The following is a 140,609-nucleotide window of genomic DNA, read 5'->3' on the forward strand; positions in this document are numbered from 1 at the left end:
TTACAGAGCATGGAGATGGAGGGGGAAGGGGAGGTGGTGGAGATGGATGGGGTGGAGAGGGAGGACAGGGAGGAGGGGGAGGGAAGTGGGCGAGCCGGGGTACAACCGCCTGGGCCCTCGAAGGCCAGGATCCAGTGGCACCACGTCAGGCCTCAGCCCAACCTCAAGCCCAATTCAAGAGTTGTCCGCAGACCCATCCCTGATGTCTCTGCGGTGGCGGAGACAGGAGGTGGGGAGGAAGCAGCAAGTGTTGGCAATGAGAATGTGGCAGAAAGGGCGGGGAAACTGTTGTGCGGGCCGGAGAATTAACTTCACTCTTTCCCGGCCATATACGTGATGGCATCTTTCGCCTCTTTAAATGCCAACAAGCTGAGGGACAGAGCGAAGCTGAGGGCAGTGTTGGCTCCGCTGGGGCGGACGGATGTTGTCTGCCTCCAGGAGACCTTCTGGGACGAGGAGTGTGTCCGGAAGGTGAGAGCACAGTGGGACTGGGAGCTGTTTTACAGCAACGCCTCCGGCCTGTGCAGGAGGGGGGGTGGCCGAGCTGGTGAGGAGGGGAGTGTACGAGAGCGTAAGGCTCCTGCACCGCGACACGGACGGCCGGCTCCTGCAGGTCTGTCTCGGGTTTCTGGGACAGTCCGTGCTGCTGAGCAACATCTACGCCCCCAATGGGGAAGCTGAGCGGCTCGCCTTCTTCAAGCAGCCAGGGCTGGTCGTCGGAGATTTTAACTGTGCACTGAGTGCGCTCGATGTCGCGGTTGGGATGACCTTTAAGAGCAGCGCTGCTCGCAGCTTCCTGTAGCGCAGTGCGGAGGCTCACGGGTTCGTGGATGCGTGGTGTCAGGCCTATGGTGCGCGGAGGGACTTTTTTCGGCGGCAGGTCGTTGAAGGTGTCTTGAGACAGAGCCGGATCTACCTGTTGCTGGGGCACATGAGTCTCTTCCCGTGCCTGAGCCGGATGTGCTATGTGTTCACGACCCTGAGCGACCATGCTGTGCTTCACTTCTCTGTAGCAGGGGCACAGGAGGACCGGGGCCCCGGCCTCTGGTGCTTTAATAACGCGCTCCTGGGGGAGGCTTCATTGTGTCAGGGCATAGAAGACCTAATCCGGCAGCAGCTGCAGTGTCCCCTGTATAGGTCAGAAAAGCTGGTCAGGTGGGATAATCTCAAGTACGGCATCAAAGAGTTCAGTATCTCGTATGGCCTGTCCCAGGGGCGGGAGAAGGCCAGGCGGGAGAGAAAGCTTCGGGCTCGGATCGCCTCAGAGCTCGGGCTCCTGGCAGATCACGGCGGGGGCTGCGAGCTCTTGCTGGAGCTGAGGGGTGAGCTGCAAGCCCTGGAGGATGAGAAGTGGAGAGGAGCCAGGGTGCGCAGCAGAGCCCAGTATCTGGCCGAGGGCGAGAAGAGCACGAGGTTCTTTTTTTCGGCCTGGAGCAGGAGAGGCAGCGCAGCTCCTTCATCGAGGAGCTGGTGGGAGAGGACGGTGTGCGGCTCTCTGCCCCCGAGGCCGTTAGGAATGAGGTGTTTTCTTTTTATAGTGCCTTGTTCTGGTCCGAAGGGGTGGATGAGCAGCAGACCCGGGCCATGCTGGCTTGGGTGAGTACCCGCCTGTCACAGAGCGATTGTGAGCTCTGTGACAGTGCGCTGAGCTTGGAGGAAGTGCTTGAAGCACTTCGGGGCTCGTCTCCTAACAAGAGCCCTGGGTGGGACAGGCTCTCCTCCAAGCTCTACAGACACTTTCAGCAGTCCCTGGGGCCCCTCCTTCTGGAGGTGTTCCAGGAGATTGCCAGGACCGGCGCTCTGACCTCATCTATGAGAAGGGGGGTGATCTCTCTTGTCTACAAAAAGCAGGGGGATCCCTCCCTTTTGAAAAACTTTCGCCCGATCAGTCTGTTGAACACAGACTATAAGATACTAACTCGTGTTCTCTCCCTCAGGCTCGGGAAGGTTCTGCCCAGGATCCTGTCGCCTTCGCAGACCTACTGCGTCAAGTGGAGAGACATCGCGGACACGGTGTGCTCCATCAGAGATGTTGTGGACCTTATGCGGGAGCAGCCGAGGGGTGGATACGTCCTGAAACTGGACCAGGAGAAGGCCTTCGACAGGGTGGAGCATTCCTTCCTGTTTGAGGTCTTGAAGAGCTTTGGCTTCGGCGAGGCCTTCATCTCCTGGGTGAGGCTCGTGTACAAGGGGATCGTGAGCTGTGTCAAGGTGAATGGTTCCCTCACGAGCTTCTTTCCAGTGACCTTGCCTGGGGGCACCGCCACCTCGTTGATCTACCAATATGCTGACGACACCAGACTGACGTTGGCAGAGGTGGCGGAGATCTCGGCCATTTTAGAGGTGGTGCAGGCCTACTGCGCTGCCTCGGGCGCCAAGGTAAACTTGGAGAAGTCAGAGGTCATGCCGGTGGGGAGGGCAGACCTTGCCCCGCTCTTCGGTTACCCTTTCAGGGTTGAGACGGGTCACCTGAAGGTCCTTGGCATCTACATTAACGCTGATGAGCAGGCCACTGGGCTTCTCCTGTGGAAGGAGAAGCTCATTAAGATGAGGGCAAATTAAATCGGTGGAGACACAGGTCCCTGACCCTAAAGGGAAGGGTCCTGCTCGTTAACACACTGTGCCTGTCCCTCTTGTGGTACCCACTGTCTGTGATGCCTCTTCCTGAACGGGTAGAGAATGAGATTAGGCAACTGGTGGTGGGATTCGTGTGGGAGGGGAAGCCTCCGCGGGTCACTCATGACACCCTCATTGGGAAAATCTCCAGGGGTGGGCTGAAGCTGTGTGATGTAGGCCTGAAGCTGAAAAGCTTTAGGCTGAAAGTAGTGAAGAAGTTCCTTGACCTGGATAATGTCAGCATTTGGAAGATTGGTATGGGAAGCTACCTCGAGACTTGCGGGGGCTTGGGGCAGGAGACTCTCCTGGTGAGGCTGACTCCGGGGTTGATAAAACATCTGCCCTCCTTTTACAGGGAGGTCCTGCTGGCGAGGGGGTAGTTCATGTCCCAGCATGTCTCCTACACGCCGGAGACCCGGGCCCAGATTCTGGAACAGCCTCTGTTCCTCGACCCCCTGCTGGTGTCTCGATGGAACAGGCAGCTCTACGAGGCTGGCATATCCAAGGTCAAGGATCTTCTTTATGAAGTAAAGGACGGATTTCTGCCCACCCAGGCTATTGTCGACGCTGTGCGAGAGGTCGACGACGAGCTGCCTGTCAGTAAGATCCGTCAGGATTACGAGCAGCTCAAACTCGGTCTCCCGGACAGTTGGCTGGAGAAGCTCCATCTACAAGACGGGGCAGCAGGCCCGGCCTGGCCGGAGCTGAGGGTGAAGTGGGGGGACCGTGGGGTGGACCTCCTGGGGTTCACCACCAGCATGTTCTACAGGCTGATGGTGGCGAAACGCTTCAGAGTGCCGGTCTCAGAGGTGTTCTGGGGTAAGATCTTCCCCCAGCTCGAGCCAGGGCGTACTTGACGGATCTGCTGGATGGCCTGTTTCGCTCTGTTCGAGGAGCTGTTCTTGACGGGGTGCCCTGGAAAGAGCTGTTCCTCTTTGGGTACCGCGGGTCTGAGAGGGGGGTTAATGCCATTTTAGTGAACCTCCTCCTCAGCCTAACGAGGACAGCTGTCTGGGAGAGGAGGAACCTCATGATGTACAATGGCCTGAAGCCAGACCTTGTCAGGCTGTGCATTGCCAGGGTGAAGGACTGCTTCTCTCTCAGCCTGGCCTACTGCAGGGCTGAGAGGCGGATGGCCGACTTTCACAGGATCTTCTTAAAAAATAACATCTTTGTGGACCTGCGGGAGGAAGGCCTGTACTTCCGGCTCTGAGATGGGGGTGTCTTTGAACAAAAGACACACACGGCTCCACCCTTTTCCACCCCTGAATAGCATTGGCGAGTTGAATAGCATTCAATTCACATCGAATAGCATTGGCCCCTGAATAGCCCCTGAATAGCATTGGCGTAGCTCAGCACTGGGCCACTGGGCACAATTTCCCACCGTTTCCAGAGTGTAGTGGTTATCACGTTAGCCTCACATGTGGAATGTCCCCAGTTCAAAACAGAGCAGCTTTTTTTGTTGCCACGCACACTGTTTGGGGATTCGCCTAGCGCTGTGATCGAACAGACCCACTCACCTCTTAGTGTGGCGGGATCTGCACAGTGCATGTCGCAGCGCTTTCTGCTTTCACTTCAATGTGCTTCCTGATGTCGAGTCGTGTGCTGTGCAGAGGCTCTGAAAGCGAGAGCAATGAAAAAGTGCACAGCGCTGTGAAAGAAAACACAGAGAAGTGAAAGGCAGTCCTTTCTCTAAGACCGGGGTAAAGTTAGCTTGAAGTTCAAAAACGATTTTGGCACACCTGTAGTGCTTTCGCGAAATCTCTTAGAGTTACAAAAACACTTGCTTTGTGTATAAAATCCATTATGAATGCTTTCTCAGCCTTCACTTTGCCATTTTTATGACTTTTTTTTACCACGCTCAAATATTGTTTTGTCCATATCTTCACAATGGAAGCACAGAACGTCTTCAAACCAAATGCATTTTAAAGACCACAACTTGTGGAAATTTCCACATTCTCTACATCAAACTTTCAGTGAGCTAATTTCGTTTTTCATCGATGCGTAATTACGCACTAACTGGAACCCGGGGGACCGCTGTGTGCACATGTTCACAATGCGAGAAATACTGTTCAATACGGCTTCATGCGAAAAACCCGTATATGACCTTAGGAAGCAGAACAGTGCAGTCTCCAATTACCCAGACTGTAAGATGACAAGATGAGTTGATGGAAAGAGCACAAAAGTTCAGCTCGTACAATAGGCAACGTAGATCCCAGCGTCGTCATCGCACATGAAAGGACTGCCTTGCAGACCAAGGGCAGTGGGCGGTGCCCTGTAAGAGGGGCAGAGGCGGTAAGCCATGATGCTGAGACGCATGAAGCGAGGGGGATTAGCTCAAATGGTAGAGCGCTCGCTTAGCATGCCCGGTGCTCTCGTTTAGCCTCTGCGACTTCTGACAGGTGCTCCTCAATAGCGGAGAGAATGTCCTTCAGTTGTCAAGCGTTGAAGGGCCACACCTCCTTCCCAACCTCAGTCTGCACTGAGTGCGTCTCCAGCATTTTCTCGTCCAATTTGTCAGCTTAGCAAGTGAAAAGTATATCCGAGTGAAAACAGTGCCGATAATACTCTCACGAATTGTTAGAAGACGTGCTTTTGATCATCGATTGCTTAACAATCACATTCGTTCGACTTGAGCCATCAAGCTCGTAGTTTTCCTTCAAATCTTGAAAGCTCTCAGTGAGAACATCATAGGCTGCAGGACGCCCCGTAACTTGATTACTTCAACAGAAAGAAGAGCAGACAGCTCGACAAATATGTGAGGCGCAGAGAGCGCAAGGCGAGCCGCACACGTTTCGGTGGCTGAGAGAGGGCAGTTTTTGCTTCTGCATTTCCCAAGTAAGGACTCATGACAACAAGCGATCGCGGTGCTCATCTACGACACAGTGGTGATGAGTTTTCAGTACGTGTTCTTTTGAACGAGCAATGAGGTTGCCGCCTTGGACAGCTGACTGCACGCTCTCATTGTGCCACGTGATGAGAATTCACCAGGCTCGTTCAGTCATTAGTCACATTCCATCGTTTGCCATAAGCAGACGCTGCGAAGTGATGTGGATATCAGTTCCCAGTCTTGTGGAAAAGGAGGAAAAGAGCACACGAGGGCTCGTCCGGGAGTTGAACCCGGGACCTCTCGCACCCTAAGCGAGAATCATACCACTAGACCAACGAGCCACAGCAACACTTTCCATTTCAATCTGTCAGCGAGCTTGAGGATGGGGAGAGGCGCCATTCGCTCGTCCAGTCAGACCTTCATCAATAAGTCAAGAAAGCTGCAATTACACGACTGCCTTGCAGACGAAGGGCAGTGAACTGTGCCCGGTAAGAGGGGAACAAGCGGCACTAGGTGACGCCGAGGCATAAGTCCCAGCGAGGGGGGTTGGCTTGTATGGTACAGCGCTTGCTTTGCATGTGGGAGATAGCAGGATCAATTCCTGCATCCTCCAGGTGTGTGCTTAGAGCTTGATGTGCCGAAAGGTGTCCTTTAGCCTGTGGTCCCGCCTTACATGGAGAGCATCGTGCAGCTGTCAAGCGTTTCGCAGCCATGCCCCCTTTTCATCTTCTCTCTGGCTTAAGCGTCACTCCTCCCCTCTCTCTTGACATTTCATGTCAGCATGTCAGAAGTCCGAGTGACATTTTTAATGGCTGAGTGAGGGCACGATGCTGAAGCAGAGAGGCCACTTCAGCCACAGAGACTTGTGCTAGGTGAGATCTGAAAGACGGACTCGCAACAGAAACAGACCAAAAATGTATCGGTGAGATCAAAAGGCAAATGCAACATTCAGCAGAGGGCGTCTAAAGATTAGGGAACGGGCGACTGAAATCCATGTGAGGCAAACTTTCCGGTGTGTGTACTGCAGCTGGGCTTGTTGGCGTAATTGGTAGTGCGTCAGTCTCGTCATCTGAAGGGCCTGAGTTTGATCCTCACACGGGGCAGGGCTGCTTCCTCTCTTGCTCTTTTCAAACACTTGCGGCAACTGTTCGCTCATAACCACGTCGGGAATGCGTGACCTTTACACGGGCGAGAAGCAACGCCGCATCCCTTTTCTAAAGAACATTCACATTCAGAAATAAGTCAAGAAATTTGCCATTACTTTCGCTCGCACTGCTGTCAGCCTGCCCATGTTGCCAAAGAAAGATTCACTCGGCGTCAACATGACAGAACAGCGATCACTTGAAAACAATGTTCCACACTCCGTAAGCAAGAACTTCAGTGTTTGCAGTCACCCGATATGCCGATAGTCAAAGGAGCGCAAAACACGAAGCGTCAAAAGACAAGATGAGTGGATGGAAAGAGCGTTGAATTGATGAGCACAAAAGTTCAGCTCGTACAATAGGCAACGAAGGTCTCAGCGTCGTCATCGCACTTGAAAGGACTGCCTTGCAGACCAAGGGCAGTGGGCGGTGCCCGGTAAGAGGGGCAGAGGTGGTAAGACATGATGCCGAGACACATGAAGCGAGGGGGATTAGCTCAAATGGTAGAGCGCTTGCTTAGTATGCAAGAGGTAGCGGGATCGATGCCCGCATTCTCCAGGTCTGAGTTTGGATCTCCGGAAGCCCGGTGCTCTTGTTTAGCTTCTGCGACTTCTGACAGGTGCTCCTCCGTTGCGGAGAGAATGTCCTTCAGTTGTCAAGCGTTGAAGGGCCACACCTCCTTCCCAACCTCAGTCTGCACTGAGTGCGTCTCCGGCATTTTCTCGTCCAATTTGTCAGCTTAGCAAGTGAAAAGTATATCCGAGTGAAAACAGTGCTGATAATACTCTCACGAATTGTTAGAAGACGTGCTTTTGATCATCGATTGCTTAACAATCACATTCCTTCGACTTGAGCCATCAAGCTCGTAGTTTTCCTTCAAATCTTGAAAGCTCTCAGTGAGAACATCATAGGCTGCAGGACGCCCCGTAACTTGATTACTTCAACAGAAAGAAGAGGAGACAGCTCCACAAATATGTGAGGCGCAGAGAGCGCAAGGCGAGCCGCACACGTTTCGGTGGCTGAGAGAGGGCAGTTTTTGCTTCTGCATTTCCCAAGTAAGGACGCATGACAACAAGCGATCGCGGTGCTCATCTACGACACAGTGGTGATGAGTTTTCAGTACGTGTTCTTTTGAACGAGCAATGAGGTTGCCGCCTTGGGCAGCTGACTGCACGCTCTCATTGTGCCACGTGATGAGAATTCACCAGGCTCGTTCAGTCATTAGTCACATTCCATCGTTTGCCATAAGCAGACGCTGCGAAGTGATGTGGATATCAGTTCCCAGTCTTGTGGAAGAGGAGGAAAAGAGCACACGAGGGCTCGTCCGGGAGTTGAACCCGGGACCTCTCGCACCCTAAGCGAGAATCATACCACTAGACCAACGAGCCACAGCAGCACTTTCCATTTCAATCTGTCAGCGAGCTTGAGGATGGGGAGAGGCGCCATTCGCTCGTCCAGTCAGACCTTCATCAATAAGTCAAGAAAGCTGCAATTACACGACTGCCTTGCAGACGAAGGGCAGTGAACTGTGCCCGGTAAGAGGGGAACAAGCGGCACTAGGTGACGCCGAGGCATAAGTCCCAGCGAGGGGGGTTGGCTTGTATGGTACAGCGCTTGCTTTGCATGTGGGAGATAGCAGGATCAATTCCCGCATTCTCCAGGTCTGTGCTTAGAGCTTGATGTGCCGAAAGGTGTCCTTTAGCCTGTGGTCCCGCCTTACATGGAGAGCATCATGCAGCTGTCAAGCGTTTCGCAGCCACGCCCCCTTTTCATCTTCTCTCTGGCTTAAGCGTCACTCCTCCCCTCTCTCTTGACATTTCATGTCAGCATGTCAGAAGTCCGAGTGACATTTTTAATGGCTGAGTGAGGGCACGATGCTGAAGCAGAGAGGCCACTTCAGCCACAGAGACTTGTGCTAGGTGAGATCTGAAAGACGGACTCGCAACAGAAACAGACCAAAAATGTATCGGTGAGATCAAAAGGCAAATGCAACATTCAGCAGAGGGCGTCTAAAGATTAGGGAACGGGCGACTGAAATCCATGTGAGGCAAACTTTCCGGTGTGTGTACTGCAGCTGGGCTTGTTGGCGTAATTGGTAGTGCGTCAGTCTCGTCATCTGAAGGGCCTGAGTTTGATCCTCACACGGGGCAGGGCTGCTTCCTCTCTTGCTCTTTTCAAACACTTGCGGCAACTGTTCGCTCATAACCACGTCTGGAATGCGTGACCTTTACACGGCGAGAAGCAACGCCGCATCCCTTTTCTAAAGAACATTCACATTCAGAAATAAGTCAAGAAATTTGCCATTACTTTCGCTCGCACTGCTGTCAGCCTGCCCATGTTGCCAAAGAAAGATTCACTCGGCGTCAACATGACAGAACAGCGATCACTTGAAAACAATGTTCCACACTCCGTAAGCAAGAACTTCAGTGTTTGCAGTCACCCGATATGCCGATAGTCAAAGGAGCGCAAAACACGAAGCGTCAAAAGACAAGATGAGTTGATGGAAAGAGCGTTGAATTGATGAGCACAAAAGTTCAGCTCGTACAATAAGCAACGAAGGTCTCAGCGTCGTCATCGCACTTGAAAGGACTGCCTTGCAGACCAAAGGCAGTGGGCGGTGCCCGGTAAGAGGGGCAGAGGCGGTAAGACATGATGCCAAGAAGCATGAAGCGAGGGGGATTAGCTCAAATGGTAGAGCGCTCGCTTAGCATGCAAGAGGTAGCGGGATCGATGCCCGCATCCTCCAGATCTGAGTTTGGATCTCCGGAAACCCGGTGCTCTTGTTCAGCTTCTGCGACTTCTGACAGGTGCTCCTCCGTTGCGGAGAGAATGTCCTTCAGTTGTCAAGCGTTGAAGGGCCACACCTCCTTCCCAACCTCAGTCTGCACTGAGTGCGTCTCCGGCATTTTCTCGTCCAATTTGTCAGCTTAGCAAGTGAAAAGTATATCCGAGTGAAAACAGTGCTGATAATACTCTCACGAATTGTTAGAAGACGTGCTTTTGATCATCGATTGCTTAACAATCACATTCGTTCGACTTGAGCCATCAAGCTCGTAGTTTTCCTTCAAATCTTGAAAGCTCTCAGTGAGAACATCATAGGCTGCAGGACGCCCCGTAACTTGATTACTTAAACAGAAAGAAGAGCAGACAGCTCGACAAACCTGCTCCACAGAAGATCTTTATCCAGAGGTGTTAAAGAAGTCGAGATCTCGCCATGAGAGGGGAAGCATCTCAGAAAAAGCAGGTGCAGTCGGTTCCACGGTCATAACGCCACTAATTCGGGCGACAAGAGCAAAACCCACCCGGCTTCCTCCGGGCAAGTAATGAGACAAAGAGACAGTGCACAGCGGGTAGCGTGGCCGAGCGGTCTAAGGCGCTGGATTAAGGCTCCAGTCTTTTTGGGGGCGTGGGTTCAAATCCCACCGCTGCTAGGTGCTTCTGTCGAGACCCCCTTTCAGCTGGCTTCAGACGAAAGGCAGGGAACTGCTTTTTGGCAGTCTCTCGAGAAACTAAGCAAAGTGTTTAAAGATACTTTCTCAGCTTGACATCAAGGCACAAAACAAAAACCTTCTTGCGTACTCTCAACCCAAAAGCGCTTTGTCACTTTTTGCGTTATGTAAGGAACGATGTCTGCCCAGATCACTTTTGTGTCAATGCAAATCGTAGTGTGCCCTCCGTTTTAATGTTGGCTGTGCTGGCGTGCTGCTTCTGTCTGTGAAACTTGAATGTTCTGCTTCTTCACACCAAATCGTCGGCGGGGGTTGAGCTTGTTAAATCTTTGCGCATAGCGCTCCTTTGGAAGTACTTTGTCCAAGTTCAAAAGCAATCGTGGGATTTACTTCATGCGTGCAAAAAGCATGCCTCGCACGACAGATTTAAATGGGGAATGGAGCCTGCTTCTTGCTGTTTTTCCTGTGGTTGCAGTTACAAAGTTGATCGTGCTTTCACATTCTGTTAACAGTATTCACTGGCTGAGCTTTATCAGTTGGTTCGTAAAGGAATCTCTGCTTCGGTTCCAGAAAAGTCATCTGTAGTGTGTTTTTTTCCGTGCCCATGGCAGTCTTTTAAAGCTGGTAGTAATGGCGGCGAAGTTAATTTTTTATCCTGTTTAAAAGAATAAGGACGGGCTGGGGCGAGCTCCATTTACCACTCTTTCAGCTAACCGCCGAACTCGCCAACTGATTACACTGCAGAGCCACAGGCGCCTCGCTTTTCTCCATTCTCTGGGTTAGGGTGAAAAAATTTTTTTGCTGGTATTAGCTGGCCTGCTGGGAGTACCTCTTCTTCACTGATAAGCAAGATTTGTGTTTCATCTTTCGCAAGCTGTATAGATTTCTTTCAAAACAAGTTGTTCCAGAAAGGAAACGGACACTTGCATTCACCTGGATTAAAAGGCATGGGATTTGCCCATAAGGATAAATTCTGTACAGTAAGACAGGAAGAAAGGCACCGCTGGGAATCGGACCCAGGATCTCCTGTTTTCTAGACAGGCGCTTTAGCCAACTAAGCCACGGCGCCGGCAAAGTGCTGTCCTTTGACAGCCACTTGGACACGTCTCTACTGCTCTGAGACATCTGCGTTCGGTGTGCACCGAGCCTGCTCGCCTTGCAAGTTGCCTCATTTACATGCGATAGTTCCACCACTAAGAGAAAGGATGAGAAATGGCTTTTATCTGTCACTTTTCATGTCAGAGGATCTCAATCTGCTTTCCCTGTACAAGAGGATGTCCAACTCATGTAGCTAAAGACGTAGACGACAGTGCTCCACTGAAATCTTGATCTCACAACCCTCGGCATGACTCCGCTGTGTTCCGCTTTAGACAAAGGGGGGAAAAGACTTCTTTCATCACACGTTTTGCACTGTTTACGGTGTTTGCAGTGCTCTTTCTTAAATGAAAACCAGGAATCGGCACCATATGAGGTGAGACTAGATAATATTGGAACAAGTAGCCTCGCCATTCCATGCGTGACGTGAGCAAAGTGTAATTCCTGTCTTTATAGTGTGCTTGTTAGAGACATAGCTGGCACCCAGAGCGCTTTAAATCCGGGAGTCAGCAGCCCAAGACAAGAGAGTTTCCTTCGTCTATGTTTTTTGCGTGAAGGGGGAAACCATGCGTGTGCTGCAAACGATCTTAGTATCGAAGTGCCGTCCCACATAACCGATCCGAACAATCTGCTTTACAGAGGAGCACTGCCGGAGCTTATCGTTGGCAAACTGAAGACCAGGCTGACCTCTTCTGTGACTCTTGAACACTGAGTCTCAAGGTTGTGAATTCAAGCTCCACGCTGGCGGGAAATTCCATAGGTAATGATCACATTTTCTTGCATGCTAATCAAAAGAAATATTAAGAAACTTTTCCCGATACCAGTTTTTTACAAAAGTAAAGGCACACGGCACATGTGTGCCACATCACGTCCGAGTTTAGTGACAACTACCTCAGAGATTGTAAGCTGGGTAGTCTCAGATCAGATCACTTTTTCTATCAAAGGTTCAAGCAAACCCAAATACTTTTGCAAGAGACATTTCAGAATCCCAGACAAATCCAGTACGATTGCTGGATCCTTTGAATTCGACTGAACTATAGCACAGATCTGCAGTCCACCATTAGAATACTGTGGGTGTGCTGTATAAGCCATACCGCCCAAAATAGTTCTAAAACAGGAGAAGCATCCTCGTTTAGGAATGTGGTATAAAGTGAAATGGTCTGGGAAGAGTCCTACATTTGAACAGTTCAAAATAGACGTAAAGGGGTATTTACGGACTCTTTCAAAATGTAAGAACAAGCTGTGCGGACCTTATCTTTATTTACTTTGTGTAATCATTTTTCATAAAGTGTCATTGTATTATAGCATGTGCCCCTGACGATTTTCTTGATACGTTATATGTGCTCTTGTTTGTATTGTATGTAGTTTTGTTGTTCAAATAAAACGTAAAAGACACAACTTTCCGGATGCGGCTGCTGTAAAAATAAAATGACATCAAGGGTGCTGTACGCAGAGGTCTGAAACCTGCTCAACAGAAGATCTTTATCAAGAGGTGTTAAAGAAGTAGAGATCTCGCCATGAGAGGGGAAGCATCTCAGAAAAAGCAGGTGCAGTCGGTTCCACGGTCATAACGCCACTAATTCGGGCCACAAGAGCAAAACCCACCCGGCTTCCTCCGGGCAAGTAATGAGACAAAGAGACAGTGCACAGCGGGTAGCGTGGCCGAGCGGTCTAAGGCGCTGGATTAAGGCTCCAGTCTCTTTGGGGGCGTGGGTTCGAATCCCACCGCTGCCAGGTGCTTCTGTCGAGACCCCCTTTCAGCTGGCTTCAGACGAAAGGGAGGGAATTGCTTTTTGGCAGTCTCTCGAGAAACTAAGCAAAGTGTTTAAAGATACTTTCTCAGCTTGACATCAAGGCACAAAACAAAAACCTTCTTGCGTCCTCTCAACCCAAAAGCGCTTTGTCACTTTTTGCGTTATGTAGGGAACGATGTCTGCCCAGATCACTTTTGTGTCAATGCAAATCGTAGTGTGCCCTCCGTTTTAATGTTGGCTGTGCTGGCGTGCTGCTTCTGTCTGTGAAACTTGAATGTTCTGCTTCTTCACACCAAATCGTCGGCGGGGGTTGAGCTTGTTAAATCTTTGCGCATAGCGCTCCTTTGGAAGTACTTTGTCCAAGTTCAAAAGCAATCGTGGGATTTACTTCATGCGTGCAAAAAGCATGCCTCGCACGACAGATTTAAATGGGGAATGGAGCCTGCTTCTTGCTGTTTTTCCTGTGGTTGCAGTTACAAAGTTGATCGTGCTTTCACATTCTGTTAACAGTATTCACTGGCTGAGCTTTATCAGTTGGTTCGTAAAGGAATCTCTGCTTCGGTTCCAGAAAAGTCATCTGTAGTGTGTTTTTTTCCGTGCCCATGGCAGTCTTTTAAAGCTGGTAGTAATGGCGGCGAAGTTAATTTTTTATCCTCTTTAAAAGAATAAGGACGGGCTGGGGCGAGCTCCATTTACCACTCTTTCAGCTAACCGCCGAACTCGCCAACTGATTACACTGCAGAGCCACAGGCGCCTCGCTTTTCTCCATTCTCTGGGTTAGGGTGAAAAAACTTTTTTGCTGGTATTAGCTGGCCTGCTGGGAGTACCTCTTCTTCACTGATAAGCAAGATTTGTGTTTCATCTTTCGCAAGCTGTATAGATTTCTTTCAAAACAAGTTGTTCCAGAAAGGAAACGGACACTTGCATTCACCTGAATTAAAAGGCATGGGATTTGCCCATAAGGATAAATTCTGTACAGTAAGACAGGAAGAAAGGCACCGCTGGGAATCGGACCCAGGATCTCCTGTTTTCTAGACAGGCGCTTTAGCCAACTAAGCCACGGCGCCGGCAAAGTGCTGTCCTTTGACAGCCACTTGGACACGTCTCTACTGCTCTGAGACATCTGCGTTCGGTGTGCACCGAGCCTGCTCGCCTTGCAAGTTGCCTCATTTACATGCGATAGTTCCACCACTAAGAGAAAGGATGAGAAATGGCTTTTATCTGTCACTTTTCATGTCAGAGGATCTCAATCTGCTTTCCCTGTACAAGAGGATGTCCAACTCATGTAGCTAAAGACGTAGACGACAGTGCTCCACTGAAATCTTGATCTCACAACCCTCGGCATGACTCCGCTGTGTTCCGCTTTAGACAAAGGGGGGAAAAGACTTCTTTCATCACACGTTTTGCACTGTTTACGGTGTTTGCAGTGCTCTTTCTTAAATGAAAACCAGGAATCGGCACCATATGAGGTGAGACTAGATAATATTGGAACAAGTAGCCTCGCCATTCCATGCGTGACGTGAGCAAAGTGTAATTCCTGTCTTTATAGTGTGCTTGTTAGAGACATAGCTGGCACCCAGAGCGCTTTAAATCCGGGAGTCAGCAGCCCAAGACAAGAGAGTTTCCTTCGTCTATGTTTTTTGCGTGAAGGGGGAAACCATGCGTGTGCTGCAAACGATCTTAGTATCGAAGTGCCGTCCCACATAACCGATCCGAACAATCTGCTTTACAGAGGAGCACTGCCGGAGCTTATCGTTGGCAAACTGAAGACCAGGCTGACCTCTTCTGTGACTCTTGAACACTGAGTCTCAAGGTTGTGAATTCAAGCTCCACGCTGGCGGGAAATTCCATAGGTAATGATCACATTTTCTTGCATGCTAATCAAAAGAAATATTAAGAAACTTTTCCCGATACCAGTTTTTTACAAAAGTAAAGGCACACGGCACATGTGTGCCACATCACGTCCGAGTTTAGTGACAACTACCTCAGAGATTGTAAGCTGGGTAGTCTCAGATCAGATCACTTTTTTTATCAAAGGTTCAAGCAAACCCAAATACTTTTGCAAGAGACATTTCAGAATCCCAGACAAATCCAGTACGATTGCTGGATCCTTTGAATTCGACTGAACTATAGCACAGATCTGCAGTCCACCATTAGAATACTGTGGGTGTGCTGTATAAGCCATACCGCCCAAAATAGTTCTAAAACAGGAGAAGCATCCTCGTTTAGGAATGTGGTATAAAGTGAAATGGTCTGGGAAGAGTCCTACATTTGAACAGTTCAAAATAGACGTAAAGGGGTATTTACGGACTCTTTCGAAATGTAAGAACAAGCTGTGCGGACCTTATCTTTATTTACTTTGTGTAATCATTTTTCATAAAGTGTCATTGTATTATAGCATGTGCCCCTGACGATTTTCTTGATACGTTATATGTGCTCTTGTTTGTATTGTATGTAGTTTTGTTGTTCAAATAAAACGTAAAAGACACAACTTTCCGGATGCGGCTGCTGTAAAAATAAAATGACATCAAGGGTGCTGTACGCAGAGGTCTGAAACCTGCTCAACAGAAGATCTTTATCAAGAGGTGTTAAAGAAGTAGAGATCTCGCCATGAGAGGGGAAGCATCTCAGAAAAAGCAGGTGCAGTCGGTTCCACGGTCATAACGCCACTAATTCGGGCCACAAGAGCAAAACCCACCCGGCTTCCTCCGGGCAAGTAATGAGACAAAGACACAGTGCACAGCAGGTAGCGTGGCCGAGCGGTCTAAGGCGCTGGATTAAGGCTCCAGTCTCTTTGGGGGCGTGGGTTCGAATCCCACCGCTGCCAGGTGCTTCTGTCGAGACCCCCTTTCAGCTGGCTTCAGACGAAAGGGAGGGAATTGCTTTTTGGCAGTCTCTCGAGAAACTAAGCAAAGTGTTTAAAGATACTTTCTCAGCTTGACATCAAGGCACAAAACAAAAACCTTCTTGCGTCCTCTCAACCCAAAAGCGCTTTGTCACTTTTTGCGTTATGTAGGGAACGATGTCTGCCCAGATCACTTTTGTGTCAATGCAAATCGTAGTGTGCCCTCCGTTTTAATGTTGGCTGTGCTGGCGTGCTGCTTCTGTCTGTGAAACTTGAATGTTCTGCTTCTTCACACCAAATCGTCGGCGGGGGTTGAGCTTGTTAAATCTTTGCGCATAGCGCTCCTTTGGAAGTACTTTGTCCAAGTTCAAAAGCAATCGTGGGATTTACTTCATGCGTGCAAAAAGCATGCCTCGCACGACAGATTTAAATGGGGAATGGAGCCTGCTTCTTGCTGTTTTTCCTGTGGTTGCAGTTACAAAGTTGATCGTGCTTTCACATTCTGTTAACAGTATTCACTGGCTGAGCTTTATCAGTTGGTTCGTAAAGGAATCTCTGCTTCGGTTCCAGAAAAGTCATCTGTAGTGTGTTTTTTTCCGTGCCCATGGCAGTCTTTTAAAGCTGGTAGTAGTGGCGGCGAAGTTAATTTTTTATCCTCTTTAAAAGAATAAGGACGGGCTGGGGCGAGCTCCATTTACCACTCTTTCAGCTAACCGCCGAACTCGCCAACTGATTACACTGCAGAGCCACAGGCGCCTCGCTTTTCTCCATTCTCTGGGTTAGGGTGAAAAAACTTTTTTGCTGGTATTAGCTGGCCTGCTGGGAGTACCTCTTCTTCACTGATAAGCAAGATTTGTGTTTCATCTTTCGCAAGCTGTATAGATTTCTTTCAAAACAAGTTGTTCCAGAAAGGAAACGGACACTTGCATTCACCTGAATTAAAAGGCATGGGATTTGCCCATAAGGATAAATTCTGTACAGTAAGACAGGAAAAAAGGCACCGCTGGGAATCGGACCCAGGATCTCCTGTTTACTAAACAGGCGCTTTAGCCAACTAAGCCACGGCGCCGGCAAAGTGCTGTCCTTTGACAGCCACTTGGACACGTCTCTACTGCTCTGAGACATCTGCGTTCGGTGTGCACCGAGCCTGCTCGCCTTGCAAGTTGCCTCATTTACATGCGATAGTTCCACCACTAAGAGAAAGGATGAGAAATGGCTTTTATCTGTCACTTTTCATGTCAGAGGATCTCAATCTGCTTTCCCTGTACAAGAGGATGTCCAACTCATGTAGCTAAAGACGTAGACGACAGTGCTCCACTGAAATCTTGATCTCACAACCCTCGGCATGACTCCGCTGTGTTCCGCTTTAGACAAAGGGGGGGAAAGACTTCTTTCATCACACGTTTTGCACTGTTTACGGTGTTTGCAGTGCTCTTTCTTAAATGAAAACCAGGAATCGGCACCATATGAGGTGAGACTAGATAATATTGGAACAAGTAGCCTCGCCATTCCATGCGTGATGTGAGCAAAGTGTAATTCCTGTCTTTATAGTGTGCTTTTTAGAGACATAGCTGGCACCCAGAGCGCTTTAAATCCGGGAGTCAGCAGCCCAAGACAAGAGAGTTTCCTTCGTCTATGTTTTTTGCGTGAAGGGGGAAACCATGCGTGTGCTGCAAACGATCTTAGTATCGAAGTGCCGTCCCACATAACCGATCCGAACAATCTGCTTTACAGAGGAGCACTGCCGGAGCTTATCGTTGGCAAACTGAAGACCAGGCTGACCTCTTCTGTGACTCTTGAACACTGAGTCTCAAGGTTGTGAATTCAAGCTCCACGCTGGCGGGAAATTCCATAGGTAATGATCACATTTTCTTGCATGCTAATCAAAAGAAATATTAAGAAACTTTTCCCGATACCAGTTTTTTACAAAAGTAAAGGCACACGGCACATGTGTGCCACATCACGTCCGAGTTTAGTGACAACTACCTCAGAGATTGTAAGCTGGGTAGTCTCAGATCAGATCACTTTTTTTTATCAAAGGTTCAAGCAAACCCAAATACTTTTGCAAGAGACATTTCAGAATCCCAGACAAATCCAGTACGATTGCTGGATCCTTTGAATTCGACTGAACTATAGCACAGATCTGCAGTCCACCATTAGAATACTGTGGGTGTGCTGTATAAGCCATACCGCCCAAAATAGTTCTAAAACAGGAGAAGCATCCTCGTTTAGGAATGTGGTATAAAGTGAAATGGTCTGGGAAGAGTCCTACATTTGAACAGTTCAAAATAGACGTAAAGGGGTATTTACGGACTCTTTCGAAATGTAAGAACAAGCTGTGCGGACCTTATCTTTATTTACTTTGTGTAATCATTTTTCATAAAGTGTCATTGTATTATAGCATGTGCCCCTGACGATTTTCTTGATACGTTATATGTGCTCTTGTTTGTATTGTATGTAGTTTTGTTGTTCATATAAAACGTAAAAGACACAACTTTCCGGATGCGGCTGCTGTAAAAATAAAATGACATCAAGGGTGCTGTACGCAGAGGTCTGAAACCTGCTCCACAGAAGATCTTTATCCAGAGGTGTTAAAGAAGTCGAGATCTCGCCATGAGAGGGGAAGCATCTCAGAAAAAGCAGGTGCAGTCGGTTCCACGGTCATAACGCCACTAAGTCGGGCGACAAGAGCAAAACCCACCCGGCTTCCTCCGGGCAAGTAATGAGACAAAGAAACAGTGCACAGCGGGTAGCGTGGCCGAGCGGTCTAAGGCGCTGGATTAAGGCTCCAGTCTCTTCGGGGGCGTGGGTTCGAATCCCACCGCTGCCAGGTGCTTCTGTCGAGACCCCCTTTCAGCTGGCTTCAGACGAAAGGGAGGGAACTGCTTTTTGGCAGTCTCTCGAGAAACTAAGCAAAGTGTTTAAAGATACTTTCTCAGCTTGACATCAAGGCACAAAACAAAAACCTTCTTGCGTCCTCTCAACCCAAAAGCGCTTTGCCACTTTTTGCGTTATGCAGGGAACGACGTCTGCCCAGATCACTTTTGAGTCAATGCAAATCGTAGTGTGCCCTCCGTTTTAATGTTGGCTGTGCTGGCGTGCTGCTTCTGTCTGTGAAACTTGAATGTTCTGCTTCTTCACACCAAATCATCGGCGGGGGTTGAGCTTGTTAAATCTTTGCGCATAGCGCTCCTTTGGAAGTACTTTGTCCAAGTTCAAAAGCGATCGTGGGATTTACTTCATGCGTGCCAAAAAGCATGCCTCGCACGACAGATTTAAATGGGGAATGGAGCCTGCTTCTTGCTGTTTTTCCTGTGGTTGCAGTTACAAAGTTGATCGTGCTTTCACATTCTGTTAACAGTATTCACTGGCTGAGCTTTATCAGTTGGTTCGTAAAGGAATCTCTGCTTCGGTTCCAGAAAAGTCATCTGTGGTGTGTTTTTTTCCGTGCCCATGGCAGTCTTTTAAAGCTGGTAGTAGTGGCGGCGAAGTTAATTTTTTATCCTCTTTAAAAGAATAAGGACGGGCTGGGGCGAGCTCCATTTACCACTCTTTCAGCTAACCGCCGAACTCCCGAACTGATTACACTGCAGAGCCACAGGCGCCTCGCTTTTCTCCATTCTCTGGGTCAGGGTGAAAAAAAACTTGCTGGTATTAGCTGGCCTGCGGGGAGCACCTCTTCTTCACTGATAAGCAAGATTTGTGTTTCATCTTTCTCAAGCTGTATAGATTTCTTTCAAAACAAGTTGTTCCAGAAAGGAAACGAACACTTGCATTCACCTGAATTAAAAGGCATGGGATTTGCCCGTAAGGATAAATTCTGTACAGTAAGACAGGAAGAAAGGCACCGCTGGGAATCGGACCCAGGATCTCCTGTTTACTAGACAGGCGCTTTAGCCAACTAAGCCACGACGCCGGCAAAGTGCTGTCCTTTGACAGCCACATGGACACGTCTCAACTGCTCTGAGACATCTGCATTCGGTGTGCACCGAGCCTGCTCGCCTTGCAAGTTTCCTCATTTACATGCGATAGCTCCACCACTAAGAGAAAGGATGAGAAATGGCTTTTATCTGGCACTTTTCATGTCAGAGGATCTCAATCTGCTTTCCGTGTACAAGAGGATGTCCAACTCATGTAGCTAAAGACGTAGACGACAGTGCTCCACTGAAATCTTGATCTCACAACCCTCGGCATGACTCCGCTGTGTTCTGCTTTAGACAAATGGGGGAAAAGACTTCTTTCATCACACGTTTTGCACTGTTTACGGTGTTTGCAGTGCTCTTTCTTAAATGAAAACCAGGAATCGGCACCATATGAGGTGAGACTAGATAATATTGGATCAAGTAGCCTCGCCATTCCATGCGTGACGTGCGCAAAGTGTAATTCCTGTCTTTATAGTGTGCTTGTTAGAGACTTAGCTGGCACCCAGAGCGCTTTAAATCCGGGAGTCAGCAGCCCAAGACAATAGAGCTTCCTTCATCTATGTTTTTTGCGTGAAGGGGGAAACCATGCGTGTGCTGCAAACGATCTTAGTATCGAAGTGCCGTCCCACATAACCGATCCGAACAATCTGCTTTACAGAGGAGCACTGCCGGAGCTTATCGTTGGCAAACTGAAGACCAGGCTGACCTCTTCTGTGACTCTTGAACACTGAGTCTCAAGGTTGTGAATTCAAGCTCCACGCTGGCGGGAAATTCCATAGGTAATGATCACATTTTCTTGCATGCTAATCAAAAGAAATATTAAGAAACTTTTCCCGATACCAGTTTTTTACAAAAGTAAAGGCACATGGCACATGTGTGCCACATCACGTCCGAGTTTAGTGACAACTACCTCAGAGATTGTAAGCTGGGTAGTTTCAGATCAGATCACTTTTTGTATCAAAGGTTCAAGCAAACCCGAATACTTTTGCAAGAGACATTTCAGAATCCCAGTCAAATCCAGTACGATTGCTGGATCCTTTGAATTCGACTGAACTATAGCACAGATCTGCAGTCCACCATTAGAATACTGTGGGTGTGCTGTATAAGCCATACCGCCCAAAATAGTTCTAAAACAGGAGAAGCATCCTCGTTTAGGAATGTGGTATAAAGTGAAATGGTCTGGGAAGAGTCCTACGTTTGAACAGTTCAAAATAGACGTCAAGGGGTATTTACGGACTCTTTCGAAATGTAAGAACAAGCTGTGCGGACCTTATCTTTATTTACCTTGTGTAATCGTTTTTCATAAAGTGTAATTGTATTATAGCATGTGCCCCTGACGATTTTCTTGATACGTTATATGTGCTCTTCTTTGTATTGTATGTAGTTTTGTTGTTCAAATAAAACGTAAAAAACACAACTTTCCGGATGCGGCTTCTGTAAAAATAAAATGACATCAAGGGTGCTGTACGCAGAGGTCTGAAACCTGCTCCACAGAAGATCTTTATCCAGAGGTGTTAAAGAAGTCGAGATCTCGCCATGAGAGGGGAAGCATCTCAGAAAAAGCAGTTGCAGTCGGTTCCACGGTCATAACGCCACTAAGTCGGGCGACAAGAGCAAAACCCACCCGGCTTCCTCCGGGCAAGTAATGAGACAAAGAAACAACGCACAGCGGGTAGCGTGGCCGAGCGGTCTAAGGCGCTGGATTAAGGCTCCAGTCTCTTTGGGGGCGTGGGTTTGAATTCCACTGCTGCCAGGTGCTTCTGTCGAGACCCCCTTTCAGCTGGCTTCAGATGAAAGGGAGGGAACTGCTTTTTGGCAGTCTCTCGAGAAACTAAACCAAGTGTTTAAAGATACTTTCTCAGCTTGACATCAAGGCACAAAACGAAAACCTTCTTGCGTCCTCTCAACCCAAAAGCGCTTTGCCACTTTTTGCGTTATGCAGGGAACGACGTCTGCCCAGATCACTTTTGTGTCAATGCAAATCGTAGTGTGCCCTCCGTTTTAATGTTGGCTGTGCTGGCGTGCTGCTTCTGTCTGTGAAACTTGAATGTTCTGCTTCTTCACACCAAATCATCGGTGGGGGTTGAGCTTGTTAAATCTTTGCGCATAGCGCTCCTTTGGAAGTACTTTGTCCAAGTTCAAAAGCGATCGTGGGATTTACTTCATGCGTGCCAAAAAGCATGCCTAGCACGACAGATTTAAATGGGGAATGGAGCCTGCTTCTTGCTGTTTTTCCTGTGGTTGCAGTTACAAAGTTGATCGTGCTTTCACATTCTGTTAACAGTATTCACTGGCTGAGCTTTATCAGTTGGTTCGTAAAGGAATCTCTGCTTCGGTTCCAGAAAAGTCATCTGTGGTGTGTTTTTTTCCATGCCCATGGCAGTCTTTTAAAGCTGGTAGTAGTGGCGGCGAAGTTAATTTTTTATCCTCTTTAAAAGAATAAGGACGGGCTGGGGTGAGCTCCATTTACCACTCTTTCAGCTAACCGCCGAACTCCCGAACAGATTACACTGCAGAGCCACAGGCGCCTCGCTTTTCTCCATTCTCTGGGTCAGGGTGAAAAAAAACTTGCTGGTATTAGCTGGCCTGCTGGGAGCACCTCTTCTTCACTGATAAGCAAGATTTGTGTTTCATCTTTCGCAAGCTGTATAGATTTCTTTCAAAACAAGTTGTTCCAGAAAGGAAACGAACACTTGCATTCACCTGAATTAAAAGGCATGGGATTTGCCCGTAAGGATAAATTCTGTACAGTAAGACAGGAAGAAAGGCACCGCTGGGAATCGGACCCAGGATCTCCTGTTTACTAGACAGGCGCTTTAGCCAACTAAGCCACGGCGCCGGCAAAGTGCTGTCCTTTGACAGCCACATGGACACGTCTCAACTGCTCTGAGACATCTGCATTCGGTGTGCACCGAGCCTGCTCGCCTTGCAAGTTTCCTCATTTACATGCGATAGCTCCACCACTAAGAGAAAGGATGAGAAATGGCTTTTATCTGGCACTTTTCATGTCAGAGGATCTCAATCTGCTTTCCGTGTACAAGAGGATGTCCAACTCATGTAGCTAAAGACGTAGACGACAGTGCTCCACTGAAATCTTGATCTCACAACCCTCGGCATGACTCCGCTGTGTTCTGCTTTAGACAAAGGGGGGAAAAGACTTCTTTCATCACACGTTTTGCACTGTTTACGGTGTTTGCAGTGCTCTTTCTTAAATGAAAACCAGGAATCGGCACCATATGAGGTGAGACTAGATAATATTGGATCAAGTAGCCTCGCCATTCCATGCGTGACGTGCGCAAAGTGTAATTCCTGTCTTTATAGTGTGCTTGTTAGAGACTAAGCTGGCACCCAGAGCGCTTTAAATCCGGGAGTCAGCAGCCCAAGACCATAGAGCTTCCTTCGTCTATGTTTTTTGCGTGAAGGGGGAAACCATGCGTGTGCTGCAAACGATCTTAGTATCGAAGTGCCGTCCCACATAACCGATCCGAACAATCTGCTTTACAGAGGAGCACTGCCGGAGCTTATCGTTGGCAAACTGAAGACCAGGCTGACCTCTTCTGTGACTCTTGAACACTGTGTCTCAAGGTTGTGAATTCAAGCTCCACGCTGGCGGGAAATTCCACCTCTACATACCCGACCACCACTGCATCACACAGCTGCCAGCGCACCTCACCGTGCCAGACCACCACTGCGTCACATAGCTGCAAGCGCACCTCACCGTGCCAAGCCACCACTGCATCATACAGCTGCCAGGGCACCTCACCGTGCCAGGCCACCACTGCGTCACACATATTTCAGCGCCATATATTTCATGGATATTATGGAATATAATGGATGGATATCTTAGTTATCTTTCTAGTTCACAGGTTTGCATGCATAATTTAATTTTGAAAGCCACTGAGACATCAAGTACTACTGTTGTATTTATGAAAAAGAAACAAAACAAAAAACATACTAACAACTGTGCCATCCTACTCCTTAGTTAATACATTTTATTATTCATAAACAGTTAACATTGTTAGCAAAATATTTTGAATTATATTTAACCCTATTTTTTCTTTAGTTTTGTATTTAACTTATTATATGATAGTCAGACTTAATGTATATTGGAACAATGAAAATATATTTTTACAAGATTTTACATTAAGCACTTAAAATTAATATGGTTAATAATAGTAAACTGTAACATGCTGTACCAAGATTGGTTAAACTGCGAAGAAAATGCTTTCAGAGAAAATGTTTCAGGTGTGAAGAACATAGATTTCCAATGCAATTTCAACCAAACCTGTTCCCACACACCCTGCCCCCACTACCATTAGAATATACACAAACATTTTAGCGTTTCATTCTGAGCAGAAGACCCTCACACCTGAAGAGTGCTGGCTGTGACGAATTAAACCGGTTTTACAGGTTTCAATCACAGACCATCTGACATGGGAGTCAGTAAACTAACACACAGCGCCACCGGATTTGATAACGCTATAAAAACGCTATAAAATAATGTGACTTGGCACAGAACAAGTTTACAGCACAGTACAAAAATAAATGCTGACCATGACTTTAGAAGCATAAATTGCCTTACACTCAATTTAAACACAAGCTGTCTTTAGCCCTCTAAACTGGTTCATACAGAAATGTAGAGATCCAGGCTCAGAACACACAGCTTCATTAGCGAATACATATGCAGGACAACTAGAGAAGACGTTTTACAGAGAATGGATTTTTAGAAACATCCCATCAGTGACATCACTGAAGTCAACTCCTAGGTACTGTAACTGTCGTGTGGATAGTTTCACAAGAATCAGACAAAGGTTTAAGCATCGCTTGTTCTAGATAAAACTGCAAAAAAAAAACCAACAACCAATAATTAACTTCTTTGCGGCTCTGTTTGCCCAAATCATATATTCACAACGTGAAATCTAGAAAATAATATTACGTAACCAAAATCCGCAATATGGAAACAGAACCTGTGTAATTGTTGATAGATGATGTACTCGTAACATTTTTTTCAAGACGAACTACAACATTTAAAAAATGACTTGTATGTACTTGATATCTCTAATCAATCCACGGGTCCCAGCACAAAATGAAACTAAAACACATACCGTTTCGCGCTTCTTATTAGTTGCTCAAAAGTAATTTGACCGTATGGAATGCATAATATAAACCTAGAAACATATACGTGAGCAGTATTTAAGCACTGTAGTATCGGTGTTAAGACATACCGTTCAAATACTGTAAATCAAGTTAAAAATATCTCAAGACCGATTTTTGTCATAATGAAACCATGTTTCGTGTATGTTTTCTTTTTCATCTTGAAATAACTCATTTCTAAATACCTTTTTCACTGTTAACATCTTGCAGCAACTCTGCAACAAAATATACACTCTGACAGTTCATCCTGCTACCAACATTAAATAAGATTTAAATAAGATTTCTATATTTATGTCTTTATTTAGTGGTTTCATTAGTGACAAAGGCTAAACTTTCTTGGAAAAATGTATTTTATGTGTTGCGGAAAAAACTGACTTGCTTTAACAAAATAAGTTTACAAATCCTTTCACCTGGCATTTTCGTAGTTAGAAATTATGCAACGCTCTGTTAAAAGCAAGGGAGTTTTTATGTCCATTGCAGTTCTTTTGCAACATGAATTTAATTATATCGTTATTAATTTCTTGAGATACGCGATTCCATATTATATTCCCTTTTAATCAAATTCTAAAAGTATGCTTGTTGTCTCCGGTATCACGTTAGTTAAAGACTTCGAAGCTTACAATGTTTAGGGAGAAATGGAATACTGGTGTGTATTTTTTTCTTTAAAGTACCGAGACCAGCCATATACTGTATGTTTATGTTCCAAAATTAATATAGTTTATGGCCTTCACACGCGTTACAGTATGCTCCTATTCTTTTTATGCTCAGCTACTAAGATTTCCCTTCAGTGGTAAAATTAGATATGAATATTCAATACTTAACCGGGCACAGTTATGACATTAAATATACATATACATACTGTATACAGTACAGTTTGCATACGGTAATATGTTTATGTTACGTGATTAAAAAATAAATAAATACAAATGAAAAGTCCAGCACCAGCTGGATTTGAACACACAACCTGCCAGTTGGTAGTCACGCACCTAGACCAGTAGGTTACAAGACAGCTCGCATGAACAGGCAGGCGAAACAGCCCTACAGAGCCCTGTCGCAGTACATGGATATAATCATACCGTTATTAAATTCTTGAGATACGCGATTCCATATTATATTCCCTTTTAATCAAATTCTAAAAGTATGCTTGTTGACTCCGGTATCACGTTAGTTAAAGACTTCGAAGCTTACAATGTTTAGGGAGGAATGGAATACTGGTGTGTATTTTTTTCTTTAAAGTACCAAGACCAGCTATATACTGTATGTTTATGTTCCAAAATTAATATCGTTTATGGCCTTCACACGCGTTACAGTATGCTCCTATTCTTTTTATGCTCAGCTACTAAGATTTCCCTTCAGTGGTAAAATTCAATATCTACAACTGGCACAGTAAAGACGTTTACAGTAAGTCTTTCTACGACAGACCAACGGACCACGAGTGCCCCTGTCGGTCAACCAATCACGCACCGCGGTATTTTGCGTCATCACGTGTCACGATGCACGAAGCCGTAGCCAATTACCTCCGGTACATGTCTGTACCGCGCACTTTGAATGGCTGCATCTGTAAGGAGATTGGAAAATATAAGAGTGTCTGAAACGTATAAGTACAGTACAGGTGGACGTAAAAGTAGTTAGATAAACAGTTTTTGTATTTTTATACAATTAGTTGCAATAGTGGAAACAATTTGGATTTTTTCGAATGTCTCGAAACCAGACATGCTGAAACGCTGTAGGTTTAGAATCGAGACTGGGGAGAATAACGTCTTGTGAGAAGATCTGTTTACCTAACGATTAGATCCTGTAAATCCCTTGTAGCCTCCCTAAGTCTGTCCCAGTCCAGTGGATAAAAATGTACTGTTAATGGAGTGTTGGTTTCTCTGTTAGGGTATACTGGAGCACTACTGTCATGCTTGTTTCACTCCTCTGTTCAACAGTGTGCTATAGAGTAATGTATATGGGGAGACGGCAGGAGGCAACAGGAGTATTGGGGCAGCAAGTTTTACTTGCCGAGTACCAGATTTTAATGGGTGGTTTTATCCCAGATCTATTGGGTTGGAATATTATGCATTACAAAGAATGACTATCCAGAACAGGGTATCACGTGGCTTCAACTGACTGTGATCACTCAGTATGTTGATGGTATTCTGAGTTCTTCCCCTGACGAGGAAACCCACAAGTCTGAGTTGCTTCAGCTTTAGAGTGTCTAATATTAAGCAGTTATAATAAGGCCCTTTTGTGTCGAGCATTGTGGAATTTTAACAGGGCCAGGGTGCAATGTTTTTACGGGGTGAGCACAACTTTTAACAGATCTGCTTAAGGGGGGAGTGCAGTACAAGGACAAGATTGCCTTGGTTCCAGCAGCAAAAGCCGCCTGTAATCATTTGAAACAAGCTCTCTTACAGGTGCTGAGACTGGGGTTTCCTCAGATGGATCAACCATTCCTTTATATGTAAGTGTGGACAAAGGGTTACTGTATATGTATATAATGTATGTATTTGTTGCATGTAGGCCACAATTCTGGATGGCTATGGAGAAATAGGATTCTCTCACAACGGCAGGGACTCCAGTTAAGAATACTGGGCTTGTCTCTGAACTGATTTGTAGTTTTACAGCTGCCGACAGAAGCAGCTTGAGTAAGGTGTAAATAACACAATAAATAAAGAATTCCAGTAACTCAAGGTAACAACCATGCAGATGCAGATGCCAGACGAGCGGCACTGGGAGAGCGGGAGTCTGAGACCCCTGTGAAACCTCTATTGGGGAAAGGGGAGAATTCAGGTTGAGGGCTTTAATAGATGTTTAATAGTGGTTAGAACAAATGTGTAAAAATGTGGGGTTGTATAATGATGGGATGTGGGCTGGCACATACCCAAGTGTATGACAAAGATGATCCCGTGGTACGGACTGCCCTTCCCCTTGGATACTGATCTAGGGGCATACTACACTGGGAAGGTGTGCCAGGCTGTAATTGTCTCACTAGGGGTAAGTTAGAAGTCACATTGCCCCCATCACCCACAGTCTGAAAGACCAACTAAGGAAATATCAACTGAAGGAACACCGTGGGTAGATGCTCTACCTGCAGTCCTGTGCGGTTTGCGGGCTGGAGAAAACAGAACTGTGAGACTGAGCCCATTTGAGATCATCACGGGCAGCCAAAGAAACTCCCTGGAGGCCAAGTTTGGCTAACGCACTGATGAATTAACTAACTCTCTATTAAAGTATTGTAGGTTTGTTAACTGAAGCAGTGCACAGGGCTCGTGAACAGGTGCCGGACGCTTGGGGACCTCCAGTAGAGGGGAGACACGTCCAGATACCTGGCGAGTGGGTGTAGGTGAAGGAGAGATACCCTGCCAGACGTTGCAATCCTGCTGGGAGGGACCATATCAAGTGCCACCAACTACTGACTGTGCCATCTGAGTGACAGGATGAGATCGCTGGATCCGCGTATCGCACTTTCACCGACCCACGGCACCAGAGACTGAGTGAACAGAAAGAAGGATGTTGTTACCGTTTCTGTGTCTGATGTTTCCTAAGACCAACAGTGTGCTTGTTAGGCCTGAGGAGCATTTCTGGGGATATGGTATCAATACATTCCAGGTGTTGGCATATCTATAAGCCAAAAAATTATAATCGGAGTTGGGTCAGTATTGCTGTTCCAAGATCCTGACGATAGATCTCCACATGGCTGAGGTCTGCGTTTGGGTCCTGGAGTAGGACTTTATGTATTTGTAGGATTAGGGCTGTTTTATATGTATAATTGTAACTATCACTTGTACAAAAACATCAATAACATCTTGTTGTAACTGTGGAACACACAATGTCATGGTAATGCATGCCTGTACATCTAAAAAGGAAAGATCTGCCCTGACATTGTATGTGAAAAAATAGGCAGTCCTGACGTATGCCATATTTTATAAGGGGGGAATGAAGTAAGAGATAAGATGTAAAAAGGGTTAACGTAAGTCAGTTCTGCCTGAAAATTAGACTTCTAAGCAACAGGGGTTTATGGCAGGAAAGGGGGTTAACTGATAAGGATGCCAGATGCGAACAAGGAACCCCCTGGGGGCATAATCTTAAACTGACCATTTGGCCAGGGCCTCTTAACTGGCCAAATACCATGACCCCCCCCCCTTACCATAACATTGAATGACGTCTGAAGCAGCAAGCAAGGACTATAAAACCTAAATGTTTGTACCGGCACATCGAACAATACTTCGGTTTTGTTGTTTCTTGCGGGAAACAAGACTTCGGCTTTATTGTTCCTTGCATGCAATAAACTCATCTGTTTTACTTCATCTTGGGATCAAGAACCTTATTCCTTCTGTTACAACAGTACCAAACGCACGTTTCTTCTGTAACCGGAGCCGATCATTTGCAATTGGGCTGTGCCGACAGACCAGGACGAGCTCTGTCGGCTCAAAAGCAGCGCAAGACCTGCAAGTACAACAGAAAGATTAGCATCCAGCGGGGGCCTCTTAGTGAGCCCAAGATCTCATCAAGAATCGGCTCCAGCAACAGGGCTGGGCGCATTGTTCCATTCTCCGACCACTCTCGGTGTAAACAAGTCCCTCCTGGTCTCTGCTTGAATTGCACTTTCCTGCGTTTGCTTTGGTGTAACTGGCTTCCCCTGCATAGGCGAATGTGAAGAAGATCCTTAGTAAGTCATTGAAGAAAACCGAGAAGAGGTCGAAGTGGCCCCTGTCGTTCATCAACGATCCAGTCAGGCAGTACTCCTCTGTAAAGCGCCGTTCGTTCACATCGATTGGCTTTTTCTTGCCTTCATTCGTGCAAGTAGTAAAAGCAGACGCCCCTATTCTGCCGTGACCCGGATTCAAACCGGGGTTGTTGCGGCCACAACGCAAAGTACTGACCACTATACGATCACGGCGAGTTACCGATACACATGTAGCAGGGCGGAAAAGGATGTGCTCTCTTCGTGTGACATAATTCGGAAAAGTCCTGACATTGCATTTCAACTGAGCACCAGTATACATCGACCCTTCGACACTCTGAGTGACAACTCTCTTGCGTGTGCTCATATTTATGTAGTTTGCTTACATGATGCCCAGAACAGCAGGGTTGTGTGCTCCCATATGGTTTAGCGGTTAGGATTCCTGGTTTTCTCCCAGGCAGCCCGGGTTCGACTCCCGGTATGGGAACGTGTCAGTTTTGCCTCCTGCTTTCCAAAAGATCAGCACCGTGTACGAAGGAGCCGCATTAAAACTACTCGAACGTGCGAGAAGAGGGGGCGCTTGTTTCCAGCCGAAACTTCTCGCGTGTGAGACGAGCTGATCATCGCTGCAGGAGGGTTACTCTGGTAGACAGGGCTGACCTTCGGCAATAGGATTTATAGTCTCCAAGATGATATTTGCACTTTCTGGAGAGGCGATTTTCTCCACTTCAGTAGCCCGATTTTGTCGATTGCGTGGAGAGGGCTGTAGAATGTGGCGCCGCCTTTCCTGCTCCGTCCATGACAGGCGTGCTGGTCTCTGGAGAGAGAGCACGGTCCATCAGCGCACTCCAATAAAGGCACTGGAAGCAGCTGAATCGCATTGGCAAAGCTCAGCGCTGGGCCGCTGGGCACGTCTTACCATCATTTCCGTAGTGTAGTGGTTATCACGTTCGCCTCACACGCGAAAGGTCCCCGGTTCGAAACCGGGCGGAAACAGACATCTTTTGTCGCCAGGCACAAAAGGGGATTGGGGATTCGTCTAGCGCTGTGATCGAACAGACCCACTCACCTCTTAGTGTGGCAGGATCTGCACAGTGCATGTCACAGCGCATCCTGCTTTCACTTCAATGCGCGTCCTGATGTACCCCAGTCTCCCGCGTGACAGGTGGGGACAGGTGACAGGTCCTATACTAACGAGAAAGACATCGCTCTCTCCGACCCCCGGCATCGTGTCCCGACCCACCGTGCTGGAAGCCGACGCGTGCTGCGATTCCTTTACGGAGCAGAAATGACAACCGAGGAGCCGAGAGATCATTTCAGCATTTCGCGTCTGAACGGAAAACACAAACGACCAACTCGGAATGACTTGCCTTTGACGCTTTTCAAAGCGTTCTTTGTGCACGACGACTGCGCCGCCTAGCAGATACAAATGGGTTGTACAAATTTGAACTAGCAAACGGAAGAGGGCTAAGCCCCCTCTCTTTTAGCCCAGGTTCGATCTGTCTCCCAGAATCACCAGGGCGCACACACACACACACCCGTGCCGTTGAAGTGCTCTGCTTCATTTCTAAGGGCAACTCAACATTCACTCCTACCCTGAGTGCAGAAAAGACAGCATCCACAGCAACAACAGCTCAGGTCTCTGCACAGGAGCTAAGCTGCCCTCATCTCCTCTGCTCTGCGGCTCCTGCAGAGTGGAGTCCTGCCTGGAGCCGTGTTTGCAGGCGGCGGCTCCCCGCGCCCTGTCTGTGCGTCGTGTCCAAGAGCTCCTGGGAGGAAGAGAGAGCCCTCCCACTCAGGGGCTTTTCCACGGTCTGTGTGAGGAGGGGCGGGTGTGTCCAGTAGCTTATCGAGCGGAAGCCTGGGGCGGCGGAGAGCTGTGATCGTGCAGACCTTGAGGTGTCACCTCTTTGTCTGCTTTCCCGCCCCCCCTCCGCCCAAGCTCTGCTCCAAAGTAGCCCGGCAACCCCTCACACCTGCACGTGTCACAACCTAAGGTGCGGTCATGAGACACCCATGTCCAAGTTGGTCGTTCATGTTTTCCGTTCAGATGCGAAATGCTGAAATAATCTCTCGGCTCCTCGGTTGTCATTTCTGCTACATAGAGGAATCACAGCACGCGTGTTAAAAGAAGACTGTGATAATCGGTGCGTCTTGGATTAGACGAGATTAAAGAGTGAGTAGTTTTGTTTTTCTGTTTTTCGGTGCAGGACTTGGTCCCTGGTGTTGCTTTAGCAGGAGCCACTGCCATGACACAGTGCATGTACAGCTCAGTCACTTCATGCTGCAAGAGGGAAGGTCACAGCATTAAGGGATCAAGGCCAATAGAGGGATAGAGAAGGACCTTCTGCCATCAGTGAAGGCAAGCTGGCAGCTCTAGGCACTACAGCTGCCACAGTCTGGTTCACATCTAGATCATGGATGAAAAAGCAGACAATGGATCAGTAGAGCGAGAAGGCTGAGCAGCCTTTGAGAGCAATACCTTCCTGGACAGCTTCTTCTGGAAGAGGAAGGCATCAATTGTGAAGCAGAGCACATCCTTCTGCTTGGAGGGGACAAACCTGGACAGGCAGCCATCTGCCTTGCTGTCCACCATGCACCTGGGGACAAGGACAAGGATGAACCCCTGCAGGCTCTCAGGGCTCCTGCCCACCTCCCCTCCCAGAAGGGGCCATACCCCAAATTGTCGATCACAGGGAAACGGGGCTGGGAGTGCTGGTCTGGTTTCTCCGTTACGTAACACGAGTGGATGTACAGCCTCTGCTCCGCTGTGGCAAAGTAGGCAGTGGCCTGGAAGTACATGGGCTGACCCAGGAAGTACTCATCCTTGGGAGAAAGCCGGACCCAGTGGGCTGGAGAGAGAGAGGCAGCATTACACCTGCACACAGCACCCCCTGCAGGCAGGTGGAGCCACTCACTCAAGGAGTTGGTGGTGAGCAGGACAAAGCTGTGCTTGTTCTTCAGGTCCTTGAAGAAGGTCCTTCTCCTGGCCCACGTGGGGACATAGCCAACCTTGTAGGAGTAGTGGAACCTGCAGGACAGAGGTGATGAGGGGCATCTGGACACTTTCCCAGCAGCAGCAGAGCCCTGCCTACCTGTTGTAGGAGCACTTGACCGGCACAGAGAAGGGAATGAAGCGATGCACAGGTGCACTGGAGGAGGGCGGGGTATAGCGGAGAGTGTTGGAGTACACCAGGCGGCCCTGGACAACCTGCAGGGTCACAGAGGAAGGGATATTCCCAGGAAAGGCAACCCCGACACTGGCCCTACAGCTCACGTCGATACACTGCCTGTAGATGAAGACCCGCTTACCGATCGCTCGGTGCCGCACTCGTGAAGCCCGTAGATGAAGTAGAAGTAAGTGCGTGTGGTTCGGCTGACGCTGCAGTTGCCCAAGGTCACCTCCGACGGCCAACAGCTGAAGCCGAACAGGAGCCGACTGACCCTCACGTACATCCTGCTGGAGTCGCACCACACAGCCACTCCTCGGGTGCCCCCGATGGCCGGGCGAGCCGGCTGCCGCCCTCGCTGGGGAGGAAACAGGACGCTCTTGATGTAGGCGGGTAAGGGGCGGCTGCTGGCTTCGGGCTTCATCTTCTCCTTGTCGAAGTAGGGCGAGTACGCGTCTCTGGACACGGGAAGGCGGCGAAAGTCGGGAGCCAAGGACTGCGAGTCGTTCTCGCTTGCAGACAGGTCTTCGGAGGGCGCATCTGCCAGGTTCAAGTCCTCCAACTGGGCTGCGTCTTCAGGAGCCGGGAGGTCGGCCTGGAGCGCCAATTCCCGAGAGTCCCAGCCAGCCGGCCCGGCGGAGACCAGTGCGGGGAGCCCGGCCCCTGTGTACAGGCACAGCATAAAGAGAAACGAGCGCATCGCCAAATTAACGTCCCGTTCAAATGCTACAGGAGTAAAATAAGTAAACCACAAAACTGTGTTGAAGCAAGAAAGCATAAAATGTGAACGCGGTGACTAGGTTTTTATACTGGCAGGACCTGCTACCGCACACCTGGTCACACTACCGCTCAATCAACACAATCAATTACATACAGAGATCCGGATTGTTCTCAGCGTCTAATTAGAACCTGATTCCAGTCTGAGGCGGGACTCCGTGAAGCCGCCTGAACATTTTCCCGTGTGTATCTGACCTCAGCGGAGGAGTTCCACGCAATTTCGACAGAATTAAATCACCCACACGTGTAAAGTTTGCTCAGATTAATTTATTGTTCAATTAGTTTCTAATTTCCGAGGAAAGTGTGTTAAACTCGCTGTCAGACAGAGTACGGAACATGCGACACGTCCGTCCACACTTTCTTTTATCGAGGGGGCTGATCTATCAACACGTACCGCAATGAAAATAATTTTACTATTTTTCATGTGTAATTGCATGTCATATTAAAATGTGTAATACAAGCATTTCTTTGCTTCCCAGTAAAGAAATACTGATCAGCTTTTGACATGATCTGATAATAATTTGTCTGATTTTCCAGAGATTGCTTTTGCTTCGCAGCACTGAGAACCTATGGAAGCCCGTTTCAGCCAGGGAGTAAAAAAAACGCACTATGGTATCTCAGAATTGTGACTTAGAATCATAGAATTGCGACATAAAAACTCAGAATTTTGACTTTATCTCTCACATTTGCGACTTCGAAAAGCCCATATTTCATTGTCTGTCCTTTTGTTATTGTAACGAATTCGGGTTCTAGGGCTTGTGCCCTCGCCGCTCCCACCCTACTTCGTGCCTCACTGTATTGGCTCAAACCCAGGTCTTGCTAGCTAGAACCCGAATCCGTTACAATAACAAAAGGACAGACAATGAAATATGGGCTATTTCGAAGTTGCAAATGTGAGATATAAAGTCGGAGTTGTGAGTTACTAAGTCGCAATTCTGAGTTACTTAGTCGGAATTCTGCGATACCATAGCGCGTTTTTTTGTAACTCCCTGGCGGAAACGGGCTTTCATACATTTCAATTAGTCTGATCAGTGCAGGACAAGTTAATGTAGAATCATTACTATGTCTGTCTCTTGTTTGTATATAAATGAATGTCTTTGACAACTTAATGTTAGTTTTTAATTTAGTTTTACGATGTAGGTCATGTGTTAACATATGCACGAGCAAACGAAATGTCTCACTCCTGATTCAGCTCATGCTCCATAGGAGAGAAGAGATTCCTCCTGCTTCTCGTACAATCATATCAGAACAGAAGCCCGTGTCGCCCAGCTCTGATTCAAGAGCGACTCGCATCTTCAGCCCTTTTTTTATTCGTGATCCTAATTTTCTTTAGTTATGATCAATATTGAACTTTTTCTAAATAAAACGACAATAATCAAACATGCAGGCAGACATTTAAAAAGTATTAGGAGCTGACAGGGTGCCCCTTTGGAATAGTTGTCAGAAAATGTGAGGAAAGGAAAGGTACGTAAGCTCTCACACACAGCATTAGAGATTGGCATCTGATGGAAAAAAAAACGACCTGTCTCTCCGGCATTTAACGGTGCTGTTGTTTTGATTTTACATATTGTTAGCATTTTAATGAATTGTTAAAAGATTGATACACAAATCGCTAAATAAGAAAACGTAAAAACCCTAGCTGTAAGCAATTGGCCGTTCGTATTCCTGAATTTTAAATCCCTGTGTTCTTCTGTATCCGAATGCCTGGTGCAGCTCATTTGAAAGCAGAGTCTACCATTTACAGAAGCGTATTGTTGCCACCAAGGAAAACAAATCCTGAGTTTACAGGAGTAAAAGAGGAAACAAATGCAAACACCGTTTAGAAAAAACACACACGTCTCAGGCCTTAACCATGACAAGGATGGGATTTGAACCTAGACGAGCAGAGCACAATGAATTAGCAATCCAAAAAGTGACTCCTGTTTAATTTTCTTTTCGCTTGCTCGATTTGTAGTACGCTCCTAAATCCTTACAACCGATAAACAAAACGGCTTCATGTGCCACAGCATTCTGCTGCAGGTACCGTGTATTAGGCGAACCCGAATTAAATATTTCAAATATGTGAAGGATTTCATGAAACTTGAAAAAAGATCACAGCCAATGTCAGCAATTCAGAGCCTGTAGGCAGCTTCAACAGAACAAAACGATCTGAAGCCGTAATAATTTCATAGAGTGTATTGTGACACTCTAACCACGTTGTTGCTATTACTGCTACTTCTGCTGCCGTTGCTTTAAACTCTACTCAGCGGGCAAGTAAAGTTGTCCAAAGAATAGACTACTTTGAGCCGTCCAAATTCCATTATGTGAATTTAAGCTTTTTGTTTATTAATAACAGCATTAGTAATACAATGCGTGCTCAGAAACCTTACTTATTAGCTCATGAAGCAATAGTGTTTCAACAATTTGAGGTCTTCAAAAAGTAAACGCTGAAGTTTTTATACTTCATTATACTTCATTATACATTATATACTTTTTTATACTTCACCTGAAGAAGGCTCCACGGCCGAAACGTTGTGTTCTCTTTCTTCTTTTTTTCAGCATGGAATAAACCTATTACTTGTTCCTTTGAAGTTTTTATACTTCCTTGTGAGCAGATCACCTTTGATTTAGAAAAGGAAAACTTACTCCCCTGTTGCTTTTATTGCGATATCTGAATCGAGACCCAAGCGCTAAGAAAGCTGAATAACGCAAAAGTCATAAACCCGATTTTAATGTAGATACACGTTCTAATGCAGCCTTCATTACAAGACAGTCTATTTCTCGAAAGCGTGTTATGTAAAAAAGAGAAAAACGAAAATATATGGATGACAATATTTAAAAGCTGAAGATTTTACTTTTGAGAAATTGTCATTTTATGTATCTAGACGCTTTTCAAGCGCTGCTTTTAGAACTTTGCTGTGCTTCCTGAATCATTTTCAGTGTTATAAACTGGGTGTGGAAGTAGCGATCACTTTGTAGAGCAGTTGATAGACTGGAGCTGTTCAGACTACTCTTGTTGTTCCTCAAATGCTTCCATCATTTTTCTTTCAGGCTAGGACGCGAGTGTGTACATGTGTTTGGTTTTCGTTTCACTGATTCTCATTGAAGATTTGTGAATTAACAAGGAAATAATCAGTTGCCTCGGAAAGCAGAAGGTTTGGTTCTCAACGATCTTGAAGACACGCCCATGTAGTGCAGCGTGTGATATTTGTACTATAAAAGACCAAGTGCTCAAAGTGACGTCTGCGTTTGCCGTTGAAACTTTTAATCTCGGGCGCACTTTTAGAAAGCAAAGATAGAGCAGTTGTGTTGAATCACACTATGACAGCTGTCAGCAGCGTGGCGCAGCGGACGCGTGCTGGGCCCATAACCCAGTGGTCGATAGATCGAAACCATCCTCTGCTATGTATTTTTCATGCACGATTGATAAGCACACCATCAGTTTAATGAAGTGCATTAAAACTGATTTTTTCTCTCGTGTGTATGCAAGCTTCACACTTACGGTACTCTTTCATCTTTACCAATAGCAGAGACGCAAATGTATCTTTGGTTGTTCTGCGATCCTTGATATCCTCAAATCCTTCAAATGAACATCCATATCAAACCAATTGTGTTTATATATATTACAATTAAGGTACATATTAAAAATATCAACGCACATTTGTATAATGCTCATTTAATAATAATTGTCAAAGATTATCAAGTTCTCCAACAAATGAACAAATGATCGACAAATGATGATTAATCTCTTCTTGAATATAATCTCAAAAAAGAACCATTAAGGTTTACTAAGATCAAAGCTTAATCAGTGTATTAAGTTTAGCTTGCATCATAGTAATTGAGCAATAAAGTCTGTCCTAATTAAAGAGTACCCAAAGTTTGAAAGTACAACATAGAATAAAAGTACCTTTAATTGCTCTAAAAAGATTTGTGTCTCCCAGGCACCTCTTTTGTCTTTGATCTTTCTGGTTTGTGCCAGCAAAGTTGAATTCCATCATCAGTTAATTTGTCTTAAGTCTGAAAACCAAATTATGACTGAGCTTAGACATTTCTCAAGCGAGTTTTCACTCAACGTTTATTTACTCAAATATTTAGTATCAAATGTACTACTGTAATCCTTAGATTTTAAAAGACAATTTAGCAGTTTTACACCTTGCAAATTCAGTGGTTAACAAGGTATCTTTAAGCTAAATTTTGTGGATATTTTAACTTGATCAAAGTAAAAATGTAATGTAAAAACATTAAAAAAATCTATAAGCAATACCTTAACAACACTGTGAACACACTTTCTTTGAAATCACTGTTGCCTACTCTCCAAAGTTGGTTTATCTGGAAATAATATTATATTAGAAATAATATTAGAAGCTATTTTTACTACTGGATCTTCACTAATAAACTAATCAGACATACCCATTACACATTTTCACATTTTAACTCCACTTTTCTGCAGTATTTGCTAAGTCCTAGAATACAAAGTGGCAATATTTCAAAGTTCAAAAGTTGTAGTAATTTCTTAGAACATGAAGCTTTTTATAAAACACTTTATTTTGGCATTAAAAAATTAGCAAGATTATACATTATAAACTAAAAATAAGAATGTATGCCAGAGATGGATCCTATTAATCAGATGTAAGCTGTCATATAATGACCTATCTGTAACCTATAATACTATTAGTGAATATTTTCTACACCACAGAGAGAATATAATATCATACCAGTAGGTTTTGATTGTCCATGTTGTCAAGGACTCACTTGTGTGTACAGGACTCTTCCATTGTGCTCAGCCTCTTGATGTGGAATTGGGAGTTCACCAGTTCTGTACACTTTCCCACATGCCTCAGTTCATCTCTGATCTCTATCAGGAGACCCAATCCCCGAAACTCTGAAATCATTCCCATTTTGTATCAGCATTTGTAAGGAATTAGGTCAGGATTTTTTTTACACTATTGTTATATTAGCATTACTGTAGTGTTGCTAATGTGCTACATGCAATTTATAATCCTAAAAATGTATAATTCCCACATTTGTAGTTGATTTTGTGTGATCTTCACCTTCACACTATTTTATATGCCATTTATTGCTTATTAACGTACTATTTTTAATCAAAATAATATTAAGACCTGTATGCATTCAAGTAGTATTATCATTATTTATACTTACGCATCAAAAGAAGATTGCTGAGAAAAACATGACAGTATTTAACCTAAATGGCAAACAACAAATATCAGCAATGCATTGTGGTATATAACCAGAAAAGATGCTGTGTTAGATATATTTTTAATTTCAATTATATATGCATTTATTAATGTTGTCAATATTATTACAGTTGCAATTTAACCATGGTGAGAATCCCTGCCTGTCATACAGGAGAATGGGGTTTGATTCCTGACAGGGAGCTAAGGAGCTTTAAAGCATCAAAGTGACATAAGAAAAGTCATTGTCAGAAGTGGGATATGAAAACAAGCCACCAGGGGAGACCGATGTAATAACTTCACCAGAAATATATTGAAAACAAATGGGCTGTCACTAAGGAAATTCATAGAGAAATACAGGTCACACCATAAAACACCATAAGGAGTGCAAAATATGTTAAGTTATTTCTGTACTTCATCAGTGTCGGTAAAAGAGGGACTCAAGGACACAAAGACTCTAGTTTGGGATTCAGGCTGAGAAAGGGAAGTGTGACTTTGGACACAGGGCATTGCATAGAGGAACAAATGGCGCAACGAAACAAAATGCCAAAACCCCAGATTGAACCAGGGACCTTTAGAGCATCAGTCTAAGGCTTTCTCAGCTGAGCTATTTCAACCTCTGTTTACAATCTAACCTCTGCTGTCTGCAGTAGCCTCCCAAAGTTCCAGCATGAGTGCACGAAGAGGAGTGGTAGAGTGTTACGTAATCCAGCTCAGCTCTCTGAAGTTTGGTAGATACATCTTCTTCCTGAGTAATGTAGGATCAACTTCTTCAGGCTGGAGGAAGGGCTTGCATTTCGGCAGTAGTAACTGACTGAGTAGTGACTTCTAGGACCTGGTCTTATCAGGTTGCTTTGCCACATTTGTCAGTTCTGCTGAAAAGACCTGTCTCTAGGAAATTTAGGAAGCAGAAGAACGACTATCTGAAAGGTGACATGATCTGCTGCCTGTTTGATGTGATCATGAATGACACAGGAAATTCGAATTATTGCAATAAGACAAAACAAGATCCATAAAACACTGGCAGAAGTGCAAAATGTGAGAAGATAAAAAGACACCTGTTTCTGCCCGCTTTCAAAAAGGGGATCTTGCCCATGTGTGATGAACGTGATAATCACAATATTACAGAAATGACAGCAGCATTGAACATGGCGAGACGTGAAAGATTGTTAATTCCCTTCAAATACTCACAGTGTGTTTATTCTGCTGTATTAATTTACTGTGCTCATCAGGCAGTTACAAACCTGTTATCTACACACTGCTACCAGAGCTGGATAGGTGACTCCACATTCTACAGCTCTCTAGCAAAAGAGGAAGTCAGACTATAGAAATGGAGAAAATCTCCTCTTCAGAATGTGGAAATATATTCCTGAGAGAAGTCCTTTCTCGACGTTCAACACTCTCTGCAAGTCACCCATTCCCACCTTGCGCAGTGTAGTGGTTATCACATTCTCTTAACACACCAAAGGGTTTCAGTTTGAAAGCGGGCGAAAACAAGTGATCACTTTTCGCACATTTGTCACTGCTGAGGTTGCTTTATGGGTCTATTTTCTATACTGTGCTGATCAATTGGAAATCAAATGGCAAAAAAGACCCGTTCCCGCACCTAAGGTCAAATATTAGGAATCAAAACTGCTTGAGTGTATGGAAGCACACAGCTTTATCAAGATTTCCAAGTGCAAGATCTTTTTATTCATAAAAGACCCTATTTATGTTGTATGAGAAATATTAATACAGAATCCTTTTTCACCAAATAAATGGGGTTCCTGACTTCAGAAAGCCTTCTAGACAAATACTAAAAGAGCAAAAATTCAATTTGGTAAATGAAATGAAAACACATACCCTACCAAACCTTGAGTACAGGCCATTCAGGATGATAATACAAAACCATTTATAATTCAACAAATAAAACCTGTCAACTGGTAATCACCACTTATCATAAAAAAATAAGTAGCAATACACAGTAGGGGACTCTTGGGTGCAAGTTAAATCCATGCAAGAAGGGGTTTAGTGTTATATTTCCAAATCAGATATGCAAATGAGAGATCTGGCCCAGCCAATCTCAAAGCTCCCATGGTATGGAATGGAGCTGCTCCCCTCTTCTAGTTATTCACACTGGAGTTAGGTTACATATTAGCACATTTCATCTAACAGTTGCTCCAGAAACAAAAACGTAAACAAATGATCTGGAATGTGACCACACCTATGAGAATGTAGTTCAACAGATAACTTGTAAACCTTGTCATAAGATGTTTTTTGTTCTACAAAATATACTTTATTCTGCAAAAAAAACATCTCAAAAGGAACATCTCACACATATTAACACTCCATGTTATAAAAAACAACGGCGGAACGGAGATTGATTGTCCGTTATCAATCTTTGCGAGTGGGGGCGGATTTGCGCAATTAAGAGAGTCCCTCCAAATCTACCACTTGCTATTGTCCTTTAATCTCTGTATAGGTCCCAAAGTCCATTCCAGCGCTCCCTCCCCGTGGGGAAACCCCATTTGGCGACGTGGTGCTTCGTCCTCCTCCTGAGGTCCGCCAGGATCCTCTCCTCCAGCTCCCTCGCCCCCCACTTTATGTTGTGCCGGATGAGAGTGTTCCTCGCCTTCCACAGTCCTTGTTTTGTGAGGGACAGTAGCAGCCCCCACAGGTCCTGTGTCCCCTTGTCCAGTCTGGTGGGTGCCAGCCCCCAGCAGAATGTACTGGTAACTGAGCACTGCATCCTTTCCCAGGAGTTGCATAATGTTGTCCATTCTGCCCCACACCACCTTGGCGAAGAGGCAGCTCCAGAACACATGCTCCTGAGTCTCCTCGACAAAACACGTGTCCCGGGGGCAATGCGGATTCCTGGTTAGCGAGTGTCTGTAGAGGACCTCTCTGGTAGCCAGTCTCTGGTGCACAGCCATCCAGTTGAGGTCCTTCAGTTGGTTGTCAAGTTCTTTGGGCTGTGTCCTTTCCCAGACTTGTCTGGGAACCTGCAGCCTTTCGTCAGCGACCAAATGCCCCCTCACCTCTTTGTACAGGGCTCTGTGGTTGGTGCAGAGCTCTGGCTGTCTCGTGGCCTCGTACCTCCTGCTCCACTTGACAGCGTGGGTGTAGAACTTCGGTCGCCTCTCTGCCTTGGGCCCAGTGTTTGACCACTGGACCAAGTGCCTCATCGGGACGGAGAGCCACAGCCTGACAAAGTACTGGTACTTGTGGCCAATGGGCTCCTGCAGCGCCCGACAGAGGTTGCAGTAGAAGATGCAGTTGAGTTTCAGGGGGAAATGTGGGACATCTCGAACCCCTTCCTCGACCGGCTGACACATCCGGTTTTCGAGTGATGTACTCGTACTTGCCGCCCCAGACGAGGCCGAAGATAATCCCTTGCAGCGCTCGTCTGAGTCTGGCCGGCAGCGGGTACACCACCGCCAGGTAAACCAAAGCCGCCAGGATGTCTGCTTTCAACACCATCACTTTCCCTGTGTAGGACAGCGACCGCGTTTTCCACAGACCCAGCTTCGCGTTCACCTTGGCGATCCTCTCGGTCCAGTTGTTGGTCTCGTTGTCCTGGCTCTGGAAGGAAACCCCCAGTATTTTGAGGGGCTCCGTGCAGAGCTCGAGACCCTCCGGCGCCGTCGTCCTGTGCTTCCAGGGCCCGAAGAACTTCAGTTTGCTCTTTCGGCGGTTGAGCTTCGACCCCGAGGCTCTGGAGTATTGCTCCATGACCTGCAGGGCCCTCCTCAACCCCCTGTCCGACCTCAGGAACAGCGTCATGTCGTCAGCGAACTGGGAGATCTTCAGGGTTTCCCCCGCGCCTCCCGGTATCTCCAGGCCGTCGATGACAGGGTCCCGTCTCACCGTCTCTGCTAAGGGCTCTTGAAGAGCAGGTAGATGATGCCCTGCCTCATGGTGTCTCCGAGTTTCCCCCGGCGGAAGATCTCCTGCGCCACTTCCACCAGATCTGCCGCCAGGGTGTCCCAGAAGCAGGTGTAGAGTTCCTTTGGGAGTCCGTCCGGCCCCGGCACCTTGCCATTCTCCATGGACAAGAGCACTGCCTTCAGCTCCTCGGCCGTGATCGGACCCTCCAAGTCCTCCCTCACCTCCTCTGGTACTCGTGCCTTCAGCTCCTCCAGAAAAGCATCGCCTGCCTCCACCTCCATCTGCTTTTCTGAAAAGAGCTCCGTGTAGAAAGCGGTGGCCGCTTCTACCTTGTCGCTCTCGTCCAGCACTTCCTCTCCATCTCCTCGTCTCAGGCCGTGGATCACCCTCTTTTTCTGGGCTCCTCGGACCTGATTGAGTTTGCGGAGCCTCTCCTTCAGGTCCTGTGCCCGGGCTGAATTGAAGGCTCCTCCCCCGTTAGCCAAGCTGTACTCCTCCTCTAGTTGTCTCTGGAGTCGTGCAGCTTCCTTCCTCTCCCTGGCCGCCTTCCGTCTGCAGTACATCTGCGCCAGGGTTCAGGTCCTGTCCTTCACCGACTCCCACCATTCCACCATGGAGCTGTAGCCGTCTCTCAGATCGACCCAGCTTGCGTAGTCTTTACGGAACAGTGCCCTGAAGTCGTCTTCCTCCAGTATCTCCCGGTTCAGCTTCCAGTACCCAAGACCGAATGCCGGCAGGTTGGTGTTAGCCATCACCGACAAGCGCTCGTGGCTGGAATACCACTCCGGGGACACCGTCGCCGACTCCAGGGAGCAGGTCGTGTGCAGAAAGATGTAGTCCAGGCGGCTGCACACTCCCCTGGAGTTTTTCCATGTCGTTCTGGCGTCGTTAGGGCGGCACCGTCTGAAACCGTCTACCAGGGAGAACTGCTTGAGTAGCGACTCCAGCTCTGCCGAGCTAGCATCGCTCCCCTTCTCCCGGTCGACGTTGAAGTCCCCGCCAAGCACCACCTGTCTGTTGGTGGTGCAGCAGCTGGCCAGGTCAGCAAACACTTCCTTCCGGATAGAGGGTTCCGCCGGAGCATAGACGTTAATTGCTCTCAACTTCTGCCCCCTCCAGTCGATCTCTGCGACCAGGATCCTGCCCTGCACCACCGAGAAGGAGGAAACCAGCGTCAACTCTTGGTTTCCGAGGAGGATTCCCACTCCGGAAGAGTGGACCCCTCCTACGCTCCAGCATGATTCTCCCTTCGTCCATTCCCTGGTGAATGTCAGCTTGTCACTTTCATCCTTCAGGTGGACCTCCTGTAAGAAACAAACTGAGAAAGACTTTGAGGCCAGATCATGAAAGACTCTTAGCCCTCTCACGTTAGTTGTTAGAAAGGTAAGTTTCACAGTCATGATTAAACAAGTGAAAGTTGAACCTCCTCTCTTTGTGCTTACAGTGGAAAACTTGGGAGTCTACATCTGGGCACTGTTTAGCCTAGATGTAACTCCTCTCCTTGGGTGCTGGGGGGAATATGCTGGGCTCCCTCCAGGTCTCGCTGGGGACTGAAAGGTAAACATGCTGGACAGGTCCAGCCCTACCATCAGTCCCGGCTCCAGGGCGGCTTCAAAGTAATCCTCATCTTCCTCGAGGAAATTCTCCGCCACCGCTTCGGGAAGGCTTTTTTCTTTCCTTTCTCCAGGAGTTTCGGGGACCTCCAGTTGCTACTGGGCCTTGGGTGAGGGGGGCTCCACTTCCTGGGCCTCGGGGGAAGAAAGTTCCGTTTCCTCTAGGACGAGGAAACGGTTCTCCCTTACCACTCTTTTCTTTTGTCCTTCCGAAGGTGGATCTGCCCTGCATCTCTTCTCCCGCTTTCTCTTTCCCTTCTTGCTGGGAGTTATGAGGGCCCTTCCTCCGGTCAGCCATTTTGTCCGTCGTCCTGGCGGCCATCTTGTGGCACTGGTGCGGCTGGGGGTGTGGCCTCGGCAGTTTTGGTTCTCTGCGGGGGAGGTGCGGGTTCTTTGTTCTCACCTCTCTCCCTTTGTCTTGAGACTGGTTTCTGCCGGCCGGCTTCCACCACCTGCGCAAACGAAGGTTTGCTTACCTTGCATTGGTGAAGGAGGTGTCCCTCGGCGCCGCATCCGTCGCACTTTTTGGCAACAAGTAAGGGTTGTATGTGAGGACTGTGATGGTCCTCTGGTTTGTCTTCCTCATAGGCTCCGGCCTGAAATCTGAGAAACGGGGGTGCTTACCTTTTTCTCTGATCATTTTCGTTGCCTTTTCATATGAGGCGACCGTGGCCATGTAGGCCTCCATGTATCTCTCTGCCTTGTTGTCTTGCAGGCAGTAGAGATCTCCGGCCACCAACTGCAGGATCCCTCTCAGGAAGGTAATGAAAAAGGATTTCGCAGTTGGCATCGCCTCTGTTTTCTTGGTCCAGTGGAACCGGATCAGTGTCTTCTTGTCTGCCATCTGGAAAGGAGAAAAAAGAAAAAAGGAGAGAAAGAGAGAGAGCAAGGTCCTGTGGAGAGGAGGGTTTAGCTGCTAAAGGAGCAGCGAGTGAGCCCTGGACTTTGTCCTTGTGTGCAAAGCCCAGCTAGGTGCAGGCGCAGGAGGAGAGAGACAGAGGGAGCGGATAGTGCTTCCGAGTCTCGAGGAAGAAAGTAAGCACCGCGGGCAGGCCACGAGTACCTACTCCCAGCCAAGAGACCAAGGAGGCAGAGAGACAGAGAGGGAGCAGATAGCGCTTCCGAGTCTCGAGGAAGAAAGCAAGCACCGCGGGCAGGCCACGAGTACCTACTCCAAGCCAAGAGGCCAAGGAGGTGGAGCAAGAGAAAGGGAGCGGATAGCGCTTCTGAGTCTCGAGGAAGAAAGCAAGCACCGCGGGCAGGCCACGAGTACTTACTCCCAGCCAAGAGGCCAAGGAGGCGGAGCAAGAGAAAGGGGGAGGGGAGAGGAGAGAGCAGAGAGAGAGAACGTTGCTGCCGGATCCCACCCAGCTCAGCTGCTGCTTGGCCTTAACCCCCTAGGCTCAACCTAGGGCGATACCAGCTCAAGCACTCTTCAGGATCTTCGATCGCCTTCTAGAACTTTGGAAAGACAAGAACTGCGGGTATGCCACTTGAACTTGATCTTAGCCAAAAGGCTGATAAAATCGGATTCCAGCTCACTGGCCCTGCAAAACTTAGTTCAAGACTTTAAACTCTCAGACACATATAGATGTATATATCCCACAACAGCAGGATATACATGGTCAGGGAGGAATAGCAGCTCCAGAATTGACTATTGCTTTGTCTCAGAGAGAGTGAAAGTTGTTGGGGTCACTCTTCAGCCTGTCTTCTTCTCAGATCATCAGGCTTTAGGGTGTAGAGTGGAACTCCAGGGCGGGACTGTCTTTGGCCCAGGCCTCTGGAAACTCAACACAAAGCTGCTAGAGAACGAGGGGGTAATATCCCGCTACAAAGAGAAACTATCACAGTGGCTGTCCTTGCAGTGTCTGTACGGGTCAGTAGGAGAGTGGTGGGAGGAGGTGAAGGTTAGGACAAAGGCCTTTTTCATGGCTGAGGGAAGGAAGGCTGCTGCCAGACGGAGAGGAGTGCTAGCCAGGAAACAGAGGCAGCTGCAGCGTCTCTACACGATGCTGCACAGTGGCTTTGATGTGCTCGAGGATATCACCCTTTTAAAAAAAAACATCCGGAGCATAGTCGAAGAAAGCAGTCGAGGAGTGCTGTTAAGAAGCAGAGTGCAGTTCTTGGAAGAAATTGAGAAGTGTACTCGCTTCTTTTTCAGGAAAGTGGCAGGCTCCAAGTCTGTCATGGAAAGTGTAGTTGATGAGGAGGGAAGAGAGAGTACAGAGCTGAGTGCTATCCTCTCCTGCATCGAGGCCTTCTTGTCACGGACAACCAAAGGGACTAACCGTGGGGAGCAGAAGTGCGGAAAAAGACCCATATGCGTAGCGGCGAGACGGGAAAAAGGCCCGGGCTCATTAGTGCAAAGAGTTCAGGAATGCCGTATAGAAACCTGTGCCCTCAGGGAGCGGACGTGAGGCGCCCTGGTGCTAGGCGGGTCTCAGGACATCCGAACGTCAGTGCTGAGCGAGGACACTGTGCAGATCCCGCCACACTAAGAGGTGGGTCCAGTGGGTCTGTTCGATCACAGCGCTAGGCGAATCCCCAATCCCCTTTTGTGCCTGGCGACAAAAGATGTCTGTTTCCGCCCGGTTTCGAACCGAGGACCTTTCGCGTGTGAGGCGAACGTGATAACCACTACACTACGGAAACGGTGGTAAGACGTGCCCAGCGGCCCAGCGCTGAGCTTCGCCAAAGCGATTCAGCTGCTTCCAGTGCCTTTATTGGAGTGCGCTGATGGACCGTGCTCTCTCTCCAGAGACCAGCACGCCTGTCATGGACGGAGCAGGAAAGGCGGCGCCACATTCTACAGCCTTCTCCACGCAATCGACGAAATCGGGCTACTGAAGTGGAGAAAATCGCCTCTCCAGAAAGTGCAAATATCATCTTGGAGACTATAAATCCTATTGCCGAAGGTCAGCCCTGTCTACCAGAGTAACCCTCCCACAGCGATGATCAGCTCGTCTCACACGCGAGAAGTTTCGGTTGGAAACAAGCGCCCCCTCTTCTCACACGTTTTGCACGTTCGAGTAGTTTTAATGCGGCTCTTTCGTACACGGTGCTGATCTTTTGGAAAGCAGGAGGCAAAACCGAGTCGAACCGCCTGGGTGAAAACCAGGAACCCTAACCGCTAGACTATATGGCAGCGAACAACCATGCTGTTCCCGGCATCATGCAAGCAAACTACATAAATATGAGAAAACACGCAAGAGAGTTGTCACTCAGAGTGTCGAAGGGTCGATGTATACTGGGGCTCAGTTGAAATGCAACGTCAGGACTTTTCCGAATTATGTCACAGGAAGAGAGCACAGCCCTTTCCGCCCTGCCACGTGTGGCTCGGTAACTCGCTGTGATCGTATAGTGGTCAGTACTTTGCGTTGTGGCCGCAACAACCCCGGTTCGAATCCGGGTCACGGCAGAATAGGGGTGTCTGCTTTTACTACTCGCACGAATGAAGGCAAAAAAAAAGCCAATCGACGTGAACGAACGGCGCTTTACAGAGGAGTACTGCCTGACTGGATCGTTGATGAACGACAGAGGCCACTCCGACCTCTTCTCGGTTTTCTTCAATGACTTACTAAGGATCTTCTTCACATTCACCCATGCAGGGGAAGCCAGTTACACCAAAGCAAACGCAGGAAAGTGCATTTCAAGCAGAGACCAGGAGGGACTTGTTTACACCGAGAGTGGGCGGAGAATGGAACAATGCGCCCAGCCCTGTTGCTGGAGCCGATTCTTGATGAGCTCTTGGGCTCACTAAGAGGCCCCCGCTGGATGCTAATCTTTCTGTTGTTCTTGCAGGTCCTGCGCTGCTTTTGAGCCGACAGAGCTCGACCTGGTCTGTCGGCACAGCCCAATTGCGAATAATCGGCTCCGCGTACAGAAGGAACGAGCGTTTGGTACAAGAGTGCACGAAGGCACCGGAAATACATTGGGAACAAATGACCGGTCGCTCAAGACCTCTGTGAAGTACAGGAGCGTGCAAAACGAGGCTGTTTCCGCCCGGTCTCGAACCGGGGACCTTTCGCGTGTTAGGCGAACGTGATAGCCGCTACACTACGGAAACCTGTAGGGACTGCTGCTGGTGTCTCGCTTGCGTTTCGGGCTGAGAAAGGGACGCGTCACTTTAGGCAGGTGGCGCTGGAGAGAGGAACAAAGGGCGCGATGAAACAAAATGCCGAAACCCGGGATCGAACCAGGGACCTTTAGATCTTCAGTCTAACGCTCTCCCAACTGAGCTATTTCGGCAGTTCGCAAAGCCCACAGCCACCTGCTCCAGCCTTCCTGTGTTGTGGCATGAGCGCACCAAGAGTAGCGGGAGAGTGTTGCAGGAACGTCACTCAGAAGGAAAGCCACCCAGCTGCGCCCTCTGAGCTCTGTCCAGCGCATCTTCCTCGCATGGACTCCTGCCTGCGACGGGCAGGAAACAATTAGAAAGAACAGAACGACACCCCATGGGTGTCTCATGACCGCACCTTAGGTTGTGACACGTGCAGGTGTGAGGGGTTGCCGGGCTACTTTGGAGCAGAGCTTGGGCGGAGGGGGGGCGGGAAAGCAGACAAAGAGGTGACACCTCAAGGTCTGCACGATCACAGCTCTCCGCCGCCCCAGGCTTCCGCTCGATAAGCTACTGGACACACCTGCCCCTCCTCACACAGACCGTGGAAAAGCCCCCGAGTGGGAGGGCTCGCTCTTCCTCCCAGGAGCTCTTGGACACGACGCCCAGACAGGGCGCAGGGAGCCGCCGCCTGCAAACACGGCTCCAGGCAGGACTCCACTCCGCAGGAGCCGCAGAGCAGAGGAGATGAGGGCAGCTTAGCTCCTGTGCAGAGACCTGAGCTGTTGTTGCTGTGGATGCTGTCTTTTCTGCACTCGGGGTAGGAGTGAATGTTGAGTTGCCCTTAGAAATGAAGCAGAGCACTTCAACGGCACGGGTGTGTGTGTGTGTGCGCCCTGGTGATTCTGGGAGACAGATCGAACCTGGGCTAAAAGAGAGGGGGCTAAGCCCTCTTCCATTTGCTAGTTCAAAGTTGTACAACCCATTTGTATCTGCTAGGCGGTGCAGTCGTCGTGCACAAAGAACACTTTGAAAAGCGTCAAAGGCAAGTCATTCCGAGTTGGTCGTTTGTGTTTTCCGTTCAGACGCGAAATGCTGACATGATCTCTCGGCTCCTCGGTTGTCATTTCTGCTCCGTAAAGGGATCACAGCACGCGTCGGCTTCCATCATGCTGGGTCGGGACACGATGCCGGGGGTTGGAGAGAGCGATGTCTTCCTCGTTAGTATAGTGGCAAGTATCCCCGCCTGTCACGCGGGAGACCGGGGTTCGATTCCCCGACGGGGAGTAGCTTTTCTTTCACCTCCTTAGAGAAATGACTGCCTTTCACTTCTCTGTTTTCTTTCACAGCGTCGTGCACCTTTTCATTGCTCTCGCTTTCAGAGCCTCCGCACGGCAGTCGACTCGACATCAGGAAGCACATTGAAGTGAAAGCAGGAAGCGCTGCGACATGCACTGTGCAGATCCCGCCACACTAAGAGGTGAGTGGGTCTGTTCGATGCACAAAGAACGCTTTGAGAAGCGTCAAAGGCAAGTCATTCCGAGTTGGTCGTTTGTGTTTTCCGTTCAGACGCGAAATGCTGAAATGATCTCTCGGCTCCTCGGTTGTCATTTCTGCTCCGTAAAGGAATCGCAGCACGCGTCGGCTTCCAGCACGGTGGGTCGGGACACGATGTCGGGGGTCGGAGAGAGCGATGTCTTCCTCGTTAGTATAGGACCTGTCACCTGTCCCCACCTGTCACGCGGGAGACTGGGGTGCATCAGGACGCGCCTTGAAGTGAAAGCAGGATGCGCTGTGACATGCACTGTGCAGATCCCGCCACACTAAGAGGTGGGTCCAGTGGGTCTGTTCGATCACAGCGCTAGGCGAATCCCCAATCCCCTTTTGTGCCTGGCGACAAAAGATGTCTGTTTCCGCCCGGTTTCGAACCGAGGACCTTTCGCGTGTGAGGCGAACGTGATAACCACTACACTACGGAAACGGTGGTAAGACGTGCCCAGCGGCCCAGCCGTGAGCTTCGCCAATGCGATTCAGCTGCTTCCAGTGCCTTTATTGGAGTGCGCTGATGGACCGTGCTCTCTCTCCAGAGACCAGCACGCCTGTCATGGACGGAGCAGGAAAGGCGGCGCCACATTCTACAGCCCTCTCCACGCAATCGACGAAATCGGGCTACTGAAGTGGAGAAAATCGCCTCTCCAGAAAGTGCAAATATCATCTTGGAGACTATAAATCCTATTGCCGAAGGTCAGCCCTGTCTACCAGAGTAACCCTCCCACAGCGATGATCAGCTCGTCTCACACGCGAGGAGTTTCGGTTGGAAACAAGCGCCCCCTCTTCTCGCACGTTTTGCACGTTCGAGTAGTTTTAATGCGGCTCTTTCGTACACGGTGCTGATCTTTTGGAAAGCAGGAGGCAAAACCGAGTCGAACCGCCTGGGTGAAAACCAGGAACCCTAACCGCTAGACTATATGGCAGCGAACAACCATGCTGTTCCCGGCATCATGCGAGCAAACTACATAAATATGAGAAAACACGCAAGAGAGTTGTCACTCAGAGTGTCGAAGGGTCGATGTATACTGGGGCTCAGTTGAAATGCAACGTCAGGACTTTTCCGAATTATGTCACACGAAGAGAACACAGCCCTTTCCGCCCTGCCGTGTGTGTCTCGGTAACTCGCTGTGATCGTATAGTGGTCAGTACTTTGCGTTGTGGCCGCAACAACCCCGGTTCGAATCCGGGTCACGGCAGAATAGGGGCGTCTGCTTTTACTACTCGCACGAATGAAGGCAAAAAAAAGCCAATCGACGTGAACGAACGGCGCTTTACAGAGGAGTACTGCCTGACTGGATCGTTGATGAACGACAGAGGCCACTCCGACCTCTTCTCGGTTTTCTTCAATGACTTACTAAGGATCTTCTTCACATTCGCCCATGCAGGGGAAGCCAGTTACACCAAAGCAAACGCAGGAAAGTGCATTTCAAGCAGAGACCAGGAGGGACTTGTTTACACCGAGAGTGGGCGGAGAATGGAACAATGCGCCCAGCCCTGTTGCTGGAGCCGATTCTTGATGAGCTCTTGGGCTCACTAAGAGGCCCCCGCTGGATGCTAATCTTTCTGTTTTTCTTGCAGGTCCTGCGCTGCTTTTGAGCCGACAGAGCTCGACCTGGTCTGTCGGCACAGCCCAATTGCAAATGATCGGCTCCGCGTACAGAAGGAACGTGCGTTTGGTACAAGAGTGCACGAAGGCACCGGAAATACATTGGGAACAAATGACCGGTCGCTCAAGACCTCTGTGAAGTACAGGAGCGTGCAAAATGAGGCTGTTTCCGCCCGGTCTCGAACCGGGGACCTTTCGCGTGTTAGGCGAACGTGATAGCCGCTACCCTTCGGAAACCTGTAGGGACTGCTGCTGGTGTCTCGCTTGCGTTTCGGGCTGAGAAAGGGACGCGTCACTTTAGGCAGGTGGCGCTGGAGAGAGGAACAAAGGGCGCGATGAAACAAAATGCCGAAACCCGGGATCGAACCAGGGACCTTTAGATCTTCAGTCTAACGCTCTCCCAACTGAGCTATTTCGGCAGTACGCAAAGCCCACAGCCACCTGCTCCAGCCTTCCTGTGTTGTGGCATGAGCGCACCAAGAGTAGCGGGAGAGTGTTGCAGGAATGTCACTCAGAAGGAAAGCCACCCAGCTGCGCCCTCTGAGCTCTGTCCAGCGCATCTTCCTCGCATGGACTCCTGCCTGCGACGGGCAGGAAACAATTAGCAAGAACAGAACGACACGCCATGGGTGTCTCATGACCGCACCTTAGGTTGTGACACGTGCAGGTGTGAGGGGTTGCCGGGCTACTTTGGAGCAGAGCTTGGGCGGAGGGGGGGCGGGAAAGCAGACAAAGAGGTGACACCTCAAGGCCTGCACGATCACAGCTCTCCGCCGCCCCAGGCTTCCGCTCGATAAGCTACTGGACACACCCGCCCCTCCTCACACAGACCGTGGAAAAGCCCCCGAGTGGGAGGGCTCTCTCTTCCTCCCAGGAGCTCTTGGACACGACGCCCAGACAGGGCGCGGGGAGCCGCCGCCTGCAAACACGGCTCCAGGCAGGACTCCACTCCGCAGGAGCCGCAGAGGAGATGAGGGCAGCTTAGCTCCTGTGCAGAGACCTGAGCTGTTGTTGCTGTGGATGCTGTCTTTTCTGCACTCGGGGTAGGACATCAGGAAGCACATTGAAGCGCTGCGACATGCACTGTACAGATCCCGCCACTACTGGGCCCGATTTCCCCGGATCGAAACCGGGCGGAAACAGGCCCGTTTCGTTTGTTGCCACGCACCCTGTTTAGGGATTCGCCTAGCGCTGTGATCGAACAGACCCACTCACCTCTTAGTGTGGCGGGTCTGCACAGTGGATGTCGCAGCGCATCCTGCTTTCACTTCAATGCATGTCCTGATGAACCCTGGTCTCCCGGGTGACAGGTGGGGATACTTGCCACTATACTAACGAGGAAGACATCGCTCTCTGCTTAGTGTGCAAAACACTTACTTGCAGCATTGTGGGTGCTGTGGTTTAAATGCTATTGGGTTGTGAACAGAATACCCCTATCCCAGTACATTGTGCCACATTAAATAAACACACGAGAAAAAGAGATTCAGAACGCAAAGCTGTGTCAGTGTTCTGTGTAAAAAATCGGTTTGAACATCATGGGAGCTGTGTTTAATAAGCTGCTGAGTAAAGAATATTTTAATCTTCTTGCTGTCAGTAGTATTTTGCATATAGTTGACTCTTACCTGAATGAAAACAGGACGTAAAGGAAGGGTTTCAGAATTCAGACAAAGCTTTATTCCCGTGCTTACAGTCTGGGTAATTGGAGACTGCACAGTTATGCTTCCTATGGTCATATACGGGTTTTTCGCATGAAGCCGTATTGAACAGTATTTCTCGCGTTGTGAACTTGTGTATACAGCGGTCCCCCGGGTTCCAGTTAGTGCGTAATTACTCATCGATGAAAAACCGGAGGTTTAAAAAAAGATAATTAGCTCACTGATACTTTGATGTAGAGGCTGTGGAAATATCCACGTCGTGGTCTTTAAAATGCATTTGGTTTGAAGGCGTTCTGTGCTTCCGTTGCGAAGATATGGACAAAAGAATATTCGTGCTTGGTCCAAAAAAATGTAATATAAACGAAAAAGTAAAGGCTGAGAAAGCATTCACAATGTATTTTATGCACAAAGCAAGTATTCTCGCGATTCTAAGAGGTTTCGTGTAAACGCTACAGGCGTGCCAAAATCGTTTTCGAACTTCAAGCTAACTTTACCCCGGTCTGGTACCATAGGTCACGTACAGTAGCTTAAAATCCCAATCATGTTTTTTTTCCTATCTTGTGGTACATAACGTACCATTTCGGACTATCACAAAGGGCTTGATTTCGTTAAATGCATGTATTCATTTCCTTTCTGGAAAACTTGTATTTCAAGAAATTCACACAGCTTGCGAGTAATTAAATTCAATTCTTGATTATCAGTGCAGAAGAAATATTGCCAGCTGGCAAAAAAATATTTTTTTTTAACCGGAAAGTTGTGATGTGAGACACGAATCCACCATTCCGTCTGTGTGGCGCATTCGGTTGTTAACTGAAAAGTCGGTGGTTTGAGTCCACCAAAGGACGGGTTTCTGTTGCGATGTAAACATTGTCTTCGCAAAGGTCGATTGGATTTCTCAGCGAAACCTTTACCATTTTAATATTTGCAGGAAATGCGAGTGCTTAACACGTGTCAGAATCACCGGGAAATGTCCAGTTACTGTATGCCCAACATCGCAACTCCCCAGAAAACCATATTCACCCAAGAAAAGAGTTGAAGGATCTGATGAGGTTAGTTATGAAAGTTATGAAAGGAAGTTGATGTGGAGCTGTTAGCCGTAAAAACTCCTTAATGTCCTTAATGTCTTTGATGTCATCAGCGATAAACTGCATTCAGCAAAGATAAAAAGAAAATTATCTTTGCTTACTGCCCTGTCTTTCGGACACCTGAAGAAGGCTCCACAGCCGAAACATTGTGATTCTTTTCTTCTCTTTTCAGCTGGAATAGTCCTTTACTTGTTCCTTTGCAGCCTACGCATGCTGACGCAGCTACCCACCCGATATCTAACATTCTATAATCACAACTATGAATGTCCACTTTGGGTATTTTTTCCATGATTATTTATTATTATTATTTATTCTGTCATTGAAGCATATTTTATGTCATACTGAAGTGTCATAATAACTGAAAAAATATTTTTTTTCATTTAGTAAGTAAGAAAATGATAAATCACTAGGAATTGCATTTAGCCTGTTCTGATCTAGATTTTCTATATACTTTAACATGCCATGTTCACAATGTCACAACTCATAAATGAAACAGTGAAGTGTTGTAATTACAAATGTACATAGTGCCGGGACATTGAGATGTTTTGGTAATGAGTAAGGAGGGACATGCAATGTTCACAGGGTCAAATTTATAAAACGCTACAGTAAAATTTCTTGTATTTCGGGATTATGAGAGCCTGTTACATTGTGTCTCACACCTCAGTGTCAGAATTTTGAGACATTTTTATAACCAGGGGTAGGTTCATAGCAATAAGCAGAAAGTGCGATCATCCTTTGCTCATCCTCGGTTAACCATATATTCTCATATGCCATGTTCTGAATGTCCCATTTAAAACTGCTATATTAAAATTAAGACTTTTTATGATCAGAAGGCAAGGTTGTGGTAAATATGCATAAAGTGAAAGTGAACTTATGTTTTGCCTTTGTCTTGTTATTGTGAGTTTTGAAAATTGGTTTTCAATTTTCTGAAATGTGTTTCACACAAAAATGCAATTTGGATAGTCACCACTTATATATTCCCCTTTACTGAGGATATGTACAGTAATCCATCCCGATTAGTACTTTTAAAAATTACTTTAGAGAGCCATCAGAAAGGGAATGAAAACTTGCATTAAACAAAATCAAGCTGCATGTAATCATCCATAGTGATACATTTTGTAAGACAAGACAGGAAGAAAGACACTGCTGGGATTTGAGCGCAGAATCTCCTGTTTAATAGGAAAACACTTTAACCAAATCAGCCAAGATGCTGTCAGAGTATTAACATCATGTCTGCATCAGTGATTACAGCTGAATATCGCTGGAGGACAGTGAAGTCAGCCTGCATAATGAGGGGGAAGAGACTGACCTCTGTGATGCACTATAGAGTTACACTAACCTTCTATCCAACTGTTCTATGCTGCATTCTATCCTAGTGGTAAATATTGGTTTCCGTGCGTGTAATATTGTGAGAATGTGTAGAATGTTGTGATCCTTTTCCCCCAGTGTCACCCAAATTGATACACTGTGCTTTGGCAATTCTTCAGGCGATATTGTTTAGAGGAGCTCAGTTGAATTAGTTTGCGTATATAAAGTATTTATTTTCCCTTTAATCCTTTAAAACATATTACATTTTCAAAACATTGTATCTTTCTTTCTACTAATTGTAGCGGCAATGCTTGTTAATAAGACAGAATTAAGTGTTGCTGTGCTTTCCCAAATGAGGCCCCATCTCTCTCTTCATCTCTGTGGTGCAGCCACAGAGAAGCTATTCAGGCAGGCTGATTTAAAGATGTTTTCTTTTGATAAGGGACAGCTCCCAAATGGGGATGCATTTAGCTAAGCCTGGCTATCATGATCAATGGGCATCCATTGGCGCCTATCTGTCTAGGGAGTGCCAGATGGACATCTGGACTGCATTCCTAAGTGTCAGGAGTAAGTGACTCATATCTCACCTTGATCAACCAATCAGGGACTGGTAGGGCAGAGTAACCCACGTGGGTCTCTGATGCCCATGAAACTTTCATCCAATGAACGAGCTGAAGTTCCTCCAGGTAAAAACAGGCAACACAGAGCTCCAAGACTATTCTAAAGGGAATTCAAAGGAGAATTCCAGGGCTGTGAGATAATTCCAGGGCGGGACGGCCCAGGAGCAGAAAGGCTCCCAAGGGCAGAACATTCTCGCAGCGCGCCTCCTGACCATCCTGAGACTCAGCCTGGACCACCACGGAACGGCCAGTGTGTCCAAGTGCCAGAACTTTCCTTTGTTCTAAGAGTCGAGAGCGGAGGTTGCCAGAGAGTAACCAGAGGATCCACCCGAGGTTAGCACCAGCAGCAGGCCTGGTGAAAAGGTCAGAACTGTGGACAGCTGAATTACTATTCAGAACTAGCGCTTCATCAGGAACGAACTGGTCTTCTTCCTGACCTGCTGGGACTCACAGTCATCTTTTCTCCTGTGCACAAACTTCGCTAGTTTCAGCCCAAACTAACTAGCCAGTATTCAGAGAGCATCAGCAGCGCACCGTCACAAGCCGCACAGCACAGCCTGGCACGGAGCCAGAGAGTGTGGATTGGACAGCAACAAGCCTGCAACTGTTTCTTTGTGCCCGCAGGAGATCTGAATCCCCAGAGATCGGAAGAGTATTCAACTTCACTGCATTACTGCTCCAGAATTCTATTGTTATCCCAACCAGTTGATATCAATGTAATTCCTAAGAGTTATGTACTTGTTTTGAGTATCTAATGCAGAAGTTGTAACCAAGTTAAATTACGAAACGGTCTAAATGAATGATATACCGAACGTATGTCCTCTTGATATGTGTAACTCTTTGTAACTGAATGAATATATATCTTTTGTATTCTGATAACCCTTAGGATAAGATCTGTTTGGTTTACATGCATATTATATATATTAATGAATGTATCCTCGTGTATTAGTACCTGTGTGTGCGTTGTTTGAGTTATCTCGCATGGTTGGATTCTGAGACCATTAAAAGAATCAATTTTGTGATTAACTGCCACAATTAATAATTGTCCCAGTAAATGCACAAACCCCTACAGAACTGGTGCCTCGTGAGAGCACACTACAACAGTGTGTGATCTCCTGTCCCAGCCTGAGGAGCAGACACCGAACCTGTCTCTCAATAATAATAATACAGTGTGTGATATCCTCTCCCAGCATGAGGGACAGACACCGAGCCTGTCTCTCAATTATAATAATACAGTGCGTGATCTCCTATCCCAGCCTGAAGAACAGACAGTGACCCTGTCTCTCAATAATAATAATACAGTGTGTGATCTCCTGTCCCAGCCTGAGGAGCAGACAGCGAGCCTGTTTCTCAATAATAATAGAACAGTGTGTGATCTCCAGTCCCAGCCTGAGGAACAAACAGTGAGCCTGTCTCTCAATAATAATAATAAAGTGTGTGATCTCCTGTCCCAGCCTGGGGAACACTGAGCCTGTCTCTCAATAATAATAGTACAGTGTGTGATCTCCTGTCCCAGCCTGAGGAACAGACAGCGAGCCTGTCTCTCAATAATAATAATAATACAGTGTGTGACCTCCTGTCCCAGCTTGGGGAACAGGGAGCCAGACTCTCAATAATAATAACAGTGAGGAACAGTGAGTTTATCTGTCAATAATAATAATACAATGTGATCTCCTGTCCCAGCCTGAGGAACAGTGAGCTTGTCTCTCAATAATAATAATACAGTGTGTGATCTCCTGTCCCAGCCTGAGGAACAGACAGTGAACCTGTCTCTCAATAATAATAATACAGTGTGTGATCTCCTGTCCCAGCCTGGGGAACAGACAGTAAACCTATCTCTCAATAATAATAATCCAGTGTGGAATGTCCTGTCCCAGTCTGGGGAACAAACAGTGAGCATGTCTCTCACTAATAATAGAACAGTGTGTGATCTCCAGTCCCAGCCTGAGGAAAAGTGAGCTTGTCTCTCAATAATACAAATACAGTGTGTGATCTCGTGTCCCAGTCTGAGGAACAGACAGTGAGCCTGTATCTCAGTAATAATAATAATACAGTGTGTTACCTCCTGTCCCAGCCTGAGGAAGAGACAGTGAGCCTGCCTCTCAATATTAATAATACAGTGTGTGATCTCCTGTCCCAGCCTGGGGAACAGAGAGTAAACCTATCTCTCAATAATAATAATCCAGTGTGTGAGCTCCTTTCTTAGCCTGAGGAACAGACAGTGATCCTGTCTCTCAATAATAATAATCCAGTGTGGGATGTCCTGTCCCAGTCTGAGGAACAAAAAGTGTGCTTGTCTCTCAATAATAATAGATCAGTGTGTGATCTCCTGACCCAGCCTGGGGGGCACGGAGGCTGTCTCTCAATAATAATAATACAGTGTGTCATCTCCTGTTCCAGCCTGAGGAACAGTGAGCTTGTCTCTCAAAAATAATAATACAATGTGATCTCCTGCCCCAGCCTGAAGAACAGACAGTGAGCCTGTCTCTCAGAAATAATAATACAGTGTGTGATCTCCTGTCCCAGCCTGAGGAACAGACGGTGAACCTGTCTCTCAATAATAATAATACAGCGTGAGACCTCCTTTCCCAGCCTAAGGAAGAGACAGTGAGCCTGTCTCTCAATAATAATGATACAGTGTGGGATCTCCTGCCCCAGCCTGGGGAACAGACAGTGATCCTGTCTCTCAATAATAATACTCCAGTGTGGAATGTCCTATCCCAGTGTAGCGGCAATGCTTGTTAATAAGACAGAATTAAGTGTTTCAGTGCTTTCCCAAATGAGGCCTCATCTCTCTGTTCATCTCTGTGGTGCAGCCACAGAGAAACTATTCATGCAGGCTGATTTAAAGATGTTTTCTTTTGATAAGGGACAGCTCCCAAGGGGGGGTGCACTTAGCTAAGCCTGGCTATCATGATCAATAGGCATCCATTGGCGCCTATCTGTCTAGGGAGTGCCAGATGGACATCTGGATTGCATTCCTAAGTGTCAGGAGTAAGTGACTCATATCTCACCTTGATCAACCAATCAGGGACTGGTAGGGCCGAGTAACCCACGTGGGACTCTGATGCCCATGGAACTTTCAGCCAATCAACGAGCTGAAGTTCTTCCAGGTAAAAACAGGCAACACAGAGAGCCTTAAGTGTAGAATTCTGTGGACTTTTCTAAAGGGAATTCAAAGGAGAATTCCAGGGCAGGACGGCCCAGGAGCAGAAGGCTCCCAAGGGCAGGACATTCTCGCAGCGCGCCTCCTGACCATCCTGAGACTCAGCCCGGACAACCACGGAACGGCCAGTGTGTCCGAGTGCCAGAACTTTCCTTTGTTCTAAGAGTCGAGAGCGGAGGTTGCCAGAGAGTAACCAGAGGATCCACCCGAGGTTAGCACCAGCAGCAGGCCTGGTGAAAAGGTCAGAACTGTGGACAGCTGAATTACTATTCAGAACTAGCGCTTCATCAGGAATGAACTGGTCTTCTTCCTGACCTGCTGGGACTCACAGTCATCTTTTCTCCTGTGCACAAACTTCGCTAATTTCAGCCAAAACTAACTAGCCAGTATTCAGAGAGCATCAGCAGCGCACCGTCACAAGCCGCACAGCACAGCCTGGCACCGAACCAGAGAGCGCAGATTGGACAGCAACAGCCTGCAACTGTTTCTTTGTGCCCGCAGGAGATCTGAATCCCCAGAGATTGGATGAGTATTCAACTTCACTGCATTACTGCTCGAGAATTCAATTGTTATCCCAACAAGAGTTATGTACTTGTTTTGAGTATCTAATGTAGAAGTTATAACCAAGTTCAATTACGAAACGGTCTAAATGAATGATATACTGAATGTATGTCCTCTTGATATATGTAACTCTTTGTAACTGACTGAATATATATCTTTTGTATTCTGATAACCCTCTCGATAAGATCTGTTTATATGCATATTCTATGTATTAATAAATGTATCCTCGTGTATTAGTACCTGTGTGTGCGTTGTTTGAGTTATATTGCATGGTTGGATTCTAAAGCCATCAAAAGAATCAATTTTGTGATTTACTGCTACAATTAATAATTGTCCAAGTAAATGCCCAAACCCTACAGAAGCATGCAAGAAAATGTGATCATTACCTATTGAATTTCCCACCGGCGTGGAGTTTGAATTCACAACCATGAGACTCAGTGTTCAAGAGTCACAGAAGAGGTCAGCCTGGTCTTCAGTTTGCCAACGATAAGCTCCGGCAGTGCTCCTCTGTAAAGCAGATTGTTCGGATCGGTTATGTGGGACGGCACTTCGATACTAAGATCGTTTGCAGCACACGCATGGTTTCCCCCTTCACGCAAAAAACATAGACGAAGGAAACTCTCTTGTCTTGGGCTGCTGACTCCCGGATTTAAAGCGCTCTGGGAGCCAGCTATGTCTCTAACAAGCACACTATAAAGACAGGAATTACACTTTGCTCACGTCACGCATGGAATGGCGAGGCTACTTGTTCCAATATTATCTAGTCTCACCTCATATGGTGCCGATTCCTGGTTTTCATTTAAGAAAGAGCACTGCAAACACCGTAAACAGTGCAAAACGTGTGATGAAAGAAGTCTTTTCCCCCCTTTGTCTAAAGCGGAACACAGCGGAGTCATGCCGAGGGTTGTGAGATCAAGATTTCAGTGGAGCACTGTCGTCTACGTCTTTAGCTACATGAGTTGGACATCCTCTTGTACAGGGAAAGCAGATTGAGATCCTCTGACATGAAAAGTGACAGATAAAAGCTATTTCTCATCCTTTCTCTTAGTGGTGGAACTATCGCATGTAAATGAGGCAACTTGCAAGGCGAGCAGGCTCGGTGCACACCGAACGCAGATGTCTCAGAGCAGTAGAGACGTGTCCAAGTGGCTGTCAAAGGACAGCACTTTGTCGGCGCTGTGGCTTAGTTGGCTAAAGCGCCTGTCTAGTAAACAGGAGATCCTGGGTCCGATTCCCAGCGGTGCCTTTCGTCCTGTCTTACTGTACAGAATTTATCCTTATGGGCAAATCCCATGCCTTTTAATTCAGGTGAATGCAAGTGTCCGTTTCCTTTCTGGAACAACTTGTTTTGAAAGAAATCTATACAGCTTGCGAAAGATGAAACACAAATCTTGCTTATCAGTGAAGAAGAGGTACTCCCAGCAGGCCAGCTAATACCAGCAAAAATTTTTTTTCACCCTAACCCAGAGAATGGAGAAAAGCGAGGCGCCTGTGGCTCTGCAGTGTAATCAGTTCGCGAGTTCGGCGGTTAGCTGAAAGAGTGGTAAATGGAGCTCGCCCCAGCCCGTCCTTATTCTTTTAAAGAGGATAAAAAATTAACTTCGCCGCCATTACTACCAGCTTTAAAAGACTGCCATGGGCACGGAAAAAAACACACTACAGATGACTTTTCTGGAACCGAAGCAGAGATTCCTTTACAACCAACTGATAAAGCTCAGCCAGTGAATACTGTTAACAGAATGTGAAAGCACGATCAACTTTGTAACTGCAACCACAGGAAAAACAGCAAGAAGCAGGCTCCATTCCCCATTTAAATCTGTCGTGCGAGGCATGCTTTTTGCACGCATGAAGTAAATCCCACGATTGCTTTTGAACTTGGACAAAGTACTTCCAAAGGAGCGCTATGCGCAAAGATTTAACAAGCTCAACCCCCGCCGACGATTTGGTGTGAAGAAGCAGAACATTCAAGTTTCACAGACAGAAGCAGCACGCCAGCACAGCCAACATTAAAACGGAGGGCACACTACGATTTGCATTGACACAAAAGTGATCTGGGCAGACATCGTTCCCTACATAACGCAAAAAGTGGCAAAGCGCTTTTGGGTTGAGAGGACGCAAGAAGGTTTTTGTTTTGTGCCTTGATGTCAAGCTGAGAAAGTATCTTTAAACACTTTGCTTAGTTTCTCGAGAGACTGCCAAAAAGCAGTTCCCTCCCTTTCGTCTGAAGCCAGCTGAAAGGGGGTCTCGACAGAAGCACCTGGCAGCGGTGGGATTCGAACCCACGCCCCCGAAGAGACTGGAGCCTTAATCCAGCGCCTTAGACCACTCGGCCACGCTACCCGCTGTGCACTGTTTCTTTGTCTCATTACTTGGCCGGAGGAAGCCGGGTGGGTTTTGCTCTTGTCGCCCGACTTAGTGGCGTTATGACCGTGGAACTGACTGCACCTGCTTTTTCTGAGATGCTTCCCCTCTCATGGCGAGATCTCGACTTCTTTAACACCTCTGGATAAAGATCTTCTGTGGAGCAGGTTTCAGACCTCTGCGTACAGCACCCTTGATGTCATTTTATTTTTACAGCAGCCGCATCCGGAAAGTTGTGTCTTTTACGTTTTATTTGAACAACAAAACTACATACAATACAAACAAGAGCACATATAACGTATCAAGAAAATCGTCAGGGGCACATGCTATAATACAATTACACTTTATGAAAAACGATTACACAAGGTAAATAAAGATAAGGTCCGCACAGCTTGTTCTTACATTTCGAAAGAGTCCGTAAATACCCCTTTACGTCTATTTTGAACTGTTCAAATGTAGGACTCTTCCCAGACCATTTCACTTTATACCACATTCCTAAACGAGGATGCTTCTCCTGTTTTAGAACTATTTTGGGCGGTATGGCTTATACAGCACACCCACAGTATTCTAATGGTGGACTGCAGATCTGTGCTATAGTTCAGTCGAATTCAAAGGATCCAGCAATCGTACTGGATTTGTCTGGGATTCTGAAATGTCTCTTGCAAAAGTATTTGGGTTTGCTTGAACCTTTGATAAAAAAAGTGATCTGATCTGAGACTACCCAGCTTACAATCTCTGAGGTAGTTGTCACTAAACTCGGACGTGATGTGGCACACATGTGCCATGTGCCTTTACTTTTGTAAAAAACTGGTATCGGGAAAAGTTTCTTAATATTTCTTTTGATTAGCATGCAAGAAAATGTGATCATTACCTATGGAATTTCCCGCCAGCGTGGAGCTTGAATTCACAACCTAGAAACTCAGTGTTCAAGAGTCACAGAAGAGGTCAGCCTGGTCTTCAGTTTGCCAACGATAAGCTCCGGCAGTGCTCCTCTGTAAAGCAGATTGTTCGGATCGGTTATGTGGGACGGCACTTCGATACTAAGATCGTTTGCAGCACACGCATGGTTTCCCCCTTCACGCAAAAAACATAGACGAAGGAAACTCTCTTGTCTTGGGCTGCTGACTCCCGGATTTAAAGCGCTCTGGGTGCCAGCTATGTCTCTAACAAGCACACTATAAAGACAGGAATTACACTTTGCTCACGTCACGCATGGAATGGCGAGGCTACTTGTTCCAATATTATCTAGTCTCACCTCATATGGTGCCGATTCCTGGTTTTCATTTAAGAAAGAGCACTGCAAACACCGTAAACAGTGCAAAACGTGTGATGAAAGAAGTCTTTTCCCCCCTTTGTCTAAAGCGGAACACAGCGGAGTCATGCCGAGGGTTGTGAGATCAAGATTTCAGTGGAGCACTGTCGTCTACGTCTTTAGCTACATGAGTTGGACATCCTCTTGTACAGGGAAAGCAGATTGAGATCCTCTGACATGAAAAGTGACAGATAAAAGCTATTTCTCATCCTTTCTCTTAGTGGTGGAACTATCGCATGTAAATGAGGCAACTTGCAAGGCGAGCAGGCTCGGTGCACACCGAACGCAGATGTCTCAGAGCAGTAGAGACGTGTCCAAGTGGCTGTCAAAGGACAGCACTTTGTCGGCGCCGTGGCTTAGTTGGCTAAAGCGCCTGTCTAGTAAACAGGAGATCCTGGGTCCGATTCCCAGCGGTGCCTTTCTTCCTGTCTTACTGTACAGAATTTATCCTTATGGGCAAATCCCATGCCTTTTAATTCAGGTGAATGCAAGTGTCCGTTTCCTTTCTGGAACAACTTGTTTTGAAAGAAATCTATACAGCTTGCGAAAGATGAAACACAAATCTTGCTTATCAGTGAAGAAGAGGTACTCCCAGCAGGGCAGCTAATACCAGCAAAAATTTTTTTTCACCCTAACCCAGAGAATGGAGAAAAGCGAGGCGCCTGTGGCTCTGCAGTGTAATCAGTTCGCGAGTTCGGCGGTTAGCTGAAAGAGTGGTAAATGGAGCTCGCCCCAGCCCGTCCTTATTCTTTTAAAGAGGATAAAAAATTAACTTCGCCGCCATTACTACCAGCTTTAAAAGACTGCCATGGGCACGGAAAAAAACACACTACAGATGACTTTTCTGGAACCGAAGCAGAGATTCCTTTACAACCAACTGATAAAGCTCAGCCAGTGAATACTGTTAACAGAATGTGAAAGCACGATCAACTTTGTAACTGCAACCACAGGAAAAACAGCAAGAAGCAGGCTCCATTCCCCATTTAAATCTGTCGTGCGAGGCATGCTTTTTGCACGCATGAAGTAAATCCCACGATTGCTTTTGAACTTGGACAAAGTACTTCCAAAGGAGCGCTATGCGCAAAGATTTAACAAGCTCAACCCCCGCCGACGATTTGGTGTGAAGAAGCAGAACATTCAAGTTTCACAGACAGAAGCAGCACGCCAGCACAGCCAACATTAAAACGGAGGGCACACTACGATTTGCATTGACACAAAAGTGATCTGGGCAGACATCGTTCCCTACATAACGCAAAAAGTGGCAAAGTGCTTTTGGGTTGAGAGGACGCAAGAAGGTTTTTGTTTTGTGCCTTGATGTCAAGCTGAGAAAGTATCTTTAAACACTTTGCTTAGTTTCTCGAGAGACTGCCAAAAAGCAGTTCCCTCCCTTTCGTCTGAAGCCAGCTGAAAGGGGGTCTCGACAGAAGCACCTGGCAGCGGTGGGATTCGAACCCACGCCCCCGAAGAGACTGGAGCCTTAATCCAGCGCCTTAGACCGCTCGGCCACGCTACCCGCTGTGCACTGTTTCTTTGTCTCATTACTTGGCCGGAGGAAGCCGGGTGGGTTTTGCTCTTGTCGCCCGACTTAGTGGCGTTATGACCGTGGAACTGACTGCACCTGCTTTTTCTGAGATGCTTCCCCTCTCATGGCGAGATCTCGAATTCTTTAACACCTCTGGATAAAGATCTTCTGTGGAGCAGGTTTCAGACCTCTGCGTACAGCACCCTTGATGTCATTTTATTTTTACAGCAGCCGCATCCGGAAAGTTGTGTCTTTTACGTTTTATTTGAACAACAAAACTACATACAATACAAACAAGAGCACATATAACGTATCAAGAAAATCGTCAGGGGCACATGCTATAATACAATTACACTTTATGAAAAACGATTACACAAGGTAAATAAAGATAAGGTCCGCACAGCTTGTTCTTACATTTCGAAATAGTCCGTAAATACCCCTTTACGTCTATTTTGAACTGTTCAAATGTAGGACTCTTCCCAGACCATTTCACTTTATACCACATTCCTAAACGAGGATGCTTCTCCTGTTTTAGAACTATTTTGGGCGGTATGGCTTATACAGCACACCCACAGTATTCTAATGGTGGACTGCAGATCTGTGCTATAGTTCAGTCGAATTCAAAGGATCCAGCAATCGTACTGGATTTGTCTGGGATTCTGAAATGTCTCTTGCAAAAGTATTTGGGTTTGCTTGAACCTTTGATAAAAAAAGTGATCTGATCTGAGACTACCCAGCTTACAATCTCTGAGGTAGTTGTCACTAAACTCGGACGTGATGTGGCACACATGTGCCATGTGCCTTTACTTTTGTAAAAAACTGGTATCGGGAAAAGTTTCTTAATATTTCTTTTGATTAGCATGCAAGAAAATGTGATCATTACCTATGGAATTTCCCGCCAGCGTGGAGCTTGAATTCACAACCTAGAAACTCAGTGTTCAAGAGTCACAGAAGAGGTCAGCCTGGTCTTCAGTTTGCCAACGATAAGCTCCGGCAGTGCTCCTCTGTAAAGCAGATTGTTCGGATCGGTTATGTGGGACGGCACTTCGATACTAAGATCGTTTGCAGCACACGCATGGTTTCCCCCTTCACGCAAAAAACATAGACGAAGGAAACTCTCTTGTCTTGGGCTGCTGACTCCCGGATTTAAAGCGCTCTGGGTGCCAGCTATGTCTCTAACAAGCACACTATAAAGACAGGAATTACACTTTGCTCACGTCACGCATGGAATGGCGAGGCTACTTGTTCCAATATTATCTAGTCTCACCTCATATGGTGCCGATTCCTGGTTTTCATTTAAGAAAGAGCACTGCAAACACCGTAAACAGTGCAAAACGTGTGATGAAAGAAGTCTTTTCCCCCCTTTGTCTAAAGCGGAACACAGCGGAGTCATGCCGAGGGTTGTGAGATCAAGATTTCAGTGGAGCACTGTCGTCTACGTCTTTAGCTACATGAGTTGGACATCCTCTTGTACAGGGAAAGCAGATTGAGATCCTCTGACATGAAAAGTGACAGATAAAAGCCATTTCTCATCCTTTCTCTTAGTGGTGGAACTATCGCATGTAAATGAGGCAACTTGCAAGGCGAGCAGGCTCGGTGCACACCGAACGCAGATGTCTCAGAGCAGTAGAGACGTGTCCAAGTGGCTGTCAAAGGACAGCACTTTGCCGGCGCCGTGGCTTAGTTGGCTAAAGCGCCTGTCTAGTAAACAGGAGATCCTGGGTCCGATTCCCAGCGGTGCCTTTCTTCCTGTCTTACTGTACAGAATTTATCCTTATGGGCAAATCCCATGCCTTTTAATTCAGGTGAATGCAAGTGTCCGTTTCCTTTCTGGAACAACTTGTTTTGAAAGAAATCTATACAGCTTGCGAAAGATGAAACACAAATCTTGCTTATCAGTGAAGAAGAGGAACTCCCAGCAGGCCAGCTAATACCAGCAAAGTTTTTTTTCACCCTAACCCAGAGAATGGAGAAAAGCGAGGCGCCCGTGGCTCTGCAGTGTAATCAGTTCGCGAGTTCGGCGGTTAGCTGAAAGAGTGGTAAATGGAGCTCGCCCCAGCCCGTCCTTATTCTTTTAAAGAGGATAAAAAATTAACTTCGCCGCCATTACTACCAGCTTTAAAAGACTGCCATGGGCACGGAAAAAAACACACTACAGATGACTTTTCTGGAACCGAAGCAGAGATTCCTTTACGAACCAACTGATAAAGCTCAGCCAGTGAATACTGTTAACAGAATGTGAAAGCACGATCAACTTTGTAACTGCAACCACAGGAAAAACAGCAAGAAGCAGGCTCCATTCCCCATTTAAATCTGTCGTGCGAGGCATGCTTTTTGCACGCATGAAGTAAATCCCACGATTGCTTTTGAACTTGGACAAAGTACTTCCAAAGGAGCGCTATGCACAAAGATTTAACAAGCTCAACCCCCGCCGACGATTTGGTGTGAAGAAGCAGAACATTCAAGTTTCACAGACAGAAGCAGCACGCCAGCACAGCCAACATTAAAACGGAGGGCACACTACGATTTGCATTGACACAAAAGTGATCTGGGCAGACATCGTTCCCTGCATAACGCAAAAAATGGCAAAGCGCTTTTGGGTTGAGAAGACGCAAGAAGGTTTTTGTTTTGTGCCTTGATGTCAAGCTGAGAAAGTATCTTTAAACACTTTGCTTAGTTTCTCGAGAGACTGCCAAAAAGCAGTTCCCTCCCTTTCATCTGAAGCCAGCTGAAAGGGGGTCTCGACAGAAGCACCTGGAAGCGGTGGGATTCAAACCCACGCCCCTGAAGAGACTGGAGCCTTAATCCAGTGCCTTAGACCACTCGGCCACACTACCCGCTGCATGCTGTCTCTTTATCTCATTACTTGCCTGGAGGAAGCCTGGTGGGTTTTGCTCTTGTCGCCCGACTTAGTGGCGTTATGACCGTGGAACCGACTGCACCTGCTTTTTCTGAGATGCTTCCCCTCTCATGGCGAGATCTCGACTTCTTTAACACCTCTGGATAAAGATCTTCTGTGGAGCAGGTTTCAGACCTCTGCGTACAGCACCCTTGATGTCATTTTATTTTTACAGCAGCCGCATCTGGAAAGTTGTGTCTTTTACGTTTTATTTGAACAACAAAACTGCATACAATACAAACAAGAGCACATATAACGTATCAAGAAAACCATCAAGGGGACATGCTATAATACAATTACACTTTATGAAAAACGATTACACAAAGGTATTCGGGTTTGCTTGAACCTTTAAAAAAAAGTGATCTGAAACTACCCAGCTTACAATCTCTGAGGTAGTTGTCACTAAACTCGGACGTAATGTGTGTAATTGTGTCGAAACCCAAAACAGTAACATATTTAAGAGTAAATGCCTCCTAATAGCTAGCAAGCGCTCCTAGTTAGTAAAGTTGTTTGTGTCCCTGCCAGTCACGCGGGAAACCGGGGTTTGATTGCCGACGGGGAGACAGCTAGTTTTTTTTATGACCAGATTCCAGTCTTTAATGCTGTGTGTGAGAGTTTACGTAACTTTCCTTTTCTCACATTTTCTGACGACTATTCCGAAGGAGCGCCCTGTCAACTCCTAATACTTTTCAAAAATCTGCCTGCATGTTTGATTAGTTTTGTTTTACTTAGAAAATGTTCAATATCGATCATAACTAAAGAAAATTATGATCAGAAACAAAAACAAAATGTTGAAGATGCAACTCGATCTTGAATCAGAGCTGGGTGACATGGGCTAACTTGTCCTGCACTGATCAGACTAATTGAAATGGTCTGATTCAGAGCCTGTGCAGCTTGTACTAATACAACAACGCCAGTATTGAACCCTCAGCACCATACTGACTACTGAGCACAAGTTCAGCTGCTCTCCAGCTTTGTTACGCATGTTTTTTTATTGCAAATGGAGCTGATCTCCAGACAGTACAGTGTTAGTCAGCAGCCTCTACTAGTAATACATCGCCCCTGTCCAAAATCTCTAGGTAAAAAAAACACATTTTATACATTTGTCTGTTTAAAGATATAATCTCTTTAAAAAAGACAAAGGGTTTGTGTGTCAATTGTTTCGAATTAATTTCGAACGCAAAGAAAAGTAGTTTTCTTCCAAGAAATCACACATTTGTCGCATCCTCCATACTATACTTCTCTCTTGTAGTAGTAAAGCATTTTGATTTAAACTGAACAATATATTAAATGTTTCATCTATACACTTACGATTAACATAGGCAGCCTTGAACGGATTGCGGAAATCAAATATACAGATGGATTCAGAGTGTGCTTTCCAACTTTTGTGTAACATTTTCCTTTGATAGGGCCGAGTTGTTTTTAAAATCTGGATTAAATAAAAAGGAGTGACGTCAGTGTAAAACAGCTTTCCTTCATGGGGAACAACAGTTGTGTTCCATATTTCTAATTATTTTGGTTTCAAGATAGCAATTTAGTATGAAACATAAAAGCCAGCTGGATAAATCTGTTACACGTCATTTACAATGGTCTTTCAACTAATAGCCCGTGCAGGGATCAAACCCCAACTGTTGTTGCGAGTTGCATAAGGCTCTGCAACATGCAGATGAGAAACTAACCTCCGCTTCTTCATTATATACACAGTGAGCTATATTTGCGAGTCTACTGCCCCCTGCGGGCTCTGTATTTGATTGCGGTACAAGACCGGCCGTGGAGATAAAGTGAGACGGGTGTGTACATTAAAAGGCTCATAGGGTCCCTGGGAAGGCTCAAACCACCACCCTTTTTGTTAACAACCGAGCCACAAAGACTCATGTACAGCTTAACACTCCTCGGTCTCAGTGAAAGTGATACACTCCGTAAAATTTCTGGAGAATCATTTGTCAGTTTCCCTACGGGATTAATAAAGTATTATCTATCTCTCTTAAAGGAAAATCGCCAACAGTGGCCGATATCTATTGGAGTTTTTTTCATTCTATACTGCAATTTCTGAAGGGTACAGGCTTGGAGAATTGGACCTTATGGTGAAGGCTGCGGGCTCAGCAGCAGCAGAACCTGATCAGTATCGGTTGACTCCGATATACTTTGACAACTTAACTTCTGGATTTAGAGACATTTACCTTAGTGTCGGTATACTAAGATGTTTTGGTAACGAGGAAGGACGGACAAAGCAAATTGGCAGAATGTGTGCTATTTTGTTGACTACAAGTCCTCACATGCCAGAGGGTCTATATTAAAAAAAAACGTAACAGTATAATCTCTTGTACTTCACAATTTAATAGTGTCTGTTACATTGTGTCTCACACCTCAGTCTCAGAATTGTGAGACAAGTTTGTAATCAGGAGGGAGGGCAATAGCAATTCAGCAGAAATTGCATTCACCTTTTCCCAATGCATTTTCACATGCCATTTTCTCACATGCTCAGAGGGTCATATTTTTAAAATGGTATCATAAAATGTCCTGAAGTTCAGGATTTTGACAGTCTGTATATTGTGTCTCACACCTTGATGTCAGAAATATGAGATGATTTTAAAATCAGGAGGGAGGGCCCTAGAATATAGCAAACATTGCATTGCATTGACAATGTATTCTCTCGTGCCATGTTCAGAGGGTCGTATTTAAAAAACGGTACAGTAAAATGTCCTGAAGTTCAGGATTTTGATAGTCTTTTCCATTGTCTCTCACACATCTGTGTCAGAATTTTTAGACATTTTCATAACCAGGAGGTAGGTTCGATCACCCTCTGCTCATCCTCAGTTAACCATATAGTCTCATATGCCATGTTCTAAATGTCCCATTTAAAACTGCTATATTAAAATTTCTTGTAAAATGCAAGAGTTTGAGACTTTTTATGATCAGAAGGCAAGGTCGTGGAAAATATGCAGGAAGTGCCAGTGAATTTACATTTTGCCTTTGTCTTATTTACTCGTGGTATAACATGCCAGTTTGTTTTATTGTGAGTTGTGTTTCTGAAATGTGTTTCATACAAAAATGCAATTTGGACAGTCTCTACTTACATATTCCCCTTTACTGAGGAAATGTACAATAATACATCCGGAGAAGTATTTTTAAAAATGACTGTAGAGAGCCATCTACAGGCGAAAGACGACATAACATCACAGCAGTCGCATTTAAGATGGAACGAAAAACACAAAGCAGCAGCTGGCGAATAAGAAGCCAACTTCAGCCTTGTTAATGCAATAGCATTAGGTGAGGTGGAAAAATATTTCTTGCTCTGAATCTTAACATTTTTATAGGAGGTGTTCTAGGACCTCTTGCCTCAGAAAAAAAACTGCCAGTACATCACTTATTTCTACTCCATCAATAGCAGCAGTGTTATCAGTACTGAGCCCTAAATGTAGGTCCTATCATCATATAAAAAGTCGAAAGTATCGACTGCATTCAACTGATAAAATGTATCTTCTATGAAAGTTATATCTTTATCCAAAATACATCGGAAACAAATTTGCACGTTTTTTGGGGGGGATCCTGAAGACTGAGACTCAAGACTCAAAACTTTTTTTTCCTTCTTTCCAGGAGGAAGGATTATTCAGATGCAAACATTGTCCCAAAATCGATGTACTCTTCAATGATATTCAAATCCTCAAATTCTTCATCTGAATGTCGATATTGAAATATGATATCGTACAAATTGTGGTTTTCTTTTTAAAGCAAATTTTATGCTTTAAATTAAATAAATTGTATTTATTATGAATGTGCCGGAATTTTTTCAGTACTTTAGAGGGTTCTGCCATTTTAGATGTTATGCTGTTCCTGTCTGATTTATCAAATGTGTCATTTAAATCTCCCGTGTTTTCTATATCAGCCTGAAGGCCTTGAAGTAAAGATTGCAATTCATCCAAAAATGCAATTCATCCAAAAAAAGTTTCCCACTGGTGATACATACAAGGAAATGAATGTACATTTTCCCCCCAAATCAACAAATTTAAAATCAAATAACTCCCTCATCTGCAGGTGGAGAGAATAATGTCAGAATAAATACAGGTTTAAAAGTCAGGAGCATTGATAGTCCTATTTTAAAATGACACTAAAATGCTCACAATATATTAAAAAGCTCTGTAAAATAATAAAAAAATTAAAAAAGGTAAAAAGAAATAATACACAGTTATAAAGCTCAGGAATTATCAATGGGAACTTACAATGGGTTGATATGATTTAAAAAATAAAATATTTGAAAAAATCCACTTACAATATGCTAAAAATGGCAAGAATACTTAAAACAGGTTTTAAAATTTTTAAAAAATAAAACAAGTTAAAAATAAATACTAAATGGGTTTAAAATTCAGGAATGTGATTGGTCAGATGCTTACAATGAGTGTTGCTGGTGTTTCGTGTGATTTACTGAAATGAAAAAATATTCAATTTAAAAACGGCAAGAGCTCGTATGAAAAAAAAGTTCTTAAGTATCTTTGTTGTAAGAGCTGCACCAGAACTAGTGTATTCATATACATCAGAAAAGTAGCTGAACGTGACTGGTTTATATTCAGTTATATGCATTGGGGACGAAAAGGAGACTTACATGGATTTTATTAGGTTTTAGGAATCAGAACATTTATTTTTACACATTTATGCCTACGAGCAGAAATAACTTCCTGCTTTCAGCGCTTTTATTGTTTCTGCTTGTAACCTCGAACAGAGAAACCTAGTACTGACTCACAGAAACGCCCCGGAGTTTCTGTGTTTCTGGGATTTAAGAGGGATGTACTGTATGAAGACAGTAAAGGGAGTTTTTTTTTCCCGCTGTAGAGTATGAAGGCGGTTTGATGAGTCTGGAGGGAGGAGACGAGCATTCCGCACGGGGAGCGCAGAACAACGAGTTTCACCTGCAGCTCGCCGAGTCCTGTCCTATATAACCGCTGAGCCTGGGACACACTGAGTCTCTAACCAGTGTTTGAGATGTAAAGGGTTAAACCCAGAAGTCGAGAGTGGAGTTTTTTTATAAGTGTAAGATTAAGGGAATAGGGTTTTGGTGGGTTTGGTGCACAGCAGAGGTTTCGGTTTAGGTTTAGTTTGCTTTTGAAACATTTGTAACGGCCATGGCGGCCTGTAGGGTCGGCATGCACCGTTACTTTTGCTCACTTTTGGTGTATAAGGGTGGTGAGGGTTCGGCTCACTCGGGTGATATTTCACGGTTGGACTTTTCAAGGAAGGTGTTACAGAAAGGATTAAGGCATTAGATGTCAAATGCTTAATCACTTTGCTGAAGGGAATTGGTTTTGACATTAGTTTCAATCGGCGAAGTTACTGGAACAATTTTGGATAAAAATAGAGTAGAAAAAAAGATGTGGGCCTGATTAGAATGTTTGAATGGCAGAAGCTGATGGATCTTTCTAATGTGGTGTGAGCCTGGTCAGTACCTGGATGGGAGACCTCCTGGGAAAAACCAAGGTTGCTGCTGGAAGAGGTGTTAGTGGGGCCAGCAGGGGGCACTCACCCTGTGGTCTGTTTGGGTCCTAATGCCCCAGTATAGTGACGGGGACACTATACTGTAAACAGGCGCCGTCCTTCGGATGAGATGTAAAACTGAGGTCCTGACTCTCTGTGGTCATTAAAAATCCCAGGGCGTTTCTCGAAAAGAGTAGGGGTGTAACCCCGGTGTCCTGGCCAAATTTCCAATTGGCCCTCACCAATCATGGCCTCCTAATAATCCCCCCCTATGAATTGGCTACATTACTCTGCTTTCCTCCCCACTGAGAGCAGATGTGTGGTGAGCGTTCTGGCGCACTATGGCTGCCGTCGCATCATCCAGGTGGATGCTGCACATTGGTGGTGGTGGAGGGAAGTCCCCATTACCTGTAAAGCGCTTTGAGTGGAGTGTCCAGAAAAGCGCTGTATAAGTGTAAGCAATTATTATTAATTAATAGGACTGTGATTGTTCGCATGTTTAATGAGATGGTGATGAAGGAAGATGTTGTGACATGGTTGTCTAAGTATTGTTTAGTGAAAGGTGAGCTTCAGAAAGTCTTGGATGATGATGGCATCTGGAACTGTGCATGGAGAGTACCTGTTTCATTGCATGAAGACAAAAAATGGTTATGGTGGATTTAAACACATTCCTTCTTTGATTGGATTAGGTGAAAATAGAGGCCTTGTGTTCTACCAAGGGCAGCCAAAACCGTGCAGGAGATGTGGGGAGCTGGGTCACTTTGTGGATGCCTGTACAAAGGTGGTGTGTGGTAAGTGCAAGGAAATTGGACATGCATATACTGAATGTACAAGCGTGAGGAAATGTAATCTCTGTGAGTGTGAAGGTCATGTGTTTAAAGACTGTCCAAATTCCTTTGCAAATAGAACAAAACTGGGAAGACCAATGCTCTTCCAATAGCCTGCCACCTGTGGAGACTGAAAGTGCTCAAATGAAATGTACAGAACAGAGGGTGCAGTCTAAAAGAGACATTAGATTTAGAAAATGATTTAACTCAGAAGAGCAGAAGAGTGAGGGAAGATCATTTTCCGAGTCCTCAGGTAGGTTCTCCCATGGGTTTAGATGTCTCCAATATATGTGATCTTACTGACCAAGCTTTAGAACCAGAGACTCAAGGAAGGCAGGTGGAGATATATCCTATGGATTGTGGGGGTGGTGGAGGAGGAGACAATTAAAGCAAAAGGGGGGGGAGGCCTGTATAGTAGGTGTCACCTACTGAATGATTGTAGCCAGAGCTTTAAGTCTCCCCTGGTCCTACTTAATTATGGCTCTTAATATTGTGTCCATAAATGTGAGAAGCATTCGCTCCAAGTTAAGGGCAAGGAATATACTATCTTTTGTGAGGAAGGTAAATGCTGATATTGTGTTGTTACAGGAGTGTGGGTTACCCTTTAAAAACGGCTATAAGGATATGGAAGAACTGGGGACATTGGGCCCATCAATCTGGAGTGGGTCCAAAGAAAATAAATCTGATGGTATAGCTGTTCTAATTAAAAATAAGATGGTAGAGGTACGTCAGCACCTTGTAGTGAAACCAGGGAGAGCACTGGTGGTGTATCTGGGTTTCATGAATGTCTAATTTAAACTCTTAAATATATATTGTCTGAGTTGCTCACATGACAGATATGTCCTAATTCAGGAACTGAGTATATTGATTGGGATGGGATTTTAATTCTCTTTTAGAAAGAGAAGGCAGAATGAGGGGCGAGAGGCGGGTCCAATTTGATAAATCATCAATATTATTGCAAACATTATGTAAAGATTTTAAACTGAAAGATGGCTTCAAACTTCATAGTCAGGGGAGGGCAGGTTTCACATGGGACTAGTCTAATGGGACCCAAGCCTCACGCATTTTGTTTGATACGTGATTTTACTTGCACGACCGCAGGCCTAACCCCTGTTTTTTTTTCTCTGACCATTGTCTGCTGTCATGTACAATTTCTATTCCAACAGCTGTTACTGTGGGGAAGGGTGTGTGGAAGCTTGATATTTTGCTTCTGGAAGGTGAGGAAGTGACGCACAGGTTCAGGGAAAGATATAAGGAATGGCGGTCTTTGTATGACCTGTTTGACACAAGAGCACAGTGGCCGACCCTGCGCTCTGACCCCCAGCTTCTCTCCCTGTCTGTGTGTCTCATGGAGTTAGAAAGACTACAAGCTGTGCAAACTTCCAAATCTTTAACATCATTTCAAGGGTGTATGATAGATCATTCACAAGATCAAATGGCTGTTTATTATTGTAAGAACTGTAGTTATCTACTGTTCTTTTTACTCTTTTGCTTGCATTATACAGCCGTTAAGTGCATTTAGAACCTAAGAGATATCCAACTGATTAACCTGTCTGATGAATGTTAAATGGGTTGTGACATTTGGCAAAGTTTTTTCTACTGCTTCTGATCTTATACAGTGGTCAGAATCTCTCATCCAAAAGCTGATGAGTGGGAGGGGGGGAAATTAGTGTGTAAAAAAACATTAAAGAGCATAAGGGTTTTCATCACATGGACTTGTTTGACTGTTTAGGATTAATGTTTTGGTGCCAGATCAATTAAAGGACAACAACCAGAAACACTGGTTCTCAGACTGAACGCATTCTCCTTCAATAATCTTTTTTACCAACAGGTGAGTGGAGTTGCCATGGCCACCAGAATGGGACCCAGCTATGCCAATATCTTTGTTGGCTGGGTAGAAGAACGCTTCTTCGCTTCCTACACTGGCTATGTCCCTGACCTCTACAAGCGATATATCGATGGCTGCGTCAGTGCCACCACATGCTCCAACGATCAGCTTAAGTGCTTCCTGCACCATTTCACCAACTTCCACCTGTCCCTCAAATATATGGTTAACATATCTTCCACTACTCTTCCGTTTCTGGACATCAACTTCTCCATCAACTACCCCAGACTCTCCACTTCTGTTTATTACAAACCCACGGATTCACACAGCTATCTCTTGTTTTCACTCCAAACATACTAAAAATTCTCTCCCTTTTTCACAGTTCCTTCGGCTACAACAAATATGCAGCAACGACATCGACTTCCAGAATCAAACCCTCAAAATCGACTCCTTTTTCATCAACAGAGGATACCCCAGCAGTGTTATTGACAGGGCCCTTGCCCGAGCCAAAAACACCCCTCGGACCATCAACCCAATCAGGAACTCCCACCATAACAACCGCATTCCTTTGGTGCTTCCCTAACACACTTCCTATCCCCAGGACTGTTAACGACAACTTTTCCATCCTACAGGATGATCCCTCCATTGGGGCCCTCTTTTCTGACCGCCCCATCATCTCATATTGGCAATCACCTAATCTGCGCAACCTTCGTGTTCACAGCTCCCTTGACCGCTCTCAGCAACCATCCACACCAGGTACTTTCCCCTGCAACAGAGCTCGCTGTATCGCCTGCAAGTACACATCCAACACCACACTCATTCAACGCACCTCAGGACAATTCTGGATCACCCAGATGGCATCTTGTACCTCCAGCAACCTTATTTACTGTATCTCTTGCAGTAAATGCCCAGTTTCTCTCTATATTGGAGAAACAGGAAGGAGACTTGGAGACCGCTTCAGAAAACATGTCAGGGCTGTGAAGATTGAAGATCTCTCCAAAAACCACTGTTTCTCATTTCACCTCTGATGGCCATGACCACTCTAATCTCTACGTCTGTGTTCTCAAAGATGGTTTTCTGAACTCATACATTAGTAAGACTACTGAAACCAAACTTATCCTGCAGCTAGGATCACACCTTCCCCCTTCTCTAAACGACAGACTACTATTCTACTAAGTTTTTCTCCATTCATTGGAAGTTTCATTTCACACCTCTCAACACCTTTTCTGACTTCACACCTCTTGTTTGGCCTCTCTTTCTGTCCCCTGCTCCCGCCTCTCACTCCTCCTCCCTCCCAGCCTTTGTTCTCCCACTACATTACCTTTGCCTACTGCCTTCTCTCTCTCACACCTGAAGAATGCTCCACGGCCGAAACATTGTTTTCTCTCTTCTTTTTTTCAGCATGGAATAAACCTATTACTTGTTCCTTAACAACCGGAAACAATATCTTCGGTCTTTCCAGAGCTGTAAGTAGTCATTCCAAGTTTATTAACTTGTCTCTGTGCTTGTATGTACTCTTCAATAGCCACTGATGTTCTGTACAACAGCTATTTTTAAAAATAAATTTGCATATTTTTGGACTGCTTTTAAAGAATTGGCACATTTGGCAGAGCGGCGGCTCTGTGGCTAAGGATCTGCACCTGTGGCTGGAAGGTTGCTGGTTAACATCCCACGGTCGGCAGAGGAATCCTACTCCATTGGGCTCCTGAACAAGGCCCTTAACCCCAACTGCTGCAGGGGTGCCGTATAAATGGCTGACCCTGCGCTCTGACCCCCAGCTTCTCTCCCTGTATGTGTGTCTCAAGGAGAGCAAGCTGGGATATGCAAAATAGGAATTTCTAATGCAAGAAATTGTATATGGTCAATACAGTGATCTTATCGTATTGGCACATGGTAATCTCCAAGGAACAAGTAATAGGTTTATTCCATGCTGAAAAGAGAAGAAGAAAACACAATGTTTTGACCATGGAGCCTTCTTCAGTTATGATTTGATTTTTTACAATCATACCCACACAAACTTTGCAATTTTAAAAAATCTTGCAAACACAACCCAGATATGTTGACTTTTAAAAAACAAAAACAATTTGGGGTATTTTTTTTAAGAAACACATACTTCTTTTCTAGTTTTTTATGTGGCTGTGACTGTCAGAAATCATCAGTGAAAAGGTATGCAGATCCTGTGCAGATGCAGGAGCAAGTAGTTATTGAGACAGGCGAAGAATCCAGACCGAGATTGTTAGGTGAAAGGTAGATCGAAATACTGGAAGTACAGAGAGAAGCAAACAATTCAAAACAGAAGGTAAGGTCCAAGGTCGAGAGGCAAAAGGGAGTTCAGTAACCAGTAAGCGAGATTCAGAGTAAACGCGAGGTAGAACTCTCAAAGAGAAGACTCAATACCGAGTAGCTGGAAGCGGGTTTGAATGGTTAAAACAGTGCTTTGCTGGTGGATTAACAAATGTTATTATTAACCCGCTGCTGGTACTGGTTAGTTCTTTTGTGAGTTGATCTCCCCTGGCTGGTGGTCGTGACAGTGACAGAATGCTGTTTTGTGATTGATGCTATATCAAAATATAGGGTCCCTCAAAAATTAAACACAGAAATAAAAACATTTAATGGACTGTTGCACTCCTACACTATTAATATCCAATGGGAGTTGAATTTCAATTATGTTTCCACTTCATTCAGATGTGTTCCCTATTTTTCAGGTTGTTGGCAATGCCACATGTTAAAGGAGGACAGAGGAGTAGGAGACCAGACCTCTGGTCAAGGGCTGGTGGAGTAGGGAATGAGATCAAAGAATTTCTGAAGTTTTCTAAGCAAGAAAAAAAAAATTAGGTGGCATGACAATATGTGGTCAACACTGTCAAACAGAGTCCTTGGAGAGGATTGCTCCAGCAACAGGAAATGGTTATCAGTATCTGGCATGAAGATAGAAAAAAAGTAAGAATCCAAGTGCTTAGGGCGCAAAAGGAGGTGAGTATTGGTAAGGATTCCAAACCAGATGACAGTACACAATCTATAGTTAATATTTCAAGTCAAAGTGAGGGACATAGTTTGGAAGGCAACACAGAGCTTAGAAGTTCATCAGGAGATACAGAAGATGCATGGGCAGCACACGGCAGCACAGACAGTGGTGACATGTTTGAAGGGGAAAAAATCTGTGTAGAATCAGAAAAAAAGCCTGAAGAACACAGTGAATATTCCCAGGGGGCAAGCTCGTCTGGGACGTCACCTCAGGATAAAAGGGGATTAAGAAAGATTATGTCTGTGCCTAAAACTTTCCAAGTATGTCTGAAGGCTGAACAATGGAGAAAAATACCACCTCTAAAAGGTACATCTAAACTAAGATGACCATGGACCCATATCTTATATAGCGAGTTCAGGAAGATAAATCTTTGCTGCCCAATAGCCTTCAAATACCAATACATCAGGGAAGAGAACAGCAGAAAAAAAAAAAAATTCTGATGATTAAAGCAGTCTGTACATTCAGTTCCTACCTTCAGTACCATCAGTTCCTGTAATGTAAAATACATAATGACAACAAGACACAAACCAATGGGCAATGATGACATCACAATTGATGTTGTACGAGTAGGGCAAATACAACACAGTGAAAGGGAAACAAAATTTCGAAGTCTGATTTCGAAAATTTATCTAAGGCTCACAAGCAAGTATTAAACACTTCAGCATTTACTGTTCGAATACCACACTTTGTCAAAACACTGCCGCTTCTTAAGCTAATAAGTAACGGTTTTTGAGCACGCATTGTGTTGTTAATGCTTATATTAAAAAAAGCATAAATTCACATAATGGAATTTGGACTGAACAAAGTAGTCCAGCCCCTTTACAACATTACATATCTACTGATTAAAGCTTAAAACTACAGCAGCAGGAGTAACAATAATGGCAACAACATGTTTGGAGTTCGGCATTTCATTTATTCTGCGGAAACATCTTATCGGAATGAACTGCCCGAAATAAAAGAGTAATTGCGGCTTCAGATCGTTATTACAGAGCATTGCGTTGTTCTGTTCATGCTGACTACACGCTTTAAATTTGTCATTTACTGTAAGCGTTGCTTTTCCAGGTTTTTCTGAAATTCCTCGCATTTGAGCCAGTACTAAAATATTTCATTCCCGTCGCTGAATACATCGTGGAAACGGTATTTGCAACGGAATGCTGTCACACATAAAACCTTTTTGTTATTCGGTTCTGAAGTTTGAAAATGAAAATAAAACGGGGGTCACTTCATAGGCTTGAAAGAAGTCCAAGCAGCATAAAAACCCGCGAATTCTCACAAATTGCACTGCGCTGCAACTTTCTTCTGCTGCTTTTATAAATCAGCCTTAAACATTTGAATGCATACCTTACCGCTGCTAATCACATTCACGTGTTTACGAAGCTTTTTTCTGTCCGTTATGTTTTTTGCTAAGTAGTTTCTCCGTTTTCCTCGTACTGTGATTGTCAGCGAGCACAACAAGACTGAAACAGTGTAAAAGCAGGTAAAAAAGACAGGGTAAAATGCCTGACTGTCGGGAGTGGGATTTGAATCCGTGCCTCTATTTGGAGAGCGAAACACAAAGCTTAAAAGACACGAAGCTGTGAATTTGCTGTTTTAAACTGCTCGACTATCCTGAAAAAATGTGTGCTGATTGCACCAGTCGCATCCGATTTTCCGTAACTTTAGGACGATTGATACGGCTGGACTAACACAATTTGTGGCGTTTAGCATGACATGGAAAACGGTACCGGAGCATTCGGGTCCGGACTACCAGACTCAGAAACAGTTTTTACCCCCGCACTATCAAACTATTAAACTCCCCGCCTCTCTCACTCTCACCTCACCTCTCACCTATGACCTGAACCTCACAGTGCCTTCTTTCTTACCAAAAACCCAAACACACATTGAAAATCTACCTCTACCATACATGTCAAAAAGCTCACCCCATCATTTCTATCCCTTTATTTCATTCTTTCGATGCATGTTTTTGCACATAACCTGTTACCTTTTTGTTGTTTTGCACGCTGCCTGTTGTTTTTTGGACATCGGCTGTTGTCTCTGTCTTTCTTTTGTTATACAATTGTATTGTTGTTGTGTTTTTTTCTTTGTACTACTTATGTCCGAGAGCTAGCTAAATAGCATTTCGTTATACCATATACCTGCGTATGAGTATAATGACAATAAACTTGAACTTGAACTTTAAACTTGAACTTGAACTTGACATAGTCTTGCAGGCAGTATATTAATTTATCGTTAACTCGTTTAAAAAAACACGGTCTTCTCGTTCCTAAGTCAGATTTTTTTGTGCTTTCGAACGTTACTTCCAACCTGGACTGACAGCTCACCCGATCTGTTTGTGATCAGACCATGGAGTCGGGGGCTGTATCAAGCGCACGTTCCTTCCCAATGCTGAGGCGATCATTCGGAAGATGGGTGTGAAGAGAGACACGTTTTGTCGACTAAAAAGCAAGGCAGGATATGCAAGAACACTAATCACTTGCAACACTTATGTTCTTTTGTTATTGAGACTCCTACATTGCAAGTTTTTTTGAAGACCTTGAAACAGGCATGGGTGGGGTTTGAAACCACAATCTTCAGTTTACAAGACCAACACCTTACCACCTGGCCACTGCACCTTTGAGTAAATATGGGAATAATGTTGTTCAAATGTTTTTTTTCTGAACCTGGTTTACATCGCCTGGAGGTAGCAACAACAATAAAAGGGATACTTAACAAGGAGATACGCCGTAGCAGTGTGACTCCAACAGATGCTCCTGAAGAGGCTGGAGGTTTAAGCCAGCTTCTTAGAGCGCTCGGCCGCGTTACTATCAACAGCGGCTCTTCAGCTCTTGTTGTTTGACCTAGTGGTTTTATAAGGCGTGGAAATGACCGCAACTTCGTTTTCTGAGATGCTTTCTCTCACGTGGTGAAATCTCGACCTCTTTGACATCTCTGGCTATAGTTCTTCTGTAGAGCACCTCTGCTTATAGTGCCCTTGAAGTCATTTTATTTTTACAGGAAGACGCATTCCCTAACGATCTCTCCTGTTTTAGAAATGCTTCATAAGGCGTGTTTGATTCAATGGACAAACAGTATACTAATTGTACAATGCAGATCTATGCGGCATTCGTACTGGATTTGACTGGGATTCTGAAATACTTCTTGAAAAGGTATTCAGATTTTCTTGAACCTATAATAAAAACACAGACCTGAAACTCCCTAGCTTCCAATCTCTAAAGTTGCTGTCCTTAAACTCGGACGTGATGTTCTGCAGACGTGCAGTGTCCCTTTACTCTCGTTGTTTTCAAAACGACCTCCGTTGTCGAGCGCAGTTAAAGTGGAACTGGCCTGACTGCACAGGAAAGTACGGAATGATAAAATGTTTCTACGGCTCAAAATGTCCCTTTAGACCCTCGTCATGTCTCTGTGAGGAACGGGTAGGTAGAGAGGTTTAACAGATGCTAATGATGTTTCACACGGGGTGTTACCTGTTGCAGTGTTTCAAAAGATGTGTTAGCGGACCACAGATTATCTTGAAAAGATTTGGGTTTGCACTGGCTGGGATTCAAACCTGACTCAATTATTTGGAAGGCGCCTGTACCACCAACGCACTTCCGAGAAGCACCTGCAAATTATTACAATCCTCTCTCTCACCTACAAAGTTATGGAGACACAGACTTCCAATGAAAACTCAAGGCTTTATTCACTCAAGGCTCCACTCTTTTGTTGTGATGTCATTTTAATTAATATTAGCTTTGATAAGGTGTCATTTTTGCCTCTTAAAGGTAAAGTCTGCTCCTTTCTTCCTGGTATAGAAAGAATGTGTTCCATCTTTGTTTAAAAACACCAGTAAAAGTAAATTATTCAGCTCTACCGCCTGTGTGCATTGACAAGACATCTCAAAAGGACATATTAAATAAGAACACGATCCTTCCTGTTACCATTCCTGTGGTTGGGGTGTTGTTTCACCCTTTTACGTTAAATCATCAGTACTGCTGTTTTTCTATGCATAGTTTAATCAAGAGCACTTAAAAGATGCAAAAAGCTTTCAAATAAAATAGAATTGAAAGACAGTCGAGTAAGGAGGTAGAAAAAAAGCACTCCCCCGTCTGGGAATCAACCACCGTTGCCCATGTAACTGGATACAAAAATAACAGATTCATTTGTGCCCAGTCTCTTGAAGCTTCGATGCGATTATTTTTCCTTCCTTATTTCTTCATTCCTACGAATTTACTCTGTAGTAGAAGAAACGCGAAAGTGGGAAATTGCAGGCATTCTTCGTGAGTGGTGTGATCAGTGAGCATTTAGACATCTCTAAGTCTGTTCCGCAAATTTAAGCATCGGGGATGTAGCTCAGCGGTAGAGCGCATGCTTCGCATGTATGAGGTCCTGGGTTCGATCCCTGGCATCTCCAGGTGCTTTATATTACAGTACTCAGATTGCAATCTTCTGGTGAGTGAGAACTCTTTGCTCGTGTTCAGAGAGAGCCAGGTTTACACAATTAAATGCAGGCACACTCGACGTGCTGCAGAGTTGCGCTGCTGTTTTAAATGTACCTCTTTTAGTTCTGTTAAATCCTAAATTATTTGAACTAATAATTTAGTTCAAATTCAGGAAATCTAGAGATTGCTTCACACTTGTCATGGCTGTTGCAGAAAACACCTGTTGAATCTCACCCGGGATTTCCTGAGAGATCATTCAGCGAGCGAATCCTCCTTCTGAACTCCGCACTAAACTGAAAGCTTCACGAACTCCTCACTGCGTGTCCTGTACTGTTACAAGTGCTCTCGTGTAGATGTGAAGCACAGCCATAAACACACTTTTAACTTTTTCCGTTTGTTAAGGAAAATGCAAAAGAGCATGACAAGTATTGAACGTATAAAATATCCATGGCACAACTCGAGAAAGTACTGAAGGACTACACATCGACTTTTGATGATTACAAGAGATTCAAGAAACACAATCGTCCGCAGCTGGGTTTGGATCCTGAACTCTAGAGTTAAAAGAACATAAGCGACGGATATGACCTATAAACTCTCTTAATTGTCTTATAGTTTATTAAATAAAATAATTTCTTAATAAATTCTAACTGTTGAGAGACGATTTATTGAATTTTAACAATATCACAATTACAAACTTTTTCGGTTAAACTGTTATTCACATACTCTAACGTAAATAAACGTGAGTGTCTTCCGGTGTGTGAGACAATTTCTCCAAAAAATATTTGTTAGTCTGTCGGGAGGCTGTGCAAGGTGTTAAGAAATAGAATTTCTAAAAGACAGGCTCCCTAAGCTTAACATCAAGGCTGTTTTCTCTACAGAAATGCTCTTTAAATTTCGGCACTGTTGCAACTCCCTTTATAAAGGGTGTGCACACGTATACAACAAAGGCATTGAAAGATTGTTTTAATTATTGTTCCAAAAAATGTTCCATTTGTTTTCTTTTTAATGTTGTTGATTAAAAGATTTTATCAAATGAGAAAAAAATCTGAATGTGAAAAATGGTCCAAATGCTATTGAAAAAAATCAGTAATGTGAGGAAAGATGGATTGTGGGAGCCCCTTAACTACCCATGTCATGCTGTATTTCTCACTCATTTTACTGGGATTGGTGCCGTCGCTTCTGGATAGTCTGTCAGTGGTCATTCCAGACGGGTCAGGTATGACTGCTCTTCGGAACAAGAGACACGTGACTTGCGAGGATCCCGACAGTGTCTTCCTTCTTTCAGAGCCCGGATAGCTCAGTCGGTAGAGCATCAGACTTTTAATCTGAGGGCCCAGGGTTCAAGTCCCTGTTCGGGCGGCTGTGCCGTTTTTAATTCTATTGTGAATGTCATTCTAAATAGTCTTTTATCTTTCACTCTTCTAGCTGTACTGTGGTTATTTTAAATGTCCATTACTTGTATTTACAGTAGTGTATTTAGTGTTTCATTTCAAAAAACGAAAATGTTCAAGTAGATCTTGTCACTCTACTCCACGTAATCATCTAAATTAAATCACAGTAGAGTACAGCTCACACAGTGAGAACTCTTGAATACGACAAGAGGAAAGGTACACTGCACATCTGCAGAACATCACGTTCGAGTTTACAGTGACAGCAGAGGTTGGAAGCGAAGTAGTTTTTATTACTTGCTCGCTGAACGATCTCTCAAGAAAACTCGGTGGAGATTTAGCGGGTGTCTAATAATCACGTTCAAAAAGGTGACGATAAGTTTTTTTTTAACTAGGTAGCCTTAATGGCAACACGGTGTGAGTAGATCTTAAAGCAGCCGCAGAGTACCCGTAATGGCAACACAGTGCTTTGAGTTCGTCTTTTCTTATTTCTTCTGCAGAACCAGTGGAATCGGAATATACTGATCCGCATAAGAAGCGCTTTCGGTTTCTGATCATTTTTTATTGAGCGCTGCTCTAAGTACCACAGGCAAGATGGCTGTTGGTCTAAGGCGTTGCGTTCAGGTCGCAGTTAACCCTGGAGACGTTTGTTAAAATCTCACTTCTAATAAAGAGGTCTTTCTCGTTAGAGTAGAAACGATAGAAGCCTTAAGCGGGAAAAAAATCACAACATCTCGCATTTCACGTGTTTAATGTTAACTGTCTCAGTGGTTGCCTCGGTGATTGATGGCTCTTCTCCCTCGCAGGGTGACGGTAAATTCTTCAGAGAGGGAGTCTTCCAAGCACGGCTTTTCTTTATCAAGAGCTGAGACAACAGAAACAGACTTCCAACTGACATGAATTACTTCTTGAGCGTTTATGACTGTCTTTAAAAGCTGAGAGCAGGTGAAAAAGTCTTTGGAAATGAGTGCTGACAGTAAACAGAGCTGACGCTCAGCTGCAGACAAGCGCTCCTCTTTAGTATAGTGCTGAGTACCCCCGCTTGTTGCGCCGGAGAGTGGGGTACGTTTCTGTGACAGGGCGTTGGTTTAATTTTTTAACAACCTGACTTCACTTAAAAAGTGTACTACGTTTCGTACTAGTTAGTGCGGTAGAATATGGAGATCATCTCCAGCTTTGAGCTCAACTGCAACAAGAAGTCATGCTAAATGTAGTATAGTGAGTAGACATCGCGAGACAACAGAACGAGAGAGTAGAAGGCAGGAATATATGGTGTAAAGGCGTGATCTGTGTAGTTAATAAAATAGTTAAAATAATATAAAAACGTCTCTAAATTTAGATACACAACATTTATGGCGACGAGAGATGAGTGGTTAACGGACTCAAAGCAAGCAGAACACTGCTGATTTTAGTTCTCTTGCTGGTAGAAACGAACTTCTGAATTTTCAGACTTTTCGTTTAGCTTGCGCCATGGAAGATATGGTAGCCGCGCCGAGAAGCTTTGCTTATGCTCAGCTTTTTCCACCATTTCTACTGAACCTCGGAGCTCCGGATTTGTATTCGGAATACAAGATATGGATGGAGTCCTACAGATTTTTTTAAATAGCCAGTGGATCTACAGAAGCTCAGGATGCCGTAAGACGGGCTACACTACTGCACTGTATCGGGGCTCCCGTGCAGCGGATTTTCGCCAACCTCCCTGGAGAAAAAGGTACATATGAACAGACTGTAGCTGCCTTAGACGCTTACTTTACACCGCGGAGAAAAGTGGTTTTGGAACGGCATAAATTTAGGCAGAGAACTTAGTCTCAGGACGCATCTGTTGTTGCTTTTGTGACTGCACTAAGAGAACTGGCTAAATCTTGTGACTTTGGAGTATTGGAAACTGACATGTTAAGATATCAACTTGTGGAAAAATGTGCACATAAGAGACTATAAATTGCTGCAGGAGGAAGGGCTGACTTTAGAAAGAGCTCTTAAAGTCGCTAGAATTCATGAAGCAGCTCAAGCAGAATCAAGAATGCTTTCTGACCACAGTGACAAAGTGACACTGAACGGGGCGCTCGCTCAAACTTTACAAACAAAAGCCGAGCAGCCGGACGCAGTCATGCTAGAGATATAGAAGAACAGGGGACGGCTGACATTACATGTTACAGGTGCGGACTAACAATGCACAAAGCAGATGAATGCGGAGCGTGAACAGCAAAATGTCTACACTGTAAGAAAACAGGACATTATGCACACGTCTGCAGAACATCACGTCCGAGTTTAAGGACAGCAACATCAGAGATTGGAAGTTAGGGAGTTTCAGGTCTGTTTTTTTATTATAGGTTCAAGAAAGTCTGAATACCTTTGCAAGAAGTATTTCAGAATCCCACTCAAATCCAGTACGAATGCCGCATAAATCTGCATTGTACAATTAGTATACTGTTTGTCCGTTGAATCAAACACGCCTTATGAAGCATTTCTAAAACAGGAGAGATCGTTAGGGAATGCGTCTTCCTGTAAAAATAAAATGACTTCAAGGGCACTAAAAGCAGAGGTGTGAAAGCCTGCTCTACAGAAGAACTATAGCCAGAGATGCCAAAGAGGTCGAGATTTCACCACGTGAGAGAAAGCATCTCAGAAAACGAAGCTGCGGTCAATTCCACGCGTTATAAAAACACTAGGTCAAACAACAAGAGCTGAAGAGCCGCTGTTGAGAGTAACTTGGCCGAGTGCTCTAAGGAGCTGGCTTAAACCTCCAGCCTCTTCAGGAGCATCTGTTGGAGTCGCACTGCTACAGCGTATCTCCTTGTTAAGTATCCCTTTTATTGTTGTTGCTGCCTCCAGGCGATGTAAACCAGATTCAGAAAAAAATAATTTGAACAACATTATTCCCATATTTCCTCGAAGGTGCGGTGGCCAAGTGGTAAGGCGTCGGTTTTGTAATTGTGGGTTCACCCCACCCGTGCCTGTTTCATTTGTCTCCACTTTCCTTTAGTTTCAAAGTCTTCAAAAAAACTCGCAATGTAGGAGTCTCAATAGTAAGAGAGCATAACTGTCGCCAGTGATTAGTATTCTTGCATATCCTGCCTTGTTTTTTAGTCGACAAAGCTTGTCTCTCTTCACAACCATCTTCTGAATGATCGCCTCAGCATTGGGAAGGAACGTGCGCTTGGTACAGCCCCCGACTTCATGGTCTGATCACAAACAGATCGGGTGAGCTGTCAGTCCAGGTTGGAAGCACTAAAAATCTGACTTAGGAACAAGAAGACCATTTTTTTTAAACGAGTAAACGATAAAATAATATACTGCCTGCAAGACTATGTCAAGTTCAAGTTCAAGTCCAAGTTTATTGTCATTATACTCATACACAGGTATATGGTATAACGAAATGCTATTTAGCTAGCTCTCGGACATAAGTAGTACAAGAAAAAAACTCAACAACAATACAATTGTATAACAAAAGAAAGACAGAGACAACAGCCGATGTGCAAAAAACAACAACGGGCAGTGTGCAAAACAACAAAAAGGTAACAGGTTATGTGCAAAAACATGCATCAAAAGAATGAAATAAAGGGATAGAAATGATGGGGAGTGAGCTTTTTGACATGTAAGGTAGAGGTAGATTTTCAATGTGTGTTTGGGTTTTTGGTAAGAAAGAAGGCACTGTGAGGTTCAGATCATAGGTGAGAGGTGAGGAGAGAGTGAGAGAGGCTGGGAGTTTAATAGTTTGATAGTGCGGGGGTAAAAACTGTTTCTGAGTCTTGTAGTCCGGACCCGAACGCTCCGGTACCGTTTTCCATGTCATGCTAAACGCCACAAATTGTTCGTCCAGTTGTATCAATCGTCCTAAATTTACGGAAAATCGGATGTGACTGATACAATCCGCACCCATTTCTTCAGGATAGTTGAGCGGTTTAAAACAGCAAATTTACAGATTCGTGTCTTATAAGCTTTGTGTTTCGCTCTCCAAATAGAGGCACGGGTTCAAATCCCACTCCCGACAATCAGGCGTTTTACCCTGACTTTTTTACCTGCCTTTACACTGTTTCAGTCTTGTTGTGCTCGCTGACAATCACAGTACGAGGAAAACTGAGAAACTGGTTAGCAAAAACATAACGGACAGAAAAAAGCTTCGTAAACACGTGAATGTGGTTAGCAGCAGTAAGGTATGCATTCAAATGTTTAAGGCTGATTTATAAAAGCAGCATAAGAAAGGTACAGCCTTTGTAAGAATTTGCGGGTTTTTATGCTGCTTGGACTTCTTTCAAGCCTATGAAGTGACCCCCGTTTTAATTTCATTTTCAAACTTCAGAACCGAATAACGAAAATGTTTCATGTGTAACAGCATTCCGTTGCAAATACCGTTTCCACGATGTATTCAGCGACGGGAATGAAATGTTTTAGTGCTGGGTCAAATGCGAGGAATTTCAGAAAAACCTGGAAAAGCAACGCTTGCAGTAAATGACATATCTAAAGCGTGTTGTCAGCATGAGCAGAACAACGCAATGCTCTGTAAAAACGATCTGAAGCCGCAATTACTCTTTTATCTTAGGCAGTTCATTCCGATACGATGTTTCCTCAGACTAAATGAAATGCCGAACTCCAAACATGTTGTTGCCATTATTGTACTCCTGCTGAAAGAAGAAAGAAAGAAAGGTGGTGTAAATGAACTTTGTCGCCCGTGGGAGATGTCAAGCGCATTGGACATGAAAAGTGCCGGATAAAACCCATTTCTATACGTTTCTCTTGGTGTCGGGGCTCCTATTGAATGTAAATGAGGCAACGTGCTCAGCCAGCCGACTCAGCGCTTACTGAACGCAGGTGTCTGAGCGGTGTGTCCAAGTCGCAGTAAAAGAGGAGGATTCTGTTGGCGCCGTGGCTTAGTTGGTTAACGCGCCTGTCTAGTAAACAGGAGATCCTGGGTTCAAATCCTAGCGGTGCCTTTCTTCCTGTCTTCTCGCACCGTTTATTGTTATAGAGAACATGCTTCTGCATTACCTCAGTCAATATCACCGGGAATGTGAATAGAAATGTAAACATCAATATTTCTGCTGTCTCCTGAGAAACGCAAGTATAGAGTCAAAACACAATAAATAATGCTAAAAAAATATTCAGTTAACACCCAGATGTGACAAAACACATTTAAGACTTACATCCCCTTTAAATATGTATTTCCTTAATATCAGTTCTCTTCCCTCCCCAGGACACCTGCAGATTCACTAGAGCATATTAAAAGCTGTGTGTAAGTCTTACATGTGTTCTGTCACATCTGGGTGTTAAATTAATAGATGTGTTGTGTTATTTAATATGATTGGACTCCACGCTTGTGTTTCTCGGGAGACAGCAGAAATATTGGGGATTTGCGGCTACAGAAAATAATGTAACTTTACAGGCAAAAGTAAGGTTAAGTTAAAGAAACAAAAACGTATTGTCACCTTTTTCAACGAGATTGTTTAAGACATTTGTTCGGAATAGTATATCTTCTCGTGTCTGTGGCTGTTATCCTACAATAACGGTGGTGAAATAGCAGGAATGTGCGGAAAGAATCGGAGATTGAACAGAAGACTCATCCAGTCGATAGTAAGGTTGTGTAGGACCGCACACCCTACGATGTCAGTGTTGAGTAGTGAGGTTTAAAAGCTTCTTCACGAACCAGGAAGGAGTACAAACCTAAAGTCTTCTGATCCGTAATCAAACACGTTATCCATTGCGCCATTGGCGTTTGTATTGCATTCAGAGCCGCTACTATTCATGTGTCTTGTATGTGTGTCTAGTTACTACGTCTTTCATTATGTCTGGTTTAAAATAATGTATCTTTAAAACAGACAAAGGGTTTATGAGTCTCCCTGAAATTCACACACGAAGAATAAAAAATATCTCGTTTAAAAAGAATACAGAGATGCCGGCGATAGAAAACGGAGCGTCTTAAGTGCGCGCTATCACTGAACTAAACTCCCGATCGATAAGTTTGTCGGCGGCTTTTTAATTGTGTTAGGAAGAGCAAACAGTCCACAGTGTACATTTTAAAGGTCTAAGCAAAACAATCTGACGTGAGGATTAGGATTAGGATCCAGAACAGGATCCTTTACTTCTTTATATACTGAGCTTTCGGGTGAAAGACAAATTCGCAATTTTCACTTTTTGATTAAGGAACAAGAAAACACCATCCTTCGAGCTGGATTCAAACCAGGGACATAAGAAATGCCCACTGTTTTTGTCTATAGTCTTAAGATCCAGCAATTGAGCTATCGAGAGGTCGGAAAGCAAACGCTTTGTCACACGTGTAGCCCAATGTAGTGTAGTGTTCCTCTATTTAAATCCCAGTTCGACGTCAAAATACTCACTCCCATAGTCTCGTTCAGAAGAAGAAATGGACCAGGCTTCCACTGTATAAACGTCCAGAGTTCTTATAAAACGTTTGAAGGGACATCAGTGCAGGCTGAAATTGACCCTTTTTCTAGTGGGATCAGGATCATATAAAACCTTTCTTTTGGATTGAGAAGAGGATCATGGAGACACTCAAAATACCCCTGTCTTTGCTTCTTTCAAGGATGAATGGAGTATTGAGCTGCAAGCATCGGTTTAAATCAAAACTCTCTGCTACTGCAGTTGCTTGTTTGAGAGTTTCTTCAAATCTTTCAACTGAACGTTGATATCAAGAGATATTGACGGTAATATCATAGGGACTTTGGTTTTCTTTTGATCGAAAATTGTATTAAAATACAAGCCTCTTTCACAGTTGTATAATACTTTCCCTTGCATCCTCAGATAAAATTTCTAAATACCACAAAGTTACAACATATGGAATAGCATTTATTTTAAAATGTATTTTAAAATTTGCATTTATTTAGAGCTATATTTAGAGCTTAGTAAAGATAGCATTGCTAATATTGATGGAGTAGAAATGTAAGATGAATTGATAGCTTTTTCTGAACAAAAAAAGTCCTACAACGCCTCCTGTAACAGGTAAGGACTCATAGCAAGACATTGCTATTGCATTGCGCATTTTGCAGATACGACCAGTTTCTGCTTCTGGTGAGTGCATCTTTTCCAAACTGAAATTAACAAGAACATTTTCAAGATGCGCCATGTCCCTAAATCGTTCATCAGGACTACTATTAATATCAGGTGAAAGCAGTACAAAGCATAAATTTAACCTAAATATTAAGAGACTATATCTGTCAGCTACTGCTGTAAGCCATGTTCAGGCAACGCTAGAAATATTACTGCTCTACTACAGTAGCTAAAGAAAGCAAGTCCGACTTAGAAACGGATCACAAGTCGAAAACATAAACCGACGAGAATTGGATTGGAACCCACGCGTGCAAAGCACAATAGAGTAGCAGTCCATCGCCTTAACCACTCGGCCACCTCGTCACAATAGCCACCCCCCTTGGGCATGATTTTGCTCGGCGACCAGGCTCAGCGCACATCGACCTCAGATGTCTCAGAGGGGTGTGTCCAAGAGGCTGTATAAGAATAGGTAATAGGTTTATTCCATGCTGAAAAAAAGAAGAACGAGAACACAACGTTTCGCCCGTGGAGCCTTCTTCAGGTGTGAGAGAGAGAGGGCAGTAGGCAAAGGTAAAATAGCGAGAGAACAAAGGTTTGAGGGTGGGTACCCACCTGTATAAGAATAGTATTCTGCCAGTGCTGTGGTAAAGCTGGTTAAAAGACCTGTTTCATAAAGAGGAAATCCTGGGTCCGAATTCCAACGGTACCTTTTTTTCCTGTCTTGTTTTACAGAACATGTAATTTGGGACACTCAAAGAGGTCTTGATTTGGTTTAATGCGTTTATTCATTTCCTTTGCAGAACAACTTGTTTTTTTTTTTAAATCATACAGCTTGCGAAAGATGAAATGCGAGCGAATTTTTTTGTTCACCAAAAGTATGTAAATGAAAAAAAGCAAGGTGTAAGCATTTCTGTGGTGCAATCGGTTAGCGTTTTCGGCTATTAATCCCCAGGTGGGTTTTTTGATCCCACCCAGGGACGCACTTCTTCCTATAGTAAACATCATCACCGCAAGAATTTAATTGTTCCGCAAAACCTGAACTATTTTGATATTTACTCAAACAATTGAGTACCAGAGTCAACATTACCGGGAATTTCCAATAATTACCGACATTGGCAACTTGCAAGCAGTTAGTATTCACCCATAGAATTATATGTTCCAGTGAGTGAGGGAGAATTCACTTATGCTCCCGTTGCATCTTCAGCTAAAGTAATTTAAAAAACAATGCAAAACTGTTCGAGAACTTGTCAAGCAAAAACAACAGATCGCCGGAGTTCTATTTTAATATTTTCGTATATTTACCTTAATTTGAATATAAATGTTAACATAAACGCTGTTCAATATAATGTAATGTTGTTGTACTTTTAAAATATTTTAGCTGAGGGTGAGAGGGGGGATATTACGCCTTGCCAAACATCTAAAATAACTGTAAAAGGGGATGGCATTTTAATAAAACTGGCAATCAAAAGAAAGTTACAATTTGTATGGTCTTATGCTCAATATCCCTCGATATTGAAGGTCAGATGAGGAATTTGAAGAAATTATCAAAGAAACAACGGCAATAGCAGAGGGTGTTGATTTTGAACCAGTGTTTGCACCTCAATAATCCATCAGTCTTCGCTTGACAGGCTTCCTCAAGATATTCGGTGTTCTATACAAAAAATCGTCAATTAAGCGCAAATGTGACAAGAGGCAAAGACTGCGGTAGAGGAGGAATAAACTCCACACGATGACTGTATGTATACGTCTGTCTAATATTCGGCCCCTGCAGGGGCATCATATTCGCTGAACTGCCTGCCAGCGTGTGTACGGTCTTATAATTCAAGAATATCAATGGTCAGACGCTTACAACGGGTGTTTGTGTTTGTATTATTTAGAGAATTGAAAAAACATTTTCAAAACTACAGCTCGAATGAAATTTAAAAAAGTTTATTTGTCTCTTTGCTGTAACAACTGTGCCAAAACTATTCAGATACATCAAAATAGCATCAGAATGTAACTAGATTTTATTGGATTTTAGGAAATTTATTTTTGCGCATTTCTCTATACGATCAGAATACCTTCCTGTTTTCACCGTGTTTATTGTTTCTGCCTATGATCTCGGAAAGAAAGATCCAGTATCTGTTCACCGAAATATTCCAGGAGTTTGATATGGTTTGAGAGAAGTGTATGAAGGTAATGAAGGAGGGAGGACACGCGCATTCCGCACGGGGAGCGCAGAGCAATGAGCTGCGCCTGCAGCTCTCCGAGTCTTTTCTTATACAACCTCTGAGTCCGGACACACAGCGTCTCCAGCCAGAGATTTACAGTTCAGAAAACGGCTGTCTCGAGCAGAAACTGATCTTCCTGCTTTAGTTAAGGTTTGGTTATTGTGGGGGTTTAGCGCTTGTATCTCTCTTCTCTTACTAAACACTATCTACTGTAAAGTATATAAATAGAAGCTAAAATGCAGCTAAAATACTTCAGTAAGGCCGAGCAGATAGGAAAGTTTAATAAAAATGTTCTATGATCTATGTTCTAGTTGCCCATATTTTTTTAACTCTCTGTTCGAGCTCTGATTTAATCCTCTCGGCTCCTGCCGCTGTCACCGGGAGAGTGGCTGCATTCCGTAGGGCTACAGGCTGATTTCACAATGCCACATTTAATGAAATACAGGGGAAACCGCAAGGAAAACAATATGTTTTAATACATCTTCTTCTGGATTTATATTTCGGTCTTTCACCTTTGAATGCATACCTTGACCGTAAATCTTTACTCGATTACAGGCACCCCAAACAGTTCTTAAGGGAGAAATCGAAGCCTATTTGACTTTCTGCTAATCACATTGAAGTGTTCACGAAGCATTTCCCTGCCCATCATGTGCCCGCAAGCCTGTTTCTCCGTTTTCTTCTTTCTGTCGTTGTCAGCGAGCACAAGAAGACAGGAAAAATGCAAGAGAGGGAAAAGCTGTCAGGAGTGGGATTTGAACCCACGCCTCTATTCAGAGACCAGAACACCCAAGCAATGGAAAGACAGGAGTCCTTGAGTCTGGCGCCTTAGACCACTCGGCCATCCTGACGAGTTGTGTAAGTTGGTGTGTTAAAAGCACCAGTAGTTCACAAAACTGAGAAATGCTTTGCTGGAGAAGCGCCACGTTGCCTAATGTTGCCTAAACGGATCGCGGAAATCAAATATTCGGATCGATTTAGAGTGTGCTTTACAGCCTTTGTGTAATATTTTAAATTGTTTTTAAAAAGTGTGTACTGTGTACTACGTTTAGGACTAGTTAGTGTGGTAGAATATGGAGATCATCTCCAGCTCTGAGCTCAACTGCAACAACAAGTCGTCCTGAACAAAGTCAGAGTTCAGCTGAACCTTTGCTCAGTGTGGTGCTCAGGACTCAGGAGTATTGTTGTGGTTCTAATTAGCACGAACTGCAGGGGCTCTGAATCAGAACATTTCAATTTATCTGTTCAGTAAGTTAAAATGCAGGACATGTTAAAATCAGATTATCACTGTGTCTCTGTCCCGTTTGTATATAACCGAATGTTTGAAAGATACCAGTAAGGACACACAACTACTGATGCGGTACTTATTGGAAATAGTCCCAAAACAAGTACGTCCGGCAGCTGGTAGACCCCTGTAATAATTTTGCAGTGACACTTTGAAGATTTACGCTCTATTTAAATATTAATTTACTAAATTTCAGTTCTCTTTTCTCACACTCCCTGGCATAACTGAACTCTCACTCTCGCATACTAAAGGCTTTACATTCATTAGCTGTAATACAGATTCTAATAAAGACAGAATGAAACTGTTTGTTTTGTGTCTCATGGTGATCCTCTTCTCGATCCAAATGAAATGTTTAATATGATCCCTCGAGAAAGAAAAGGAGTCAATTTCCGCCTGGGAAGATTGATGCTCCATCAAACATTTTGTAATATCTCCGGAAGTTTATACAGTAGAATCCTGGTATGTGGCTTAAATTCAAGGTAAACAAGACTAAGGAAACGAGTTGGAAACGATGTCGATCTGGGATTTAAATCATCCGGAACATTTCACTACATTGGACAGTATGTGCCAGAGAGCATCTCCTGACATCTGTTGGTAGCTCAGTTGGTAGAGCGGAAGAGTGTAGTGGAAACAAGAGGGAATCCTTAGGTTGCTGGTTTGACACTGGTTCGAAGGAAGGTGCCCTTTGTGTATTTCATTCAAACAGTTAAAATAGCCGATATTTTTCCACTCAGACTTTGATCACAAGCTCAATAAACGACGAAGCAGAGGCTCTTGTTCTGAATTCAGCTCACGTCTGATTGTCTTGTTTTGGCCAAGATCTGATCTTTGAATTCAGGGAATACTCTGTCTGCTTTGTACAGTAATTCAAAAGTAGATACAAATGTCACTTTTTTATTGTAGATATAAAGGTGTTCTCTGTTTTCAAAGGATAGGTACTTAATTGGCTTTATGATTTGGTTTTGATTTTGTATCGTTGTATTATTAAGTTTGTGCTTTTTGTGTTTTTAACATATTGTGAACTAATTTTCGAAACAAATGCTTACAAAAGCAGACATGGCACACATCTGTTTATACCAGCGGTGAATTGTATATTTTTATTAGGTAGAAGCTACTGCGCACTTCTGGGAGTATAACAGGTTCGAAATAAAGTGGCAAAAATATAAAAGGGGAAAATACCCCAGACTGGGTGTAAAGGCCTCGTTGTGACTGTTGTTTTATTGTTGAATACGGCATACTGTGCACGAAATGTTGCAGAAACACAATCTGATAGTTAAATAATTAGTATGAGGCCACGGATCCAAATATTAATTGCTGATTTTTTTAAGTGATATCTTCCTATCCTCTGGTAGAAGTAACACGATGTGAGCAATTGTTTTTTGTTCTTTTTTTTCACGTTGCGATCCAAAAAGCCTCAGATGCACAGTCTGACAGCAACCAAACCAGAATGGATTCTGCTGGGAGCCGGACTGAGCTCATTCTTGCTCCCTGTGCTGAAAACAGAATTAGCTCTTCCTCGAACATCGTCTACAGCTGCTGGATGGTGCTCTACGTCTTGCTGCTCCAGCAATTATTTGGACGAAAGACAGATCATTTGTGCGCTTATAACCTTCTCGCAGCTACAGGCGAGACTGAAGCTGGCGATATAAAGGCAAGCGCTGGTACACCTTCTCGAACTTTCACAATCGCGATAAACATTTTTTTAAGACCTTTGAAAAACTAGATATAGATATAGATAAAACTAGATAAAAAACATGAGCTTTATCGGTTTTTACATTAATCGATTTTGAATCAAATTTGATCTTTTTACATTGCATTTTACGTTGAAATGTAGCATGCATACCTAATCCACCAACGGACAGAGCAATATTTTACGTTGCCTTCCAGAGCTTCCAACGTTTGATGGATTTGTATGGGTGTCTGTATGATACCACTACAGCACTGGCGTAGGTGCAAAATCCACTTTCACAAGACTTTTTCAGTGTCTTCTCTCTCAAATGGACCGAAGCACAGGAGCCAATATAAGAGAAAACGACAGATGTTTAAACAGAGGATGTCCCAATGTCTGGGACAACGCATTGTGATTTTGTATAAACGCAAATGGTTTCTCATTTAAAAGCCAACAATATTCTTTTTCTCCCTGGCGCTAATACGCTACCATACATGCGAGCTGTTGTGTGAAAGAAAATTCATATGTGCGTAGGAAGGCAGAATAAAATCCAGAACTGTGTTGGTGACATCGATAAACAGGGCTCATGTTCACAACAAAACTTTACTGTATAAAAGGTTAATATTCGTAAATATATATTTTTTTTAATTATGCAAGGTGTCTGTTAAACCATTCATGAAGGATTTTTAGACAAAAAAACACACCATTATATGAGAACATATATTTACTATATCTGCATTTAACTCACTTTTTAACAATATCAATTTCAAGGCCGATATAAATTGCTGCCCTGCTTTTTTGTCATAAATACACAAGCTTGTTATGTCTTGTGTCAGAAATAAACTGCATGAAATTTGCTAAAGCAACAAAGAGTAAGCGCCACAAAGAAGACAGAGATTTGCGTTTATAGTGCAATATTATCTGGAGCCTTTAAAATTACTTTAAATGCAATTTGTTTTTCTCTGTGGCTCTAAGGCTTTGTCATCTACTGTAGTTATTCAGGAGAACATTATGTTAATCGTATGGATGAAACGTTTAATATATTCAGGTGGGTAGCTACGTCAGCATGCGTATCTGCAAAGGAACAAGTACTACTGTAGGTTTATTCCATGCTGAAAAGAGAAGAGAGAAAACAAACCTGAAGAAGGTTTCACAGCTGAAACGTTGTGTTTTCTCTCTTCTCTTTTCAGCATGGAATAAACCTATTACTTGTTCCTTTAATATATTGTTCGGTTTGACTCAAAATGCTTTACTACTACAAGAGAGAATTATAGTATGGAGGATGAGACAAATTTATGATTTCTTGGAAGAAAATGTTTTTTCTTTGCATTCAAAATGAATCGAAACTTTAGCGCGACACACAAACCCTTTGTCTTTTTTAAAGATATAATATTTTTAAACAGACAGTATAGAAAACGTTTTTTTTTACTAAGCAATTTTGGCCAGGGGCGATGTATTACTAGTAGTGGCGCTAGGGTCACTATGGTGCAGTTGAGCACCGTAAGATTAGGGCCAGTGACGTAATGTATAACGCATCTGACTTCGAAACAGAAGATTGTAGGTTTGACTCCTGCCTGGCTCATGTTGCTTTTTTAACACGGTATTGTCTGAAGATCAGCTCCTGTTCTGAGCTCAATAGCAATGCAAAACTGTGCGTAACAAAGCTGGCGAGCAGCTGAACTTGTGCTCAGTAGTCAGTACGGTGCTGAGGGTTCAGTACTGGCGGTGTTCTAATTAGCACGAACTGCAATGGCTCTGAATCTGACCATTTCTATGGAAGCCCGTTTCCGCCAGGGAGTAAAAATAAAAACGCGCTATGGTATCTCAGAATTCCGACTAAGTAACTGAGAATTGCGACTTAAAAACTCAGAACTTTCCGACTTTATATCTCACATTTGGGACTTCGAAATAACCCATATTTCATTGTCTGTCCTTTTGTTATTGTAACGGATTCGGGTTCCAGGGCTTGTGCCCTCACCGCTCCCACCCTAGTTCGTGCCTCACTGCATTGGCTCGAACCCAGGCCTTGCCTGCTGAGCTAAGGAGAGTTTTTTTTTTAAAGTAAAAAATGACATACAATGGAAATATTTAAAAAGTTTCAGCTTTTATAATTGTGAATTCTCCTGGATGTGAAGTGTCTATTTATGTATCTTGTTTCATATTGTCTTCGTTTTTGTATTTCTGGTGTTTAAATAAAAAAAAAAATTAAAAGCCCACCGTCCACTATTCCATCCGTGTACTATGGAAGCCTCACTACCGGAAATGGGATTCCATAAAAATTAGTGTAATTAATTTGATTTTTATCAGGTCACTGTACAAGACAAGTCTTCAGGCTTATAGATCCTATGATCTTGTACGATTCATCAATATAGTGTAACAGAACGGCCAACATACAATTTGTAGTTCAGGTGGATAGCTGCGTCAGCATGCGTAGGCTGCAAAGGAACAAGTAATAGGTTTATTCCATGCTGAAAAAAAGAAGAAATAAAATATGTTTTGGCCGAAACGTACCAGTAAACTTTACATTAACAATACCAGCCAACGATACATTATCATTTCACACCGGTTCTACAGGAATCTACAGCAGAGCCCTGAGTTGACTCCCAGAGTCCCACTGAGCCCATAGAATTCCACATCACCCATCACTCCTGCACACAGTCCGCTGAGAGCGCCTGTCCATAAACTACTGGACTGAGAACGGGATCAGATAATTCCCCATTTTCTTAATTCTACATCACAGGACTGTTAATGGTCTATTTGAAGGCATCAATTCGTATTCTTAAACCAGATGAACGCCTGGAATAAGTTAATATTACTTATACATAGTCGTGCTACAATACTCCAGTTGAAGGCACGCTTCTAGCTTTGTGGTACTCTGGTGCGTCACAAATTTACGTTTGAATTTCTGTGGATGAACTACTATAGGTGTACCCTCGCTCACTTTCTTTAGCGACAGTCGTTGCTCTTCATGTGAGTGATGTATTTGCCTGTTTTTCAGTTCACTTCCCTGCAAGGAATATTTACCTCAGAGCTCTCTTTCACAGACTGCAGGTGCTATGTTTGTTAACAGGTGTTATAGTGATGACATCTTTCTGTATGATCAGGACAGGAGCTGCAAGTCCACTGTGTTGTGGCTGCAGTACAATTTTAGCTTATTAGTATAATACTTTTTAACAGCGACAGATTCTTAAGATCACGAGGTGTTTACGATATTATTTCAGTATTAAGCTGTTACTACATTCGGAACTGTCCCATAGCATTCAGTGTTCCATCAGTTTGGCACTAAACTGCTTAGTCTATTGCAGGAATTGTACTTAGTCCTGTCCTGTAGTGTCCTCTAGAGAGCAGCAGCTGTTTCCTTGGGCTCATTGCAATTGGGAACATTGTGATTACTGAGCAGGGGACTAAAGTCAGCAGACGAGCGAGTTGCAAATCGGTATTAATCTGGTGTACAGAGCTGCATGCTAATCTTTGGATCATCTCCAGTTAATGTGATGCTGTTCTTACCTTGCAATTGACCCAATCTGACTACTGGCACCAACAACTCTGTTAGTACAAATAAACTTCTTGTGTACCTACCGTGATACATAAGTTTGGTGGAGAGGTTTGGCAGCCCATATTCAGTCAAAGGTGTGTGTGCAGATCACTATGATATACAGGCATCAACAAACTGACATACAATATTAAATGTTTAACTGATAAAACCCAAATGAACCAAACCTGAATAAATTAGTGGTGGAAAGAAGTCTTTTTATATAGCAAAAGGTCTCTGAGCCTTTGGTAAGAACGATGGGTATATAACCCATTGTCCTCAATATTAAAAATGAATCCTTGAGCACTGCTGTTGTACCAACGGTCCTCAAAAGTGCTGCCATTACCCCCGTCCCATAAAAGCCTAACATTACCCTTGCTTGCATAAACTGTAGAACGTGCCTTCACATTTCAGTTGCAGTTTAATCTATTATCACCCTACTCCCCACTTCATAACCTTCGCTCTTCTAATTCTGGTCTCCTAACTGTCCCCCAAGCCCGTCTACACTGTATGGGTGACAGGGCCTTCTCCTGTTATGCCCCCACGCTCTGCCCAAGGATAGCAGAGTCACCTTCCCTAAACTCCTTCAACTTCAGACTCAACACCTTGGTCTGTAGAAGAGCCTTTACTGAACCGGTTCCATTCTTTACCCCCCTGCTTCTACTTTCCTTAGTACCACCATCCATGGTCTCCTCTGTCTATTGGAATTGTTTTATCCTGTGTATTCTTATTGTAATTAAGACAAGTGCTTTGAGAAGCCACCTTTGGAACCATTATATAAAATAGTTTATCCTAAATCCTTGAAGCTTTAATAGGTCAGTGCAGTAGGGCTAAAGATTAACTGTTAGTGGGCCAGCAGGATTTGTGCAAGTTATAGGTAGTCACAAAGGAAGACTAGGATTCACTTGTTATTCATGACTGGGACACTGAAACAGGGGAGAGGCTTTGTGTAGTAAGCATTCAGTCTCAATCTACACAGTCTGTGCTGCTGGTAGAGGTGGTTGTAAACACCCGTCTTCCTAGTCAAGTACTGGGATCTCCAGTCTCAATCCTAATACTTCTCATGACTGTCCAATACCACTACTGTGAAACCAACACCCATAAGATAAGACCTCCGAGATTCTAACTACACCATTATTCACTGATGTTTGTGCACCAGTATTGTTCCTTTGCTAAGGAAGGGAAGGCCTACTTTATACCAAGCCCCTGTTGACAATCCCTTCCTTGTGTTTCTTTTAGTCAGTTTGTGCAGCCTAGAATAGGAAACCAGATCTCACTCTTACTGGGCACTACAGTAGCAACTCACACTCCATAAGCACTACCCCTCTCGGAAACAGGAGGATTTCCAGTATATTGAACACCTCTGTCTCTCCCCAAGTAAAAAAAAAAAGTCACACTACCCTGCCCAAGGAATAGTGCGGCCATCTTACCCAACTACAACACTTTATTACTCCAGACATTTTCAGTCCTCATTGGCAGCAATACGGGAAGCATTCTTAAAAGGGGAACCCCCACAAATACTTCCATTGATTAATGGGTCTCACTTCCCTTGAATTCCTCCACCCCATTCAAACCTATAAACCATAAAGAAACGAGGGCAGGCAGAAGGGTCTTTCACAGGTTTGAGATGTTGCCATTACAAGGCAAGTGGAGGCAGGAGAGTCACAAGGGCCAGGCTGGAGCCTTCATTCAGGCACCTGGGGAGGAAGAAGGAGAACAATCCAGCTGAACTGCAGGACACCCACCCCTACAGGAGCTCCTCCTGCCAGACCCTACCTGTCCACTGGCCAACATCTCCAAAGTCCTCTGCTCCCTCCACATCCTCACTGGTGCTCTCAGCATCCTCACTGGAGCTCTGAGGGTCTCCCTCCTCATCCTCAGTCCAGTCAGCTCCCACATCCAGAGGAGCTTCTACTGGTGCCACAGCCACCCGACTGCTGGTCACCAGGCTCCTGGTACCTGTGGACAAGCAACACCCAGGAGTGAGGGATCCGCTATACCCAGAGTCCCACAGTGATGCTACTCATCTAAACAGTCCCTTTGTCCAGCATGGGATCATTCCTCAGTTGTCCAAGCATGGTTGTCTCCTGGGCAGAGATGCATCCACAAGGGATAGAGAACCAGACCCACCTTCATTCCGACTGCCAGCACACCTGGAATCACAGCAGGCACAGACCTCATGGTCACCATACAGCTCCTCCCACCTGGAGGAAAGGTTTACAGGTGAGGCCTAAACCTGGCATGTCCCAGAGCACCCTCAGCAGGCTCCTTGCAGAAGTACCTCTTAGCCTCCCTGTTGTAGGTGCAGGACTTGGTCCCTGGTGTTGCTTTAGCAGGAGCCACAGCCATGACACAGTGCATGTACAGCTCAGTCACTTCATGCTGCAAGAGGGAAGGTCACAGCATTAAGGGATCAAGGCCAATAGAGGGACAGAGAAGGACCTTCTGCCATCAGTGAAGGCAAGCTGGCAGCTCTAGGAACTACAGCTGCCACAGTCTGGTTCACATCTAGATCATGGATGGAAAAGCAGACCATGGATCAGTAGAGCAAGAAGGCTGAGCAGCCTTTGAGAGCAGTACCTTCCTGGACAGCTTCTTCTGGAAGAGGAAGGCATCAATTGTGAAGCGGAGCACATCCTTCTGCTTGGAGGGGACAAACCTGGACAGGCAGCCATCTGCCTTGCTGTCCACCATGCACCTGGGGACAAGGACAAGGATGAACCCCTGCAGGCTCTCAGGGCTCCTGCCCACCTCCCCTCCCAGAAGGGGCCGTACCCCAAGTTGTCGATCACGGGGAAACGGGGCTGGGAGTGCTGGTCTGGTTTCTCAGTTACGTAACACGAGTGGATGTACAGCCTCTGCTCCGCTGTGGCAAAGTAGGCAGTGGCCTGGAAGTACATGGGCTGACCCAGGAAGTACTCATCCTTGGGAGAGAGCCGGACCCAGTGGGCTGGAGAGAGAGGCAGCATTACACCTGCACACAGCACCCCCTGCAGGCAGGTGGAGCCACTCGCTCAAGGAGCTTACAGTTGGTGGTGAGCAGGACAAAGCTGTGCTTGTTCTTCAGGTCCTTGAAGGTCCTTCTCCAGGCCCACGTGGGGACATAGCCAACCTTGAAAGAGTAGGGGAACCTGCAGGACAGAGGGGATGAGGGGCTTCTGGACACTTTCCCAGCGGCTTCTCAGCAGCAGCAGAGCCCTGCCTACCTGTTGTAGGAGCACTTGACAGGCACAGAGAAGGGAATGAAGCGATGCACAGGTGCACTGGAGGAGGGCGGGGCATAGCGGAGAGTGTTGGAGTACACCAGGCGGCCCTGGACAACCTGCAAAGTCACAGAGGAAGGGATATTCCCAGGAAAGGCAACCCCGATACTGGCCCTACAGCTCACATCGATACACTGCCTGTAGATGAAGAGCCGCTTACCGATCGCTCGGTGCCGCACTCGTGAAGCCCGTAGATGAAGTAGAAGTAACGGCGTGTGGTTCGGCTGACGCTGCAGTTGCCCAAGGTCACCTCCGATGGCCGACAGCTGAAGCCGAACAGGAGCCGACTGACCCTCACGTACAGCCTGCTGGAGTCGCACCACACAGCCACTCCTCAGGTGCCCCCGATGGCCGGGCGAGCCGGCTGCCGCCCTCGCTGGGGAGGAAACAGGACGCTCTTGATGTAGGCGGGTAAGGGGCGGCTGCCGGCTTCGGGCTTCATCTTCTCCTTGTCGAAGTAGGGCGAGTACGCGTCTCTGGACACGGGAAGGCGGCGAAAGTCGGGAGCCAAGGACTGCGAGTCGTTCTCGCTTGCAGACAGGTCTTCGGAGGGCGCATCTGCCAGGTTCAAATCCTCCGACTGGGCTGAGTCTTCAGGAGCCGGGAGGTCGGCCTGGAGCGCTAATTCCCGAGAGTCCCAGCCAGCCGGCCCGGCGGAAATCAGTGCGGGGAGTCCGGCCCCTGCGCACAGGCACAGCACAAAGAGAAACGAGCGCATTGCCAAATTGACGTCCCGCTAAACTGCTACAGAAGTAAGACACATAAACCACCAAACTGTGTTGAAGCAAGAGAGCATAAAGTGTGAACGCGGTGACTAGGTTTTTATACTAGCAGGACTATGCTACCACACACATGGTCGCACTACCGCTCAATCAACACAATCAATTACACACAGAGACCCGAATTGTTCTCAGCGTCTAATTAGAACCTGCTTCCAGTCTGAGGCGGGTCTCCGTGAAGCCGCCTGAACACTTTCCCGTGTGTATCTGACCCCAGCGAAGGAGTTCCACGTAATTTCGACAGAATGAAATCACCCACACTTGTAAAATTTGCTCAGATTAATTTATTGTTCAATTCGTTTCTAATTTCCAAGGACAGTGTTAAACTCGCTGTCAGACAGATTACGGAACATGCGACACGTCCGTCCACACTTTCTTTTATCGAGGGGGCTGTTCTATCAACACGTAATTTTACAATAATATTTTTACTAATTTTCATGTGTAATTGCATGTCATATTAAAATGTGTAATACAAGCAGTTCTTTGCTTCCCAGTAAAGAAATACTGATCAGCTTTTGACATGTTCTGATAATAATTTGTCTGATTTCTCAGAGATTGCTTTTGCTTCGCAGCACTGAGAACCAATGGAAGCCCGTTTCCGCCAGGGAGTAAAAAAAACGCACTATGGTATCTCAGAATTGTGACTTAGAATCTCAGAATTGCGACCTAAAAACTCAGAATTTTGACTTTATATCTCACATTTGCGACTTCGAAATAGCCCATATTTCATTGTCTGTCCTTTTGTTATTGTAACGGACTCGGGTTCTAGGGCTTGTGCCCTCGCCGCTCCCACCCTACTTCGTGCCTCACTGTATTGGCTTGAATCCAGGCCTTGCTAGCTGAGCTAAAGAACATTTTAGATATAAAGTCGGAGTTCTGAGTTACCAAGTCGCAATTTTGAGTTACTTAGTCGGAATTCTGCGATACCATAGCGCGTTTTTTTAACTCCCTGGCAGAAACGGGCTTTCATACATTTCAATTAGTCTGGTCAGTGCAGGACAAGTTAATGTAGAACCATTGCTATGTCTGTCTCTTGTTTGTATATAAATGAATGTCTTTGACAACTTAATGTTAGTTTTTAATTTAGTTTTACGATGTAGGTCATGCGTTAACATATGCACGAGCATACAAAATGTCTCCCTCCTGATTCAGCTCATGCTCCATAGGAGAGAAGCGATTCCTCCTGCTTCTCGTACAACCATATCAGAACAGAAGCCCGTGTCACCCGGCTCTGATTTAAGAGCAACTCACATCTTTAGCCCCTTTTTTTATTCGTGATCATAATTTTCTAAAGTTATGATCAATATTGAACTTTTTCTAAATAAAACGACAATAATCAAACATACAAAGTATTAGGAGTTGACAGGGTGCCCCTTTGGAATAGTCGTCAGAAAATGTGAGAAAAGGAAAGTTACCTAAGCTCTCACACACAGCATTAGAGATTGGAATCTGATTGTAAAAAAAAAACTACCTGTCTCCCCTTCATTTAACGGTGCTGTTGTTTTTATTTTACATGTTGTTAGCATTTTAATGAATTGTTAAAAGATTGATACACAAATCGCTAAATAAGAAAACGTAAAAACCCAACTGTAAGCAGTTGACCATTCATATTCCTGAATTTTAAATCCCTGTGTTTATCTGTGTCCAAGTGCCTGGTGCAGCTATTTTGAAAGCAGAGTCTATGATTTATTGCGGAAGCGCATTTTTGCCACCCAGGAAAAAAATCTTAATTAATAAATACCAAATTATCTCCTAATTACGAGATAGCAACGATGTCATTTGTGTGTATGAACAACCTGTTACATTTGCAATGGCAGTACCTACAGGCTATCGAAAGGTTTGCTGGCACTGTGGGTTTAGTTTTCCTGACAACGTGCATGCTGAGAAATGCGCACGGACTGACTTTCTTCTCGCAATGAAAATGTTACCGTTTGTACCTCATGTAAACACAGTTCTAACCATTAGCACACTCATATATATCCTGAATCAAGAACGAATGTGACCTAGAATCCATTGTACCGCTTCAAACTGAAAGTCAGATATGTAGTCTCAAACTACATAACTCAGGATTTTTTTTTCCTTGATGGCAGCATTGGCTTGTGTTATTTAGATTCAACCACTGAAGAGGTTGGTTTTGTGTTTTTAGCTATTGAACATAACTGGTAAGTTTAAGTCAGTTCTTGTAACTCTTTCCGCTCGAAAGCGCTGTATTAATACCGGCGCACCTGTCTCCACAGGAAAGTTATTGCTGTTCCCAAACCAATGTACTGCAGCTTGTGGCCACGTGTTCCTGCTGTCAGCATGTGATACCATGTTCTTCCACCGCTAGAAATATTACTGCTCTAGTACAGGAGTAAAAAAGGAAACAAATGAAAACACCGTTTAGAAAAAACACACACGTCTCAGGCCTTAACCATGACAAGGATGGGATTTGAACCTAGACGAGCAGAGTACAATGGATTAGCAATCCAAAAAGTGACTCCTGTTTAATTTTCTTTTCGCTTGCTCGATTTGTAGTACGCTCCTCAATCCTTACAACCGATAAACAAAACGGCTTCATGTGCCACAGCATTCTGCTGCAGGTACGGGTTGCACCGTGTATTAGGCGAACCCGAATGGAATATTTCAAATATGTGAAGAATTTCATGAAACCTGAAAAAAGAAGATCACAGCCAATGTCAACAGTTCAGGGCCTGTAGGTAGCTTCAAAAGAACAAAACGATCTGAAGCCGCAATAATTTCAGAGTGTATTGTGACACTCTAACCATGCTGTTGCTATTACTGCTACTTCTGCTGCAGTTGCTTTAAACTCTACTCAGCGGGCAAGTAAAGTTGTACAAAAAATAGACTACTTTGAGCCGTCCAAATTCCATTATGTGAATTTAAGCTTTTTTTATTAATAACAGCATGAGTAATACAATGCATGCTCAGAAACGTTACTTATAAGCTTATGAAGCAACAGTGTTTCGACAATTTGCGGTCTTCAAAAAGTAAACGCTGAAGTTTTTATACTTCCTTGTGAGCAGATCACCTTTGATTTAGAAAAGGAAAACTTACTCCCCTGTTGCTTTCATTGCAATATCTGAATCGAGACCCAAGCGCTAAGAAAGCTGAAAAACGCAGAAGTAATAAACCCGATTTTAATTTAGATACACATTTTCTAATGCAGCCTTCATTACAAGACACTCTATTTCTCGAAAGCGTGTTATGTAAAAAAGAGGAAAACGAAAATATATGGATGACAATATTTAAAAGATGAAGATTTTACTTTTGAGAAATTGTCATTTTATGTATCTAGATGCTTTTCAACCGCTGTTTTTAGAACCTTGCTGTGCTTCCTGAATCATTTTCAGTGTTATAAACTGGGTGTGGAGATAGCGATCACTTTGTAGAGCAGTTGATAGGCTGGAGCTGTTCAGACTACTCTTGTTATTTCTCAAACGCTTCCATCATTTTTCTTTCATGCTAGGACGCGAGTGTGTACATGTGTTTGGTTTTCGTTTCACTGATTCTCATTGAAGATTTGGGAATTAACGAAGAAAGAATCAGTAACCAGGAAGGCAGAAGCTTTGGTTCTCAACGATCTTGAAGACGCCCATGTAGAGCAGCGTGTGATGGTTTGTACTACAAAAGACCAAGTGCTCAGTGACGTCTGCGTTTACCGTTGAAACTTTTCATCTCAGGTGCAAAAGCAGTTGTGTTAAACATAGCTGAGTGGTGCAGCAGAAGCGTCCTGGGTCCATAACCCAAAGATCAATGGATCAAAGCCATCCTCTGCTATATATGTTTAATGCACGACTGATAAGCACACCATCAGTTTAATGACGTGCATTGAAACTGATTTCTTCTCTCGTATGTGCAAACTTCACACTTAGGGTGCTCTTTAATCTTTACAAATATGCAGATGCCCAAATGTTTCTTTTGTTGTTCTGACATCTTTTATAGATTCCTCAAATCCTTCAAATGAACATCCATATCAGCACAGTTATGTTTATATCTTTTAAAATTAAAGTACATACAACAAAAATATCAATGTACATTTGTACTGTGCTCATTTAATAATGATTGTCGAGTTCTCCGACAACTCTGTGTTATAATTTTAAAACATTTTTGCTAAGGATACACAACGGGTGTATAAGGCATTCTAACTACAGCCAGCTGAAGATAAAATTCCACACGTGAAAATGGTTTCACGCACATTTCCTGCAAAGTTCAAGAGGGCTTTTAGCGGAGATTATGTTTACATCGAAACAATCCGAAGCGCGTCCCTGACCACCAGCCCTTTGTATAACAGCTGTACAAAGACACTCCCGTGCATAAGGAAATGTTGTGTTTAACAGAAGTGAGTTAACATGATCCGTGACCTAATTTACCAGAACAAATACTCACCCAGCAAGGTCTGCTTTACTACAAGAGAGAAGTAGAGTGAAAGACGTGATCATTTCACGCTGTTGTGGAACAAAACGCTTTTTTCTTGGAATTCTAAATCAATTAGAAATTCAGAGCGACACATAAAGGCTTTGTCTGCTTAAAAGTGATGATTTTTAAAAACTGATAAAAATGTAGAAAACACGTTTCTCACGTAGAAATTTAAGATGGGGGTGGAGTATTACTAGGAGCGGCGCTGAACTCACCATGGTGCAATTCATTTACGTGACGGGCTGGTGGTTTAATGGATAACGCGTCTGATTTCGGTTTATTAGATTGTCGATTCGACTTCTACCGGGGTTGTGTGATTTAAATCAGGCTCCTCAGAAATAGATGTCCGTTATGTAAATGAACCGCACCTGAAAGCAAACGTTGGGTCTGGGTTCCTTTCTTTCCTACATGAAATAGCAAATCGTTACAAAAAAAAAACACCAACTAATGTCCAATGGCGTTAGTCATTTAAGTAAACATGAATATACTGTAAGGTCTTGGTACATGGGAGTGGATTTCAACCACAATTAAAAAAGGGCAAATTATAATTACAGGCTTCAGACACTTTTTCAAACAAAAGAGACCAAACACTCCCTAACTTTCAGGTTTGCTTGAACCTGTAACAAAAAAGGGGTCTGAAGCTTCCATTCTCTGATGTCACTGTCTCTAAAGCCGGGCGTGATGTTTCGCGGATATGCAATGTGCCTTTTCTCTTGTCGTGTTCATGATGATTCGCTGCATAAGCTCCTGTTTGGGTGTTTTGTACTGCGCTGTTACTTCGTTCAGATTACCTATGTGGTGTACAGATAAAACCCGACTGCGTGGTGTAATTTCCGGGTTCGGAACCAGCAGCACCTGCAAACTCCTCAGCTGACCTCGACGTGATTTGAACACGCAACCTTCTGATCTAGAGTCAGACGCGCTACCATTGCGCCACGAGGTCACTCGCCACAAGTGCTTTTAATTCCCCCAAAGAGAACAATCAGCATCCCTGAAAAAGATTTTTTTTCATTCTCTCCTGTGAGGAGCGCCGCTCTTCCAACGAGAGACTCTTCTTCCCAGACCACAGAATATTCTTTCCGCCCGGCTCTCTCACAGAGAGCAGACACACCGTCTCCACTGATGTGTTTACTACATCTATAGATCTGACCCCCTACAGCCCCGATATTCCTGGACAGGATATTTACCACCAGCCTCGTGAACGTCTCATCTTGACCTCTCCCAGGAGGAGCACAATTAACACAGAATCCTCTCTCCATTTAGCAAATAACAAAAAACACTGTTTACCTGTCAAGACAGAAAACCAGGCTGCTGCAGGTGAGGCTTAAACTCACAACCTCGGCATGAGTCCACTGAATATGTCATTTTACATGGCCTGAACCAGGAAAGAGATTGGAAGTCAAGAAGTTATGTTTTTTTTTTAATACTTGCCTACTCTTTTAATTTTTCGGTCAAATATTTTATTTGGGAGTACTTTCAATTGATGTTAATCCTAGTCCCGATGCACGATTCTGGGCCATGGTGCATCTTGAATAATGTTCTTATAGGCTTCAGTTTGGAAAAGTGCGCTCTTCAGAAGCTACCGAAACCGCTAATGGTTACATAACACAATGCAAAAGGAACGCTCGGGTTTGAAAAATAATATTACTTGCTATGAATACAAACACTGTTACAGCAGGCGTGTTAGGGCTATTTTAGCTTAGATCATCAATTCATCTTACATTTCTTCTCCATCTATATCAACAGCGTCATCGCTAGTGAGCCCTAAAGGCAGGTCCTGGCAATACAATCTTCTTTAGAAAACATTTTTAAAACTATTTCCACTACCATACATAAAGTAAAAGATTCCGATTGCACGCAACTAATAAATTATCTTTTCCAGGGGCGTTGTAGCTAGATGCAAATTACAATCGAAAATATCAGTATCAGCTTTAATATTTTCTTTTGGATCCACAGGACGATCAGCATGAGCCATCAAAGAGCCTGTAGTGGCAAGAAGTTTAAAAGCACACAAGTGATCTGTCTTTGGTCAAAGGAATTGCTGGAGCAGTAGGACACAGAGCAATATCTAGCAGCTGTAGACGATGTTCGGGGAAGAGATAATTCTGTTTTCAGCACAGGGAGTGAGAATGAGCTCAGTCCGGCTCCCAGCAGAATCCATTCTGGTTTGGTTACTATCAGACTGTGCGTCTGAGGCTCTTTAAATCGCAACGTGAAAAAAAAAGAACAAAAAACATTTGCTCACATCTTGTGATTTCCACAAGAGGAAGAGAAGATATCACTTTAAAAAAAATCAGAACTGAAGATTTGGATCCGGGACCTCATACTTGTTAAATGATTAAAATAATAATTATGAAAATATCAGGTTGTGTTTCTGCAACATATCGTGCACAGTATGCCATTTATTTCTAAAAATACAGTAGATTGTACTTAATAAAAATGTACAATTCACCGCTGGTATAAACAGATGTGTGCTGTGTTTGCCTTTGTAAGCATTTGTTTAAAAAATAAGTTCACAATACGATAAAAAACACAGAAAGCACAAACGTAATAATATAATGATACAAAATCAATACCAAATCATAAAGCCAATTAAGTACCTATCCTTTGAAAACAGTGACATTTGTATCTACTTTTGAATTACAAATCAGACAGCATAGTCCCTTAATTCACAGATAAGACATTTGCCAAAACAAGACAACCAGATGTTAGCTGAATTCGGAACAACAGCCTCTGCTTCATCGTTTATTGAGCTCTTGATCAACGTCTGAGTGAAAAAGATTCGCTATTTTAACTATTTAATTAAAGTTCACAAAAGCACCTTTCTTCGAGTTGTAGTTGAAACAGCAACTTAAGGATTCCTAACTGTTTCTAATACAGTCAGCCGTGCTACCAACTGAGCTATCGAAGGGATTTAAAGTGCTCCTCTCTGGCACATATTGCCCAATGTAGTGAAATATTCCGGGTACTTAAATTCCAGTTCGACATCAAGTTTCCAACTCGTTTCCTTGGTCTTGTTTACCTTGAATTTAAGCCACAAACCAGGATTCTACTGTATAATCTTCCGGGGATGTTACAAAATGTTTGATGGGGCATCAATCATTACAGGCGGAAATTCACTCCTTTTTTTTTCTCGACGCATCATATTAAACATTTCATTTGGATCGAGAAGAGGATCACCATGAGAGACAGAACAAACTGTTTGATTCCGTCTTTATTGGGAGCTGTATCACAGCTAATGCATGTAAAGCCTTCAGTATGCGATAGTGAGAGCTCAGTTATGCCAGGGAGTGGGAGTAAAGAGAACTGAACTGAAATTTAGTAAATTCATATTTAAATAGAGTGTAAATCATCAAAGTGTTCTGTCACTTAAAACTTATTACAACACTACCAGGAGTGGGGATTGAACCCACGTGGACATTTGTCCATTGGATCTTAAGTCCAACGCCTTAACCACTCGGCCATCCTGGTCTACAGCAATATGCTTTTCAGTTGTTTAACATTTAAATATGATTCAGTAATTAAAAAAAATTAAACCACGAAACCTCTTAGAGTTGCGAGAATACTTCCTTTGTGTATAAAATACATTGTGAATGCTTTCTCAGCCTTTACTTTTTCGTTTTTATGACATTTTTTTGACCGAGCACGAATATTCTTTGGTCCATATCTTCACAATGGAAGCACAGAACGCCGTCAAACCAAATGCATTTTAAAGACCAAGACTTGTGGATATTTCCACAGCCTCTACATCAAACTATCAGTGGGCTAATTATCTTTTTTTAAACCTCCGGTTTTTCATCGATGCGTAATTACGCACTTACTGGAACCCGGAGGACCACTGTGTACAGACGTTCACAACGTGAGAAATACTGTTCAATACAGCTTTGTGCGAATAACCCGTATATGACCATAGGAAGCAGAACAGCGCAGTCTCCAATTACCCAGACTGTAAGCACAGGAATAAAGCTTTGTTTGATTTCTGAAACCCTTCCTTTACGCCCTGTTTTCATTCAGGTAAGGGTCAACTATATTGACAATACTACTGACAGCAGGAAGATTAAAATATTCTTTACTCAGCAGCTCATTAAAAACAGCTCCCATGATGTTCAAACCGATTTTTTACACAGAACACTGACACAGCTTTGCGTTCTGAATCTCTTTTTCTCATGCTTTTATTTAATATGGCACAATGCACTGGGATAGGGGTATTCTGTTCACAAACCAATAGCATTTAAATCACAGCACCCAGAATGCTGCAAGTAAGTGTTTTGCACACTAAGCAGGTCTTCTGACTTTTCCCAGCTTTGTTTTGGGTTGTGGAACCTTTATATTTTATGAATTTCTGAAGATAACACTACAAGTAATACACTGGAACAGGTGGGTCTTCTTCATGGCTCAATAGTGTAGTGGTTTGATGGGTTTACTTAGACAATTATTAATTGTAACAGTAATCACGAGGTTGTTCGTTGTAGCTTTTAGAAAATCAATCGTCAGAACAACTAACAACGCACACACACGGGTTCAATACACGAGATACATGTATTAATATAAATTGTGCACCAAAGATATACTAGTCTGCCTGGATACGAGCAGCAGACCTTACTGTGAGGGTTATCAATATACAAGGTACTTAATCTCGAAGAGATGCAAACACAAAGAGATACACAACAGAGAATATATTTCAATATATATCGTTCGGTTACCAAATCGCTAACCAGTGTTATTACCCACTGTTACTCTAAACTCGGAAGTAAATACATTACTCATGAATTAAATTGATAACAACTTGTGTTGAGGTACAATTGAATTCTCGAGAAGCAATGTAGAACATGGGGTTTACTTTTCCACTGTGTATGGATTTGGAATCTCCCGGCACGAACACCAAACCAACCAGTCAAGGTGCAGCTCGGAGTAGGACGGGCGGAGAAATCTGACTGCGGCGCGCAGGGCAGTCGTTGCTCCGAGGGGATCTACCAGCAGTCCGGCTGGCTAGTAGAAAGTCTCTATGCACAGAGTATGACCGCGAGTCCTCACAAGTCACTCTTTTGCCTGGGAAGAAACTGGTTAGTTCCCGGTCCAGCGCTGCTTCTGAATAAGCTATTCAGGTTGTCGACGAGGGTCCAACTGTAGGCTGCCGTTGATCAAGCGGAGCATTCACGTTGGTAGAATTCTGAGTACGTACGGGATCCTCGGCCTTGCGCTTAGAACAAAGTCCAAGTCCTTTTGCAGACAACAGCAGTTGTCACGTGATTGTCTCTGAGGATGCACGAAAATGGCCAAGGAGAGCCCCGATCTGAGCTTGCGCACCCTTTTTGACCAAGACCCAGGTGTGTGCTGATTGGTTGAGAGTTCGGTGGGCATTGGAGACCCACATGGTATTACCACGCCCTGCCAGTCCCTGATTGGTTGGTCAAGATGAGATATAAGTCACTTACTCTTGATACTTAGGAATGCAGTCCAGATGTCCATTCGGCACTCTCTAGACTGATAGGCGCCAATGGATGACCATTGATCATGATAGCCAGGCTTAGCTAAGTGCATCCCCGTCTGGGAGCTTGTTCCTTATCAAAAGAAAACATCTTAAATCAGCCTGCATGAATACTTTCTCTGTGGCTGCACCACAGAGATGGAGGGTGAGATGGGGCCTCCTTTAGGACAGCATACCAACGCTTAATTCTGTCTTATTAACAAGCATTGCCCCTGCAATAGAAATTCAAATACAACAGCCACACTGCTTAAACCATATGTTTTACACACCAGACAGGCCCCCTAACCTCATACAACCTTGCTGTGGCTGTGACCCCTTTCTTTATTTTTTTATGATTTTCTGAAGGTAACACTTCAGGTAATACATTGGGATAGGTGGGTCTTCTTCATGGCTCAATAGCAATTCAAATACAACAGCCACACTGCTGAAACCATATGTTTTACACACCAGACAGGCCCCCTAACCTTATACAACCTTGCTGTGGCTGTGGCCCCTTTATTTATTTTGTAATGATTTTTTCAATATGGCACCATTAGACAGCCGGTACATGGGAATAGGGGGGTGGTATTCACGAGTCAATAGCTCTTCAAGCACAACAGCCACAGTGCTGCAACCAGGTGTTTTACACACCAGACAGGCCCCCTAACCTTATACAATCTTGCTGTGGCTGTGTCCCTTTTCTTTATTTTTTATGATGTTTTCAATATGGCACCATTAGACAGGCGGTACATGGTGATAGGAGGGTGCTATTCACGAGTCAATAGCTCTTCAAGCACAACAACCACAGTGCAGCAACCAGGTGTTTTACATCAGACATTCCACCTAACCTTATACAACCTCGCTTTGAGTTGTGGAACATTTCTTTATTTTTTAATGATTTTTTTACTGTAATCAAGTGTTGTGCTCATTAATAATAATAATAATAATAATAATTGCTTACACTTATATAGTGCTTTTCTGGACACTCCACTCAAAGCGCTTTACAGGTAATGGGGACTCCCCTCCACCACCACCAATGTGCAGCATCCACCTGGATGATGCGACGGCAGCCATAGTGCACCAGAACACTCACCACTATCAGTGAGGAGGAGAGAAGAGAAATGTAGCCAATTCAAAGAGGGGGATTATTAGGAGGCCATGATTGGTAAGGGCCAATGGGGAAATTTGGCCAGGACGCCGGGGTTACACCCCTACTCTTTTCAAGAAACGTAATGGGATTTGTAATGACCACAGAGAGTCAGGACCTCAGTTTTACATCTCATTCGAAGGAAGGCGCCTGTTTACAGTATAGTGTCCCCGTCACTATACTGGGGCATTAGGACCCACATGGACCGCAGGGTGAGCGCCCCCTGCTGGCCCCACTAGCACCTCTTCCCTCAGGAACCTTAGTTTTTCCCAGGAGGTCTACCATCCAGGTACTGACCAGGCTCACACCTGCTTAGCTTCAGTGGGTTGCCAGTTGTGAGTTGCAGGGTGATATGGCTGCTGGCCATAATCAGCAGCCTTCAGTACTGAAGCAGGTGTGAGCCTGGTCAGTACCTGGATGGGAGACCTCCTGGGAAAAACTAAGGTTGCTGCTGGAAGAGGTGCTAGTGGGGCCAGCACCACCATTAGGCAGGCCTCCTGACCTTTCAAAGTCATGCTTTGTTGTGTGAAACTTTAATTTTTTGAACATGGCAACTTCCACCGAGATGGGTGGGGGGTGTCGGGGTGCTCTTCAATAGCTTTTTCATCTATACACACAAACGGATGTAACCAAGACACTCAGAACCTGTCACGCAGGGGCTGACTGCTGAGGATAGGGATCCAATGCGGTGCCCTTGGTAGGGTTGGCACGAGACGCAGGCGTAGTCGGAGTAAACAGGCAGGGGTCCGAGTCCGGGAAGGCGTATGTCGAAAAAAACTCAGTCTTCACTCAGGTTGGGAGATTGTCAACAGAGAACTTTAATACAATCAGCTGAAGGGGAGCATATCACAGAGAAAGGGTTTCCCCTAGCACTCAAGACATGCTCACTGGACTGAAGTTATACTTTCCTTTTTTATACATTAAAAGTAGGCAATACTTTAACATATCAAAGGAACATACAGGGAAAGGGGCAGTGTCAGAAGTCAAACAAACAGGACAGGGGGGTGCCATTTGGCATCCTACAATCTGTTTCAATTTTCTCTGGTTGAATGGGTGTGAGGAATCACAGGCTTTAGTTTGCACCTAAGACAGTGGTCTTAGGTGCGAACAGAAAACCTTTCCCATGCATAGTCACTGTCCTGACCTTTTGACTCGGTCTTCCACATGTAGCACAGGCGTAGGCACAGAATCGACAGGCGAAAGTGTAGTCGAGGGACTGGCAGGGGTCGGAGTCTGGGAAGGCGTAGAAGTTGCGTCGGTGTGGATTCAGAAGGCAGAGGCGTAAACGAAGAGACAGGCTGGGGTCAGGATCCGATAAAGCGTAAAACAGGCGAAGGTACAAAATCGAGTGGCTAAAGCGGTAGTCGGAAAAGCGGGGTCGAGGTCCAGGGGAGAAGTCGTAGTAAGGCAAAGGTGTAGTTAGTACGTAAGCTCCGGGAGAGAATCTCAATCGTGAGCAATGACCGGGGGCAGATGAGGGTTTAAGCAGAGGACTGATTGACACGTGCACGTTTGGTACGGGGAGAGCTCGTAGGAATGCGGGAGCGCTTGCCTGCGTGAGGGAGATTCGTGGCAAAACCAACAGAATCAACCTGAACTCACAGAAAAACAAGAATGCCCCCGAGACACCTGCACCCCCCCCCCCCGGACCACTCTGGTATCAACACCCCCAAACCCATCCATACCAGCTAACAAGACTCAGAATCGGTGCAACCCTCCAACCTGGACCAAGAGCAGGATGGGACAAGAACCTGCACCACACTACGTACACAGGTTTGTATTTTTGGCTGAAGATGAAAATGTCTAACATAGATTGTTTTGGTTCTAGCAAACAATAAAAATAGTTGTTAAAATCCAAACACACATAATGAGATCACTCTCTGTCAGTATGTGTAACATTCTGGGTCTGGGCTCCTCTGTATTTGGGCTAAAGAGAGTTCAACAACATTTATTAAATGCACTGACATCATAATCTGACAAGATCCATTGTTTAGGGGAGACTTGACCACCCACTGTCCCCCTGGTATCGTGAAGCTCATTGTCCTTTAGCTTTCCAAACCAGAATCACTTGGGACTCCGGGGGGATCGGTGTATGCAAAATATGAATTCCTTATGCAAGAAATTGTATATGGTCAATATAGCGATCATAACTTATCAGCAGATGGTAATCTCCAAGGAACAAGTATTAGGTTTATTCCACGCTGAAAGATTATCAAATGATTGATGAACCCAAGTGATTTGAAAGAAATGTTAAACAACTCAAAGCGAGGTTGTATAAGGTTAGGGGAGCTGTCTGGTGTGTAAAACACCTGGTTGCAGCACTGTGGCTGTTGTGCTTGAAGAGGTATTGACTCGTGAAGAGCACGATGTACTATCCCCATGTACCGCCTGTCTAATGGTGCCATATTGAAAAACTCATAAAAAAATAAAGAAAGGGGCCACAACCACAGTAAGGTTGTATGAGGTTTGGGGGCCTGTCTGGTGTGTAAAACACTTGGTTTCAGCAGAGTGGGTGCTGTATTTGAAATGCTATTGAGCCATGAAGACGACCCACCCGTCCCAGTGTATTACCTGTAGTGTTATCTTCAGAAACTCATTACAAAATAAAGAAAGGGGCCACAGCCACATTAAGGTTGTATGAGGTTTGGGGGCCTGTCTGGTGTGTAAAACACTTGGTTTCAGCAGAGTGGGTGCTGTATTTGAAATGCTATTGAGCCATGAAGACGACCCACCCGTCCCAGTGTATTACCTGTAGTGTTATCTTCAGAAACTCATTACAAAATAAAGAAAGGGGCCACAGCCACATTAAGGTTGTATGAGGTTCGGGGGCCTGTCTGGTGTGTAAAACACTTGGTTTCAGCAGTGTGGGTGCTGTATTTGCAATGCTATTGAGCCATGAAGACAACCCACCCATCCCACCTGTAGTGTTATCTTCAGAAAATCATAAAAAAATAAAGGTTCCATAACCCAAAACAAAGCTGGGAATAGTCAGATGACCTGCTTAGTGTGCAAAACACTTACCTGCAGCATTGTGGGTGCTGTGGTTTAAATGCTATTGGTTTGTGAACCAGTGCATTGTGCCACATTAAATAAAAGCAAGAGAAAAAGAGATTCAGAACACAAAGCTGTGTCAGTGTTCTGTGTAAAAAATCGGTTTGAACATCATGGGAGCTGTTTTTAATAAGCTGCTGAGTAAAGAATATTTTAATCTTCCTGCTGTCAGTAGTATTTTCAATATAGTTGACCCTTACCTGAATGAAAACAGGACGTAAAGGAAGGGTTTCAGAAATCAAACAAAGCTTTATTCCCGTGCTTACAGTCTGGGTAATTGGAGACCGCGCTGTTCTGCTTCCTATGGTCATAGGCGGGTTTTTCGCATGAAGCCGTATTGAACAGTATTTCTCGCTTTGTGAACGTGTGCACACAGCGGTCCCCCGGGTTCCAGTTCGTGCGTAATTACGCATCGATGAAAAACCGGAGGTTTAAAAAAAGATAATCAGCTCACCAATAGATTGATGTAAAGGCTGTGGAAATATCCACAAGTCGTGGTCTTTAAAATGCTTTTGGTTTGAAGGCGTTCTGTGCTTCCATTGCGGAGATATGGACAAAAGCATATTCGTGCTTGGTCAAAAAAATGTCATAAAAACGAAAAAGTAAAGGCTGAGAAAGCATCCACAATGTATTTTATACACAAAGCACGTGTTTTTGTAACTCTAAGAGATTTCGTGAAAGCGCTACAGGCGTGCCAAAATCGTTTTCGAACTTCAAGCTAACTTTACCCCGGTCGTCCTAACCTGAAAGAAAAATCTACACCCACTTTATAATACTGAAAATGATTCAGGAAGTACAGCAAAGTTCTAAAACCAGCGAATACATCACATAAAATGTCAATTTTTCAAAAGTAAAATCTTCAGCTTTGAAAGATTACCATCCATATATTTTCGTTTTTCTCTTATTTTACATAACACGCTTTCGAGAAACAAACTGTCTTTTAATTAAGGCTTCATTAGAAAACGTGTATCTTGGTTTGCCAAGTTAAAATCGGCACATCCCAGTGGGTAAAAGATGTAGAATATACGACTATTAAACGCATACCAGACGTGTAAATGTGCTCTGTAACTGGTCTAGAATGAAATTCTAATATAAGTATATCGTTATACGTCAATTAGACATCTATGATTATATGTTTATTATACATAAATGGTTGGAGTTCTATTATACAGATAAATTTAGAAGACTATTATACATATATAGTTAAAGGTCTATTATACATCAAAGAAAGATTTTTATAGGTGTAGGAACTAGTAAATAAAGCCAATGATTTATTTTAGAAATTTATTCTTAAAATATACAATTATTTACACCTGAAAAATATGTATTTCGAATTATACATTATATACAATATTGTAATCAACAAATGTCTAACCATCATAAAAAAACACAACTAGTAAACTTCAGTTACAAATTCTAGTAACATGGCACTATATATAGTAATGACAAACACAAACTAATTACATGAACACGCTAATATTTAACTCAAAACCACATTTCGATTCAAATATAAATTTTAAAATTTACAACTTCTTTATTTTCACGAAAATATTATTAATGTAGCACAAACACTACTTTCTAATAAAGACAGAAGGAAACTGTTTTGTGTCTCATGGTGATCCTCCTCTCAATACTAATGAAATGTTTAATATGATCCCTCGAGAAAAAAAAAGGAGTCAATTTCCGCCTGGAATGATTGATGCCCCATCAAACATTTTGTAATATCCCTGGAAGTTTATACAGTAGAATTCTGGTTCGTGGCTTAAATTCAAGGTAAACAAGACTAAGGAAACGAGTTGGAAACTTGATGTCGAAGTGGGATTTAAATCACCCGGAACATTTCACTACATTGGGCAGTATGTGCCAGCGAGCCTACCGCCATCCCTTCAATAGATCAGTTGGTCGAGCGGAGGAGTGTAGTGGAATCAGCAGGGAGTCCTTAGGTCGCTGGTTCGATTCCGGTTCGAAAGAAGGTGCGTTTTGTGTACTTTAATCAAAGAGTTAAAAAAGCGAATCTGTTTCATTCAGACATTGATCAAAAGCTCAATAAACGACGAAGTAGAGGTTCCTGTTCCGAATTCAGCCCACGTCTGATTGTCTTGTTTTGGCCAAGATCTGATCTTTGAATTCAGGGACTACTCTGTCTACTTTGTACAGTAATTCAAAAGTAGATACAAATGTCACATTTTTATTGTAGATATAAAGGTGTTCTCTGTTTTCAAAGGATAGGTACTTAATTGGCTTTATGATTTGGTTTTGATTTTTTATCGTTGTATTATTAAGTTTGTGCTTTCTGTTTTTTTTATCGTATTGTGAACTTATTTTTTAAACAAATGCTTACAAAGGCAAACACGGCACACATCTGTTTATACCAGTGGTGAATTGTACATTTTTAATAAGTACAAGCTACTGTGCACTTCTGGGAGTATAACAGGTTCGATATAAAGTGGCAAAAATATAAAAGGGGAAAATACCCCAGACTGCGTGTAAAGCCCTCGTTGTGACTGTTTTAGATTAAAATGGCGTACTGTGCACGAAATGTTGCAGAAACACAATCTGATATTTTGATAATTATTATTTTAATAATTTGATCAAATTGAGGCCCAGGATCCAAATCTTCAGTTCTGATTTTTTTAAGTGATATCTTTCCTTCCTGTCGTGGAAGTCACACGATGTGAGCAATTGTTTTTTTTTTACGTTGCGATCCAAAGAGCCTCAGACTCACTGTAACCAAACCAGGATGGATTCTGCTGGGAGCCGGACTGAGCTCATTCTCACTCCCTGTGCTGAAAACAGAATTAGCTCTTCCCCGAACATCGTCTACAGCTGCTGGATTGTGCTCTGCATCTTACTGCTCCGGCAGTTACTTTGACGAAAGACAAATCACTTGTGCGCTTTTAACCTTCTCGCAGCTACGGGCGAGACTGACGCTCGCGATATGAAGGCACCCGCTGGTATACCTTCTCTAACTTTCAGTCGCGACAGACTTCGCTTTTTTTAAAAAAAAGTAGATATAGCCCTGAAAAAAGCATTAGCTTTATCAGTTTTATATTAATCTATTTTGAATCAAAGTTTGATATTTTGTTTTATTTTTTATTGCATTTTACATAATAATAATAATCATTATTGCTTACACTTATATAGCGCTGTTCTGGATACTCCACTCAATGCGCTTTACAGGTAATGGGGACTCTCCTCCACCACCACCATTCTCCTGAATGATCACAGAGAGTCAGGACCTTGGTTTTACGTCTCAGCCGAAGGACGGCACCTGTTTACAGTTTAGCGTCCCCGTCATTGTACTGGGGTATCAGGACCCGCATGGACCGCAGGGTATGCGCCCAGCGACAGAAACCAGACGTGTGTCGGGCTCGGCTGCGAGCAGGACAATGACGTCACGTGGACAAAGTAGAGGAATTCAAAACGGTTCTATAAAAGACCTGTGTCAGCTGTTGGTTTGCAGTCTGGACTCTAAATCCTCCGATCCGATTTTAAATCTCTCTAATACCTGAGCTGCGGCTTCTTCCGAGTATTTATTCGTATACTTAATATGTGTAAGTGTATAGATGAAACCTTTCATAGAGTAACGCTTACGGCCGACAGGCACTGTGTAAGAGCCGGTGTACCAGAGCAGGTGACGTCACTGCCCTTCCCTGTGATAGCAGGACCACAGCCCGTGGGTTGTGGGGAGATCTCTCTTTAGCTCACCGGGCTGGGTTGCTGCAGAGAGACATGGGAGTCCCGGGTTCGAGCCCCCGACGGTGGGGGGCCGACCTAATGCGGTGACGGCGCCCGCCTGAGCCCTTGTTGCGTTACAATATATTGTTCAGTTTAAATCAAAATGCTTTACTAATACAAGAGAGAAGTATAGTATGAAGGATGTGACAAATGTATGATTTCACGGAACAAAACGGTTTTTATTTGCATTCGAAATGAAGCGGAATTTTAGCGCAACACACAAGCCCTTTGTCTTTTTTAGTGATTTTTAAACAGACGTAGAAAACGCGTTTTTTTAACACTATAATAGCAGGGTCAGTGGCGTAATGAATAACGCGTTAGGCCTCGTGTCAGAAAATTATAGGTTCGACTGCCATCTGGCTTGTTGAGTTTATACCACTTACATTCTTTTATATAAATGAACTGCACCTGAAAGCTATAGAAAACACTTTGGGTAAGTTGTCTGCAGCCTCCTGCGTCGACAATTTACCCAAAACACTGTACTGTCTGGAGATCAGCTCCAGCTCTGAACTCAATTGCAATGAAAAACCATGCGTAACAAAACTGGAGAACAGCTGAACTTGTGCTCAGTTCGGTGATGAGGGTTCAGAACTGTCGTTGTTGTACTTAGCACGAACTGCACAGGCTCTGAATCAGACCATGTCAATTAGTCTGATCAGTGTAGGACACGTTAATGTAGAATTATTAATAGGTTTATTAGTTAGTTAGTTCAGGTTTACCCACCTGAACTAATGTAGAATTATTACTTGGTCTGTCTCTTGTTTGTATATAAATGAATGTCTCTGACAACTTAATGTTAGTTTTACGATGTAGGTCAGGAGTTGACATATGCACGAGTATACGAAATGTCTCACTCCTGGTTCAACTCATGTTCTATAGGAGATTGGCGATTCCTCCTGTTTCTCATACAACCATATCAGAACAGAAGCCCGTGTCACCCAGCTGTGATTCAAGATCGACTCGCATCTTTATCCCTTTTTTGTTCATGATCATTATTTTCTTTAGTTATGATCAATATTTAACTTTTTTTAAATGAAATGACAATAATCAAACATGCAGGCAGATTTTTGAAAAGTATTCGGAATTGACAGGGTGCCCCTTTGGAACAGTCGTCAGAAAATGTGAGAAAATGAAAGTTATGTAAGCTCTCACACAAAGCATTGAAGATTGGAATCTGAGTGTAAAAAAGCTACCTGTCTCCCAATGATAGGCAGGGATACACACCATGACTCGAATAGACTCAGCGAACTTTAACACCTATGATATTACGAGTGCTTTGCACGTGTCGAATTTCAAGAAGGAACTACTACAACAGTTTGGACATAATTCAATACCACCGGCAAAGTCCAATGCCGGCAACTTCTGAGAAAATAATGTTCACTCATGGAATTTGGTCTTTGAATGGCTGGCAGGAAAATTCATTTATACTCCTTTTGCACCCTCAGCTGAAACATGTTAAAATAACAACGCAGATTTGTTGGAGAACCTGACAAGAATTATTGGGTTAGTACTGTATGTATTCTTGTATATTTACTTTCATTTTAATATAAATGTAAACATGCATGCTGTATAAGCTATTGTAATTTTAAAATATGTTAGCTGAGGATGCGAGGGGGGCTATTATACCTTGTGAAACACGCAAGGAACTGTAAAAAAGGCTGATATTTGAATAAAATTGGCGATCACAAGAAAACCACAATTTATGTGGTATTATCATCAATATCCTTCAAAATCGACGTTCAAATGAAGGATTTGAAGAAACTATGAAAAAAGCAATAGTAGTAGGAGAGGATTTTGATTTTTGCTCTTCAAGTCAGTAGATCGACGTAGAGTTGCGCCCCTACAAACAGCACAAAGGATGAAACTCACCTCCTTCGTTATTGCTATGTTTGTGCAGGTGAAAGTAGCATTTGTGCTATTGAAAGCATCTCGGAAGATGAAGGTGCAGCCACTTCCACATGTCATGATATCATTAGATCCGACGACAAGAGCTGAAGCCCCCCCAGTCCAAGCCAGCAATGTGAGGAAGATGGGGCTGGAGGAAGGTAGCGTGGCCGAGCAGTCTAAGGCGTTGGATTTAGGCTCCAGTCTCTCTGAGGGCGTGGGTTCGAATCCCACCGCTGCCAAATGTTAATGTTTTAAGACCTGCAATACGATCAGTAAAAGTGCTTTTTGTTAGGCTGCAGGAGGTGTTAAGAGATAAACTTTCTAAAAGACAGGCTTAACATCAAGGCAGAAAAAATATTTTGTTTTCTCAACAGAAATTCTCTTTGGCACGTTCAGCTTTATGTAGGGAACAACATCTGCCAAGATCACTTTTGAGGCAGTGCACATGATAGTGTACCGGCAAGTACAGTACATTCAATATTGGCTGTGGTGGTGAGCTGCTTTTGTCTGTGAAACTTTTAATTCTTCACGCCGAATCGTTGGCAGGGGTAAAGCTTATTAAATCTTTGAACATAGCGCTCCATCAGAAGTACTTTGTTCGTGATCAAAAGAGATCAGAGGATTAACTTCATGAATTCACATAGCATACCTTACAGGAAAGATTTAAAAGGGGAATTGATTGTGCTTCCTGATGTTGTTCCTGTGGTTTCTTTGGATACAAAGGTGAATGTTCTTTGACGTTCTGCTAGAGTATCCACTGGGTGAGCTTTATCAATTAGCTCGGATAGGTCATCAGTGCTCCGTCTCCGGAAAATAATCAGCACTGTCGATCACGAGTTTACAGATTTCTCCAAATAACAACTATACATTTTAACCCAGCGGTTAGCATTCCTTCAATCCAATAGTTTTACTCTGGGTAAAAAGCAGCGCAATCTACAGAGAGATGATATTCAAATATTTCAACGTTCTTATTGGATTACCTGTATGGAGATATCGCTCAGAATTCCTAATATGATTTTGAGTTCAGTTTTGCTTTACTACTTTCAGAGTCTTTTATTGACCTTGCTGAAGCAGAGAAATGACATAATCACAAATGCGACCTACCTGTGCTGCTGTTTCTGGTTAATAATTATTATTGCGAGGAAAAAAAAACAGCTCCTTGCATTAAGAGCAAGAGCAACCAACGCGCTCTCTTGTTGAGTTGGGTTTTTTCCGTGGTGCTCTTCCTCAGATGCAAAGTTATTTGGCGAGCAAGGACCTCTGAGAAGGAGCCTGAATCCGTCAAGAACTCTGAAATTCTAATATCGCACTACCGTCTTGTGTACAGAGATCTGCTTCTTCCTTTTTGAGTGTTTTGGTGTTTAAGAGCACACTTCCTACCTCGAATGTTAGTTTCAGGAGATGTGTTACCAGATCACAGATCATCTTGAAAAGATTTGGGATGCACTGGCTCAGTTATTTGAAGGAACCTATACCACCAACTCACTTCTGAGAAGCACCTGCACATTTTCGCAATCCTCTCTCTCACCTACAAAGTTATGAAGACACAGACGACCAACAAAAACTAATTTGATTCACTCAATTATTTGTCCATCTCTAAAGCCTGTGTGTATTGACAAGGCAATTCAAAAGCACATATTAAATAAGAACACGATCCTTCTTGTTACCATTCACGTGGTTGGAGCGTTGTTTCGCCCTTTAACATTCTTCTACAATATTTACAAAAGGGCTTTATCACTGGAGTTGTGTGCATCAGTCCATGAACATCAACTGTACTGCTGTTTTTCTATGCGTAATTTAATTGCAAGCAATTAAAAGATTCGGCTGTTAACCGAAAGGTTGGTGGTTCCAGTCCACCCAGGGACGGGGTTCTTTTGCGATATAAACATTGTCTTCAGTCGATTGGATTTCTCAGCGAAACCTTAACCATTTTAATATTTGCAGGAAATGCGAGTGTTTAAAACGTGTCAGGGTCACCGGGAAATGTCCAATAATGCCCAACATTGCAACTCCCCAGAAAACCATATTCACTCAAAAAAAATTATCGTCGAATCTTCATTTACACTCCAGTTGAATCCTCTGCTGAAATATTTTAAAAATACAATGCAGGTTTGTTTGAGAACTTGACAAGCATTCTTACAATAGCACTGTGCAGTTGGATTTTGATATTTTGACATATTTACCTTAATTTTAAACATAAATACTATACAGTCTATTGTAATTTTAAAATATGTTAGCTGAGGATGCAAAGGGGTGAAAGGGAAAGGTCAGAGGGTATAGTAAAAACAAGGTTAGGATTGGTGGAGGTGGTAGGGGTGTTGATGGTTTTTCTCTTGTCATGGAAATATAACTATTAATTTTAAAGGATCACTTACTGACGTCAGACAGCTGCCAATTCTCCAGACGCGTCTCTGGAAGGATAAACAGTTTATCCTCCGAGGTTCGTCCAATTTGCTAAAATTGTCCGGGTCCGGATGGAGTTTCAGCAGCCGTTCGTGCTCAGGTTTGTGATCCCGGACGAGCCCTCAAATTGTCATGGAAATATAACTATCAAGGAAGCCACAAGAGAGAGTTCTCACCTGAGTAAGGTCTTTATTTCAATATTGCAATATTGGGAGCCCTGCAAAGTGCAACCAGAGACTCAATTTGTTACAAGCAGTACAGGGTTTTTATAAGACGTTGCGCTGTAAAAAAGTTCAGCACTTGGTCCCTTCTAAAACTTCCCCTTTCTCTAAGAGAAAACAGATTACATCATAGAGCGAGAGAAGAAAAACTAGATTTGTTATTCAAAGCTTATCAGTTACTTTCAGCTAATTCTAATGACCCAGACAGCATATATTGTTTTGGTACATTGTCTTCTAAACTAACCTAAACAGTGTACTTTGTTGACGAACTGTTTTCTAAAATTCTGCACGCACTGTAGCACAGCAGTTACATCCTTGAAATATATTATCTAAAAGCACCAATATATTTTTTCAAAGCTCTCTACATTTTTAAGAATCAATTTACTTATTAGATTTCCACTTCACCGGCATCATGCAAGCAAACTACATAAATATGAGAAAACACGCAAGAGAGTTGTCACTCAGAGTGTCGAAGGGTCGATGTATACTGGGGCTCAGTTGAAATGCAACGTCAGGACTTTTCCGAATTATGTCACACGAAGAGAGCACAGCCCTTTCCGCCCTGCCGCATGTGTCTCGGTAACTCGCTGTGATCGTATAGTGGTCAGTACTTTGCGTTGTGGCCGCAAAAACCCTGGTTCGAATCCGGGTCACGGCAGAATAGGGGCGTCTGCTTTTACTACTCGCACGAATGAAGGCAAAAAAAAGCCAATCGATGTGAACGAACGGCGCTTTACAGAGGAGTACTGCCTGACTGGATCGTTCATGAACGACAGAGGCCACTCCGACCTCTTCTCAGTTTTCTTCAATGACTTACTAAGGATCTTCTTCACATTCGCCCATGCAGGGGAAGCCAGTTTCACCAAAGCAAACGCAGGAAAGTGCATTTCAAGCAGAGACCAGGAGGGACTTGTTTACACCGAGAGTGGGTGGAGAATGGAACAATGCGCCCAGCCCTGTTGCTGGAGCCGATTCTTGATGAGCTCTTGGGCTCACTAAGAGGCCCCCGCTGGATGCAAATCTTTCTGTTGTTCTTGCAGGTCCTGCGCTGCTTTTGAGCCAACAGAGCTCGTCCTGGTCTGTCGGCACAGCCCAATTGCAAATGATCGGCTCCGCGTACAGAAGGAACGTGCGTTTGGTACAAGAGTGCACGAAGGCACCGGAAATACATTGGGAACAAATGACCGGTCGCTCAAGACCGCTGTGAAGTACAGGAGCGTGCAAAACGAGGCTGTTTCCGCCCGGTCTCGAACCGGGGACCTGTCGCGTGTTAGGCGAACGTGATAGCCGCTACACTACGGAAACCTGCAGGGACCGCTGCTGGTGTCTCGCTTGCGTTTCGGGCTGAGAAAGGGACGCGTCACTTTAGGCAGGTGGCGCTGGAGAGAGGAACAAAGGGAGCGATGAAACAAAATGCCGAAACCCGGGATCGAACCAGGGACCTTTAGATCTTCAGTCTAACGCTCTCCCAACTGAGCTATTTCGGCGGTGCGCAAAGCCCACAGCCACCTGCTCCAGCCTTCCTGTGTTGTGGCATGAGCGCACCAAGAGTAGCGGGAGAGTGTTGCAGGAACGTCACTCAGAAGGAAAGCCACCCAGCTGCGCCCTCTGAGCTCTGTCCAGCGCATCTTCCTCGCATGGACTCCTGCCTGCGACGGGCAGGAAACAATTAGCAAGACCAGAACGACACCCCATGGGTGTCTCATGACCGCACCTTAGGTTGTGACACGTGCAGGTGTGAGGGGTTGCCGGGCTACTTTGGAGCAGAGCTTGGGCGGAGGGGGGGCGGGAAAGCAGACAAAGAGGTGACACCTCAAGGTCTGCACGATCACAGCTCTCCGCCGCCCCAGGCTTCCGCTCGATAAGCTACTGGACACACCCGCCCCTCCTCACACAGACCGTGGAAAAGCCCCCGAGTGGGAGGGCTCTCTCTTCCTCCCAGGAGCTCTTGGACACGACGCCCAGACAGGGCGCGGGGAGCCGCCGTCTGCAAACACGGCTCCAGGCAGGACTCCACTCCGCAGGAGCCGCAGAGCAGAGGAGATGAGGGCAGCTTAGCTCCTGTGCAGAGACCTGAGCTGTTGTTGCTGTGGATGCTGTCTTTTCTGCACTCGGGGTAGGAGTGAATGTTGAGTTGCCCTTAGAAATGAAGCAGAGCACTTCAACGGCACGGGTGTGTGTGTGTGTGTGCGCCCTGGTGATTCTGGGAGACAGATCGAACCTGGGCTAAAAGAGAGGGGGCTTAGCCCTCTTCCATTTGCTAGTTCAAAGTTGTACAACCCATTTGTATCTACTAGGCGGCGCAGTCGTCGTGCACAAAGAACGCTTTGAAAAGCGTCAAAGGCAAGTCATTCCGAGTTGGTCGTTTGTGTTTTCCGTTCAGACGCGAAATGCTGAAATGATCTCTCGGCTCCTCGGTTGTCATTTCTGCTCCGTAAAGGAATCACAGCACGCGTCGGCTTCCAGCATGCTGGGTCGGGACACGATGCCGGGGGTTGGAGAGAGCGATGTCTTCCTCGTTAGTATAGTGGCAAGTATCCCCGCCTGTCACGCGGGAGACCGGGGTTCGATTCCCTGACAGGGAGTAGCTTTTCTTTCACCTCCTTAGAGAAATGTCTGCCTTTCACTTCTCTGTTTTCTTTCACAGCGTCGTGCACCTTTTCATTGCTCTCGCTTTCAGAGCCTCCGCACGGTACACGACTCGACATCAGGAAGCACATTGAAGTGAAAGCAGGAAGCGCTGCGACATGCACTGTGCAGATCCCGCCACACTAAGAGGTGAGTGGGTCTGTTCGATCACAGCGCTAGGGGAATCCCCAATCCCCTTTTGTGCCTGGCGACAAAAGATGTCTGTTTCGGCCCAGTTTCGAACCGGGGACCTTTTGCGCGTGAGGCGAACGTGATAACCACTACACTACGGAAACAGTGGTAAAACGTGCCCAGCGGCCCAGCGCTGAGCTTCGCCAATGCGATTCAGCTGCTTCCAGTGCCTTTATTGGAGTGCGCTGATGGACCGTGCTCTCTCTCCAGAGACCAGCACACCTGTCATGGACGGAGCAGGAAAGGCGGCGCCACATTCTACAGCCCTCTCCACGCAATCGACGAAATCGGGCTACTGAAGTGGAGAAAATCGCCTCTCCAGAAAGTGCAAATATCATCTTGGAGACTATAAATCCTATCGCCGAAGGTCAGCCCTGTCTACCAGAGTAACCCTCCCACAGCGATGATCAGCTCGTCTCACACGCGAGAAGTTTCGGTTGGAAACAAGCGCCCCCTCTTCTCGCACGTTTTGCACGTTCGAGTAGTTTTAATGCGGCTCTTTCGTACACGGTGCTGATCTTTTGGAAAGCAGGAGGCAAAACCGAGTCGAACCGCCTGGGTGAAAACCAGGAACCCTAACCGCTAGACTATATGGCAGCGAACAACCATGCTGTTCCCGGCATCATGCAAGCAAACTACATAAATATGAGAAAACACGCAAGAGAGTTGTCACTCAGAGTGTCGAAGGGTCGATGTATACTGGGGCTCAGTTGAAATGCAACGTCAGGACTTTTCCGAATTATGTCACACGAAGAGAGCACAGCCCTTTCCGCCCTGCCGCGTGTGTCTCGGTAACTCGCTGTGATCGTATAGTGGTCAGTACTTTGCGTTGTGGCCGCAACAACCCCGGTTCGAATCCGGGTCACGGCAGAATAGGGGCGTCTGCTTTTACTACTCGCACGAATGAAGGCAAAAAAAAGCCAATCGATGTGAACGAACGGCGCTTTACAGAGGAGTACTGCCTGACTGGATCGTTGATGAACGACAGAGGCCACTCCGACCTCTTCTCGGTTTTCTTCAATGACTTACTAAGGATCTTCTTCACATTCGCCCATGCAGGGGAAGCCAGTTACACCAAAGCAAACGCAGGAAAGTGCATTTCAAGCAGAGACCAGGAGGGACTTGTTTACACCGAGAGTGGGCGGAGAATGGAACAAAGGGTTTGTGTGTCAATTGTTTCGAATTAATTTCGAACGCAAAGAAAAGTAGTTTTCTTCCAAGAAATCACACATTTGTCGCATCCTCCATACTATACTTCTCTCTTGTAGTAGTAAAGCATTTTGATTTAAACTGAACAATATATTAAATGTTTCATCTATACACTTACGATTAACATAGGCAGCCTTGAACGGATTGCGGAAATGAAATATACAGATGGATTCAGAGTGTGCTTTCCAACTTTTGTGTAACATTTTCCTTTGATAGGGCGGAGTTGTTTTTAAAATCTGGATTGAATAAAAAGGAGTGACGTCAGTGTAAAACAGCTTTCCTTCATGGGGAACAACAGTTGTGTTCCATATTTCTAATTATTTTGGTTTCAAGATAGCAATTTAGTATGAAACATAAAAGCCAGCTGGATAAATCTGTTACACGTCATTTACAATGGTCTTTCAACTAATTGCCCGTGCAGGGATCAAACCCCAACTGTTGTTGCGAGTTGCATAAGGCTCTGCAACATGCAGATGAGAAACTAACCTCCGCTTCTTCATTATATACACAGTGAGCTATATTTGCGAGCCTACTGCCCCCTGCGGGCTCTGTATTTGATTGCGGTACAAGACCGGTCGTGGAGGTAAAGTGAGATGGGTGTGTACATTAAAAGGCTCATAGCGTCCCTGGGAAGGCTCAAACCACCACCCTTTTTGTTAACAACCGAGCCACAAAGACTCATGTACAGCTTAACACTCCTCGGTCTCAGTGAAAGTGATACACTCCGTAAAATTTCTGGAGAATCATTTGTCAATTTCCCTACGGGATTAATAAAGTATTATCTATCTCTCTTAAAGGAAAATCGCCAACAGTGGCCGATATCTATTGGAGTTTTTTTCATTCTATACTGCAATTTCTGAAGGGTACAGGCTTGGGGAATTGGACCTTATGGTGAAGGCTGCGGGCTCAGCAGCAGCAGAACCTGATCAGTATCGGTTGACTCCGATATACTTTGACAACTTAACTTCTGGATTTAGAGACATTTACCTTAGTGTCGGTATACTAAGATGTTTTGGTAACGAGGAAGGAGGGACAAAGCAAATTGGCAGAATGTGTGCTATTTTGTTGACTACAAGTCCTCACATGCCAGAGGGTCAATATTAAAAAAAAACGTAACAGTATAATCTCTTGTACTTCACAATTTAATAGTGTCTGTTACATTGTGTCTCACACCTCAGTCTCAGAATTGTGAGACGAGTTTGTAATCAGGAGGGAGGGCAATAGCAATTCAGCAGAAATTGCATTCACCTTTTCCCAATGCATTCTCACATGCCATTTTCTCACATGCCATGCTCAGAGGGTCATATTTTTAAAATGGTACCGTAAAATGTCCTGAAGTTCAGGATTTTGACAGTCTGTTATATTGCGTCTCACACCTTGATGTCAGAAATATGAGATAATTTTAAAATCAGGAGGGAGGGCCCTAGAAATATAGCAAACATTGCATTTACCATTTGACAATGTATTCTCTCGTGCCATGTTCAGAGGGTCGTATTTAAAAAAACGGTACAGTACAATGTCCTGAAGTTCAGGATTTTGATAGTCTTTTCCATTGTCTATCACACATCTGTGTCAGAATTTTTAGACATTTTTATAACCAGGAGGTAGGTTCGATCACCCTCTGCTCATCCTCAGTTAACCATTTAGTCTCATATGCCATGTTCTAAATGTCCCATTTAAAACGGCTATATTAAAATTTCTTGTAAAATGCAAGAGTTTGAGACTTTTTATGATCAGAAGGCAAGGTCGTGGAAAATATGCAGGAAGTGCCAGTGAATTTACGTTTTGCCTTTGTCTTATTTACTCGTGGTATAACATGCCAGTTTGTTTTATTGTGAGTTGTGTTTCTGAAATGTGTTTCTTACAAAAATGCAATTTGGACAGTCTCTACTTACATATTCCCCTTTACTGAGGAAATGTACAATAATACATCCGGATAAGTATTTTTTAAAATGACTGTAGAGAGCCATCTACAGGCGAAAGACGACATAACATCACAGCAGTAGCATTTAAGATGGAACGAAAAACACAAAGCAGCAGCTGGCGAATAAGAAGCCAACTTCAGCCTCGTTAATGCAATAGCATTAGGTGAGGTGGAAAAATATTTCTTGCTCTGAATCTTAACATTTTTATAGGAGGTGTTCTAGGACCTCTTGCCTCAGAAAAAAAACTGCCAGTACATCACTTATTTCTACTCCATCAATAGCAGCAGTGTTATCAGTACTGAGCCCTAAATGTAGGTCCTATCATCATATAAAAAGTCGAAAGTATCGACTGCATTCAACTGATAAAATGTATCTTCTATGAGAGTTATATCTTTATCCAAAATACATCGGAAACAAATTTGCACGTTTTTTGGGGGGGATCCTGAAGACTGAGACTCAAAACTTTTTTTTCCTTCTCTCCAGGAGGAAGGATTATTCAGATGCAAACATTGTCCCAAAATCGATGTACTTTTCAATGATATTCAAATCCTCAAATTCTTCATCTGAATGTCGATATTGAAATATGATATCGTACAAATTGTGGTTTTCTTTTTAAAGCAAATTTTATGCTTTAAATTAAATAAATTGTATTTATTATGAATGTGCCAGAATTTTTTCAGTACTTTAGAGGGTTCTGCCATTTTAGATGTTATGCTGTTCCTGTCTGATTTATCAAATGTGTCATTTAAATCTCCCGTCATTTCTATATCAGCCTGAAGGCCTTGAAGTAAAGATTGCAATTCATCCAAAAAAAGTTTCCCACTGGTGATTCATACAAGGAAATTAATGTACATTTCCCCCCCAAATCAACAAATTTAAAATCAAATACCTCCCTCATCTGCAGGTGGAGAGAATAATGTCAGAATAAATACAGGTTTCAAAGTCAGGAGCATTGATAGTCCTATTTTAAAATGACACTAAAATGCTCACAATATATTAAAAAGCTCTGTAAAATAATAAAAAAATTAAAAAAGGTAAAAAGAAATAATACACAGTTATAAAGCTCAGGAATTATCAATGGGAACTTACAATGGGTTGATATGATTTAAAAAATAAAATATTTGAAAAAATCCACTTACAATATGCTAAAAATGGCAAGAATACTTAAAACAGGTTTTAAAATTTAAAAAAAATAAATAAAACAAGTTAAAAATAAATACTAAATGGGTTTAAAATTCAGGAATGTGATTGGTCAGATGCTTACAATGAGTGTTGCTGGTGTTTCGTGTGATTTACTGAAATGAAAAAATATTCAATTTAAAAAAGGCAAGAGCTCGTATGAAAAAAAAGTTCTTAAGTATCTTTGTTGTAAGAGCTGCACCAGAACTAGTGTATTCATATACATCAGAAAAGTAGCTGAACTTGACTGGTTTCTATTCAGTTATATGCATTGGGGATGAAAAGGAGACTTACATGGATTTTATTAGGTTTTAGGAATCAGAACATTTATTTTTACACATCTATGCCTACGAGGAGAAATAACTTCCTGCTTTCAGCGCTTTTATTGTTTCTGCTTGTAACCTCGAACAGAGAAACCTAGTACTGACTCACAGAAACGCCCTGGAGTTTCTGTGTTTCTGGGATTTAAGAGGGATGTACTGTATGAAGACAGTAAAGGGAGTTTTTTTTTCCCGCTGTAGAGTATGAAGGCGGTTTGATGAGTCTGGAGGGAGGAGACGCGCATTCCGCACGGGGAGCACAGAACAACGAGTTTCACCTGCAGCTCGCCGAGTCCTGTCCTATATAACCGCTGAGCCTGGGACACACTGAGTCTCTAACCAGTGTTCGAGATGTAAAGGGTTAAACCCAGAAGTCGAGAGTGGAGTTTTTGTATAAGTGTAAGATTAAGGGAATAGGGTTTTGGTGGGTTTGGTGCACAGCAGAGGTTTCGGTTTAGGTTTACTTTGCTTTTGACACATTTGTAACGGCCATGGCGGCCTGTAGGGTCGGCATGCACCGTTACTTTTGTTCACTTTTGGTGTATAAGGGTGGTGAGGGTTCGGCTCACTCGGGTGATATTTCACGGTTGGACTTTTCAAGGAAGGTGTTACAGAAAGGATTAAGGCATTAGATGTCAAATGCTTAATCACTTTGCTGAAGGGAATTGGTTTTGACATTAGTTTCAATCGGCAAAGTTACTGGAACAATTTTGGATAAAAATAGAGTAGAAAAAAAGATGTGGGCCTGATTAGAATGTTTGAATGGCAGAAGCTGATGGATCTTTCTAATGTGGTGTGAGCCTGGTCAGTACCTGGATGGGAGACCTCCTGGGAAAAACCAAGGTTGCTGCTGGAAGAGGTGTTAGTGGGGCCAGCAGGGGGCACTCACCCTGTGGTCTGTGTGGGTCCTAATGCCCCAGTATAGTGACGGGGACACTGGACTGTAAACAGGCGCCGTCCTTCGGATGAGATGTAAAACCGAGGTCCTGACTCTCTGTGGTCATTAAAAATCCCAGGGCGTTTCTCGAAAAGAGTAGGGGTGTAACCCCGGTGTCCTGGCCAAATTTCCAATTGGCCCTCACCAATCATGGCCTCCTAATAACCCCCCCCTATGAATTGGCTACATTCCTCTGCTTTCCTCCCCACTGATAGCTGATGTGTGGTGAGCGTTCTGGCGCACTATGGCTGCCGTCGCATCATCCAGGTGGATGCTGCACATTGGTGGTAGTGGAGGGGAGTCCCCATTACCTGTAAAGCGCTTTGAGTGGAGTGTCCAGAAAAGCACTGTATAAGTGTAAGCAATTATTATTAATTAATAGGACTGTGATTGTTCGCATGTTTAATGAGATGGTGATGAAGGAAGATGTTGTGACATGGTTGTCTAAGTATTGTTTAGTGAAAGGTGAGCTTCAGAAAGTCTTGGATGATGATGGCATCTGGAACTGTGCATGGAGAGTACCTGTTTCATTGCATGAAGACAAAAAATGGTTATGGTGGATTTAAACACATTCCTTCTTTGATTGGATTAGGTGAAAATAGAGGCCTTGTGTTCTACCAAGGGCAGCCAAAACCGTGCAGGAGATGTGGGGAGCTGGGTCACTTTGTGGATGCCTGTACAAAGGTGGTGTGTGGTAAGTGCAAGGAAATTGGACATGCATATACTGAATGTACAAGCGCGAGGAAATGTAATCTCTGTGAGTGTGAAGGTCATGTGTTTAAAGACTGTCCAAATTCCTTTGCAAATAGAACAAAACTGGGAAGACCATTGCTCTTCCAATAGCCTGCCACCTGTGGAGACTGAAAGTGCTCAAATGAAATGTACAGAACAGAGGGTGCACTCTAAAAGAGACATTGGATTTAGAAAATGATTGAACTCCGAGTAGAAGAGTGAGGGAAGATCATTTTCCGAGTCCTCAGGTAGGTTCTCCCATGGGTTTAGATGTCTCCAATATATGTGATCTTACTGACCAAGCTTTAGAACCAAAGACTCAAGGAGGGCAGGTGGTGAAATATCCTATGGATTGTGGGGGTGGTGGAGGAGGAGACAATTAAAGCAAAAGGGGGGGGGGGGGGAGGCCTGTTGGGTAGGTGTCACCTACTGAATGATTGTAGCCAGAGCTTTTAGTCTCCCCTGGTCCTACTTTAAGTATGGCTCTTAATATTGTGTCAATAAATGTGAGAAGCATTCGCTCCAAGTTAAGGGCAAGGACTATACTATCATTTGTGAGGAAGGTAAATGCTGATATTGTGTTGTTACAGGAGTGTGGGTTACCCTTTAAAACTGCTATAAGGATATGGAAGAACTGGGGACATTGGGCCCATCAATCTGGAGTGGGTCCAAAGAAAATAAATCTGACGGTATAGCTGTTCTAATTAAAAATAAGATGGTAGAGGTACGTCAGCACCCTGTAATGAAACCAGGGAGAGCACTGGTGGTGTATCTGGGTTTCATGAATGTCTAATTTAAACTCTTAAATATATATTGTCTGAGTTGCTCACATGACAGATATGTCCTAATTCAGGAACTGAGTATATTTATTGGGATGGGAACCAGTGGTTTTAGCTGGGGATTTTAATTCTCTTTTAGAAAGAGAAGGCAGAATGAGGGGCGAGAGACGGGTCCAATTTGATAAATCATCAATATTATTGCAAACATTATGTAAAGATTTTAAACTGAAAGATGGCTTCAAACTTCATAGTCAGGGGAGGGCAGGTTTCACATGGCACTAGTCTAATGGGACCCAAGCCTCACGCATTTTGTTTTGATACTTGCAAGACCACAGGCCTAACCCCTGTTTTTTTTTCTCTGACCACTGTCTGCTGTCATGTACAATTTTTATTCCAACGGCTGTTACTGTGGGGAAGGGTGTGTGGAAGCTCGATATTTTGCTTCTGGAAGGTGAGGAAGTGACGCACAGGTTCAGGGAAAGATATAAGGAATGGCAGTCTTTGTATGACCTGTTTGGCACAAGAGCACAGTGGCTGACCCACTCTGACCCCCAGCTTCTCTCCCTGTCTGTGTGTCTCATGGAGTTAGAAAGACTACAAGCTGTGCAAACTTCCAAATCTGTAACATCATTTCAAGGGTGTATGATAGATCGTTCACAAGATCAAATGGCTGTTTATTATTGTAAGAACTGTAGTTCACTACTGTTCTTTTGACTCTTGAGCTTGCATTATACAGCCGTTGAGTGCATTTTGAACCTAAGAGATATCCAACTGATTCAACCTGTCTGATGAATGTTAAATGGGTTGTGACTTTTGGCAAAGTTTTTTGCAACATTATTTGTTTCATGAATACCATTCATCTCCATAACAATTTTCCTGTACCCTGAACATATGTTTTAAATTGCTTGATCCCATTTGGTGCAACCTTTCCGTTGTACTCTTAATGTGTTGTTTGCATTAGGAGTGTGTTAAATAAGCATTAAAGAAGCCCGTTTCTTCTACTGCTTCTGATCTTATACAGTGGTCAGAATCTCTCATCCAAAAGCTGATGAGAGGGAGGGGGAGAAATTAGTGCAGATGCACAATCCATAAAAAAACATTAAAGAGCATAAGGGTTTTCATCACATGGACTTGTTTGACTGTTTAGGATTAATGTTTTGGTGGCAGATCAATTAAAGGACTACAACCAAAAAACACTGTTTCTCTCACTGAACGCATTCTCCTTCAAAAACTTTTTTACCAACAGGTGAGTGGAGTTGCCATGGGCACCAGAATGGGACCCAGCTATGCCAATATCTTTGTTGGCTGGGTAGAAGAACGCTTCTTCACTTCCTACACTGGCTATGTCCCTGACCTCTACAAGCGATATATTGATGACTGCGTCAGTGCCGCCACATACTCCAACGATCAGCTTAAGTGCTTCTTGCACCATTTCACCAACTTCCACCTGTCCCTCAAATATATAGTTAACATATCTTCCACTACTCTTGAGTTTCTGGACATCAACTACCACAGACTCTCCACTTCTGTTTATTACAAACATATGGATTCACACAGCTATCTCTTGTATAGCTCATTTCACCCCAAACATACTAAAAATCTCTCCCTTTTTCACAGTTCCTTCGGCTACAACAAATATGCAGCGACGACATCGAATTCCAGAACCAAACCCTCAAAATGTAATCCTTTTTCATCAACAGAGGATACCCCAGCAGTGTTATTGACAGGACCCTTGCCGAGCCAAAAACACCCCTCGGACCATCAACCCAATCAGGAACTCCCACCATAACAACCGCATTCCTTTGGTGCTTCCCTAACACACTTCCTATCCCCAGGACTGTTAACGACAACTTTTCCATCCTACAGGATGATCCCTCTGTTGGGGCCCTCTTTTCTGACCGCCCCATCATCTCATATCGCCAATCACCTAATCTGCACAACCTTCTTGTTCACAGCTCCCTTGACCGCCCTCAGCAACCATCCACACCAGGTACTTTCCCTTGCAACAGAGCTCACTGTATCGCCTGCAAGTACACATCCAACACCACACTCATTCGAGGCCCCTCAGGACAATTCTGGATCACCCAGATGGCATCTTGTACCTCCAGCAACCTTATTTACTGTATCTCTTGCAGTAAATGCCCAGTTTCTCTCTATATTGGAGAAACAGGAAGGAGACTTGGAGACCGCTTCAGAGAACATGTCAGGGCTGTGAAGATTAAAGATCTCTCCAAAAACCATTGTTTCTCATTTCACCTCTGATGGCCATGACCACTCTAATCTCTCCGTCTTTGTTCTCAAAGATGGTTTTCTGAACACATACATTAGAAGGAATACCAAAACCAAACGTATCCTGCAGCTAGGATCACACCTTCCCCCTTCTCTAAACGACAGACTACTATTCTACTAAATTTTCTCCATTCATTGGAAGTTTCATTTCACACCTCTCAACACCTATTCTGACTTCACACCTCTTGATTGGCCTCTCTTTCTGTCCCCTGCTCCCGCCTCTCACCCCTCCTCCCTCCCAGCCTTTGTTCTCCCACTACATTACCTTTGCCTACTGCCTTCTCTCTCTCACACCTGAAGAAGGCTCCATGGCCGAAACATTGTTTTCTCTCTTCTTTTTTTTCAGCATGGAATAAACCTATTACTTGTTCCTTAACAACCGGAAACAATATCTTCGGTCTTTCCAGAGCTGTAAGTAGTCATTCCAAGTTTATTAACTTGTCTCTGTGCTTGTATGTACTCTTCAATAGCCACTGATGTTATTTACAGCAACTATTTTTAAAAATAAATTTGCATTTTTTGGGACTTCTTTTAAAGAATTGGCACATTTGGCAGAGCGGCGGCTCTGTGGCTAAGGATCTGCACCTGTGGCTGGAAGGTTGCTGGTTTACATCCCACGGTCGGCAGAGGAATCCTACTCCATTGGGCTCCTGAACAAGGCCCTTAACCCCAACTGCTCCAGGGGTGCCGTATAAATGGCTGACCCTGCGCTCTGACCCCCAGCTTCTCTCCCTGTATGTGTGTCTCAAGGAGAGCAAGCTGGGATATGCAAAATAGGAATTTCTAATGCAAGATATTGTATATGGTCAATACAGTGATCATATCTTATTGGCACATGGTAATCTCCAAGGAACAAGTAATAGGTTTATTCCATGCTGAAAAGAGAAGAAGAAAACACAATGTTTTGACCATGGAGCCTTCTTCAGTTAAGATTTGATTTTTTACAATCATACCCACACAAACTTTGCAATTTTTAAAAATCTTGCAAACTCAACCCAGATATGTTGACTTTTTAAAAAAAACAAAAACAATTTGGGGTATTTTTTTAAAAGAAACACATACTTCTTTTCTAGTTTTTATGTGGCTGTGACTGTCAGAAATCCTCAGTGAAAAGGTATGCAGATCCTGTGCAGATGCAGGAGCAAGGGACAGCCGAACAATCCAGAACGTCAGGCGAGTTTGTTAGGTGAAAGGTAGATCGAAATACTGGAAGTACAGAGAGAAGCAAACAATCCAAAACAGAAGGTAAGGTCCAAGGTCGAGAGGCAAAAGGGAGTTCAGTAACCAGTAAGCGAGATTCAGAGTAAACGCGAGGTAGAGCTCTCAAAGAGAAGACTCAATACCGAGTAGCGGGAAGCGGGTTTGAATGGTTAAAACAATGCTGCTTGCCGCACAGTAGAGGATGTGCTGGTGGATTAACACATGTTATTATTAACCCGCTGCTGGTACTGGTTAGTTCTTTTGTGAGTTGATCTCCCCTGGCTGGTGGTCATGACAGTGACAGAATGCTGTTTTGTGATTGATGCTATATCAAAATATAGGGTCCCTCAAAAATTAAACACAGAAATAAGAACATTTAATGGCTTGTACATCTGTTGTACTCCTACACTATTAACATTCAT

The 140,609-nt window shown here is 44.4% G+C and overlaps 3 protein-coding genes and 32 non-coding genes across 35 annotated transcripts; 17 read left to right on the forward strand and 18 right to left on the reverse strand.

Moving 5' to 3' along the window:
- Positions 1-5,715: 5,715 nt before the first annotated feature.
- On the reverse strand, positions 5,716-5,787 carry trnap-agg (transfer RNA proline (anticodon AGG)). The gene has a single exon. It is a non-coding gene; the product is annotated as a tRNA-Pro (tRNA).
- A 2,117-nt stretch (positions 5,788-7,904) lies between these two features.
- On the reverse strand, positions 7,905-7,976 carry trnap-agg (transfer RNA proline (anticodon AGG)). The gene has a single exon. It is a non-coding gene; the product is annotated as a tRNA-Pro (tRNA).
- Positions 7,977-9,937: 1,961 nt separating this feature from the next.
- trnal-aag (transfer RNA leucine (anticodon AAG)) lies at positions 9,938-10,019 on the forward strand. Its single transcript has one exon. It is a non-coding gene; the product is annotated as a tRNA-Leu (tRNA).
- A 2,765-nt stretch (positions 10,020-12,784) lies between these two features.
- On the forward strand, positions 12,785-12,866 carry trnal-aag (transfer RNA leucine (anticodon AAG)). Its single transcript has one exon. It is a non-coding gene; the product is annotated as a tRNA-Leu (tRNA).
- Positions 12,867-15,631: 2,765 nt separating this feature from the next.
- Positions 15,632-15,713, forward strand: trnal-aag (transfer RNA leucine (anticodon AAG)). The gene has a single exon. It is a non-coding gene; the product is annotated as a tRNA-Leu (tRNA).
- A 2,766-nt stretch (positions 15,714-18,479) lies between these two features.
- trnal-aag (transfer RNA leucine (anticodon AAG)) lies at positions 18,480-18,561 on the forward strand. Its single transcript has one exon. It is a non-coding gene; the product is annotated as a tRNA-Leu (tRNA).
- A 2,764-nt stretch (positions 18,562-21,325) lies between these two features.
- Positions 21,326-21,407, forward strand: trnal-aag (transfer RNA leucine (anticodon AAG)). The gene has a single exon. It is a non-coding gene; the product is annotated as a tRNA-Leu (tRNA).
- A 1,012-nt stretch (positions 21,408-22,419) lies between these two features.
- trnat-agu (transfer RNA threonine (anticodon AGU)) lies at positions 22,420-22,493 on the reverse strand. The gene has a single exon. It is a non-coding gene; the product is annotated as a tRNA-Thr (tRNA).
- Positions 22,494-29,221: 6,728 nt separating this feature from the next.
- Positions 29,222-33,393, reverse strand: LOC148663062 (uncharacterized). The gene is made up of 4 exons (XM_088630867.1): positions 32,790-33,393; positions 32,573-32,688; positions 32,268-32,508; positions 29,222-29,239 (listed from the first exon to the last, which is right to left on the reverse strand). The coding sequence occupies exons 1-4, from the start codon at positions 33,345-33,347 to the stop codon at positions 29,222-29,224; spliced, it is 933 nt and encodes a 310-aa protein (XP_088486993.1). The 5' UTR covers positions 33,348-33,393.
- On the forward strand, positions 29,893-29,964 carry trnae-uuc (transfer RNA glutamic acid (anticodon UUC)). The gene has a single exon. It is a non-coding gene; the product is annotated as a tRNA-Glu (tRNA).
- Positions 30,401-30,473, forward strand: trnav-cac (transfer RNA valine (anticodon CAC)). Its single transcript has one exon. It is a non-coding gene; the product is annotated as a tRNA-Val (tRNA).
- A 6,959-nt stretch (positions 33,394-40,352) lies between the features above and the next one.
- Positions 40,353-40,408, reverse strand: LOC148663065 (U7 small nuclear RNA). Its single transcript, XR_015939019.1, has one exon. It is a non-coding gene; the product is annotated as a U7 small nuclear RNA (small nuclear RNA).
- A 6,246-nt stretch (positions 40,409-46,654) lies between these two features.
- On the reverse strand, positions 46,655-46,727 carry trnav-cac (transfer RNA valine (anticodon CAC)). Its single transcript has one exon. It is a non-coding gene; the product is annotated as a tRNA-Val (tRNA).
- A 694-nt stretch (positions 46,728-47,421) lies between these two features.
- Positions 47,422-47,493, forward strand: trnah-gug (transfer RNA histidin (anticodon GUG)). The gene has a single exon. It is a non-coding gene; the product is annotated as a tRNA-His (tRNA).
- Positions 47,494-48,068: 575 nt separating this feature from the next.
- trnav-aac (transfer RNA valine (anticodon AAC)) lies at positions 48,069-48,141 on the reverse strand. The gene has a single exon. It is a non-coding gene; the product is annotated as a tRNA-Val (tRNA).
- Positions 48,142-48,250: 109 nt separating this feature from the next.
- trnaf-gaa (transfer RNA phenylalanine (anticodon GAA)) lies at positions 48,251-48,323 on the reverse strand. Its single transcript has one exon. It is a non-coding gene; the product is annotated as a tRNA-Phe (tRNA).
- Positions 48,324-49,347: 1,024 nt separating this feature from the next.
- Positions 49,348-49,419, forward strand: trnad-guc (transfer RNA aspartic acid (anticodon GUC)). The gene has a single exon. It is a non-coding gene; the product is annotated as a tRNA-Asp (tRNA).
- Positions 49,420-50,040: 621 nt separating this feature from the next.
- On the reverse strand, positions 50,041-50,113 carry trnav-cac (transfer RNA valine (anticodon CAC)). Its single transcript has one exon. It is a non-coding gene; the product is annotated as a tRNA-Val (tRNA).
- Positions 50,114-50,807: 694 nt separating this feature from the next.
- trnah-gug (transfer RNA histidin (anticodon GUG)) lies at positions 50,808-50,879 on the forward strand. Its single transcript has one exon. It is a non-coding gene; the product is annotated as a tRNA-His (tRNA).
- Positions 50,880-51,635: 756 nt separating this feature from the next.
- Positions 51,636-51,708, reverse strand: trnaf-gaa (transfer RNA phenylalanine (anticodon GAA)). Its single transcript has one exon. It is a non-coding gene; the product is annotated as a tRNA-Phe (tRNA).
- Positions 51,709-61,942: 10,234 nt separating this feature from the next.
- On the reverse strand, positions 61,943-62,024 carry trnal-aag (transfer RNA leucine (anticodon AAG)). The gene has a single exon. It is a non-coding gene; the product is annotated as a tRNA-Leu (tRNA).
- A 1,678-nt stretch (positions 62,025-63,702) lies between these two features.
- trnat-agu (transfer RNA threonine (anticodon AGU)) lies at positions 63,703-63,776 on the forward strand. The gene has a single exon. It is a non-coding gene; the product is annotated as a tRNA-Thr (tRNA).
- A 1,012-nt stretch (positions 63,777-64,788) lies between these two features.
- Positions 64,789-64,870, reverse strand: trnal-aag (transfer RNA leucine (anticodon AAG)). The gene has a single exon. It is a non-coding gene; the product is annotated as a tRNA-Leu (tRNA).
- A 1,678-nt stretch (positions 64,871-66,548) lies between these two features.
- On the forward strand, positions 66,549-66,622 carry trnat-agu (transfer RNA threonine (anticodon AGU)). The gene has a single exon. It is a non-coding gene; the product is annotated as a tRNA-Thr (tRNA).
- A 1,012-nt stretch (positions 66,623-67,634) lies between these two features.
- Positions 67,635-67,716, reverse strand: trnal-aag (transfer RNA leucine (anticodon AAG)). The gene has a single exon. It is a non-coding gene; the product is annotated as a tRNA-Leu (tRNA).
- A 15,523-nt stretch (positions 67,717-83,239) lies between these two features.
- On the forward strand, positions 83,240-83,311 carry trnaa-cgc (transfer RNA alanine (anticodon CGC)). The gene has a single exon. It is a non-coding gene; the product is annotated as a tRNA-Ala (tRNA).
- Positions 83,312-84,625: 1,314 nt separating this feature from the next.
- Positions 84,626-84,698, forward strand: trnak-uuu (transfer RNA lysine (anticodon UUU)). Its single transcript has one exon. It is a non-coding gene; the product is annotated as a tRNA-Lys (tRNA).
- A 9,978-nt stretch (positions 84,699-94,676) lies between these two features.
- Positions 94,677-94,787, reverse strand: trnal-caa (transfer RNA leucine (anticodon CAA)). Its single transcript has 2 exons — positions 94,750-94,787; positions 94,677-94,722 (listed from the first exon to the last, which is right to left on the reverse strand). It is a non-coding gene; the product is annotated as a tRNA-Leu (tRNA).
- A 7,697-nt stretch (positions 94,788-102,484) lies between these two features.
- On the reverse strand, positions 102,485-103,521 carry LOC148663082 (zona pellucida sperm-binding protein 3-like). The gene is made up of 5 exons (XM_088630868.1): positions 103,450-103,521; positions 103,198-103,372; positions 103,003-103,120; positions 102,704-102,804; positions 102,485-102,626 (listed from the first exon to the last, which is right to left on the reverse strand). The coding sequence occupies exons 2-5, from the start codon at positions 103,320-103,322 to the stop codon at positions 102,485-102,487; spliced, it is 486 nt and encodes a 161-aa protein (XP_088486994.1). The 5' UTR covers positions 103,323-103,372; positions 103,450-103,521.
- A 111-nt stretch (positions 103,522-103,632) lies between these two features.
- On the reverse strand, positions 103,633-104,481 carry LOC148663083 (uncharacterized). Its single transcript, XM_088633024.1, has 2 exons — positions 103,846-104,481; positions 103,633-103,744 (listed from the first exon to the last, which is right to left on the reverse strand). The coding sequence occupies exon 1, from the start codon at positions 104,401-104,403 to the stop codon at positions 104,020-104,022; it is 384 nt and encodes a 127-aa protein (XP_088489150.1). The 5' UTR covers positions 104,404-104,481; the 3' UTR covers positions 103,633-103,744; positions 103,846-104,019.
- A 7,790-nt stretch (positions 104,482-112,271) lies between these two features.
- Positions 112,272-112,354, reverse strand: trnal-uaa (transfer RNA leucine (anticodon UAA)). The gene has a single exon. It is a non-coding gene; the product is annotated as a tRNA-Leu (tRNA).
- An 11,976-nt stretch (positions 112,355-124,330) lies between these two features.
- Positions 124,331-124,412, forward strand: trnal-uag (transfer RNA leucine (anticodon UAG)). The gene has a single exon. It is a non-coding gene; the product is annotated as a tRNA-Leu (tRNA).
- A 2,971-nt stretch (positions 124,413-127,383) lies between these two features.
- On the forward strand, positions 127,384-127,455 carry trnah-gug (transfer RNA histidin (anticodon GUG)). The gene has a single exon. It is a non-coding gene; the product is annotated as a tRNA-His (tRNA).
- Positions 127,456-128,211: 756 nt separating this feature from the next.
- On the reverse strand, positions 128,212-128,284 carry trnaf-gaa (transfer RNA phenylalanine (anticodon GAA)). The gene has a single exon. It is a non-coding gene; the product is annotated as a tRNA-Phe (tRNA).
- Positions 128,285-130,415: 2,131 nt separating this feature from the next.
- trnah-gug (transfer RNA histidin (anticodon GUG)) lies at positions 130,416-130,487 on the forward strand. Its single transcript has one exon. It is a non-coding gene; the product is annotated as a tRNA-His (tRNA).
- The last annotated feature ends 10,122 nt before the right edge of the window (positions 130,488-140,609 follow it).

Source organism: Lepisosteus platostomus, chromosome 5, assembly GCF_059453375.1.
Source record: "Lepisosteus platostomus isolate fLepPlt1 chromosome 5, fLepPlt1.hap1, whole genome shotgun sequence".
NCBI classification, from domain to species: Eukaryota; Metazoa; Chordata; class Actinopteri; order Semionotiformes; family Lepisosteidae; genus Lepisosteus; species Lepisosteus platostomus.

Bases quoted from the DNA above. Each gene is read 5' to 3' on its own strand.
- LOC148663062 (XM_088630867.1), bottom strand. From the start codon at position 33,347: ATGCGCTCGTTTCTCTTTATGCTGTGCCTGTACACAGGGGCCGGGCTC. The intron at 32,689-32,789 runs GTAAGCGGGTCT...GTGACCCTGCAG, and splicing joins AGTGCGGCACCGAGCGATCG to GTTGTCCAGGGCCGCCTGGT. The intron at 32,509-32,572 runs GTAGGCAGGGCT...TCTGTCCTGCAG, and splicing joins GTCAAGTGCTCCTACAACAG to GTTCCACTACTCCTACAAGG.
- LOC148663082 (XM_088630868.1), bottom strand. From the start codon at position 103,322: ATGTACTTCCAGGCCACTGCCTACTTTGCCACAGCGGAGCAGAGGCTG. The intron at 102,805-103,002 runs GTACTGCTCTCA...TCCCTCTTGCAG, and splicing joins AGAAGAAGCTGTCCAGGAAG to CATGAAGTGACTGAGCTGTA. The intron at 102,627-102,703 runs GTACTTCTGCAA...CCTTTCCTCCAG, and splicing joins TACAACAGGGAGGCTAAGAG to GTGGGAGGAGCTGTATGGTG.
- LOC148663083 (XM_088633024.1), bottom strand. From the start codon at position 104,403: ATGCGCTCGTTTCTCTTTGTGCTGTGCCTGTGCGCAGGGGCCGGACTC.